Source organism: Thamnophis sirtalis, unplaced genomic scaffold, assembly GCF_051295495.1.
Source record: "Thamnophis sirtalis isolate CommonGarterSnake01/CBP01778 unplaced genomic scaffold, rThaSir2_p1.2 scaffold_5, whole genome shotgun sequence".
In the NCBI taxonomy this organism is placed as follows: Eukaryota; Metazoa; Chordata; class Lepidosauria; order Squamata; family Natricidae; genus Thamnophis; species Thamnophis sirtalis.
In genome coordinates this window covers 136,680,106-136,824,284 of record NW_028261385.1, presented here as the reverse complement: position 1 = coordinate 136,824,284, position 144,179 = coordinate 136,680,106, and positions in this window count along the sequence as shown.

Genomic DNA, 144,179 nt, shown 5'->3' with positions numbered 1-144,179 from the left:
ACCTTTGATCTGTGCCCTTCCCCACAGGGGGCCAAATGGCCAATCCTGGGAACAGAGGAAAGAGATAATGCTGATAAGGCTAGTGAGTATTGTAAAGGCAGGATGTTATTCTATGATGTCTCTAACTATAAAAAGGAGCTACACCTTCTCTGGAGGGTCGTTCTTCCCTGCATATCCTTGGAATATGTTAGGAACAACTGACCAACATGTCTTTAAGCTTTGGTCAAAGATTAAATGCTGGTTGTTATTCAAGCCTCCATTTAAATCTCATGTTTGGTTCATTGTCACTTGGATGTGTTCTCAAACTTCTGTGGGTCTCAACGTATTCTCAAACCTTACAATTTTCTAACACTGTTTTAATTGGGAGCTCCTTATCAGAAGACTAATGTTCTAGCAAATATTTCCAGCTGTTTTTAACTATAGCAGATTTATTTATTAAATTTTCTTGAAGCTCCTGCGCTTTTCCAACTGCAAAGAGAAAGTTGTGTGTTGGTGTGGATCTACAACGTCCTCTAGGGACAATAGGCTGAGTACCAAAACCAATGAGTAACAATAGCAGTAGCAATAGTTAGACTTATATACCGCTTCATAGGGCTTTCAGCCCTCTCTAAGCGGTTTACAGAGTCAGCATATTGCCCCCAACAACAATCCAGGTCCTCATTTTACCCACCTCCGAAGGATGGAAGGCTGAGTCAACCTTGAGCCTGGTGAGATTTGAACAGCCGAACTGCTGAACTGCAGTCAGCTGAAGTAGCCTGCAGTGCTGCATTTAACCACTGCGCCACCTCGGCTCTGTCAGAGAAATCCCCCCCCCCGCCCGCTACAAGGATTATGTAGTGGGTGACAAGGCAGAAGCTGCAGAAAATTCTTAGTTTGTGCATTGAGTGCCAAATAAACTATGAGTATCGGGACAAAAGTTTCGCCTCAAAATGCATTGAGTACCAAATTCGATGAGTTTAAAAGCAGTTGAGTACCAAGGTACCACTGTATAGGTATCGGACATCATCTGCTTTCACCCAACCCTATCCAATTAGAGAGGTCAGCTTCCCAAATCTTTAGTCAAATCATTGATTTTTTTTAAAAAATACTCTGACAAGGAAAAACAGCTAGGAAAGGGCAGCAGCAGGCCCACTTGGCATTAAACCAGGAAAGCAAGGGGAAATCTGTCCTACCATTTTTATTCTGCTTTATTATGTTTTTTTGGGTTGGGCTGAGAGAAATCGGTCCAAAGTCACTCAGCCGGCTTTCATGCCTCAAGTGGGATTAGAACTCATCTCCTGGTTTCAAGCTTGGTGCCAAACTTGCTTCCTTTTTTATTCCTGCAATTAATATGACTGCATTCATTCGGAAAACCAAGGATTTGTTCAAGTGGATAACATGTGTTTAATTTTGAATTATGAGTTTAATTGTTGCCTTTCTTTCCCTGTTCTTTGTTGTTTTCTTTTCCCAAAGTAATTCTATAGCATTTTTATATTGTTCCCAAAGGGAAAAAGAAGTCATTAAAATCTTGGTGTGCAAGTTTGCATGGTCGCCCATATACCCTTTATGCTCTCAAGTTTATGGTTTTGTGAAAACTTTGGAGATATATTTCAGGAAGCTATTAAATTGCTCATCTACGCACTCTGGAGAAGCACCAGGGAGCTTCATCTGCTTGAAATCTTGGTGGAACCACTTGTGGGGGCTCAGATATTGTCCCAGCAGGCATGTGCAGAAGTAGACTCCTCCGAACATTTTACCAATGAAGGAATGGAGAGAAAATAAGCACAAGATGGAACTACAAGAACTAGATCCGGGGTGTCAAACTCAAGGCCTGCGGACCAGATCCAGCCCGCATGGTGCTTAGATGTAGTCTGCGGGGCCACCCTGGAAACAGTGAAACAACCCATGGTTTTGCCAGCGAAAGCTCGGGGGGTCAGAGATGGTATTCAGCCTGTTCTGACAGGTTCTGGAAAATCGGTAGCAGAAATTTTGAGTAGTGCGGAGAACCGGCAAATAGGCTGGCCCCGCCCCTGCTGCCTCCCAGCTGATCTTCTTTTGTTGCCCTGAACAGGAGAGCAGAGCTGGAAAGCAGGTTAGTGGAGTGGGGAGGGAATGGAGATTTTGCAGTATCCTTCCCCTGCCATGCCAACAAAGCCACGCCCACAAAGCCACACCACGCCCACAAAGCCACGCCCACAGAACCAGTAGTAAAATGTTTTTAGTCCCGCCACTGCTCGGGGAGCTTCGTTTTTGCTGGCAGAGGGGTGCAGGAAGCCGTCACGGCCAAAAACAGAACCGCCGGTGATGAGCTGATCATGCCTCCCAGAACCACCACCTCCAGGTCAAATACAACCCTGATGCGGCCCTCAATGAAATCAAGTTTGACCCCCCTGAACTAGATCTTGGTTGAACCATTGACTGATCACAGTTCAGTGAGAGATACATAGCCAAAACTAAATTAATGAAAACTTGTTTCTCTGCCACCTGGAATTAAAAGGAAGGAAGAGAAAATACGATGCTTGGCTGTAAGTAAGCCAATAAAATAAGCTTTGCTGCTACATCACTCTTCTTGCTTGCAGCCAGTGAATATGAACAGCTAGTGCTAACTCTGGATTCTGTCTTCTAATTTGCAGAACTCAGATAGGTGTGTTCCCAATAATTGGTTAGTTTAGCTTTGTACGGTAACAGCAATGCCATGATTCAGGAGGCTGCTATGAAGCGTTTCCGTAGTGAATTTCATGCACAATAAAATATACGTCTTAACGTAGGGTAAGTATAACTCATGTACAATGTATTTATGGTTGAATTAAAAATCAGTTTCTGTACTCCTACTTCTTACTGTATGGTGCAGCGGCTCAGCAGTTAAGATGTAAAGTTTGAAGGCATGCAAATGCAAGTAGATAAACAGGCGTGACCCGTCAAAACCGCGCTTGACTAAAACGCGCCCGATTAAACCGTGTCGCTGACGTCATCAACAGGGCGAAAACAGCCAGCGTGGAGAAAGAAGGGCGCTTTAAATAGCGCTTTGAAAGCAAGCCGATTCAACTTAAGGTAAGGGTTAGGTTTAGGGTTAGGTTTAGGGTTAGGTTAAGGGTTAGGGTTAGGTTAAGGATTAGGATTAGGTTCAGGGTTAGGTTTAGGGTTAGGTTAAGGGTTAGGATTAGGTTTAGGGGGGTTAGGTTTAGGTTTAGGGGTTAATTTTAGGTTTAGGGTTTACAGCGTGCTTCTGTCTCTGCGCTGTTGTCACCCTGTTGATGACGACACCGACGCGGTTTAGTCGGGCGCGGTTTAGTCGAGCGCGGTTTTGTGGTGGAACCACAAACAGGTACCGCTTTGGTGGGAAAGGTTATTGCAGAAAGGTTCTATATTTTCATGCTGGCCCCATGATGATGGAAATGTCTCTCAGACAGCATCGGCTCCCTCAGCTGAAAATCAGAGATGAATACCGACACCTTGAGTTGATCGCAATTGGCTGAGGGAAACTTTAATCCTGTGTATATTTCTTACACTATTGTCTTCAAATTTATTTATAAATTGGCAATTAGGGTTATTTTCATGACATCTGGAATAGAAATCCAATGTTAATTAAACACGCACACTTGGACTGGTTTAGCTCAAAGTTTGCAGCCCTTATTTATTTGTCATTAAACTAAAGGGATTTGGGGATCAGCAATTTTTAATAAAAACAGATTGTTTTAGCATTTTCGCAAGAGTGATTCTGTTCATTTCAAAAGTTATCCCGATTTTACAAGAGATAACCCATGGGAGTTTCATAGGCAGTGTCTTGAAATTCAAGACCAGCTTTTTAAAACCTTGGCCTGAATCAGAAGTTTGGAATGCTCTGTGGAATGATACACAATTTGCAAAGTTCAGAAAACTTTCAGCCGCTGTGTTTATTACAGAAACAAGCATGCAAAAGGGGGCAGTGCATTCATTCCAACTGTACAACAACACAAATGTCATAAGATACCAGCAGCATTTGAGCACAGTTGCAGATGGCCTTAATCTTGAGTAAACTTACACTAGAGTTAACCATCTGCTTCGGCTGTCCCTCTCCTGATCAGGATGCTGCTCACCAGCCAGAAAGCTACTGTAGACCTTGTCACTCAAACTTCAGAATTTCTTTCCTCTGCTTTACTGTGCTGTTAGATGACCCTAAGAACAGCTGGTGGCTAATCCAATGGATTGTGGAAAGAGGAGTCTTTAGGCTTCCTATTCGTTTCCTCATTGGATCACTTTCAAGAACTACATTACCCACACTCCAGGGGTGGGTTTCTTGCCCCGTTCCAACCGGTTCGGTTGGAACGGGGCCGGCGGCGTCCTCGTGCACGCGCGCAGTGCACGCATGCGTACTAGCGTCTGTGCGATGCTCCAGCTGCTCCTGGAGGATCGCGCAGGCGCTGTATGCGTCCTGCGCATGCGTGGAAGCGCAGAACTCGTCAAAACCGGGTAAGAAACGCGGGCGGGCAGGTGGACCCTTCGGCGTTCCCGGAAGTTACTTACTTCCGGGTTCGCCGACCAACCGGTTCGTGGGGACCGCCGCGAACCACCTGAAACCCACCCCTGCCACACTCCCATTTTTCCTTTAAAGGGAAAGCAGCGGGACCATATGTCCAGGCAGATATTTCTCCTATGTTGGTGGAATGGATCCCATCTCCCATCAATCTCTACCTCTACTCTGACAGGTTAGAAACTGAAAATTATTTTCTTGCTCTGAATGAATATGTATTATATGTCATAGAGCAACATCTCAGTAGCACACTTTTTCCTAGTGAGGCAAAAAAACCATTGCCTTTTCTCTGGCACTAGATAGGGTTAGGTGAGTAGTAACTTCCTCTAGAAAGGTGGAGTTTATTTATTTATTTAATTTTGGTGCTGATATGGCAACTCGGGCCATCTACATCGTTGTGTGTTGATGAATCTACAAGATTTTTTGTTGTTGTTGTTGTAAATGTGTTTTTATTTTCCATTTTCATTTCGTACAGTCACATCAGGGGTGGGTTTCAACCGGTTCGCGGCGGTCCCTGCGAACCGGTTGGTCGGCGAACCCGGAAGTAAGTTACTTCCGGGAACGGCAACATGCCGACCCACCCACCCGCGCTCCTTACCCGGTTTTGACGAGTTCTGCGCTTCCACGCATGCACAGGATGCATACAGCGCCTGCGCGATCCTCTGGGAGCAGCTGGAGCATCGCACAGATGCTAGTACGCATGCATGCGCCACGCGCGTGCACAAGGACGCCGCCGGCCCCGTTCCAACCGAACCGGTTGGAACGGGGCGAGAAACCCACCCCTGAGTCACATATATACTGTGCATAACCGGGGCCATATAACATTAAACAATAAACACAGCCATTCCTCTTGTCAACAATACCCCCCAAAATAGAAACCCAATGTACCGCTTCGACCCTCCATACACCCTTTCTTTCGCCCCCCCTTCCAACTTTCCATCTTGAAACTACAAGATCAAAAACAGGCTAGTGAGAGAGAACCAGAACAGAAAAGCTTTGATTCCCCCCTCTCTCAACATTTAGGGAGCAGGCAATGACAAACCACTTCTAAAACTCTTCCCAAGAAAAATGGAGGGCCTTGTCCCAGCAGTTGCCAGGAGTCAAGACTGGCTCAAAAGTGTGTACACATCCACACACAGAAAGAAGAAAAGGAAAGAGGCAAGGGCAAGACTCCAATATTCCATCTTCAATTGTCTTGGCTGCCTCAGCCTTCCCTCTCCTTAACCAAGGCTCCTTCCCCCAATGCTCCTGAAAGCACAGTTTTTGCCTTAACAGTAGAAACAGTAGAGATAATAACAGTAGAGATAATACCAAGGGCAAGAACAAGGATCGGCCTAAGCTTCCCCAAACAAATGCCTTGGGTTTTCCACTTTATAATCTCAACAGCTACAAAAAAAAACCTTGGCTGTTGTTCAGGGTTTCTCTTTCTTGTGGACAATCAAGGATCTTACAACTGATGTGGTTCTTTCTCCTTAGTGTTGTGTTTCAAACTTTTAGATTTTCCACCACTAAAGCACCCAATAATTTTGCCATCCTAGCTAAGAATGGGAACAACTGGTTTAAAAGAAGGGACTAGTATGAATCTGCAGGTTCTCCTTCTTCTGTAACAAATACCCTATGCCTGGGATGGCGAACTTACGGCACACGTACAACAGGTGGCACGCGGAGCCATTTGTCGGGACACACTGAGTTCAGCCTTTTTAAAAGTCATCTTTCGCCCTCCCCAGGCTCCAGAGGCTTTATAGGAGCATGGGGTGGGTGAAAAGCGCCTCCTTTGCCCCCCCCCCGACCAGAGGCCCTCCAGAGGCTTCAGGAGCTTCCCTGAAGCCTTCGAAGCGCAAAAAAAACACCCCTACGGGCAAACAGGAAGCTTTGATTATTTTTGAGGACAATTGTATGGCCATTATCAGTAAAACATTACTGCAACTCAGCCTGCCTACACCACTACAAGACCGACACGATCAGGGGTGGGTTTCAGGCGGTTCGTGGCGGTCCCCGTAAACCGGTTGGTCGGCGAACCCGGAAGTAAGTAACTTCCGGGAACACCGAAGAGTCCACCCACCCGCCCGCGTTTCTTACCCGGTTTTGACGAGTTCTGCGCTTCCACGCATGCGCAGGACGCATACAGCGCCTGCGCGATCCTCCAGGAGCAGCTGGAGCATCTCACAGACGCTAGTACGCATGCATGCACTGCGCTCGTGCACAAGGACGCCGCCGGCCCCGTTCCAACTGAACCGGTTGGAACGGGGCGAGAAACCCACCCCTGGACACGATGTACTTCATAGAGATTATATACAAGAAAAGAACTACAACGTCGAACAGCTTAGTGCCTATATCACAAACAAGAAGCCACTTCTAAATCAAGATCAGAAAAAAGCATACCAAATGATCATGGATCCACTAGCAAAACAGGAAGGTGGTATCACTTGCCTTGAGGCTCCTGAGGGCATAGGGAAAACATTTGTAACTAATTTAATTGTTGCTGAAATCAGGTCTTTTCCTGTCTAATACAGGATTAGGATAAATAAATAGCCGGGCAACGCCGAGTTATCAGCTAGTAATTGATAAAAACAACAATACTTTATAAATAACAATACTTTATAAAGTTGGCTTGTTTTCACTTATTATAGTTAAAATTACTCCGCTAAACTGTTTAAAGCAGTAAAGCAGGTTGACTACAACCTGGTCCCTGGGCGTTCCAGCTTTCATGGTGGGCGGTAGGGGTTTTGTCCTATACTGAAGCGCTTTCCTTTTTTTAAAAAATTAATTGACTTTAAAAAAAAAATTCATAGCATTATTTAAAATTTTTCTTTAGGTTTTCATAAAATCACCATTACTGTGGAACTGGTGGGCGGTTAGAAAATTTTACTACTAACAGAGATACAAAAGTGGGCAGTAAGTATAAAAAGGTGAATACCCCTGGTTTAAAGAGAAAAATAGATTCCCCCCCCCCAATCTTCTCAAATCTACTCTAAGAGTCTAGGAAGATTTTTAGATCCATTCTTGTAAAATTAAGTTGCACCATAATATACATACTAAATGTAGCCACTAAGTATTATCTGATTTATTCCTTCTTTTCTCAGTTGTACCCAGTGGTGAAATTCAATTTTTTTGAATTTGGGTTCTGTGAGCATGGCTTGGTGGGCGTGGCAGGGGAAGGATACTGCAAAATCTCCATTCCCACCCTACTCTGGGGCCAGCCAGAGGTGGTATTTGCCGGTTCTCCAAACTACTCAAAATTTCCACTACTGGTTCTACCGAACTAGTCAGAATCTGCTGAATACCACTTCTAATACATACCATGCTCAATGAACATCCTGGCCTCAATGCCCAAGAGAAAAGCCAGGTTCCTCCATTTCTGGACAGTTAGCTGAATCAGGGCCATCTGAATCTTAGGGAGGAGGCTGCTCCATAAGGCAGCCACCATAACAGAGAAGGAATATCTTTTGAGATGGCACTGTTAACAGAAAGTCAACCCTGCCAGATTTCGCAGGATAGATCAAAAACAACCAGAGACAGACAAGCAGTGGTGGGTTTCAAAAATTGTTCGAACCTACTCTGTGGGTGTGGCCTCCTTTGTGGGAGTGGTTTGCCACCCATGTGACCGGATATGAAGATGCCGACGACACTTGTCAGAAACACCTTAAATTATCTCACACACAGCACTGGCATGCATAAGAATATGATGTAAACTTGTTTTTTAAAAGGCATCTTTGGTTTGCGTTAAAACAACTTCAACACACACAATGTTCTGATTGCACCACAAACGCAGTAGTCATCCTTACCTTTCACAGAGGCCCTGAGTTTTATAAATATGAGCATGATAGTGTAGGATAATCATATCCAAGGACCAGTGGTGGGTTTCAAAAAAGTTTGGAACCTCTTCTGTAGGTGTGGCCTGCTTTCCGGGTCCACTGGTGGAACCTCTTCTAACCGGTTCGGTAGATTTGACGAACCGGTTCTACCGAATAGGTGCGAACTGGTAGGAACCCACCTTTGCAGACAATTCACAAGTAATCTTGCCTAGTGACCAACAACTACCAATTGTGTTGCACATGGAAACTTATTGGAAGCCAGTGCAGCTTGAAGAGCATTGGTATTAAATGGGCCTCTGTACCCATGTACATTTTTTACCAATTACAGCCTCTAGATCAGTGTTTCTCAACCTTAGCAACTTGAAGATGTCCGGACTTCAACTCCCAGAATTCCCCAGCCAGCGAATGCTGGCTGGGGAATTCTGGGAATTGAAGTCCGGACATCTTCAAGTTGCCAATGTTGAGAAACACTGCTCTAGATCAATGTGCCCAATCTTTTTTTGGCCAGAACCTGCTGAATTTCACCCCTGGTTATATACCCCTAATTTAGCTAGCAAAGTCTAGTCTCAAAAAATTCTTCCAATTTGAAGAAGATACTTTTGGGAGATCCTTCAGTGCCACTCTGCCTAGGTAACTGTAGTAACTAGAGATTATATGAAAAGGGACCCAAAGATGGCCTTTCCGAACTAACCTTGTGCAAGTATTACCCCCCACCCCACCCCACCCTTCCCTTGTTTACAATTAAATGCTGACTCCTGGTGAATTAATAGGAGATTTACCAAGATGACATTCTCAGAGATATAAATTCTTCCACAGCCCTTGCTTTTGTTAATCAGAGCAATTAGCACCAGCTTGTCAGTGATTCATCTGCTCTTGCTAGAAACTTCTTTATCAATCAAAAAGAATCTGGAAATGAGCTTCATTGCCTTTGTATATTTTTTATATATTTCCCCCCCAAGATATAATTACCTGAAGTAATAAGACTGTTATTTTAGGGCAGAAACCTCTTAGCAGATGAGAAGGAAAATCTCTAACTTGAGTTTGCTCTTGGTTTGCCCTGATGCACTTTTCTCATCACTATCCATAATAAAATTTAATCAAAAGAAATCCAGAGAGCCTTCTTTCTCCCTTGCCGGTCTTTTGTTTTGTTTTTCTAGAAATAAATCTCTTTAAGCTCCCTAAAGTCAGACTGCCTCCTCCCCTTCCCACTGGACCCGAGCCCCACCAGGGTGATCTCATGCAGAAAACAGCCTGTCAGGGTACACCATTGAGCTGGACATGTAATATAACACCAAGTAACATATAGTCAACTGTTGTGGCCCAGCAGGAGCCGCTGGAGCTGCCACCAGACTCCGACAGCGAGGGGCCCTATGAGTCGGCTTTGGAGGATGTGGAGGACCCTGGACAGGGTTCCGACTCTGAGCAGGGCACAGAGAGGCTGGTTGGCCACCAGGAGGCACCTGAGCCTTGGACCAGTGTGGAGGAGATAAGGGAGAGTGATCTGGATGCTAGCAGTGAGTTGTTCCTGGATGCCCGGCACCGAAGAGCTAATAGGTGTCAGGAACAGTTGCACAGTTACAGGAGGTAATTGCACTCAGTTGGTGGTCATTAGGCTCCTCTCCAGACTATAAAAGGACTGCTTGTGCACACGCCCCTTTTGCAGAAGTCAATGCAGAAACTAATGTTGGAGAACATTATTGTGAACTTGGCAGGCTGGATTGCTGCCAGGGCTTATCTGTGCTGGATTGCTGCCCAAGTTTGTCTGTGCCGATTTGCTGCCAAGGATCTGTCTGTCTGTTAATTAAATGCCGTAACTTATCTTTGGCTCAGAGTGTGTTGGTGTGGGACGAGGGGGGTCAGAACAGTCAAGGGTATGGTTTTTCCAGTTGCAATGTATGGCTGTGAAAGTTGGACCATAAGAAAGGCTGAGCGTCAACGAATTGAGGCCTTTGAACTATGGTGCTGGAGAAGACTCCTGCGAGTCCCTTGGACTGCAAGGTGATCAAACCAGTCAGTTCTAGAGGAGATTAACCCTGACTGCTCTTAGAAGGCCAAATCGTGAAGATGAAACTCAAATACTTTGGCCACCTAATAAGAAGGAAGGAGTCACTGGAGAAGAGCCTAATGTTGGGAAATATTGAGGTCAAAAGAAGAAGGGGGCGACAGAGAATGAAGTGGTTATCAAGTTTCCTAACGATGCCGTAACTGATTCATAATAATCGAGCCAATGTTTTAATACAAAAACCAGTGATTTATTGATGGCTTCATTAGGGAAGATTTGTTCACACCCAAATCTTTGCTCTGTTTATCTGCTTCTGAACCTGTTCCTTTCCTCCCCTCAGTCTGTCATAAATCACGTTACCCATCCTAAACCAGGTATCGTAACTCCCACTCATTCTGTCCCCATGACAACACTGAGAGTTGACATCGGCTGGATGGAGTCACCGAAGTAGTAGGCATGAGCTTAAATAATCCAGAGGATGGTAGAGGACAGGAATTCCTGGAGGAACATTGTCCATGGGGTCACGATAGGTCGGACATGACTTCGCAACTAACAACAAAACTCAGCTTTGTGGCCTTTCCATAAATGAATTAAATCCATGAGGTGCATTGGCTTCTTGCACAGTTTTGCATAATTCTTGAAGCAGCTCTGCTGATTTGAGTTTCATAGGCTGGAAGAGCCAGCTAGCTTCACCCGAATAATTGTGTCCAGAATCAGACAAAGCAGCAGTTTCCTTAACACTCTGTGTATAGTCACTCATGCCTTCGTCCTTTCTCGCCTGGACTACTGTAACGCTCTCTTCATGGGGCTTCCCTTGAAGAGCACCCGGAGGCTTCGACTGGTCCAGAATGGGGCTGCGCGGGTTATCATGGGGGCATCTAGGTGCTCCCATGTTGCACCCCTTTTAGGCGGCCTGCACTGGTTGCCAGTTGTCTTCCGGGTGCGATTCAAGGTACTAATTATGACCTTTAAAGCGCTCCATGGCTTAGGCCAAGGATACCTGCGAGACCACCTACTGCCACCGGTAGCCTCCCACCGTCCAGTGCAATCCCACAGAGTTGGCCTCCTCAGGGTGCCGTCGGCCAGACAGTGTCGGCTAGCGACCCCCAGGGGGAGAGCCTTCTCTGTGGGAGCGCCTTCCCTCTAGAATGAGCTGCCCTCGGGGTTCCGTATAATCCCTGACCTCCGGTCCTTCCGACGCACCCTAAAAAGTTGGTTTTTCCAGCAAGCCAGCCTGGCCTGAACAAAACAAAACAAATTATTGATTATTGTTAATTTTAATCAAATTCTTTTTAAAAATGTTATTGTTAATCTTAATTGGGTTTGTTTTTTTGGATATTCTATTTTTTTTTAACTTTTGTAATATGTGTTTTTTTAATGTTGTACGCCGCCCTGAGTCCTTGGGAGAAGGGTGGCATATAAATCCAATAAACCAAACCAAACCAAACCAACACTCACCCACTTGAGAGACCGCCTCCTGCCGATTACCTCCCTTCGACCGATTAGATCGCACAGATTAGGCCTCCTCCGAGTTCCATCCGCCAGTCAGTGCCGACTGGCGACTACGCGGAGGAGAGCCTTCTCAGTAGCAGCTCCGACCCTTTGGAATGATCTCCCCGTGGAGATTCGAACCCTCACCACCGTCCAGACCTTCCGCACAGCCCTTAGGATCTGGCTATCCCATCAGGCCTGGGGATAGATTCTAATTTGCCCTACCCGAATGTTGAATGAAAGTTGTGTTTTATTGTTTTATTTTTATTTATGCACTGTCCTGTGTTTTTGTTTTGCACCCCCCTTCCCATGTATTGTAAGCCGCCCCGAGTCCCCTCAGGGAAAAGGCCGGCCTATAAATCATAATAAACTATCAAACTATCAAACTATTGAACTAATCTGAGACCTCAGCAACAGAAAAGCCGAGGAACTCACTGAGTAAATGCAGCTGGAAAGCACCAGTGAATCATGTGTTCCTCTGACTCTTTATCTTTCTTCCCTTCAGAGTATAGGGGGGATCCATTTAATACTGACCTTTAAGGGCTGAACATTGTCCATAAGCTGCCAAGGAAAGATGTCCCCTATCCCCATCACAATATTTCTTGTCTCCAGAAACATTCAGTTGTACTCCTATTTCCGTGTTGGTTTCGCATACCATATCTGTCAACACCAATCTTTTCAGTTACCACAATTCATTCTGCCCACCTGTGGTTCAATTCCGAGACGTACAAGCGACTCTTGCATTTTTAAAAATTGCAAAGTCATCCAAAGAAAATGTAGGCAGTTTTATGTTCCCTCTGCTTCTTTCTTTCCCTAAAAGGTCCAGATGACTTCAAATAATGCCACCTGGTGGGCATCTGAAGCCAAAATGTGCGTGGAGAAAATTTATGCTTTGTCACTGGTATCACTGCCACACAATCTCAGACATGAGTTAGATGCATCTACTCTCTTGCTCCATGTGCTCATTCAGCAGTTTCATTTCTCATCAACTTCTTAGAAAACCAAGAGGTCCCTGGGGATCTGGGCAGAGAGGAATCCCCCCACCACCACCTCAGTGGAGCAATTAAATCCAGCACATTGACCACTTCCATATTCTACAGATTAACCAGATATGAGTCCGAACTTTCCGCTAAATTGTCATCTGGATTTGTTAGGCACCAGGGGGCAATCTAATCGATCCACTGTCCTTGAGGAGGTCTAAGCTACTGAGATCCATAGCCTGATAAGGAAACAGGCTGACCATGGCGAAAAATAAAGCTTAATATCCTCTACCTTCAGATCGCATTTTGATCCACTGTAAAAATAAAAGCCAGTTCAAGTCTTTATTGGGGCTAAATTACTTACAACAAACCCATGTGTCAGTAAAGAGGTCATAAACTCCTCTACTAAGAAACTCAGTGACTAAGACACTGAGTTTGTTGATCAGAAAAGTTGGCAGTTTGGCGGTTCGAATCCCTAGCACCGCGTAAAGAAGTGAGCTCCCGTTACTTGTCCCAGCTTCTGCCAACCAAGCTGTTCGAAAGCGCGTAAAAAAAAAATGTAAGTAGAAAAATGGGAACCACCTTTGGTGGGAAGGTAACAGCATTCTGTATGGCTTCCGCATTTAGTCATGACCACAGAGATGTCTTTGAACAGCGCTGGCTCTTCAGCTTTGAAACGGAGATGAGCACTGCCCCCTAGAGTCAGGAATAACTAGCACGTATGTTCGAGGGGAACCTTTGCCTTTATATCCCTTTAAGTTGTTAAAACATCAGCCAATTTGACTTGCATATCCAACAGTTCATCTTTTCGTGTATCACCTTTTTCTATCTGCTTATTTATTTTTAAATTCACATTTAGATCAATTTCAGCTTTATTTAGTAAAATGTTGTTTCTCTTCCATAATACCATCCAGTTTAATCTATTATGGCATTTAACTTTCTAATTATATTTTGTGCCTCAAAATCATAGATAAATTTCTGTCGATCCATTTTCTTCTGGTGCCCTCTAGTGATGAACTTTCAAAGTTACTTCGTCATTTATTCAAATGTAAACATGGAAAGTATCCCATGAGAAGAATTTTTAATTAACTCCAAAGTTTTAATTCAAGTCTATCTAAACCCTTAATACATTTAAAACTTGCTAAAATTAACATTGGAACCATTTTTTGCCATATATTCCCAAAAACATCTTTAAAAACACTTAAACTTGTAATTTCTTTCTTTCTTAAAGGATTAAAAGAAAAAAAACACAACCAATGCATACAATAAAACTTGCAATACTGAAGGTTCCCAATTTCATTTAAAAAAATGAAAATGAAAGAAAAGTAAAACTCAAAGTGATTAAGAAGTGAGGTTTGCTTAAATCTTCAATCCATGAAGAATTCCCCAAAACAAATAGCTACCTAATCTCATTTACATTCATCCAGTTGCCGAATACATCAGCCCCTTTTCACCACAATCTTTTTAATAGTGCAGAAGAGGCAGAACAGATTGTATTTTACACACACACACACACACACACACACACACACACACACACCTCTCTACTCTGCTATATGTATGAAAGGGTTAAAGCTGGAATAGCCAAAAACACTATTTGGAAACGTTTATGATAATTACTCGTTGTATTATTCCAGTGGCCCAGGAAAGCTCTGTGCTCTATAGCAATCTAGCTATATAAACCATGTACATTATTGCCTATTGTTTACTGGTCCAAAGTCCTGTTGCTCAGTGGTCCAAAGTCCTCTTTTCTGATGAGAGCATCTTTTGCATCTCATTTGGAAACCATGGAGGAAGAATGGAGAGGCCAATCAAGCACAGGAATCCCTCAGTCATTGAACCAGTTTTTGGTGCTTTTGGCAAAAGTTGCTCTCATCAGAAAAGAGGACTTTGGATCACTCAGCAACAGGACTTTGGACCACTGTGCTTCATTAAGACCAGGGTCAACGCAGCCGTCTACCAGGAGATTTTGGAGCACTTCATGCTTCCTTCCGCAGATGAGCTTTATGGGGATGCAGATTTCATTTTCCAGTTGCCCACACTGCCAAAAGCACCAAAACCTGGTTCAATGACTGTGGGATTACTGTGCTTGATTGGCCAGCAAACTCGTCTGACTTGAACCCCATTGATAATCTATGGAGCATTGCCAAGAGAAAGATGAGAGACATGAGACTGAACAATGCAGAAGAGCTGAAGGCTGCTATTGAAACATTCTGGTCTTTCATAACACCTCAGCAGTGCCACAGGCTGATAGCTTCCATGCCACGCCACATTGAGGCAGTAATTGCTGCAAAAGGGGCCCAAACCAAGTACTGAGTACATATGCAAACTTATACTTTTCAGAGGTCCGATATTGTTCTACGTACAATCCTTGTTTTATTGATTGCATGTAATATTCTAATTTTCTGAGATGGTGGATTTGGGGTTTTCATGAGCTGTACTCATCACAATTACAACTCATCGCCATAATTATCACAATTATGACAAATCGCGGCTTGAATTATCTTGCTTTGCATGTAATGAGTCTTATCTCATATACTAGTTTCACCTTTTAAGTTGCATTACTGAAATAAATGAACTTTTGCACGATATTCCAAATTTTTTGAGTTTCACCTGTATTCTTTTTTCTTGCATTTTTAATTTTTCCACCTCTTCTTTTTGCACAAGTTAAATTTGTATTCGATTTTGCTGTTGTAATTAAACATTCTTAGCAAAGCATACTTAAAACAAGGATTTCACTTTTCTGTTTTCCAATTACAGTTGAAAAAAAATTAGAACTACAGTTCAGTTATAATACTTAGAGAGAAATACTGATGACCAACTGTAATTATGAAGAGAGTAAAACTGACACCAGGCAGAGCCGATATTAATACTATATTACTATTTCCTAGGGCCTGTTTAATGTCATTTTCCAGAATGCCTGGCTCTACTTAGTAATCAGATATTTATCATGAGCCTGGGAATATTTTTGTTCAGTGTTTTTCATATTCACACCGTATCTATCTTCTCTCCCCGTTAGAACTTTGCCCTCTTGGTTTTTTTAATCACGGCCATTTTTCAATCCAGAGTTCTTCAGGCATGCTATTTATCAGATCTAATCTATTAAATCTATTCTTTACCTTCACTGAATTATAAAACGAGGCCTGTTAGTCTGCTAGTTTCAATTATGTTCTCATTTGATGTTATAATTTTGCAAGAAAGAATTTGCGGACTGAGTCACCATCAGCTCCTGGCTTTTTTTGTTTTTTTTCTGATTTGACAAAAAGCTTATTCATTGTTGTCTTGCAGAGGAAATGAGGTTTGATTTCAATGTTTTCCACCTGGTGATGCTCGTCTGTAAAGTCATCTATTAGTGGTCTATTGAAGAAAGCAAATGTAATGCCTCTTTCGAGTCTAGTTCAACAGCAATAAAGCAGAAGATAAGTGTCTGTCTTATAGCCTTGGTGGCCTTTCAGCTCCGGCGGTCCTTGGAGGAAACCGATTATCTAGATCCCTTCCAGTCGGGATTTAGGCCTGGCTACAGCACGGAAACCGCTTTGGTCGCACTGACCGATGATCTCTGGAGAGCCAGGGATGGAGGTCATGCCTCCGTCCTAGTGCTCCTTGACCTCTCAGCGGCCTTCGATACCATCGACCATGGTATCCTTCTGTGACGACTGCGGGAGGTGGGAGGCACTGTCCTACGGTGGTTCTCCTCTTACCTCTCGGACAGGTCACAGTCGGTGTTGGTCGGAAGGCAGAGATCGACCCCTAGGCCCCTGAATTATGGGGTGCCGCAGGGCTCGGTCCTGTCCCCCCTCCTGTTTAATATCTACATGAAGCCACTGGGTGAGATCATTCGACGGGCGGCATATCATTCGAAAAGGGCGGCATATAAATGAAATAAATCCAATCCAAATCCAATCCCCGGTTTTCTCCCATCTAGATACTTAATGGGCCCCACCAGGTTAGGTTTCTAGGTCAAATGAAATCAGCTGTCTGCTGGCACCAAGATATTATAAATTTTACATCTCCACCCTCTGTCACATCTGTTGCTTATAAAAATGCCTTTCTAAGTCATACTGACTTGGGAGTGACTATGGTTACTTTATTGTGAAAACATTTTAACACCCTTTAAACTTTTTTTAAAAAAATCAATAGTATAACACTGGAAAAAAAAAACATGACGGTTAAGAACAATTTTAAAACATCACATTAGTCTTCCTAACGCAGATTCTAGAAGCAGAAAGTTCTAACTCTAAAGGAATTCTGTATCCTCTTTGGGGACACAGGAGGAAGCCTTTTTCCTCATTTACATTATAATTTTTTTTTAATTATGCCACATCATCCTCTTACCTCTTCTAAACCAATTCTTGATTATGCTACATATTCCCATTGTGCTTTGTAGAATCCCTATAATATAAATTTGGCACAAAATCTGGGTAAAAGCACCAACTAAGCAACAAATTTATATAGTATATTTTAGAAGGATATCCTCAGCCAGGATTCCCGGCTGGGGGTATCTAAAAATCTGCAATTTTTAACAGCATTTATGTCTTCACTGGGTTCCACTACATCAGCGGTCCCCATCTTTTCTGGCTTTGTGGACCGTTGGGAGGGGAGGGGAGGGATGGTTCCATGCAGGGGTGGGTTGCTCCTGTCATTACTGCCGGTTCGGTGTGTGCACACCAGATGCACACTCCACACGCATGCACATTTGCACAAAAATAGGTCTGTGCATGCGCAAAGCATTAAAAAAAATAAAAAAAAGGAAATCTGTGCAATTACAATTCTTCTGCACTTGCACAGAACCGGAAATCAAGATGATGGAACCAGTCCAAACCGGTAGGAACCTGCCTCTGGTTCCGTGTGAATGGTGGGTGAGTGTGCACACGCAGCTCCGTTTGCGTCAGGAGTGGATAACCACTGCTTCCGTGGCCTAGTTACGAATGGGCCATGGCCCAGAGTGTGGGAATGCCAGCATTATATGTCAGGCACTGGCACAACTGAAATTCCTGCTTCCCCACAGTATGACAGTCTAGCTCTCTCTCTTCCTCCTCCCCTCTCTCTGACAAGCATGTGCATGCAAACTGCTCTGACCCCCCTCGTTCCACACCAAAGCACTCCAAGCCAAAGATACTTTACGGAATTGATTATTAGAAAGAAAGGTCCTTGGCAGCAAACCGGCACCGACAAACTTTGGCAGCAATCCAGCACAGATAAGCCTTGGCAGAAATCCAGCCTGCCAAGCTCACAATACTGTTCTCCAACATTAGTTAATGCGTTGACTTCTGCAAAAGGGGTGTGTGCACAAGTATTCCTTTTATAGTCTGGAGAGGAGCCTAATGACCACCAGCTGAGTGCAATTATCTCCTGTAATTCCGTAATTGTTCCTTACGCCTATTAGCTCTCCGGTGCCAGGCACTTAGGAACAACTCCCTTGGCTCCTCTCCACTGCTGATGTCCGGATCACACTCCCTTGGCTCCTCCCCACTGGTCCAAGGCTCAGGCGCCTCCTAGTTGCCAACCAGCCTCTCTGCGCCCTGTTCAGAGTCGGAACCCTGTCCAGGGTCCTCCACATCCTCCAAAGCCGACTCATAGGGCCCCTCGCTGTTGGAGTCTGGTGGCAGCTCCAACGGCTCCTGCTGGGCCACAACACAAACCTACTTTAGAGTTTTGATTCACAGCCTTTTGTTCCTGCTTTTCTGAATCAACAGATATTTGGCTGGTATTCCCCCCACCCCCCGGTTTTGAGAGGCACACCGTCTGTGGTGACCTAATATTGATAGCCTCCAAACTACAGGTTCTTGCCTCACCCAATTCATTCCTTACACTTTAATAGCTTCGATGCAGTATCTCCAAACCCACAAGACATTTGAAATCTGACCCTTTTTAGAAAAAAGGGATGCACATCTCTGGTATCAATAAAATATATTTCTCCGGTTTTATGCCGTCATGGAATCCAGAAAGGGATCACCTACAGCTAATGAGGGACAGTTTGTTGTTGTCTAATTCTATTCTGAAGAGAGGTCCTTTCACCTTTCATGCAATATTTGGAGTATTAGTTGACAATGAAGCAGGAATAAAATCAGGGGTGGTATTCACTTACTTTCCCTCACTTCACTCAAATGTGTCCCATTGACGCATGTACATGCCGTCCATGCATGTGCTTTGCTCATGCACACAGCTTGCATGCATGCACACGGCTTGAAAACGTGCCTAGAGGCATGGCATAGAGCTGGGACGGGGGCGGGCCCACCCGCAATTCCCACTACCGGTTCGGGTGAACTGATCCAAACCATCTTGAACACCACATCTGAATAAAATTAACCAAAGAAATACCATCACTGGTTATACCACCTATAAAAGCCAAGGGCTCTTTTTATTATACAAGGATTGATTTTTGTGTGTGTTTGGAAGTGATACTGTAAGATATATTATGTTCGCCAAGCATCAGAACTTCAGAAACCAACATCTCTATAAAATTAAAGCAGAACCTTGCCTCTGCAAACAGATTTAAAAAAGAGAGATGGAAGAAAGGGTGAACAATGGAACAATAACATGGAGACAAAAGAAATACATAGGGGGATGATTCCAGGAAGGCATACCTGACTGCAGTTTAGGATTATATTGTGTTAAAAGTGTACTTGGAGAATAACAAGAGTCAATGTTACAGGAAGGGCTACTAAAACAAAAACCAGATGTAATTACTTTGTGCACATGAAAATAAATTGATCTGCAGTGCTAGCAGAATGAACAGTATTATTACCATCTTCCACTTTCTTCAATTTATATTCCTCCCTCTGCAGCTATAAAGTCTTTGAACTTCCACTGTTAAACATATGATCTTCTAAAAAAAAAAATCTGTTTCCAGAGGCCTAGAAAGACCGAGTAAGGGAAAGCTTTCCTAAATTAATAAGCATAAATTTTCCTTTTGTGAACAATGCATTCCAGAGTGCTAGGCATTATATCTTTTGAACTTTAAAATAATTCCCAAGTCAGATTTATTCTAAGGATTATATCCTGTCTTCCAATTCTTACACTTGTTGTCTACATCTTTCAGTGTCAGATTATCTTCAAAGTGTTTTATAAGCAAACCTGCACCACCAAATGTTAATAGGCACAATTTATTTTTCTGTTCCTGAGATGTTGATAAGGGCAATGGAAAACATTTTAAACATACGTATGCATGCAATATAAAGCTAATTTTGCTAGTGTTTTGCAGATGTTTGAATGCAGGCCTAAGCCACAGCTATGGTGGGGTACTTCTTAGTCGTGGCACGACAAAACCGCGCTCGACTAAAGCGCGCCCGATTAAACCGTGTCGCTGATGTCATCAACAGGGCGACAACAGCGAGCGCGGAGAAAGAAGAGCGCTTTAAATAGCGCTTTGAAAGCAAGCTGATTCAAGTTAAGGTAAGGGTTAGGGTTAGGGTTAGGGTTAGGGTTAGGGTTAGGTTTAGGGTTAGGTTAAGGGTTAGGGTTAGGGTTAGGTTAAGGGTTAGGGTTAGGGTTAGGTTAAGGGTTAGGGTTAGGGTTAGGGTTAGGTTAAGGGTTAGGATTAGGTTTAGCGTTAGGTTAAGGGTTACGTTTAGGGTTAGGTTTAGGGTTAGGTTTAGGATTAGGTTTAGGGGGGTTAGGTTTAGGTTTAGGGGTTAATTTTAGGTTTAGCGTTTACAGCGTGCTTTTTTCTCCGCGCTGTTGTCGCACTGTGATGACGTCAGCTACGCGGTTTCGTCGAGTGCCCTTTAGTCGAACGCGGTTTTGTGGTGGAACCCTTCTTAGTCTGCCACTGACTGCAACTGCACCCAGCTTGGGGCATTATATTTACATGCAAGTTCTTCTTCAACTTAGAGCAGAGGTGAAAAATATCCACCCTTTTTCAAAAGTAGAATATTTGTCAGTGCTTAGAACAGCTTTGCAATACCCTCTTGTGACTCTGATTTATTAGATCCTTTCATTGTGAGGTAAAGATAGCAGAATAGCTGCCAATAAAATAAAAGAAGTAATGCATAATATGTGGCAAAAGGAATGAGTGGGATAGGTACACATTCTCCTAATTGCTCCAGCATGCTGAGAATACATTGAAGTGCAGCGAACAACAACCAGAATGTGCCATGTTAGGCCAGCATTCTTGTTCTAACCATAGAACCATATCCATCCATTCCCACAAGCATTTAAAAAATATATATTTCCAAGATCATTTGTCATCTGTAAAAAAAAATCATGCCCAAAGATGCTATAGTGCTTTCCAATGTTTATTTTTCTGTAATGTTTATTGCTTTTTTTTAGATGTTTAGATGTTCAATCTTTCCTTCAGGAGCAACATTTATTCACTTTATTAAACATTTCCTTACAGTAATAACTGCGCGCAGTAAATTGGGCTGAGGGATGATGACTGGGGGAAAATTAATCCGGGGAGCTTCCTTGGCTGAGGTGGATTTAAAGAAAGGGGAATCTGGCAGTGCAAAAATTTAATAAATTATAATCTTCCTAGTCCACGAAACCTGCGTTCATCTTTCCTTGATTCATAGCGTGGATGTGTCTACAGAAGTTGCTAAACTACAATGCCATACACTCTTCACCATTGGTCATGGTATTGGGAGTTGCATTTCACCATTGGGTCAAAGTAAGCTGCCCTAATATTATCTTTCTCTCATGGGCATCTGGTTTTTTTATGTCTATGCATTGAGAGTGGAGAGAATCAGAATTACAGGAGTTACACTAGAAATATGCAGTTGGGTTGTTCAAAACCATCAGTAACTATCAGAGGGTTCCACCACAAAACCGCGTTCGACTAAAGGGCGCTCGACGAAACCGCGTAGCTGACGTCATCACAGCGCGACAACAGCGCGGAGAAAAAAGCCTGCTGTAAACACTAAAGCTAAAATTAACCCCTAAACCTAAACCCAACCCCCCTAAACTTAATCCTAACCCTAACCCTTAACCTAACCCTAAACCTAACCCTAACCCTAACCCTAAACCTAACCCTTAACCTAACGCTAAACCTAATCCTAACCCTTAACCTAACCCTAACCCTAACCCTTAACCTAACCCTAAACCTAACCCTAAACCTAACCGTTAACCTAACCCTAAACCTAACCCTTAACCTAACGCTAAACCTAATCCTAACCCTTAACCTAACCCTAACCCTAACCCTTAACCTAACCCTAAACCTAACCCGAACCCTTAACCTAACCCTAAACCTAACCCTTACCTTAACTTGAATCGGATTGCTTTCAAAGCGCTATTTAAAGTGCCCTTCTTTCTCCGCGCTCGCTGTTGTCGCCCTGCTGATGACGTCAGCGACGCGGTTTAATCGGGCATGCTTTAGTCGTGCCACGCTATCAGAGGGCCTTCTCTTAAACCTAAACATCTGTGTGCTTGCAATTTACAGATAGTGTCAATGCAAGGTAAACCTGCCAAGGTTACAACAAGCCCAGCATGAGACTGTCTGGAGCCCTCTCTGCTTTAGGGTAACCCTAAAGACTAAGGTTGAAAACTCAAGAAAGGAAAAGAAGAACCTTTGACGGAATTATTTCATTTGGAGCAACATCAAAACAAAGGGCTTATTTCCCCCCTCCACCTAAGCATCAGCTTAGAGTTGGTTTATCACCTCTTATCTTTAATGTCTTTTCATCAGGACAGGTTGAGCCCGGAGTCGTGGAGTTTTCTTTTAATGTCCTGCCAATCAGTCTGAAGCAGATCTTATCAGATGAACGTGGAATTTTGAACACAGATGATATTTCATCTCCTGGGCGATGATGATACGCAAACTTTTTTTTTTTTTTTTTTTTAGTCTTTGCAATGTTATTTGACAAGTGAAATGCATCTCTTTGGTAACAAGGGCTCTGAAAAGAGTGACTGATGGCTAAGATGGATTTCGTGAAGCTCCCATAGCTATTACACTTTTAAACTTGCTTCCCAGTCATTATTAGCGGCTAGATATTTAGTATGAACTTCACAACAGACACCTCGTAAAGTCTGTCAACTCTGATTTCAGCTTGCTCAGCTTGTCTTCTTTCTGATGCTTCTTCCCTTTATCAGAGCAATAAAGAAACTGGCATTGTCCAATGAAGGGCTGGCCATCTCCCCCCCCCACCCCAAATAAAAGCAGCTAAATATTTGATGGAGAACTCAATCATTTGCCTCTTAGACTTTTTCTGGACTTCAATTTCTTATGAAAGAACTTTGTTTCCCTTCATGAGTTGACAATGCAGCCTGGCTATTATTGGGGGGGGGGGAATAAACTGTGTATTCCGGGGAACATCTCTGCTGCATTTCACAACTTTCTGTAGAAAGCCATACTCTTTGTGGCATTTTACCTTGATTGTGACATAAGGGTTTAAGCAGGTTAGGACTAAAAAGTTGGGTCAGGTCAAAACAGTTAAATTAATACAGGAGAACCTCTGGTCACAAGCATAATTCAGTCCATAACTTTGGTCGCAACCCGATTTGGTTGTGACCCAAACCTAACCAAAATTAATGCAGCGGCCACACATGGGTCACTATTGTTTGTAAACAAACGACAGGAAACATGGTGCTTACCGTATTCTTCAGACTATAAGACACACCGGTGTATAAGAGGTACCAAGATTTCAAAGAGGTAAGTAAGAAAAAAAAGTTTTTGCCTTCCCCCAGCCCCCAGGAGCACTCTGCAGGCTTCAGCAGGGCTGGGAGAAGGCAAAAATGCCCCAATTTTTGCAAAAAATGGTCCATTTTTTAAAAAATGGGGTGTTTTTGCCTTCCCCCAGCCTTGCTGAAGCCTGCAGAGTGGTCCTGGGGGCTGGGGGAAGGCAAAAATGCCTCCCTTTTTGCAAAAAATGGCCTGTTTTTCACAAAAATAGTATGTGGGGGTAGGGCTTCAGGAGGCCAAAAATGGCTGTATTTGGTGTATAAGACGCACCAACATTTCTAGGGAGGAAAGGTGTGTCTTATACTACAAATAATACGGTACATAAAACCCCGATTTGGTCATGATTGGAAGCATTCGTGACCAGAGGTTCTACTGTATACCTAATGCAGTGGTGGGATTCAAATAATTTAACAACCGGTTCTCTGCCCTAATGACCAGCTGGATAGGCGTGGCTCGGTGATCATGTGACCGTGTGGGCATAGTCAATTCAATGTCACTCACGCTGATGGGCGCTTCATCTTAGCTGTTACAATATAGTAAGGGTTAACCGGAGAGGCAGTTTCTGTAAGCAGGGCAATAAAGATTAGGCTAGAAACAACACCAGAATGTTTCCTGCCTTCCTTACAGGATTAGTCCTGGAAAGTAGAAAAAACAAAATAAGATTTCTTCCAACAACCGGTTCTCCGAACTGCTTAGAAAGTTAACAACCGGTTCTCCCGAATAGGTGCGAACCGGCTGAATCCCACCACTGACCTAATGATTTCCCCTTAGGTATTCAATTATTTTTACCTTCTGTCATTCTTTTTTTTAAATCAGCAATAACTTTTGGATAGGCTTCCAGGCTTTGGGAAGGATCATGAGGACTTGGACCTTCACATTGGTCATTTCTTTTCTGCAGGATAGTTCTTTGCCTCTATAGTATGTGTCTCCTTAACCTGCAGGCTAAACATATCCAGCTTGTAAAAGCGTTCCTCTGAGGGTTTGGTTTGAACAAACGTTGATCAATAATGCAGGGGGTCATTCGTTCCTGCACCTAATAACTCATAAGTGGGAACATAATAGCAATTCCCACAGAAAAAAAAGAAGCAAAAAACCGAGGGCCCTACTGTGTTAATTAGTAAAGTGACTCCTAGTCTAACACAAGATTGCTGACATGGCCCGAAGGGATAATTACCGGCAAAGACAATTTATTATAAAATTATAAAACAGGTCTTCTCCCTCTAACTGGAGAAGAAAATGTGTAAGGAACAAGCTATTCAGAAAATCTTAATAGCATGATACACTATATAAGAGGAGTATATAGAATTGTGTAGTGAATGGAGAAAGGAAGTGACAATATGCATCCACAGATTTGCAACAGAGATTTATCTATGCAATAACAACTTATTACCTGTGTTAGGTTTTAACTGACTAAGTTGAAATGAGATAATAGACCCCAGGGCATGCAAGTGTATCTCAATATTTTTTTTTAACCCAAAAGCTGCCTTGAAAGCCCATGAGTTTAAGCGCAGAACAAGTGGTTATGTAATAACTTCCCCACTAGGAAAAAAAATCTACTTAAAATATTTTTTTTCATTCTAATTTTATCTAGTATACTAAACTGCTATATTCTAAAGTAGTACAGAAGGACTTGTTTTCCGAATGTGAAGCTTAGCAATTAATTATAACCAGAATCAACAACATAGTTTCTGGATATATACCAGAGGTGGGTTCCTATCAGTTCGCACCTATTCGGTAGAACCGGTTCGTCAAATCTACCGAACCGGTTAGAAGAGGTTCCACCAGTGGACCCGGAAAGCAGGCCACACCTACAGAAGAGGTTCCAAACTTTTTTGAAACCCACCACTGGTCCTTGGATATGATTATTCTACACTATCAAGCTCATATTTATAAAACTCAGTGCCTCTGTGAAAGGTAAGGATGACTCCTGCGTTTGTGGTGCAATCAAAACATTGCGTGTGTTGAAGTTGTTTTAACACAAATCAAAGATGCCTTTTAAAAAACAACTTTACATCATATTCTTATGCATGCCAGTGCTGTGTGTGAGGTAATTTAAGGTGGTTCTGACAAGTGTCGGCGGCATCTTCATATCCGGTCACATGGGCGGCAAGCCACTCCCATCCAGTCACATGGGTAGCAAGCCACTCCCACAAAGGAGGCCACACCCACAGAGTAGGTTCAAACAATTTTTGAAACCCACCACTGATATATACGTAGTATATCACAGAAGTGATGTACTATAATCACAGAAGACCCCCTTCATATTTTGTAAATATTTAAGTATTTCTTTTCTTGTGTCAACACTGAAGAAATGACACTTGGCTACAATGTAAAGTAGTGAGTATACAGCTTGTATAACTGTAAATGTGCTGTCAACTCAAAATAACACAACACACAGTCATTAATGTCTAAACTGTAGACATGTCTAGTGCATTAGAAAAAAAATGACAATTCATGCACATCTCCCTAAATTGGGAAATTTTTTTCCCAAAATCAGATATATGAACTTTATTTGCATTTACCCTCCTGATGGGTGGATTTTTTTATCCTTTGATTTGCTAACACACCTGAATGCTAGAGGCAGTAAATCTCTGGTCTTTCTTTGTTAACCTGAGATGGCTGATTTCATTTAATTTCTGCTGAAACCAGATTTATGACTTTTTCTAGACCAGGGATGGGAAAACTGTGGCCCTCTAGATGTTGTTGAGATACAACCCCCATTATCCCTTATTAGTTACTTATTAGTTAGCCACACTAACTGGAAGTATTAAAGGATTAGAGTTCCCCACCCCTGAGATAACTATATGGTCTAGTCTTAAGGAAAACTATGGTACTGGCAAATTGTAATAACTGTGGACTAGCTGCAAATATGTTTTTTTTTTTAAATAAAGTCTTTAAAAAATAGTGATAGGTCAGGTTTAGGCATTATGGGATGAAACAGATTATCTGGAACTCTTTCATCCCAGGATTCGATTTGAGATTTGATTGAAAAACTTTGCTCTGATGGAGGAAAAAACAGGAAAATGTAACACTGTGAATGGAGCATGGCAAAGTAAGTTAAAGCAAAACACCCATTAAATAGTTTTCCTACTATATGATGGCTGTCGAGGTTTTGGAGATGATGCAGGAGGTTCCATAAAATAAGTTGTGAACTACTTTTTATAACCATTCATCATCCTTCCCTTCTTTAATTAATTCTATTGAAGAATATTATTTTATTTATTTATTTTATTATCAAAATTTATATGCCGCCCAATCCCGAAGGACTCCGGGCGGCTTACAAAAAAAGAGAGAGAAAAAGAGAAAAAAAGACAGTTTAAAATCACAACACCACATACATTTATTCTAATCGGGGCTGGACCTCAACAATGAGGTCAACAGCCCCAGGCCTGCCGGAACAGCCAGGTTTTTACCGCTTTCCTGAAGGCCATGAGAGTGGGCAAGGTCCGGATCTCTGGGGGTAGCTGATTCCAAAGAGTCGGAGCAGCCACAGAGAAGGCTCTCCTCCGGGGGCCCGCCAGCCGACACTGTCTGGCTGACGGCATCTGAAGGAGGCCCAATCTGTGGGATCTTACTGGCCTCTGGGAGGTATGTGGCAATAGGCGGTCACGAAGGTACAGTAGGACCAGGAGTGAAATCCTCCCGGTTTGGCCCGGTTCAGCTGTCATTTTTTCTGCGAACCGGTAGTAAAAAAAAGTTTCCAAGGTCACACGGCTCAGCTGTGAGCCGCACGATTGTTGGAAGCTTTCCCCCCACTTTTTAAAGCATTTTTTTTCCTGCCTATTCTCCCGAACCGACAGGAAGAAAATGCTTTAAAAAGTGGAAAAAAGTTGGCCATACCTACCCACTCACATGACACCCCCCACCAAGCCACGCCCAGAGAACCAGTGGCAAACCAATTTAGTTTTTACCATTGAGTAGGACTGTAGTATCTTGTTATATTTTAATAGGACGATTCTGACATGGAATGTGCTCAGGCTGAGAATGAAATTCTGACTATAGCATAATTATCCTATGGTGTTTTCATCCCCATGAAAACAGTGATGCTATTTTTGATTGCAAATGCATCGTAGCAATAAAACGTTTGATTCAGATTTCCCAAATCTGGTCCTGCTAAAATATTTTTAGACACTGTAAAAGTCTCAAATCTTCTTGAATAGCACAACACCGAGCCATGCTTGCTGAAGATAGTATTATGTATTCATCTTTGGCATTGGCAGAATTTTATTAGATATTCTAGATATTCTTCCCTTTATGTCAGGGGTCTTCAACCTTGGCAACTTTAAGCCTGAAGGATTTCAATTCCCAGAATTCCCCAGCCAGTTGGTTCTTCAGACTTAAATTTGCCAAGCTTGGAGACTCCTGTTTTATGTGACTGATCCTCATGATGGAGGGATTCCCCCTATTTCTTACTCTTTTCCTACTGCACATAAAAGAAAGTGGGGGAAGGAAGAACCCTAATTGGAAGATATTTTTTTACTTGACTTTATAATAAATTTATTTACACCAAAAGGGGCCCAAATATAATCTAAACTTTGGCATTAGAGCAGTCTAACCAGTAACATAATTGATAACTATTACACAAAATGTTTTTTTTTTTTAAAATGCTATGGATTGTGTAACCAAAGACTTTGTCTTTATACCCACTGATAAAAATCTGATTGTTGCCCCTATAATTTTAGAATTTTCATCTTTGAGCAAAATCTTAACATACTGAAAAACATATCTTCTCTTTCACCAGATAATAGTAAGACCACCTGGTTAAGAAGAACCCTATATTGAGGAAGGCTGGTTTAATTTGTTGGTGAGATATTCCCTGGGTTTTCCCCAATTCAACAGCAGATGGCAGAATTTGAAAACAAAGAAATGAATGTTTCGGGACTGATTTTAGGTATATAAAAAGGATGTCTAGAAATCTTTCTGAAATACTATATGGCAAGAAATCTTAAGGGTGCTTGCTAACAGGTCAAGTTTGAGAGGGAAGGCATATCGTAGACAAACAAGAATTCTGGCATTGACAAAGAAATATATTTAGAGGAGGCTGATAGAGGAATTTAGAGTGTTATATCAGGTGATGTAACAGGTGATGTTACAGGTAAAGGTTCGCTCAAGTCAAGCCTGACCCCTGCTGACAACATAGATACAATGCTGACATTTTCACGGTGGCAATGCAAACATAAATTGCCATTGTCTTCTTCCAGAAGGTTATTTGTTCTCCCAATCTAGGGAGAATAAATACCCAAGGTTTGACACAGGGTTGACCAAAAGAACTGGCTAACTACCACCATGCCCGTTGTCAAATGTCCAAATCAGTGGTGGGATTCAGCCGGTTCGCACCAGTTCAGGCGAACCGGTTGTTAGATTACACACACACACACACACACACACACACACACACACACACACACACACACACCACTATAAAGTGGATCCTGGGTGCTGCACTGCGCTGCAATGGAGAAATGGGCAACGGAGTGGCCGGTGCAAGGGAAGGAGAATCCGCTTTCCTCCTTCCCTCGTGCCGGCCAGTCCGTTTCCTGTTTCTCCATTGCGGTGCAGTGCAGTGCCCAGGATCCACTTTAATAAGCGGGGGGGGGGGGGATTTAACAACCTGTTCACCCAGGGTCAGGTTGGCCATCGTGGGAGGATTGTCCCACATGTGCCATGGAGCTGGAGGACGGGGATGGGCCACGCCTCTCACGACAACAGCCAACCTGACTCTTGGCGAACTGCTTGTTGAATTATTTGAATCCCACCACTGGTCCAAATGACTGCGGGGATGCTGCAACAATGATGTTGTTGTAGTTGTGCTCTACATGGGGCATCCCTTGAAGAGCATTCGGCGACTTCAACTTGTCCAGAATGCAGCCGCGTGAGCGATCGTGGGTGCACCTCGGTTCACCCACGTAACACCTATCCTCCGCGAGCTGCACTGGCTGCCTATTGGTCTCCGGATACGCTTCAAGGCGCTAGTCGTCACTTATAAAGCCCTTCATGGTATTGGACCTGGGTACTTGAGAGACCGCCTGATGCCAATTACCTCCACTAGACCGATTAGATCCCACAGACTAGGCCTCCTCCGAATTCCATCTGCTGGCCAGTGTCGACTGGCGACTACCCGGAGGAGAGCCTTCTCTGTGGCTGCTCCGACCCTCTGGAACGAACTCCCCGTGGAGATTCGCACCCTCACCACCCTCCAGGCCTTCCGCATAGCCCTTAAAACCTGGCTGTTCCGACAGGCCTGGGGCTAAAGAGCTGTTGCCCCCGTCTCGAATGGTATGACTGCTGTGTGTTTTAAATTATGTATTGTTTTGTGTTGTTTGTCAAATTGTTTGTATCCCCCCTTCCCTTGTTTTGAGTTGTGAGCCGCCCTGAGTCCCCCTCGGGGGAAAAGGGCGGCATACAAATGAAATAAACAGTAAACAGTAACAGTAAACAGTTGTAATTTTGAAAACCGGTCCTATGTCACTGCTGGTTTTTAACTTTGAATGGTCCCTAAATGAATGGGTGTAAGGCGAAGGACTGCCTGTATTTTGATTGGAACAACTATAGGAAAAGAATCCTTCGAATCTGAGTGTGTTCCTCTTTCGTCAATTATGTTTGTGTGAATTTTGGAGGGGCTTCTCTGAGATGTTATTCAAATTGTTACTCGGAAGGGACACAAGCTCCATAAATTACAAAAAAAAAAAAAATGAATAATACAGCTAGGTTGATAGATACCATAGATATAAAGCTGGAATCATGATCCGATGAAGAATTGTTTTAGCATTTCTTTCAAAGTACAGATTTCCTGGTAGTGTACATGTGCTTGGAAGAGCACCCAGAGGCTTCAGCTGGTCCAGAATGCGGCTGTGCGGGTTATCATGGGGACACCTAGGTGCTCCCATGTTACACCCCTTTTAGGCAGCCTGCACTGGTTGCTGGTTGTCTTCCGGGTGCAATTCAAGGTACTAATTATGACCTTTAAAGCGCTCCATGGCTTAGGCCCAGGGTACCTGCGAGACCACCTCCTGCCACCGGTAGCCTCCCACCATCCAGTACGATCCCACAGAGTTGGCCTCCTCAGGGTGCCGTCGGCCAGACAGTGTCGGCTAGTGACCCCCAGGGGGAGAGCCTTCTCTGTGGGAGCCCCTTCCCTCTGGAATGAGCTGCCCCTGGAGGTTCGCATAATCCCCGACCTCTGGTCCTTCCGTCACACCCTAAAAAGTTGGCTTTTCCAGCAAGCCAGCCTGGCCTGAACAAAACAAAATAAATTATTGATCATTGTTAATTTTAATTCGATTTTTTTTTAAAAAATGTTATTGTTAATTCTAATTGGGTTTGTTTGGGATATTCTATTTAATTTTTTTTTAAGTTTTGTATTATGTGCTTCTTTTAATGTTGTACGCCGCCCTGAGTCCTTGGGAGAAGGGCACCATATAAATCTAATAAACCAACCAACCCGCCAACTATCCTTAGGCTACTTTATTTTTGTTTTTTTCAACTATTTAAAATACAGCAACTACCTCTGCACTCAGTAGAAAACCACAGTGCTGTTTTCATTAAATAAGCCCCACGTAGATCCATTGTGAATGTTGAATGTTGATTTTATTTATATGCCGCCCTTTTCCCCCGAAGGGGACTCAGGGCGGCTCACAACTCAGAACCAGGGAAAGGGGGGTTACAGACAAAGTTAAAAACACGACACAAAACAATACATGGTTTAAAACACACAGCAGTCATACCATTTGAGACGGGGGCGACGGTTCTTTAGCCCCAGGCCTGTCGGAACAGCCAGGTTTTAAGGGCTTTGCGGAAGGCCTGGAGGGTGGTGAGGGTTCGAATCTCCACGGGGAGTTCGTTCCAGAGGGTCGGAGCAGCCACAGAGAAGGCCCTCCTCTGGGTAGTCGCCAGTCGACACTGGCTGGTGGATGGAATTCGGAGGAGGCCTAATCTGTGGGATCTAATCGGTCTAGTGGAGGTAATTGGCAGCAGGCGGTCTCTCAAGTACCCAGGTCCAATACCATGAAGGGCCATGACTCTAGAGATAATGCTTTACTTTTTAAACAGATTAGAAAAACAAGAAAACCCTTCTTAGTCCAGGTAAGGGGTCACCTGAACAGGGTTCCTGGATGTCAGATTAACTGTTGCATATGTTGAAATATCCCGAGACTTTGGTGTTCTTGCTCGAGCTCTCCTGATGAATTCTAGGAGTGAGTAACAAAGTATCAGGAGTCTGAGCTGCCTTGCAAAATTTCCGGCTTCTTCTATTTCTTCTGTGTGCTTAGGTCATCACAGACAATTTTGTGATGGTTTTAGGGCCTGAAAGATTTTCCAGTTCTTGGTTCAGATTCTCAGAAAATGCACTCAGCAAGGACAGGGGTGGGTTTCAACCGGTTCCCGGTGGTGCCTGCTAACCGGTTGGTCGGCAAACCCGGAAGTAAGTAACTTCCGGGAACAGCAAAGGGACCACCCGCCCGCCCGCTGTCCTTACCCGGTTATGACGAGTTCTGTGCTTCCACGCATGTGCAGGACGCATACAGCGCCTGCGTGATCCTCCAGGAGCAGCTGGAGCATCGCACAGATGCTAGTACGCATGCATGCAGTGTGCGCGTGCACGAGGACGCCGCCGGCCCCGTTCCAACCGAACCGGTTGGAACGGGGCGAGAAACCCACCCCTGACATAGACTATACCATGGGTGGGTTCCTGCCAGTTCTAACCTCTTCTATAGAAGAGGTTCCACAAATCTACAGTGCTGTTTAGAACCGGTTCCAGCTCCCTCCCCCTACCCGTCCGCACATCATCAAGATGAAGAGCGAGAGGAGGAATTCTGGGAGTTGAAGTCCACAAGTCTTAAAGCTGTCAAGTTTGAACACCCCTGGCGGGGGGGGGGGCTTCTAAAGGGTTAGGGATGCAAAGGTCTTGTAACTTGACAGCTTTAAGACTTGCGTGCTTCAAATGCCAGAGTTTCTGAGTTAACCTTTTGGTTGCTAAGCAAGAGCGTTATTAAGTGAGTTTCACCACATTTTACAAGTTGGCCATGCCCACCCAGTCACATGGCCAGTAAGCCACTCCCACCCAGTCACATGGCTAGCAAGCCACTCCCACAAAGCAGGCCACACCTACAGAAGAGGTTCTAAAAATTTTTGAAACCCACCACTGGACTATACCCTCTTCTTCTCAGAGAGTTCAGGGCAGCTTATATTGGATTTTTCTATTCCCAGGCAGCAATCCGAGAGCGGACCCATGCTAGCTTAATTTTGATGAGGGACTAGCCATCAGAGGTTTCTGTTCCCAGATATCTCTTCACCTCCTGGGCAAGTCAAAGGCAAGCCTCCTCTCCAAATGTTTTGTCTAGACATTACAGTCTAGAAGATTTCAAAATCCTTTTCAAGTGAGCAAGGATGACTTATTGAGACCAAATTAGTAATAGTATGTCTAGAAAGTTCTTGCAAAATTCGGAATCTTCCAGGATCAGAATTTAAAATGGAATAAACTCTTTCTTTACTCTTTAAGCTACAATCCTGGACTATTTCAAGAGTCAGTCTTAATAAAGTCAATCCCAAACATCCAAGGCCTAGCTGTGAGACCTTGACAAAATTACCTTTCTCCAGCTTTGACTCAATCCGAGTCAAACACTGCACTGGAGATAGAGGACACTTTGAAGGCACATTTTAAAACCATTCATTAACTTCTCTTCCTCTTAATTCCCAGAAAAGTTTCCCTTGCTTTAGTGATATCACTAAATCACATACCTGCAGCCCAGTGGTGGGATTCAGGCAGTTTGCACCTATTCGGGAGAACTGATTGTTAACTTTCTAAGTAGTTCAGAGAACCAGTTGTTGGAAGAAATCTTCTGTTTTTTTCCACTTTGCAGGGCTAATCCTGTAAGGAAGGCAGGAAGGAAACATTCTGGTGTTGTTTCTAGCCTCATCTTTATTGCCCTGCTTATAGAAACTGCCTCTCTGGTTAACCCTTATTACATTGTAACAGCTAAGGCGAAGCGCCCATCAACATGAGTGATGTTGAGTTGGCCATGCCCACCCAGTCACATGACCACCAAGCCCCACCTACCCTGCTGGTCATTAGGGCAGAGAACCGGTTGTTAAATTATTTGAATCCCACCACTGCTGCAGCCATTGAATGGAGGAAGGGAGAGAGGGAGAGGAAGAGGGAGAAGGGGAGAGAAAGAGACAGACAGACAGACAGAGAGAAAGACAGAGAGAACTGGTAGTCCTTGATTTAGAATCACAACTGACCCCTACATTTCTTGCCACAGTTATTAAATGAATCACTGCAGTTTTACACAGTTGTTAAATGAATCTAGCTTCCCTACTGACTTTACTTGTCCAAAAAAAGATGTCCAAAGTGCCAAGTGTCCAAATTTTGTTCTTGTAAGCATGTGATCATGTAACTATAGGATGCTGAAGCATGTGACAACGTTGCAACAGTCGTAACTGTGGGAAATGGCTGTCCCTTTTTTTCCAGTGCTGTTGTAACTTCAAACAGTCATTAAATGAACGGTTGTAAACTGAGGACTATCTGTAGTCTGTTAAAAATGTTCACTTTGTTTAACATTTAGCATTTCGATTTATATCCTGCTTCACAGTGCTTTTACAGCTCTCTCTAAGCGGTTTACAGAGTCAGCCTATTGCCCCCAAGAATCTGAGTCCCCGTTTTACTGGCCTCAGAAAGATGAGAGGCTGAGTCCACCTTGAGCCCGGTGACATTCAAACTGCCAAATTGCAGGCAGCCGGCAGTCAGCAGAAGTAGCCTGCAGTACTGCACTCTAACCACTGCGCCAGCACGGCTTTTCTATGGTACACAGGTTACTGCAAAATCCCCATTCCCTCCCAATCAGCTGGGACTCGGGAGGCAGAGAATAGATGGGGGTGGGGCCAGTCAGAGGTGGCATTTACCAGTTCTCCGAACTACTCAAAATGTCCGCTACAGGTCCTCCAGAACTGGCCAGAACCTGCTGAATACCACCTCTGAATCCACCCCATTGTAATAAAGGAAGACTTGGAAACTCCACCACCAGAGGCTGGATTTAACCGTCATGCAAAGACAATTTAGGAAGCAGATGTTCAAGGTTAATGTAAAGGAAGTGAAAGGAAGATTAGAGATATTAAACTTGGCAGAGTAGGAGAGAGATATGCCCTGAATCCATCATGGGAGATAGCATGTAGTAGCAGGCTCTTGCAGGTAAACCCAAATGTACATTTATATCAATCACAGTTCTTAATCAGCCAACATTGGACTGCCTGGATGTGACCTCTGGAGCAAATCAGGTCTTCCTTAGTATAGAGTAAGGTCAGCCAGAGTATAAAGTGGAAGACTGAAGTCAGGACGAGATCTGATGAATCAGTGATGAGCCATGCAAAATCTGGTGGTTTCTTGTTTGGAGAAGTATTGTAGGATCTGTTCTGCATCTTTTTTTCATCTCCATTTTTTAGCCAAGGGAGCCAACATTCTCTGAAGACAATTCTGTGATCATGTGGCCAGCATAACTATGCACAAAGGTGCATGGAGTGCTGTTACCTTTCCCACCCATGTGGTACCTGTTTATCTACTTGCACTTGGATGCTTTTGAACTGCTAGGTGGGCAGGAACTGAGGCAAGTAACAGGAGCTCACCGCATTGCACAAAGCTGGGGTATCAAACCCAGACTATCAGCTTTCCAGCTGACAAGCTCTTTAACCACTGAGCCATTGTGCCCCCTCAGATGGGAGTTAGTATGTATGTATGTATGTATGTATGTATGTATGTATGTATGTATGTATTTTTCAGGAAAATTTATATGATCTCCCAACTCATTCCCAGTGTCTCCAGGCAGCTTACAAAGATAAAGCCCTAATACAGAAATCAATAACTCCCCACTCTCTTTATGACATCAAGCCCGACCCCACTCCCAGGGATATCAGATTGAAGTCTTTCAGAACTACAGTATAAGTTTGGGGAACTCCACTGCCAGTGGTGGTGTGGTGAGGTCCAGGAGCCTGGTTATGGAAACTGCTGCACAGCAGGGAGATTGTTATTCAGCAGCAGCAATCCACCTGATCCTTCGAGCCCCACCTAAGGAAAAGATCTCACACCTGGGGACTTCTGGAATGGTGGTGGGTTTCAAAAAATTTTGGAACCTCTTCTGTAGGTGTGGCCTGCTTTCCGGGTCCACTGGTGGAACCTCTTCTAACCGGTTTGGAAGATTTGATGAACCGGTTCTACCGAATAGGTGCGAACTGGTAGGAACCCACCTCTGTTCTGGAGATATGCTGCTGGAGGTTGCCAGAAATTCTCTGCCCACAAAAGTCTCCCTCATATTGTAGTCTGTGGGCTACAGAGGTGGGTTCCTACCAGTTCGCACCTATTCGGTAGAAGCGGTTCGTCAAATCTACCGAACCGGTTAGAAGAAGTTCCACCAGTGGACCCGGAAAGCAGGCCACACCTACAGAAGAGGTTCCAAAATGTTTTGAAACCCACCACCGGTGGGCTAGTGCCATGCTAAAGTGAAACTAACCGTTAGATGACCCTAACTGTTAACTTCAAATGTTTTTGGGGAAAACTTAGAACATTCATATTTGGGTGGGCTCTTTCAAGTATTATGATTGGCTAAGACCCAAGGGGGCCCAAAGCATAAATTACAGGGATTTGCCTGCTGTTCCGCAGTTCCAGTTTGAGTCAATAAATGCTGTTGTAGCTCTGCTGGTCTGGCTCTTGCCTACTGAAGCCCACTACACAATACTGACGATAATCTGATCACATCTATTGTAAAGAGAATATATCTTATATTTAAAGAGATATTCCATTTCAAACATCCTATCCTGATATTCTTCAGATCTTTTGATGTGCTATGGTTGGGAAGGATCAGTGCTTTCTAGTGATACCTCTGGTCTAAAGTAAGGCGCATTGTTGATGTTACCTAGTTTGTTTGTTTTTTGTAATGAAACATTTGCAAGAAAACCACCAGGCTGAGAGAGCACCAAGGATCCTCTTTGATTTAAAGATTTATAAACAGAGACATTTGAAAGCATTTCAGTTGCTCATTGATAATCAGAGAAAGGCAGATTTCAAATGAATGTTAGAAGAAGAAAAAAACTTTAATAGTGGAAGGCTATACTTTGCATTCTTATAAGAGCATGGGTTGCAATTGATGGCCAAATAGGTGACCAGATGTCCTGCTTTTGGCGAGACAGTCATGATTTTTCAAAATTTGTCCCGTGTCCTGCGGCGTGTTCAAAAAGTCCCAATTTTCCAAAAGAAAGAAAGGACGCCGAATCATCAATTTTGAAAAGGATGCCGTTTAAAAAAGTTTGTATTTCTCTGAAGTGTCATTCCCGATGTGGCCTTTAGAGGGCAGTGGTTTCCCTCCCTCCACTCGGCTCGCTCGCAGCGCCCGACGAGGGGCGAGGCTCCCTCCCCTCCTGCGCGTGTGTGCGCCAACGCGTGATGTTTTTGCGACAGCCGTCCGGCTACCTCGGGCAGGGGGAGGGTTTCCGTCGGCGGCAGCGTGGCGAGGAGGAGGCTCGGTCCCGGGCCAAGCGGTTCAGGCATCGGAAGCTCCTCAAAAGCATGGCAGAGGAGACGGTGGCAGGGGTAATGCTTCATGGTTTTTACAGCCCTCTTTTTTTTTTTTTTTTACAGCTCAGGTGCTCTGAGCCCCCCCCCCTCCGGGTCAATGGTGTCCCGCTTTACCCATCTTAAAATCTGGTCACTTTAAAATAACTCTTCCCAATTCTATAACTGTAGTCCATCCTTCTGTTTTCCCCATCTCATTCTGTTGTATTTGTAGACTAGACTGGAATGATAAAACAGCAAGTCATAATGCATTATCAAGAGATACATACATGTTTGTGAATCAGCCCTTGGGATGATGTTGCTTAAGATATCTACAATCTAGATAATATTTATAGTTGGTTTTTTTTTGAAAACAGCATTTGGGAACCAAAGCATCTTACAACTGTAAGCACACAAGATGACTGAAGCTACTGTTTTGAATGACAATTTGTTTCCATGCTTAACTTGGAGCTAAAATTCTGAGTTTGCAATGGACAACTTTCCCTTGCTTTTCTGTCACACAGATGCAATAGCATTTCTTCTCTCCTGATTCCTGCTGCATTCAACAAATATAGTTTGAAAATCTTGCCTCATTAGAATCATTTTGCAATTCGCCAAGATCCATTATGCTCTCTTATGCCAATCCCTTCTGAGTCAGAAACCTCAAATCTATTAAACCCTGTCTTATTTGTATTGAGGCAACTATGAGCTTTCCCTGACTGTAACCATAAGATGACAAAGTTTATCCAGTTGTTCTAATTACCTCTTGATTCTCACACTTCTGATGATGCATTAATTTATATCTCTCTTAATTCCGCCCCATCCCCCCAAAAAATATGGAATTATCCGGTCCTGTCCACTGATAAGCCTACGTATGTTACCACCAATACATATACAGGCAGTCCTCAACTTACAACTTACAATGGTTTAGTGACCGTTCAAAGGTGCAAAAAAATTAAAAAAATGACTTAGGACTGTTTTTCACACTTACGACCTGTGCAGCATTCTCATAGTCATGTGATTAAAATTTGGTTGCTACATACCTGGTACATATTAGCAATAGCAATAGCAGTTAGCAATAGCAATAGCAGTTAGACTTATATACCGCTTCATAGGGCTTTCAGCCCTCTCTAAGCGGTTTACAGAGTCAGCATATTGCCCCCAACAACAATCCGAGTCCTCATTTTACCCACCTCGGAAGGATGGAAAGCTGAGTCAACCCTGAGCCGGTGAGATTTGAACAGCCGAACTGCAGAACTGCAGTCAGCTGAAGTAGCCTGCAGTGCTGCATTTAACCACTGCGCCACCTCAGCTCTTATTTATGATGGCTGCAGTTTCCTGGGGTTATGCGATCACCTTTTGCAACCTGGTGACAAAGAAACTCCACGGGGAAGCCAAATTCACTTTACAACTCTGTTACTAACTTAACAACTGCAGTGATTCACTTAACAACTGTGGCAAGAAATAGAGACGGCTGTACGTACCTGAAAGTCTCCCCCACCACCACCCCAATCATTTCCCCACAGAAATCCTAGATACATTCTTAGAAAATGAAAATATTCCACGGCTGCAGCTTAGTAAAAGTATTTTCTGGCCAAGAAAGAAGATAAAGTTAAGTTGGAATGGTAAGCATCTTGGAAAGCTAGTGACCTATCTTGTTAGTGAGATGGGCACCGTATAAATTTAATAAAAATGTGTATTCTTGGCACCTTTCCTGGTAATAATGTGCTTTTATGACCATACCCCACATTTGCCTTTGAGCAGCCATTTTGATAGGATCTCAAAATTCCAGATGTTCTCATCAGTCCAAGAAGTTTGCTGATATAAAAACTGATATAAAATGATAGCAGGAGTGCCGATGTCGCCCTGTCTTATATTTAGTTCAGGGTATGATTATTAATCAGTGACTGTTTAAAAACCTAAATGGGGATTGATTTTCATCTTCAGTCAGAAGAGACAAAACAAAATATGCATTTCCATAACTTGTATAATTTATAACAATTACCAAGTCTTAGCCTGAAGAGATAAGAATTTAGGCCTAAATATTTCACATCCAGAGAAAGATAGGTTTTTTATTCATGGGTTTGCTTTTCTCTCTTTAAGAATCACGAAAATATGCCCACTCAGTCTTCTAGATATAACCAAGATTAAAACAAAAAATAAACCCCAATTCACAATCCACTACATTTATTTATTTAATAATATACCACCTGACTCTAAGCAACTCTGGGAGACTCACAAGTATTTGGCAGAGAGAAATTACAAATAGTCAATTACAAATAGTCAATTACAAATAGTCAATTTCTAACAGGAGTTCTTCATTTAATAACCACTAATTTAGTGACTGTTCAAACAAACTTACATACTGTGCTGAATGAGTGGCAATTCTAATTGCTTTTCATACTTACAGCGGTCACAGCATCCCCTGGTCACATGATTGTGATCTGCCAATTTTCAGAAATGAAATCAATGGGGAAACAAGCAGGCTATCACAAGTCACAAACACATGAGGTCCTCACTTAACAACCTGTGTGGCCCTCACTTAATGACAGCAACTGACGCTGCTAGAGTTGCCATCACTAAGCAGCATGATCATGTGGCTTTTTGATTTACAACTTAACTTGTCACTTAAGAGAATTTTAGGTCCAAGATATTGTTGTTAAGCAAAGACTACCTATAGTTTATTAACTAAAAATTATTGCACTTGCTTAGATCCCTGTTGTGGCCCAGCAGGAGCCGTTGGAGCTGTCACTAGACTCCAACAGCGAGGGGCCCTATGAGTCAGCTCTGGAGGATGTGGAGGACCCTGGACAGGGTTCCGACTCTGAGCAGGGCGCAGAGAGGCTGGTTGGCCACCAGGAGGCACCTGAGCCTTGGACCAGTGGGGAGAAGACAAGGGAGTGTGATCCAGACGCCAGCAGTGAGTTGTTCCTGGATGCCCGGCATCGAAGAGCTAATAGGCGTCAGGAACAGTTGCGCAGTTACAGGAGGTAATTGCACTCAGCTGGTGGTCATTAGGTTCCTCTCCAGACTATAAAAGGACTGCTTGTGCACATGCCCCTCTTGCAGAAGTCAACGCAGGAACGAATGTTGGAGAACATTATTGTGAGCTTGGCAGGCTGGATTGCTGCCACGGCTTATCTATGCTGGATTGCTGCCCAAGCTTGTCTGTGCCGGTTTGCTGCCAAGGACCTGTCTGTCTGTTAATTAAATGCTGTAACTTATATTTGGCTCGGAGTGTGTTGGTGTGGGATGAGGGGAGTCAGAACACCTAACATAACAAGGAACCTTCATCTTGGATTACTATTTATGGGCTGATTCTCTGGGATTCACTAGTACTGTATGATCTCTACTCTTCGCCAGCTTCTTGAAGATTAACTAGGCTGGTGGTTTTCTAAGAGTGTGGGGCGAGGGGGGAATAGCATCCAAGGAGAAAAAAAAAGTTAAACGGACTAATTGGTGTTTTAGATTGCCTCATCAGGTATCTTCCAGTATAAGAGCATAAAGCAGAGTCATAGGAAAATCAAGCAGGGAAGTGAATTTGGTGAGATTTGGATCAGAGCATGCTTGGACATGTCCGGGTGTGTCCTTTGTGCTCGGAAATGGCCTTGCAAAAGCAGAGGAGAGTTTGGATTCATCACAGCTTGTCTCTCTAAACATTACACTAAACATTACTTCATTGTGGGAGTTATTCATTGCACAGAACATGCATCCTGATTTATTGCTGTGAGGTCTGGTCCTCCTAAAGAGAAAGACCTAAATTTGAGCTGGAAGAGGCAGTTTGGTGTAGTGGTTAAAGGTACCAGGCTAGTAACCAGGAAGCCAGGAGTTCTAGTTCTAGTCGTGCCTTAGGCCAGGTGGGTGACTTCAGGCAAATCACCCTGTGTCTCTCTCTGAGAAGAAGACAATGGTAAACTACTTCCTGGTTGCCTGCTTAACAAGAAAGAGGAACCCTGAAAAATGGAACAGCAAATATGTTGAAGGCAGGAAATCCTAGGGATCTGATGCGTTGAGTTTGATTTTGTGAAATATTTAGTTTTCCCCTCGACTGACATAGGAGTGGCTTTTCAATTTGCCCATTCTGGGTGGCAGGTAAAAGGGAAGTTTGCAGGAGTTCATGAAAAGAAAGCTCCTTGCGAACTGACGTGTTTGCAAAACACTAAGCTGAGAAAATGATTTCTTTGGAGCCTGAGTGATTTGGATCCTCTGTGAACTGAGGAGAAGCAGAGAGTGCTAAACAGGAGGCTTGGGTGGTTATAAATAGAAGAGATAAAGCAGAGGAATGAAGTGTGATATTATTTGGGAATTTAACCATGTGTTTGATGAGATTTCTGAATATTGTTCTGGCTTGGGCTGGATCCGTTCCCAATGTAAATTTAAATCAGCAGTGTGCCGCCACTGCGGGAAAAAGGGACACTTAGCCTCCGTATGCAGGGCGCCACTACCATGTCCCAACCCCTTTGCGGACGAGGCAGGGGGTCGCTGCTGTGAAAGAGTCTACTCGGCCCGCGATGACTGTTTCACTGTCTCTGACAGGGAAAGTATTTTTGACGAGTGGTCTGTCAGTTCAGCCACAATCAATCACCTGAGCTGGGTGAAAATTCACCTCACTATTGCAAGACTGTAAGATGGAGTTGGACACAGGGTCCGCTAAGTCCATCATCTCCTGGGACACACTCCAGAGGATCATGCCTTCCGTCAAATGAGACCAGCTCGTGGCTTGCCCTTGCCGCCTGAAAGATGATCAGGGCACCCCTATTCCAACTATTGGCTATGGGCACTTTGCTGTCCAGTACGGCCAATTCAAGGGCCATCTTCCTTTAATAATAGTGGTGGCTAAGCCTTTAGCTTCTCTTTTGGGGCTTGATTGGTTCCAGGCTTTAGGGTGTCTATCAAAGGAATCCACTCTGTTAACCCAGGGGATGAGTTTGCTGGCTTAATGCAAGAGTTTGCCAATGTATTCAACAGTTCTTTAGGTGAATATAAGGGCACCCCTATTTCCCTGAATCTAGATCCCCAGGTGGCACCAATCCGCCTCAAGTCGCGGCACTGATCCGTCTGAAGTCGCAGCAGGTTCCTTTGGCCCTGAGGGGATGGGTGGATGCAGAGCTGGACAGGTTGTTCGCTCAGGGAGAATTGGAGTCTGTGGACCATGCCCCCTGGGAGACCCCTATTGTTATTCCATTAAAGGCTAACGGCTCAATCAGAATCTGTGGGGATTTCAAGTCAACGCTAAACAAAGCCTTGCAAGCCCAACCCTATCCCGTCCCAGTGGTGCAGCATGTCTTGCACTCTTTGGGACAGGGAAGGATCTTCACTAAACTCGACTTGGCCTACCAGCAACTGCTGGTGGATGAGGCAACAGCAGCTGCGCAAATAATAGTCACTCACCGTGACACATTTAAATGCCACCGACTCCAATTTGGGGTCAATGTCCCTTCTGGCCTTTTCCAGGGTCTCCAGGGATTCTGGGCGTGATTCCCTATTTTGGCGATGTTCTGGTCGCTGATCAGCTGATCAGAACTTGTTGGAAAGATCCAGGATGTGTTCCGCCATTTCACACAGTCTGGTCTCAAGCTGAAATGGTCCAAATGTTGGTTGAGGGTTCCCTCAGTTGAATTCCTTGGTTACCTGCTTGAAATCCACCCCACACCCACTAAGGTTGATGCTATTTTGGCCACCCCAATTCCTAAATCAAAGGCTGACCTGCAAGCCTTCCTAGGACTTTTACTCCATTTTTCTTCCTCAAAAAGCAACGATCACTTACTGGACAGCACAGCTCCATGGATTTGGACCAGTGCATGTGCTTCATGGCTGTCAAACAGTTACTGACATAATCGGCTGTGCTGGTCCAGTACAGTGAATGCCTCCCATTGGTACTGGCATGTGATGCCTCCCCCTTTGGCGTTGGGGCTGTTTTAAGCCATGTCCTGCCTAGTGGCCTGGAGGCTCCTATCACATATTACTCCTGCACTTTATTGAAGGCTGAACGCAATTACAGCCAACTTGATAAAGAGGCTTTGGCAACTGTTGCGTGAGTAAAGCGTTTCCACCATTACCTTTATGGCCAGTCGTTCCGTTTAGTGACCGACCATAAACCATTGCTAGGGATAGTAGCAGGGGATCGACCTACACTGCAAATTCTGTCCCCGTGCATGTCACGCTGGACATAATTTCTGGCCTCCTACACCTATTCACTAATTTACCCGCTGGGAAAGGAGATTGGGCACGCGGATGCTCTAAGCTGCTGCCTTCTGCCCACATTGGTCACTGACCCAGCTCCAGTGTCTCAGGTTCTCCTCATGGATGACTTAGAGCTACCTCTGTCAGCCACAGAAATTGACAATGGCTATAAGAAGGATGCCGTCCTGTCACGGGTTTTGGACTAGCCCAGGAATTCCTTCCTTATCTCAGATGCCGATCAGAGCTTCAGGGTTGCCTGCTAGAGTCATAGTTCCATCAGAACTATGCCAGGCTGTCCTTGTCTGCCTCCACGAGGGCCACCCAGGTATAGTCTGAATGAAGGCGTTAGGACGTGGTTATGCCTGGGGGCCTAACATGGACGGTGACATTGCTAAGTGGGTGCAACAATGCCATTCTTGTCAGCAGTCCTGGCTCGCCCCTCCAGCAGTCCTGGTACGAGATTGGGACATTCCCAGGAGTCCATGGTCGCAAATCCATTTGGATTTCGCTAGACCAATAGACGGACACACTTATTTAGTAGTAGTGGATGCGTTATCCAAATGGATTGAAATTTTTCCTATGTCATCCACCACTGCTGAAGCCACTGTGCGGGTACTGACAAAGTTGTTTGCCACACACGGCTTACCAGATATGGTGGCACCCAATATTGGGCCTCAATTTGCCTCCGCCACCTTCCAAACCTACCTTGCTTCCCTGGGCATCAGGCAGGTTTTTGTGGCACCTTACCACCCTGCGGGGAATGGCTTAGTGGAATGGGCCATTTGCTCAGTAAAGGAGGCATTAAGTCGGCTGGACCATGGTACTTGGCCTGCAAGGATTGCTACTTTCCTTCTGGCTCAACACACTATCCTGTGCCAAGCCATGGGCAAAAGTCTGGCTGAGATTCTAATGGGCTGCTAGCTTTGCACTACCCTAGATAGGTTACATCCTCATTAGGCAGCCAACAACCCCCATGGGGGTTCCTAGGTACCCAGATCCTTCCATGTTGGGGACCGGGTTTTTCACAGAGTTTTATGGGTGATCCTAGGTGGCTACCGGGTTGGATAACTCAAGTAACCAGACCCTGTTCCTATAGGGTCCAACTCAAAGACGGACGACAATGACGGTGGCATGTAAATCATTTACACCACCACGCTCCCGAGGACAATCACTGTTTCCCAGGCCGAGATGACGCCGAGCCACTACCTGACGCCACCTGCCAGCAAAACTTATCTCCACAGACAACTACACCTCCACCTATGTACGATGCAATCTCGATGGCACACTTACCTGTGGGTGGAAGCCAGGCCTCGAGGGCGGAGTCTCCAGTTGATGTTCTTCCTAACCAGTTCATTCAGCTGCCAGCGAGCATCAACACTCCTCCTCCTCCAACGACCACTCATCGCCCCGCCTATCTATCAGACTACCCATGTGCAGTCGGGGGGGGGGGGGAAGGAGTGTCAAGTCCTCGGAGTTATGACCGGTGCCAGGCAGAAAGGTCCAGGTCTGTTCTGATTGGCTGCGATGCGCCTGCTTGCAGGCGTGGGAATTGCAGCCCCCGGATTGGCTGCCAGCTTGACATCAGTCATATAAATAGCTGTCAGGCGTTCCCTGTCATTTGTTGTTGTTACATGTGTTTAGCGAGTTAATAAAGCATTCTACTGAAGCGGCAGCGTCTGTCTTATCTTATCTTAACCAGAATAAAGCACTCATCTTCCTGTTTCCTAGCAACCATTGGGTAAAGTCACAGGCCCTTGAGAGGAAGAAGGCACTAACATTCAAACTTAACATTGCAGACCATGTGCTTAATAGCATGCAAAATGGAGGAGGAATAGAATTGTTCTCCAAAACATACTTCAACAATCAAGGTAAACTTACATTAAATTTAAATACATAACTAATAGAATATTTGTAGCTCAGGGTTGAACTGTGGAGTAAGATATTTCATCACTCAACTAGGCAGCATCATCAGTACTAGAAGGGAATGGGGTTTATTCCCTACCTATACACAGTAGCTTGCAGAGAACCGGTTGTTAAATTATTTGAATCCCACCATTGGGTGGATGGGGTCCTTAAGGACTTAATAGCAGAGTCCCACTCACAACTTATGGCTATTACAGAAATTGATGTCCCAAGGAAGGAGTATATCATGTCAATCTTATAGAGTAGATCCATTCTTTAGAGCAGTGTTTCTCAACCTTGGCCACTTGAAGATGTCTGGACTTCAACTCCCAGAATTCCCCAGCCAGCATTCGCTGGCTGGGGAATTCTGGGAGTTGAAGTCCAGACATCTTCAAGTAGCCAAGGTTGAGAAACACTGCTTTAGAGGTCAAAAAGGTTTGTTTTCTCACTGAGGTTTCTCCTCCTACCCTGTTTCCCTGAAAATAAGACCTCCTCGAAAATATTGCAACACAGCTGCAGCCATGAGGTGACTAAGCTCGCCACCTCCTGCACCTCAAAAATAATAAGACCTCCCTGAAAATAAGGCCGAGCGCTTATTTCGGGGATCAGAAGAAAATAAGACAGGGTTTCCTCGAAACACTGTAGAGGTATAAGGCTTCTAGAGGTAGGTGATTTGATCATTAGGAATTTAGATAGTCTGGTGGACATACACATTGCATGGTGACTTGCCTGCCTGTGTAAGGCTTGTGGATGTCACATGCCACCTGGTTAAGAGCCATTTTAGTCTAATGCCATGATGGCGAACCTATGGCACGTGTGCCACAGGTGGCACACGGAGCCATTTCTGAGGGTACGCGAGGCATTGCCCTGTCAGCTCCAGCGCGCATTTTCGGCCTTGATTTTCAGCCTTTTTTCACCCTCAGGAGGCTTTAGGGAAGCCTCCTGAAGCCTGGGGAGGGCAAAAAAAAATGACCCAACGGTTTGCATGTTGGGCCATTTTTCGCCTTCCCCAGGTTCCTAGAAAGCCTCTGGAGCCTGGGAACAGTGACAAAATGGACTCATCGGGCCCACCGGAAGTTGGAAAACAGTCTGTTTCCGGCCTCCAGAGGGCCTCTGGGGAGTGGGGGAGGCTGTTTTCGCCCTCTGCAGGCTCCAAGAAAGGCGTATGTACATGCGTGGGGAAGCGGTGGGGGGATCAGGTGCACATGCACAGGGGGCATGGCACGGGGGAACATTAAATTATGGGGTGGGTGCATGAGCATGGACTTGTGTGCTTTTGGCACCTGAGGTGAAAAAGGTTTGCCATCACTGGTCTAATGGTTAAGGCACTAGGCTAGAAAGCAGGAGACCATTGAGTTGCCTTGGGACAGTCACTATTTCTCAGTCCAACTCACCTCACAGGATTGTGGTTGTTGGGGGAATAGGATACATACCTACATTCATATAAACATACATACATACCTAGGCTGTTAAAGATGTTGGGGAACAAAACAGCTGTTGTGGTGCATGTGGGCACCAATGTGATCCCTTTATCCAGTCCAGAGGTCCTAGAAGTGATATTCAGGTTGCTAGTTAGGAATATGTAAGTTGATACTTCCAGGGTATTTCCCACCCCTCCCCCTGAATTTCTATTTTTTATATGAGCAGGACCAGGTAAATAGGCAGTTGAAATGTTTGAAGGGGTGAATGAGACATTGATGCTGAGAGGGGGGCTTCCTATTTATTGGGCATGGGAGAATGTTTTAGTTTAGTTTAGTTTAGTTTAGTTTAGTTTAGTTTAGTTTAGTTTAGTTTAGTTTAGTTTAGTTTAGTTTAGTTTAGTTTAGTTTAGTTTAGTTTAGTTTAGTTTAGTTTAGTTTAGTTTAGTTTAGTTTAGTATTAGATTTATATGCCGCCCTTCTCCCAAGGACTCAAGGCGGGAAAAGCTAAATCTGTTACGGAGGAGTGAGCTCTACCTGAATCAAAGTGGAGCTAAACTTCTAGCACTTAAACTTAAAAACATGGCAGAGCGGCTGTTAAATTGAGGGTGAAGAGAAAGCTGGCAGGAGCTGAGGAGCAATTCAGAAGCCATAATTACTTAGGGAAGGACTAGGAAAGAGACAATGTAATCAGACCTGATGACTGTTCAACAAGACTGAATGAAATAAGTGACGCAGTGGAAGCAGAAGAATATAATGAAAGATGCTATATGTCTGTCTTTGTATATAAGCGCTAAGAGCCAACAGGCCAAAATAGATGATGAAATAGATGAACTGGAATGCCTGGTCATAGAAGATTGTGTAGATAGAGTGGGTGGAACTGAAACCTGGTGGACTAAGAAGAACCAGCAAGCCATCATTATTCCCAGTTACAAATTCTGTAGGAAACTCAGGGAAGGGCATAGTGTAGAGCAGGGCTGTCAAACTGACAGCCCGCAAGCCAGATGCATCATGCGCAGGCCATGCCCACCCAAGCTTCTTGAAAATATCATGAAGCGTCACATTCATTCATTCGTTTCATTTCATTCATTTTATTGAGTTTGTATGCCGCCCTATTCCAGAGAGACTCAGGGCGGCTAACAATAAAAAAGGGAGGGGATACAAAAAAATAAAATAAAAACAACAATTTAAAATTCTACAACAGCCGTAACCTCGAATGGGGCTGGATAGTTCAACAGCCCCAGGCCTGCCGGAACAGCCAGGTCTTAACTGCTTTGCGGAAGGCCGGAAGGGTAGTAAGGGTCCGGATCTCCATGGGGAGATCGTTCCAGAGGGCCGGAGCAGCCACAGAGAAGGCCCTCCCCCGAGGAGTCACCAGCCGACATTGGCTGGCAGATGGAATTTGGAGGAGGCCTAGTCTGTGGGATCGAATAGGTCTTTGGGAAGTGACTGGCAGGAGGCGCTCTCTCAAGTACCCAGGTCCGATACTATGTAGGGCTTTAAAAGTAACGACTAGCACCTTGAAGTGTGTCCAGAGACCAATGGGCAGCCAGTGCAGCTCGCGGAGGATAGGTGTAACGTGGGTGCACCCACAATCACTCATGATGGCAACGTGACCGGCCTGTTTGACACCTGTAGTGTCACTTGACATAATTACTCTGGGTAGAAATATCAAGTCATAATGGCAGGTTAATATTATCATTCTCTTAACCAAGATGCTCAAAGAGATCTGGAAATGGAGAGATAATTAGAGTGGCACCCAAAAAAAGGAAGTATTGTATTTTGGGAGATGTTATTACCTATAAATTGACCGAGGGCATTCAAACTATGATAGAGATGTGTTCTGACCCCCCACCTTGTTCGTTCAGAAACGACAGGCACACACAGCTTGCAAAGGAATGTTTTTATCAGTCCCAGCTTTTGCTGGCCCAAAATAAACATAGATAAATTCTCTGGCAAAAAGTTAAACAGCAAATGCAAAAACAAACTCTTACAGCAAACCTCTTCTCCAAGTTGGTTTCTTTGAATCATAAACATGAACAGGGAACCTTGACTAGAAGAGGAATGGAACAGAATAGAACGGAACGAACGAACGAACGAACGAATGTTGACTTCTGCAACTAGGGCATGGCATCATCAGTCTTTTATCCTTAATGAGCCACAGCTGCTTGTTATCCTGCATCCCGAAACAACTCACAGGAGGTTTCTGCTGAGTCACAACAGAGATGTAAAATGCATAGGTATTATAAATGACTCTGTATTGGAAGGGGCACTACTATAGTCAGGGTGAGCTGCCAGGGGTTTGCAGAGGTTCGGGAGTGTGAGGGTTGGAAATCCAGCCCTGTGTTTGATGAGGGGGTTGAATCGCCATTAAGAGCAATAAACCCGAGGTATATTCTAAAAAACATATTTTTATTGTAAAATGAATAACAAACAAACTTACTGGCTAATAACTACATTCTGGTAAAGTTCCTAGCCTACCTCCTCGTGGCAGGCAAAACAGAAAGAGAAAAAAGAAAGGAAAAAGAGACATGCTTAGTAGGCTTACAGAGAAGATTCAGCCTACCGTATGTCTTAGAATATAAGCACAGCTGGCAAAACAAAAAAACATCGTGACAGGGAGAACCTCTAGCTAAGATTCTCTGTAGTTTGGGGGGTTCACTGACAAATGCGCGCATGACAAAAGTGCACCAACAAAACCGTGGCAAGAAAACCACGAGGTCGAAATCGCGCCCACAACAGCGGGCCCACAACAGCGCACCGACAAAAGCGCACCATCAGCAAACAACGCAAAAACAAGGTAATAACCCTAACCCTAACCCTAACCCTAACCCTAACCCTAACCCTAACCCTAAACCTAACCCTGAACCTAACCCAACCCTAACCCTAACCCTAACCCTAACCCTTATCTTAACCTAATCGCGCTTTTGTCGGTGCGCTGTTGTTGGCGCGTTGTTGTCGGCGCGATTTCAACCTCACGGTTTTCTCACCGTGGTTTTGTCGGCGCGCTTTTGTCATGCGCTCATTTGTCGGGTCACGGTTTGGGGAACCCTCAAATCCCACTCCTGGCTGGCCCCACCCACCCCATTCCTCCAGGAGTTCCCACACGGCCCGTTTTGGATGCAGGTAAGTACAGGGTGTGTGTGAAGGCTCAGGGAGGGTGAAAAATGGGCCTACCAGAAGTTTGGGAAGGCAGGAAATGGGCCTGTTTCTGGCCTCCAGAGGGCCTCCGGAGCCTGGGGAGGCAGTTTTCGCCTTCCCAGAGTCTCGAGGAAAGCCTCCGATGCCTGCGGAGGAGAAAAATACCCCCCCTGTGGTGCAGGAGGCTGACTACGCCATGCCCACCATGCCCATGCCCACCCAGCAACCGGGCCGAGAACACCTTGCTAAAAATTTTGAAGCCCACCCCTGACACTACCCTGTAAGTAGTGGTCGGAACTTAGTTAGACAAATATGTGTAGTCGTATTGATTACGAATAGTGATCATAATGCCAAAAAATAATAACCCAACATTCAAAGAAACAATAACCTGCTCAGCAAGTCTCACGTAATCATATCTGCCTTCTAAAAAGGGGATTTCTCAAAAGCCTGATGAAAAGGAGACTCAAAGGGAAGGTTAAAAGGGCAAGCTTGACCCAGAAAGTTTGGCTGATATTTTAAAACCACAATAATAGACCCTCTTACACAATGTATTCCTAAAATAAGGGAAATGGCCCCAAAATCCAAGAAAAGGTTTCCTTTGTGATTAGCTTTGTAAAGAAGTTATTAGAGCCAATAAAATATTTAGATAGCGGAAAAGCTAATCAAGAAGAAAAAAAAAGAGAGCATAAACTCTAGCGAAAGAAGGGCAAAGAATCAGTAAAGGAGGCAAAAAGAAAACTTGAGAGGCATAAAACTTGCTAAAATTGAAGACAGATGAGAAAAGATTTGATTTTATTTTTTTTCAAAATGCATCAGAAGCAGAAAGCCAGCCAGGGAGATTCTTGGTCCTGTGCAGTGGTGGGTTTCAAAAAAATTTCGAACCTACTCTGTGGGTGTGGCCTCCTTTGTGGGAGTGGCTTGCCGGCCATGTGACCTGGTGGGAGTGGCTTGCCGGCCATGTGTTCTGTCTCTCTCTCTCTCTCTCTCTCTCTCTCTTTCTCTCTCCCTCTCTCCCTCCCTCCCTCCCTCCCTCCTTCCTTCCTTTTGTCTCTCTGTCCCTTTTTCCTTTTTTTCTTTCATCGCTCTCTCACTTTTTCTTTCTTTTTTCTTTTTTCTTTTTCTTTCTTTCTTTCTTTCTTTCTTCCTTTCTCTCTCTCTCTCTCTCTCTCTCTCTCTCTCCCTCCCTCCCTCCCTCTCCCTCCCTCCCTCCCTCCCTCCCTCCCTCCCTCCCTCCCTCCCCCTCTCTCTCTCTCTCTCTCTCTCTCTCTCTCTCTCTCTCAGTGGTTGGTTTCAACAATTTTTGGAACCTCTTCTGGAGGTGTGGCCTGCTTTCTGGTGGAATCTCTTCCAATCGGTTCGGTAGATTTGACGAACCGGTTCTACCGAACTGGTGCGAACTGGTAGGAACCCACCTCTGGTCCTGTGAATGAAGAAGGAGTCATAGTTGTGCTGAGAGGAGAAAAGGAAATTGCAGAGAAGCTAATAGATTCCTTGCTTTCATCTTCACAGGAGGAAAAAAAAATAAGGCAGAGCTGTTGTTCTCAGGAAGGGAATCAGGTGAACTGAGCCATATAGTGCTGACAAAAGAAGAAATGCTAGGCCTTACTGAAAAATTGCACATCGATAAATCACCAGGCTCCAGTGGCATCCACCAAGAGTTATTGTGGAAATTAAGGCTGAGGTTGTGGACCTTCAAATATGCAACATGTGTCTACTCTGCTTCTGTAGATGAGGAGTGGAAGGTGGTTCATATAATACTAACTTTTAAGAAGGAGAGAGAGAGAGAGAGAGAGAGAGAGAGAGAGAGAGGGAGAGGGAGGGAGAGAGAGGGAGAGAGAGGGAGAGAGAGGGAGAGAGGGAGAAAGGAAGGGAAAGAGAGAGAGGGAGGGAGGGAGGGAGAGCATAATGCACCTGTGAATGAGCAATCTTGGGCCCCCTGGGGCCCACTTGGAACTCCCTCAAAATATAATGCCGAGGCTATGCAAGCACTTGAAATGATAGGCTGGTCAGTGATCTGCTTCCAGGAAGAAAGTAGAAACTTCTATTACAGATGAAATTATGGAACATTTGACAACAAAGACCTTACTCAAGGATATCCAATGTAGCTTTACTAAGAAGAATACTCTCTAACTAATCTTTTAGATGTTTTAGGGTCTTAATAAACATGTGGCGTGGTGGCTCAGTGACTAAGATGCTGAGCTTGTCGATCAGAAAGATTGGCAGTTTGGTGGTTTGAATCCCTAGCACCACGTAAAGGACTGAGCTCCCGTTACTTGTCCCAGCTTCTGCCAACCTAGTAGTTCGAAAGCATGTAAAAATGCAAGTAGAAAATTAGGAACCACCTTTGGTGGGAAGGTAACAGCGTTCTGTTGCCTTCGGCATTTAGTCATGCTGGCCACATGACCACGGAGACGTCTTCGGACAGCGCTGGCTGTTCGCCTTTGAAACAGAGATGAACACCACCCTCTAGAGCTGGGAATGACTAGCACATATGTGTGAGGGGAACCTTTACCTTTACATGGCAATGAAGGGATTCAGACAACTACATTTCAGCGCAGAGCAAAATATGTATGCAGGGATATCAAGGAAGACCACTTAACGTATTGTAATAGAAGTGTTTGATGTTTTGTGGCCCTATATTAGAAGCACAGTAGTTAACTGCATATCAGTGAGCTGGATTTGATTTCTGACGACTGTGTGGGCAAATATTATCATCTTGATCTTCTTTAATATTAACTTACAGCTCTTGCAAACATTCCACACGTCACTTTAATCCTATCTACCTACTTTATCTATATCTTCCCTTCTTTTATTTGCCATTTTGCCAAGTATAATTATGTTTTCTTATCCAAACAACAATTCAAAAATTCTATTATATGGTTTGCAAAGTTCCATCCTATATTGGTAAACTGGCATGCTATTGGGGTTTGTATGGACTGTTTTAATTACTTTTATTTCAAAACAATAGTCTTTGCTACAGTATTGCAAGGAACTGACAATATAAATTCTGTTTCTATTTAAACATCTAAAACACTATTTTTTTCTCCTTATTGCTATCTACCAATTTACACTGTACAGAATTATCTGTATGTGGCCATTATTATTCCTGCCAGTGTTACAACTGCCAGTGTTACAAACATAGTATATGGCTACTAGCAAGTAGAAATATATATGGTGTTAGCTTTCATTGCATATTGGATTTTTATTGAAAAGTTCTTGGAATAGAATTACAGGTCGTGATATTCATAGATAAACTCTTCTAAAAACCAGAGATCAAACATTATAGTTTGGGTACATATGGTCTGAAAATTGTTCTACCCAGCCTGATGCCTTCTAAATGTTTTGAAACCAGAATTCCTACCCAGGATGAAAAAAGTGGGAGTTGTGATTGCAAGGCTTCTGGTGGGAACACAGGTTACAGTAGATCATCAGAGGCCATCTCTTTCAAAGATTGAAACTGGGAAGACTGTACCTTCCCCAGAGGATGTTATATTCCAGCTGGCTTTCAATGTGTGAAACAGCACCAGACAACCAATAAATCAATAAATCATCTGCTAAAGACCATACCTAGCACCATGTATCATATCCTATGCTATCTTTTTTCTAATACAAATAACCACTGCATTCCCCAGAAGAGCTTTTGTCCAGAGGTGTTATTCAGCCGGTTCAGACCGGTTCTGGCGAACCTGTAGCAGAAATTTTGAGTAGTTCAGAGGAATGGCAAATTATCACCTCTGGCTGGCCCTTCCCCCAATTTATTCGCTGCCTCCCGAGTCCCTGCTGATTGGCTGAGTCTTCTTTTGTTGCCCTGCACAGGAGAACAGAGCTGGAAAGCAGGTTAATGGGTGGGGAGGGAATGGGTGTTTTGCAGTATCCTTCTCCTGCCCCACCCAGCAAGCCACACCCACCAAGCCACTGCCACAGAACCAGTAGTAAAAATTGTTGAATCCCACCACTTATTTTTGTCTCATATACACAATACTTCCCACTAACATTCCCTGCAGATTCACATTACACAGCATAAGATTCAATTCCTCTATTACTAATTATTTCGGTTCCATCACAAATCCGCGAAGCCCTTATCCGCGGAGACATAAGCGCGAAGACTAATTCGCGCCGTTCGAAGCGCTAAGGAAAAACGCGACCCTACCGCGATGACATAATCGCGGAGGGCAAATCCACGCATTCCCAAGCACTCAGTACCCTAACCCTAACCCTAACCCTAACCCTAACCCTAACCCTAACCCTAAACCTAACCCTAACCCTAAACCTAACCCTAACCCTAAACCTAACCCTAACCCTAACCCTAACCCTAACCCTAACCCTAAACCTAATCCTAATCCTAAACCTAACCCTAACCCTAACCCTAACCCTAACCCTAGCCCTAAACCTAACCCTAACCCTAAACCTAACCCTAAACCTAACCCTAAACCTAACCCTAACCCTAACCCTAAACCTAACCCTAAACCTAACCCTAAAACAAACCCCTAAACCTAATCCTAACCCTTACCTTAATTTAAATTGGCTTTCTGATGCGGCGCCGTTTTAAAGCGCCCTTCTGTTGCCGCGCTGTTGTCGCGGCGGTGATGATGCGTGGTGATGACGTCGCGACTTTAGCGACGCGATTTTATCACCGCTATTTTGACGAGCGCGGTTTTGTCGTGCCACGATTATTTCAATTACCACGTTGCACAGATTTTATTCAAGCAGAAGTTATTTTCTGGTGGATCTATCTACCATACGGAATGCGGTTTTCACACAGGAACTACTACTGCCTTCTGCCAGGAAAGAATATAGCCTTGACTCTCCCAGAGCTTTTGGATTCAGTAAGTTGTATTTTGGCCAGAGAAGCCACTCCCAATTTAGACTGTAAGACTTGTGCTCTTTCCTTCTTTTCCTTCTTCCTCTTTGCTGTTAGGTCCCCATGCTCAGCATTGTTGATATACATGCATAGCTAGAGATAAAACTCAACAAGGCAACTGTTGGTTTCTTTTTTTGCTTTATCAGCTTGGGTTAAATCCAATCAGGTAACTTCAAGCAGCTGCATGTTCCAATTTAAAGAGGAAGGAAGGACAAAAGAAAGGGCACCCACCCACCCCATTTCCCATTATTCTCTCTAGTGATCAAAAGAGGAGCATTGGAGCCAATGATTAGGTTGTCCCTCTGATAGAAAGAAACAAAAATCTATGAAAGCAGTTGTGTCTTTCTTTGAAGGGCAAGAAATAGCTCCATGTTCATTTCCCCTCTGAAAACATGGTTTTACTAATTCTTTCTGGCTGTTTCCCCAAGGCAGTGCTGATGTAATTGTCTTGAGGCCTGGCCTAATGACTTGACTAAAGCCATATCAGCTGCAGTTTGACATTTCAACCCCAGCAACTACCATCCAAATGGCTGTGCTCCATTTGCACGGATGCAGACTAAGGAAAGAGGCAACTGTCAACTTGTTCAATTCTATTTTGATTTTTCTGTGGTCTGAAATATGACTGGATAGCATCACTTATTTTTTTTCTGATTGCTTTGAGTTTGCAGAAACCATGGCCTGTTTTAGGTGTGAAGTAGGCAGTGGTAGGATTCATTTTTTTTACTACTGGTCCTGTGGGCGTGGCTTGGTGGGTGTGGCATGACTTGGTGGGTGGGGCTTGGTAGGCGTGGCAGAGGAAGGATACTGTAAAATCTCCATTCCTTCACCACTCCAAGGGAAAGTTACTGCAAAATCCTCATTTCCTCCCCATTAGTTGGGACTTGGGAGACAGAGGATAGATGGGGGCAGGGCCAGTCAGAAGTGATATTTACTGGTTCTCCGAACTACTCAAAATTTCCACTATCGGTTCTTCAGAACTGGTCAGAACCTGCTGAATACCACCTCTGGAAGTTGGGGAGAAAATGGTTGACAAATACGTTGCTACACCTGTTTTCTGACCCAACCCTAAAATCATTCAAGAGGAAATGATAGAAGAGCCACGGTGGTGCAGTGGTTAGAGTGCAATATTGTACTTCTGCTGATCACCAGCTGCCAACAATTTGGCAGATCAAATCTCACCAGGCTCAAGGTTGACTCAGCCTTCCATCCTTCCGAGGTGGGTAACATGAGGACCCAGATTGTTGGGGAAAATATGATGACTCTGTAAACTGCTTAGAGAGGGCTGTGAAAGCACTATGAAGTAGTATATAAGTCTAAATGCTATTGCTATTTTGTTGGGGAAGGGGTCTCTCAAGCACACAGCAGGAAAGAGAACAGTTTTAGGGTTCTCTGCTTTTAATCATATGCATGTGGGGAAAACTTGAGGAAATCTGAAGGCAGATTTGAGTCAGTTACTTGTCCAAGCACAACACAGATTCTTGCCCTGATCTAAAACTCAGGCAAGCAGAGATCTTTTGTTTCAAAGAGATTTATTAATTGATATTGCAGTAGTAATCAACCATGCATCAACTTCCTCTCTCAAAAGTTGTTGGAGTAGCTCTGTGGGAGAAAATTAACCATTATCATAGGTATCAGCAAGGAGGACTCTGCTGTATTGAAATTATCATTGACAGTGAACAGTACTCAGAACTTTTATTGTTTCACCTTCCTTTTTAAAGAAAGGATCGTCCTACAGAAACATTGGTACTGGGACTCCCAGAATTTTAATCCAGCATGCTCGCATTGACTTGCTTTAGATTACACAGAACACATTGAAATCAGAGGTGGGTTGCTCCCGGATCGACCCAGATCGGCCCGGATTGGGCGAACTGGTAGTGGCGGTGACGGGAAGCTCTGCCCGTGGCATGACAAAACCGCGCTCGACTAAAGCGCGCCCGATTAAACCGCGTTGCTGACGTCATCAACAGGGCGACAACAACGAGCGCGGAGAAAGAAGGGCGCTTTAAATAGCGCTTTGAAAGCAAGCCGATTCAACTTAAGGTAAGGGTTAGCTTTAGGGTTAGCTTTAGGGTTAGCTTTAGGGTTAGGTTAAGGGTTAGGATTAGGTTTAGCGTTAGGTTAAGGGTTAGGTTTAGGGTTAGGTTTAGGGTTAGGTTAAGGGTTAGGTTTAGGGTTAGGTTTAGGATTAGGTTTAGGGGGGTTATGTTTAGGTTTAGGGGTTAATTTTAGGTTTAGCGTTTACAGCGTGCATTTTCTCCGCGCTGTTGTCACGCTGTGATGACGTCAGCTACGCGGTTTCGTCGAGCGCCCTTTAGTCGAACGCGGTTTTGTGGTGGAACCGCTCTGCCCACCTGCCCAGACGCTTCTGTGCATGCGCAGAAGCATTGCATGCGTGCGCAAGCGAACTGGTAGTAAAAAAAAATGGAAACCCACCACTGATTGAAATGTATTCTTCCCTAGCACTGAACAGTACTGTATGAGCTTGATTGTTCATATAGGAAGGCATTTGAGAGGAGTCAAGGAAATAGAAGTGTAAAGGTGTTTGGATGGGTGGACATAGAAAAATATAGATGTGACACCTGGTGACATCACCTAACTGACTTTGGCAAAGCTCAAAGCTGGCTCTGGCCTGGTTAATACTTAGAAAGATAATTACCAGATAATTTGAGGTTGTAAATTAGAATGAGAAATGGAAAAGCAGCCTGGAAGAAGACAGTGGCAAACTAAATCTATTATAATTATCAAGAAAATTACTTGAACATAGTCCCATAGTCATCAGGAATCAGGCTCATCATCATATATCTTCAATTATTTTGGGAGTTCCACAACCCATTGTTGTGTGCAGCTGATAGAAACACAAGAGTTTATTTACATTTATTTATATTTCATATTTATTAACCACCGATCGCCTTTGGAAAGTCACCTCCCTCTGTTGAATTACCTACAGTGCAGTGGTGGGTTCCTATCAGTTCGCACCTATTCGGTAGAACGGGTTCATCAAATCTACCGATCCGGTTAGAAGAGGTTCCACCAGTGGACCCAGAAAGCAGGCCACACCTACAGAAGAGGTTCCAACATTTTTTTGAAACCTACCACTGGTCCTTGGATATGATTATTCCACACTATCATGCTCCTATTTATAAAACTCAGTGCCTCTGTGAAAGGTAAGGATGACTACTGCGTTTGTGGTGCAATCAGAACATTGCGTGTGTTGAAGTTGTTTTAATGCAAACCAAAGATGCCTTTTAAAAAACAAGTTTACATCATATTCTTATGCATGCCAGTGCTGTGTGTGAGGTAATTTAAGGTGGTTCTGACAAGTGTCGTCAGCATCTTCATATCCGGTCACATGGGCGGCAAGCCACTCCCATCCGGTCACATGGATGGCAAGCCACTCCCACAAAGGAGGCCACACCCACAGAGTAGGTTCAAACAATTTTTGAAACCCACCACTGCTACAGTGAGAATTGCACTTGAATAAATCTTGCCTGATATGTAAGCTACTCTACTCTTTCCAATAGCAATAAGAGTCATTGTCTTTAGTGGCACTTATTCCTTGGTAAAAATTAATGGGGTTATACAGGTCTGGGCTTGCTCCCAGAGTAGTCGTGAAAGGCAGAAAAGGAATCAGGAACCGATATGTAAATTTGGAAACGTAATTCTTTTCCACCAGGAACCATAAATGGACATCCTTCCACCATGCGCATCAAAAGTATATCTCATTTACGATTTAAAATTTGATTAGAAAAGATAACAAATTCCTGAAGCTAAAAAGAAAGTAATGTACAATATTGACTGCCACTTCAGAAAACATTATTTCATGGATTTCAGTAAGGAACATTATCCTCTGATTAACCACATAGAAACAAAGGAAAGCTTAGAAAATGCATTCACTTCTCTGGTATTTCAAATGAACTGTATCTGACATAGCAAATAAAAGCAATTTTTTTTTACACAATTGGGTTTGTATCACATAACATCACAGCCAACTGCTTTTCTTAAAGTCAAGCCACATTATTTGTTAGATTATAAGTTTTCTTTGGCAAATTATAGTTGTATTCGCTGAGAAATCCACAGCTACTTTATATTTCCAAATGCAAGAAGCAGATTTTTTCCCCCCTACAGTTGAAGTTGACCAACCTGTACCAATATTTCCAAATGTTGCCATTTAGAGAACCATGTCCTACTACATTATAATGATTCTGGCCCTTTCATAGGGAAATATTAAATTCTGTGACTTAAAAGTCCATGATATGCTTTTTAAATGCAACTTTTTTTATGTGTAATGCCAAGTATCCTGAGAGGCAGATTTTCAGCTCAGGTTCCTGGTGCAAAGGTAATGCAACCAGCCATCAGGGGCAAAGGGGAAGGTGTGTGTACAATTCACGGGGGAAAAGTGTATATGGGCTGTTACTTTTCATTTCTTTATCTTTTAGATAGCTACATTAGACGTGTCAGGAACTGCATATGTAGAGCAAAGAATGGAATACAATAGAATATTCTTTATTGGCCAAATGTGATTGGATATACAAGGAATTTGTTTCCAGTGCATATGTTTAAAGTGTACATATAAACAGCAAAATGATAAATCATAAGAAAAACCATAAATCATAAGATACAAACAACAAACTGATAGATCATAAGATACCAATAGGAGAAAGTAATAGGAAATATGAGAAGGATAATGGTAATATTACTATTACCCTACTACGTGGGTAAATATCCGTAGGCATAAGAAAGTGCTGTGGGAATTAGGTGTTTAGCAGAGTGATGGCAGGGGGGAGAGGTTAGGGTTAGGGTCTTTGTGTCTAGTTGTTTTGGCATGCAATGTCCTATAGCGGTATCCTGAGGGGAGAAGTTGAAATAGTTTTATGTCCAGGATGTGAAGGGTCTGTAGATATTTTCTCAGCCTTCTTTCTGGACTGTGCAGTATATAGATCCTCAATGGAAGGCTGGCTGGTTGCAACTGTTTTTTCTGCAGTCTTAACTATCTGTTAAAGTCTGTGCCTGTCCTGTGCCAAACCAGACAGCTATAGAAGTACAAAAGGTAGACTCACTAATTCTTCTGTAGGACTGTATCAGCAGCTCCTTGGGCATTCTGAGTCATAAAACCCATAAAATTAGGGTGATCAGTTGACTTTATATGCACACAAATGTCAACTGTGTCTTATAATCATCATCTGAACCAGCTGTCAGTTGTGCTGGCTAGGAATTATGGCTCTTGAAATACCAAATCATTAGGGGAATGCTGTATAAGAATATAAATACTTCTCCAGATTGCTATATGCTATATTATTTCAGTTTATGTCCTACTTTTCTATTCATCAGATACTTAAGGCAGATTATATATATATATATATATATATATATATATATATATATATATATATATATATATATATATATATATATATATATATATATATATATATATATATATATATATATATATATATATATATATATATATATACTTAAAGTCACAACTCCTGGTATGCCCAAGTATGGGAGGAAGGTCACACTTCCACTCTCTGTCATTAGGCTCGTCACGAGAGACCATCCAGACAGAAACCCAATATTTTATATATATATATATATATATATATATATATATATATATATATATATATATATATATATATATATATATATATATATATATATATATATATATTATATATATATATATTATGTGTGTGTGTGTGTGTGTGTGTGTGTGTGTGTGTGTGTGTGGTTTTTTTAATTAAGGCAACAGTAAAAATATTGGGTTTCTGTCGTGATGGACTCTTGTGACGAGCCGATTGACAGATGATGGAAGCAGTTAGCTTCCTCCCATAATTGGGGCTTACCAGGGGTTGTGACACTAAATATATTGTTTGTTTTCTGAGGTTTTCGCGGGTGTTAGTATGTAGGTCTTTAGTTATTCGGGTTTTCTCCCACGTAAAATTGGAAGTGTCTTGGCGACGTTTCGACGAAGTCTCATTCGTCATCCGAGCAAACATTTACTTACTGAACTACAGTTGAAGCTTAATGTTTTAGCAATGTCTCCATTTGTGTGCCCTTTCCACTTTTTGAATTGGATACCCCAACTCTTGGTTCTATTAATACGAACTTTCCTACCTCTAAGGGACATTGTAAACAATGAAATCCATGATTGCTATGATGATGGGACAATAGTACGCCCCATACTATTTTTCCCACTGTTTCCCACTGAAGTAGATGGCCAAGCTTCCAAAATATGGATAAATATAAATTTGGGCCTTTTAATTTGTTCATTAAAAATAATAATCCTATGGCTAAATTTTCAAGCTGCAGAGATGCTGAAATGCAATCTGAATGCATAAATAGCTCAACAAAAAAAGAGAGAGAACCTGTTGGAACAAGTAAATACATGCTGATATATCTTTCTAAGGTACCAGCAATGTTTTCCTACCATGAGAGCAAAAAGTAAACAAAATCACAGCAAGTCTAACCTGTCTTTTCAAACAAAATCCTTTTGTCTCTAAAATCTTGCTGCTGCTGAATATTCAGGCATGAGAGACAAGACAGGACCTTATTCATTATAGGAACAAATCCTATGTGATTATGAGGCTTGGACTTATGATTTGAATCAAAGATGGATTAATAATTGTAGAATGTCATTTTCTACCAAGTGTACTCCAGTTGAATATAATCAAAAAATACATGAAGAGTGGACTTGAAATAAAATCTTTCTAAAAATCAAAAGCTGGTGCATTGCTTTTGCAATTTAGATATTGAAATTTTCAGTTACTTTTTACGCTTACGAATTAAACAAATGATTGACTATACAGCAACTATTGCAGGTCAGTAAATTTGAATAATATCTGTAGAATATCTGTAACTATTTGAATAATATCCATATTCTTCAATGAGACTACACCAAGTGGTATTCTGTACATTATACCTGGGACGTGATAAAGAAAATAAAGGGAAGAAATAGAGAGATGGGTAGCAGCATGAAAATTACGTGTTTGTACTAGAGAACTCCTGAAAAATAACTTGCTGTTTCTGAACAATTTAGACCAGAGTTCATTGCTCATCAGTCTTCTTAGGAATGTTTCTAAAAGTTTAAGTTAAAAAATGATAAATGGGAACTCAGCCCACTTGATCAAAGAAGTCATAAGATATTCACCAGGATTAACTGCCAGCTAAATCTAAAGAGGATTATTCCAGGTTCTTAATTATTAGTGTTAAGCACCTCAAATAATAACTTTTATGTTTGATATTCCAGGAACCTGTATGGTGGCTCAATACATCTTAATCCAGTTCATTTTAAGATATGAGTTCTACTAGTTGTATACAGAATTAGCACACCAGAAATGGACATTCAGCGTCATGGTAGGCATTTATTCTTGCTTCATCCCACCATTCCATTACAGCTGGTTTAACAACCATCACAGTCACAATAGCCTTCGAATGAGTCCTTTATGGCTATAAAGCACTTACGGTCATCATAAAACAATGCAGCCATGCCCGCATCACATGACTGTATTTCAGGCCCATGGCAACATTTATGATTATTTGGAAAGTACTCTGTGATCATGTGGTCACCACTTGCAATCTTCTCTGCTGACTTCTCCAGAAAGACAATAGGGAAGCTAGCAGGGAAAGTTGCAAGCAGAGGGAAATTTTGAGGTCCATTCCCCAGCATGACATGTGATTTTTTCCTTCTCCCTCCATGCAGGGAAGGGAAATCCTTCTGCATTCTGGAAGAATGGATCTCAAATATGGTAAGAATGTTAGTGAACACCAGCTTTCTAAGCCTTTTAGAAGATTGTTGTTTGTTAATGCTGTCACCTCCAGAGGAAATCCCAGAGAGCTAGGATTGCGGTCGTTGAATGAAGTAGTCACGTGGCATTTGGCTAAATGAGTACTTCATTCAAGGACCAAAATTCTGGGCCCAATTGTGGTAGTAAGTAGAGGACTTCCTGTAATTAAATACTCAATCTTGCAACTGGGCATTGCTAAGTTTAGCATAGCAAACGACAACTTGTTTTCTTACAATGCCTGTGTCCTGTATAGAGGAAACTATTAAAGACAAGGGGGACGTGGTGGCTCAGGGGCTAAGACGCTGAGCTTGTCAGTCAGAAAGATGGGCAGTTTGGCAGTTCGAATCCCTAGCGCCGTGTAACGGAGTGAGCTCCCGTTACTTGTCCCAGCTTCTGCCAACCTAGCAGTTCGAAAGCATGTAAAATGCAAGTAGAAATCAAGTCCCTTCCTTTGGTGGAAAGATAACAGCATTTTGTATGTGTTTAGTCATGCCACATGACCATGGAGACGTCTTCGGATAGTGCTGGCTCTTCGGCTTTGAAACAGAGATGAGCACCGTCCCCTAGAGTCGGAAACGAATAGCACATATGTGCGAGGGGAACCTTTACCTTTATCCTTATTAAAGACAAAACATTAAAGAGAAGTCAGGTAGAAAACAAAATGTTCAGTTCTGTTCAGTGTAATTCTGCCATTTAAGCCTAGGAAGCCAGACATGCATGTAGCTGGTTTTTTTCCCTCTGTGTTTGTTTTTAATATTTTTACGACTCATCATGACTATATAAGGTGCAACTCTACTTCTTCTCTGCCCCATTATTTTTTTAACTCAGCCATCTACCAATATGTATCACTATAAAAAAAAGCCAGATTTCATTACCCCAAAAACTAAGGATAATGTGAGTTGTTGAGTCAAACTCCCTTTACCTAGTTTTGCTAGATAAAGTTCAGTGCTGGAGACAGTGACTTGCTGCACTAGCAAAACTTTTGGTCAATGGGGGCTTTAGTGTAGTGATACTGTAGTTAATTGAGGATGGTTTTACATTTTGATCTGTTTTCCTTATCTAAAACACCTACTTTACATGCCTTTAGGTAATATGACTCCTGCTGGTTAGGCTGAGATTCTCAGGGCTTTTCCTTCCTTCCTTCCTTCCTCTCTCTGTCTTTTCTAACTCTGACCTTACTAATTCATGCAATGCAGTGGTGGGTTTCAAAAATTGTTCGAACCTACTCTGTGGGTGTGGCCTCCTTTGTGGGAGTGGCTTGCCACCCATGTGACCGGATGGGAGTGGCTTGCAGCCCATGTGACCGGATATGACGATGCCGACGACACTTGTCAGAACCCCCTTAAATTACCTCACACACAGCACTGGCATGCATAAGAATATGATGTAAACTTGTTTTTTAGAAAGGCATCTTTGGTTTGCGTTAAAACCACTTCAACACACGCAATGTTCTGATTGCACCACAAACGCAGTAGTCATCCTTACCTTTCACAGAGGCACTGAGTTTTATAAATATGAGCATGATAGTGTAGAATAATCATATCCAAGGACCAGTGGTGGGTTTCAAAAATTTTTGGAACCTCTTCTGTAGGTGTGGCCTGCTTTCCGGGTCCACTGGTGGAACCTCTTCTAACTGGTTTGGTAGATTTGACGAACTGGTTCTACCGAATAGGTGCGAACTGGTAGGAACCCACCTCTGATGCAATGGAGGAGAGTACATTACAACGTCTTAGTTATGGAGACTTATGTAAATTGACCTTTCCTATTATTATTTTTTATATATTATTTTTTTCCTAAATAAAGCTTATCTTTATGGTCCTTCATGCCGCATGAGCCTTATCAACATTATTCTATTAATTTTAGATTGTTATTTTTTCTCATTCCTTTTTTGCTGCATGAAAATGATAAGTAGGTGGCATCCATTGTCCTCATCATCTAGGGCTGTTGGCTATTCCACACTAATCGGGGGGGGGGAATCTTTACTGTATGAATATGACATCTGGGAGGAGGGAGCTGGAAAAAGTCTGATTTGTGGAAAACGTATCCACGCTTCTCAGAACTTCAAAGGAACAGGATGATTGATGAAGGTCTTAGCAAGGCATGCTGCAAACACTCATTTGTTCAGTAAGACTTTGCCTTTAACAGGCACCTGTGAGTTTTCCATCCTCATACCACCAATATAAAAAGAGTAAAAGCATGCCTTGTACATTTGCCAACAGATTTTCCACGTTTCTTGGAAGAGAAGAGTATCGTAAATTAGATTTCATTGTTAGCCAAGTGGGTTGGAGCTACTTGTACTTCAGTAACATCTGGAAGGCCACACATAGCTTGCTCTTCTTGAGTTATTCCAAGGGAAACTCACAGAAACTTATTTCCCAGCTATCAGGGTTAGCTAAGAAGGGCCTTGAAGATAATTTAATATGCATGTCTGTCAGCCTCTGCTTTGCTGCTGCTTCGGCTGCCATGAAACGGGGAGGGAGGGCATGGTATTTGGGAGGGGTTTACTAATTGTGCTGGAGGAAGATTCTGGAGTTCTGCTGCCTGTCGGACTACGCATGTGGAGGAGGTTCCCGCCAAGGCCAACGGCACCGACATTCCATCTTGGTGATGCCTTTTGAAGTTATCTCACACCTGACACTTAGGAGAATTATGATTGGACTGTAACTGGGATGCCAAGGGGTGGGGAATGGGTTATTCTATATATCAATCACTTTCAGTCTTCGCTTCGCTACGCCTTTAATCATTTATAATTAGTAAAAGTACACTTGATTTCTACCTATGGAGTTTCGTGGTCTTCTTTCCTAATTACCCAATGAAGAGGTGCTGACAATGTCAATCCCGAGCTCTTTTATCGGCTGCAGAAGACTTTCCTGAAAGCCTCGGACAGCGAAACAGAGGCCAGGGGTCGTCACATGCATCAATCCAGAGCTTGTTTCTCGGATGCAAACGTCTTTCCTGAAGGCCTCTGATGGTGAAACGGAGGCCGGGGGGCACAGTGCGTGAGCAGCAGCAAGCGGCTGCAGAAGAAGTGGGCTGGCAGCAGGCTCCTGCTGGGTGGGGCTGTTCGTGCCACCGCTGCGAGGTGAGTCAGTGGAAGACTTCCCCTGAAAATAAGACCTGGTGCTTTTTTTGATGGAAAAAAAGAATAAGACCAGGTCTTACCGTATTTTGGGGAAAACATAGTAGTTGCCACAGATGCCCCTGGCTTGAAGATGCTACCCTGGTCCAAACATCCTTTGATTTGATCTGCAATTCCACTAATATTTTCATTCCATTTCCATCCAACTTGTGTTTCTCTCATTCATTAAGCCAAGTGATCCAAAATGAGTCATACTTCATCAACCAACATGCTCAAAGTAATCATCAGGTCTGGGCAGGACTAACATTTGGGAGCTGCCTCTTCCTCTTGATGACAACCTGCAACTCCGTAGAAGTGGCTTGACCTGTAGTTCTCGAGCATAGCATTCTGCAGGAGGCGGATCTAGTTAAGTTCCAGAAAATAAATGGATGGTAAACTCACTTTAGCAGGTAGAAAAAAAATGGTGTTGGCGGTTGTTGCTTCAGTCATATCTTGACACTGGCTAATGTACTTTTGATCGTTTCCTTTTTTTGTGCCTGGCCTGTGACCATGTCTCCTTATAGAGCCGAGGTGGCGCAGTGGGTAGAGTGCAGTACTGCAGGCCACTTCAGCTGACTGCTATCTGCAGTTCAGCGGTTCAAATCTCACCAGCTCAGGGTTAATGCACTCGCATACGAATTCTGCTCGTTTTGATATCAGGTAATTCAATCTTTGAACTGAGTGGGAGGGAAGCTTACTTGGGGCTGCAAGGCAGCCGGAGATTTCCAGCGCGGAGCAGTTCTGCCTTCAGCTGCCCCCCCCTTCTCTTCACAGACACAGAAGCTGCAAAGATCAGAAAGGCATTTGCTTGACAAAACTTCTCTCCTTTCCCTTCTTTTCCCGAAGAGGAAGGTGTCTGTCAGATGTCTGATAGATGATCATCTTAACAGATAACGCCACTGGTAATACGGGAGCAGCTGTGTTTAGCTGCTACCATCAGTAAGTCCCGCCCAGGAAGCCCGCCAGCTCAGGGTTGACTCAGCCTTCCATCCTTCCGAGGTGGGTAAAATGAGGACCCAGATTGTGGGGGCGATATGCTGACTCTGTAAACCGCTTAGAGAGAGCTGAAAGCCCTATGAAGCGGTATATAAGTCTAACTGCTATTGCTATTGCTATTATGGTTGGTTTATTACTCAAGAGTGGAAAAGAAAATGACAAATCTTTTCTTTATATCTGGGGAGTCTCTTGAACTTTCCATCAGCTCTGTGTCCCTCAGACTGAATCCTCTTATGACAGAGAGTGGCTCCAGAGAGTGACAATGTAGTATATATTCCAGGAGCCTCAAGATTTTCAGGACATTTACAATGACCTCATTTCTTCATTGCCCACAATATTCTGATAGATCACCTACAATGACAATTTTCTCAGATGTCCACTGCACACCTTCTATATTAGTTCCTTCAATGATGTAATCAAGGCTCTTCAAAAACTGAGGTCTCTAATTCTACCCGGTCTCTTTCGCACCTATCCTTCACTGGCTATCCACTAATTATTGTAAAAGTAAGTTATAGCTCACTTTTGTTTCACTATTATTTCTTGTGAGCTTTTTTCAGCAAACTGCTCTTTTGTGTGTGTGTGTGTTAAATGTGTTTTTATTTTTTTCCATTTTCATTTTGTACAGTCACATATATACTGTGTATAACTGGGGCCATATAACATTGAACAATCAACACAGCCATTCCTCTTGTCAACAATACCCCCCAAAATAGAAACCCAATGTACCTCTTCAACCCTCCATACATCCTTTCTTTCGCCCCCCTCCAACTTTCCATCTTCCCTCCAACATTCCCCTCTACCCTACTTCCCATCCCCCTCTACCACTCCTCTCTCCCAGTCCACTCCCTCCCTTCCTTCTCACCCTCCCTCCCGTCATCTCTCCCACCCTCTCTACCCCTCTTTCTTCTAGCCCTCTACTCCTCCCTTTGGTGTATTTCTACTATCTGTTAATATATTTAGCTTGTCCTATTTTTACAGTGAAATTAAAGAGCAACAATATACAAGTGCAGTCGTGTTACCTTAAAATCTAACACATACTATATATCCCCCCTCCCCTCCCCCTAACACCCCCTCCCTCCCCCCCCGACTTCCCAGAGCCCGTACACGGTATAGGTTTTTAACCAATACAGTCTAAAATATATTAAGACAAAGGAAATAAAAAAAAGAAGTTAATAACATCTTTGCATTAAACTCAGCTTCTTCCCGTTGCACTAACTTTAAGCAGTTTAGATTATTCCTAATCTTAAGCATAGGCTATCTGTAATTTCTTAGTCCTGCTCTTGTGTTATCATGCAGTATAAACCAGGAGTACATTGTTAAGCCTTTAAAATGTTTACCAGGGAAAAATAACCCCTGTACTTTTCAAATAGAAAAGGGCCAGCAGCATAATAGTTGTTATTATAAGACTTCAATGCACTACAAAGCCAGTGTTTATGTTCGCTGAGTTCTTGAAAACACTTTCCAGTTTCCTTTAGTTAATTGTCCTCTTAAAAGGAAGCTGAATTTCCTCTCGCTTAAACAGATGGTGCTAGGTAAAGGAATGTGATCATCTGTGAGTTGGATGCGAATGTCCTCGCAGAAATATACTTGCCATTACATATACTTCGGTGCACAGATAAAATGTTTTGTGCATGAAGCATATGTAACTATTCTGGTTACAGGGTGGACATAAGGACAGATGATAATGTGGGAAGTTATCATCCAGCCCTCTCCCAGAAAAATGAAATATCCTAGGAAATATTGAAAAGGCAGAATGTTTCTCTGGATGTGAAAAGAAAGAAACATGTTTAAAAGACAGAGTAGTTGCCTGTAGCTTCCTGCCCATCCCCACTGTTAATGGACCATTAAGACGGCCTAGCTAGTCCACTTTACATAATAAAGACTTCAGCAGCAGCTACAGGAAAGCATGATAATATTGGTCCTTTACTCAACTGACCACATGGCATCTGAGAACTCATCCATACCTGGATTCAAAATGCATCCTAGAGAGTTGCCCCTGCATGGGCCCATGGGAGTCTGACAACCAATCAGAATACAAGATCAAGATCAAAGGCCAGAGAGGCCATAAAACCAAGGACTCAGCTTCTCTTCCTTGCTTGCTTCCCCTTCTTCCCCTTCTCTTCTTCTCCACCAACATTGAGTTGAGTTGAGTTTATTGGTCTTGTATGCCGCCCACTCCCGAAGGACTCCGGGCGGCTTACAGTAAACAAGGGAAGGGGATAAATACACAAAACAACACTTTAAAATACACAACAGTCACAGTTTCTGTGGGGCTGGATATTTCGAGAGCCCCCCGGCCTGCTGGAGCAGCCAGGACTTAACGGCTTTGCGGAAGGCCGGGAGGGTAGTAAGGGTCTGGATTTACACAGGGAGGTCGTTCCAAAGGGCTGGAGCTGCGACAGAGAAGGCTCTCCCCTGGGGAGTCGCCAGCTGACATTGGCTGGCAGATGGAATCCGGAGGAGACCTAACCTGTGAGATCTAATCGGTCTATGGGAGGTGATCAGCAGGAGGCGGTCTCTCAGGTACCCAGGTCCGATGCCATGTAGGGCTTTATAGGTAACGACCAGCACCTTGAAGCGGGTCTGGAGCCTAATGGGTAGTCAGTGCAGCTCGCGGAGGATAGGTGTGACGTGGGTGTATCTGGGTGCACCCACAATCGCTCGCGTGGCTGCGTTCTGGACCAGCTGAAGTCTTCGAACACTCTTCAAGGGCAGCCCCATGTAGAGCATCTGATTCCCCTTTTCTGTTCAGGGCCCAAGCCATGTGGTCCTGTCCACCAATAAACCATCTTTCCAAGCAGCCTCCATGTCTCCAGTGTCTTTTTCCCCACTTGGAGCCGAACCCAGAAGGACATTTCTTTCATCAATAATATTATTAATCTGTGGAAAAAGTGGATGTGGTTTGTTCCCAGACATAATAGGTGTTTGTTCTCTCTGTCTCTCTTTTCTGTGAAAAACAACACAACCAAAAGTTGTTCAGAGTTATCTAATTTGGCAAGCTAACGCCATTCTAACCTTTGTGACCCAATATGTATTCCTTCCTGTAGGGAAAAAATGTCTTGCTGTTTGTTCACCACTTTATAAGTATCACTGCCAGAGCATAAAGACAGGTACAATTTAAAAAAAAAATTAAAAATGAGAGAGAGGGAGGGGAGGGAGGGAATATTTGCAGATTCAGCTTTCTCCCAGTTGTAGGGTTTGAAAGAACAGTTTAATATACCTGCAAATTGTAGTTTTGGTTCAGCTGTACAACTTAACATTACAGGTCAGGCCAGCTGCCTGCCTTTAAACAATTAATTAAACAAAAGACGTGTAGGGGTGTGTGTTTGTGTGTCTTTCTGTGGGTGTGAGCGTTTGTGTAGGGGTGAGTTTTACCAATCACAAACAGAAATTTCCTTTTTTTCCCCACTGCAAAACTGCTATGGGCATTGAAAGTGGTGGTGTTCTAGACAGCAGCCACAAGTGGCTTGCACTTCAACCTTGAAAAGCCAGCTCTGCCTGAATTAGAAAAGAGAAATATTTTCTGTGTGCTGAGCACAGTGAGATTCTCTGTTTCAGATGACACCTATATTGCCTGTCGTTTAGGTGACAGGTAGAATTCATTATTGATTGCTATGACAGGCGTTTGTTTGTAAATAACAAAAGTTAGTGTAGCAAAGCCATCAGAAAAAGTATACGTCTATGTTCTGTCTCCGCATTTCTCAACTTGACAGCTTTAAGAAGTGTGGAATTCAATTCTCAGAATTCCCCAGCCGATAGGCAGAAGACATCCACACATCTTTAAAATTGGGTTGGGAAACAGCATTCTAAATATTTGAAGCAAATTTATCAATTTAGTAAGTCAAACTGATAGCAATAGCAGTTAGACTTATATACTGCTTCATAGGGCTTTCAGCCCTCTCTAAGCAGTTTACAGAGTCAGCATATTGCCCCCAACAATCTGGGTCCTCATTTTACCCACCTCAGAAGGATGGAAGGCTGAGTCAACCTTGAGCCAGTGAGATTTCAACAGCCAAACTGCAGAACTGCAGTCAGCTGAAGTAGCCTGCAGTGCTGCACTCTAACCACTGCGCCACCTCTGCTCTTAATTAATACCAATAGCAATAGCACTTAGAGCAGGCCTGTCAAACTGGAAGCCTGAAGGCCAAATGCGTCACGTATCCCAGTGCTGCAAAGGCCAAAAAAAATATGTTGTGATATGTCACTATACATCATTTGACGTGATCGAGTTTGACACATGTGACTTAGACCTACATACAGGGCTGGGATTCTACCAGTTCGGACCAACAATCAGCTGGGAGTGAATTGGGTTCGCTCCAACGATCAGCTGGGCCCGTTTACACAGCCCTCCTCTATCCTGTCCTTTATTTCCTGCTTTCTAGCTAATCTCAATCACGCATCATAGCTGATTCCCCCCCCCCCGTCACCAGCTGTTCTACTTAACGTTGCTGACTTGGAAGGTAAGCAGCTGAGCTTCTAAACACTCCATTTTCAGCACTGCATGCACGTGCAAAACACACATACAGTACGTGTATGCAAAGCACACGTTCACCAAACTGGTTGTTAAACTGGGAGCATCCCACCACTGCTTACATACCACCCCATGACACCTTACTCCACTCTCTAAGCAGTTTACAACATTATCATATTGCCCTTCAACAATCTGGGTCCTCCTTTTACCAACCTCAGAAGGATGAAAGGCACAGTCAAGTGTGAGTCAGTCAGGATCGAACTCCTGACTGTGGGCAGAGTTAGCCTGCAATACTGCATTCTAACTACTTTGCCACCAGGGCTTTTAAACAGATTAAACAATTAGTCCAGCTCCAAGTAAAAGTCTTTACATTACACTGGTCTTCAGGTATTGGTAAGATCTCTATCTGTTTTTGTTTACAGTAATAATAGAACAAAATCTCAAGAATTTAATACAGGCGGTTCTTGTTTAGTAAGTGCCTCATTTAGGAGCTATTCGCACTTATAATTATGATAAAAAAGTTGCAACCAGTCCTTGAATTTATGAGCTCGGCCAGGTCTGCAAAGAAAATGAAAGCTGAATGAAAGTAAGATCAGAAACACATTCACAATTTCATTTAACAACCACTTTGCTTAATGACCTAATTGAGGGTCCAATTGTGGTAGTTGAATGAGGACTATCTGTACAATAAATAGCCCTAGCATTAGCAGAAATATACATACGCACAATAAAAAAATAACAACTGGAAACATTCCTTTCTGAAGCGTATATAACCAAAACAGAGATGGGAAACATGTACATTTAACAAAATTTAATTACTTGGATATATTTTATCAGGTTTCACTTTATTTTGTCAGAACTTTTATTATCTAATAGGAGGAATATAACAAAATTACAATGGCAAATTTTGACGGAGATCAGAGGAGGAAAAAAAAATCAAGGAATTATAAATGACATCAAGGATAATTCAACCACATTATGCTTATGATAGCAGACCACCAACTGATGCTTTAGATGAATATTTTAGTTCGTAGGTTGTTCTTTAGCATGATTTTCTATTTTATTGCTCTTTCATCAATCACAACATGGTCTTTGCTTCTTTTATTTCTGATCTAGGAGATGAAAATCAACTTACGGGGCAGATAGCTAGGAGCTGTTTGTATGTTCCCTTAGCAAAATATTTGAAACCCATGTTAGATTGGTTGATTGATTGATTTTGTCAAACAGGTATGAGATAACAGATATAAGTATAAACATGGACATGAACACAGGAAATGGATACGAATAAATGGGGAGAGTAGCTCAGGGACGGTAGGCACACTGGTGTGCTTATGCTTACAGACCTCTTTGGAATGGGGTGAGGTCCCCGGTAGACAGGGGTTAAAGTTATGTAGGTCTGAGGATGCAACAACGGAGTCAGGTAGAACATTCCATGCGTTGACCACTCTGTTGCTGAAGTCATATTTTCTGCAATTGCGTTTGGAGCGGTTTACCTTGAGTTGATATCTATTGTTTGAGTATTATTGAGGTTGAAGTAGTAATTTACAGGGAGGATGTTGTAGCAGATAATTTTGTGTACTGCACTTAGGTCACATCGTAGGCAGCGGAGTTCCAGGTTGTCCAAGCCAGAGGTGGGTTCCTACCAGTTCGCACCTATTCGGTAGAACCGGTTCGTCAAATCTACCGAACCGGTTAGAAGAGGTTCCACCAGTGGACCCGGAACGCAGGCCACACCTACAGAAGAGCTTCCAAACTTTTTTGAAACCCACCACTGGTCCTTGGATATGATTATTCTACACTATCATGCTCATATTTATAAAACTCAGAGCCTCTGTGAAAGGTAAGGATGGCTACTGCGTTTGTGGTGCAATCAGAACATTGTGTGTGTTGAAGTTGTTTTAACGCAAACCAAAGATGCCTTTTAAAAAACAAGTTTACATCATATTCTTATGCATGCCAGTGCTGTGTGTGAGGTAATTTAAGGTGGTTCTGACAAGTGTCGTCGGCATCTTCATATCCGGTCACATGGGCGGCAAGCCACTCCCATCCGGTCACATGGGTGGCAAGCCACTCCCACAAAGGAGGCCACACCTACAGAGTAGGTTCGAACAATTTTTGAAACCCACTACTGGTCCAAGCCCAAGATTTCAAGCCTGGTGGCATGAGGTGTCCTATTGTGAGCAGAGGAGTGGAGGACTCTTCTTGTGAAATACCTGTGGACTTGCTCAATTGTATTAATGTCCAATATACAGTGTGGATTCCAGGCAGGCAAGCTGTTCCTATCATTCAGAAGAATGATTTTTCCAAGTTGTTCAGAGCCAGGGAGATTTTACCACTGCTCTCTGATAGCTTGGCAGGGTGACAAAAAGCCTTGTGGTTTTTCTGACTGACTTGACTGTCAGTGCAGCCTCTTTTACAAGGATCCAAAGGAGCAGAAGTGGAGAGACTAGGCGAACAGGATGCGAGCAGTGGTTTTGTTCTGCCCAAGTCAGGACTCACAGGTTTAGTAAGTCTCCTGGCTTGTTCTTACACCACATTTGAATAGTTCCCCTCTTGGGAAACACCAGCATTTAATTGGCATAACAGCTGTTGACACGTCTTCCTCCGGGAAATCCATTCCAAGGCAGGCAAGATTGTCGCATGGAGGGCATTAGCTTGCCACAATTTCTGTGTCACGGGAAGAAGCTCCTGCTGCATTCGGAAACTCCTGTGTGCTGTAAAACTCTTCCCCTCCCAGATTCCTCCACTTTGGTTTTCAAGGGATCCCCTTTTTTCCTTCCCTCTCCCAATACAGGTAGTCCTCGGACTTATGACCACAACCGAGCCCAAAATTCCCATTGCTAAGTGAAAGACTTGTTCAATGAGTTTTGCCCGATTTGACGTCCTTTCTTGCCACAGCTGTTAAGTGAATCACTCCACTTGTTAGCTTAGTAACATGGTTGTTAAGTGAAACTGCTTCCCCATTGGTTTTGTTTGTCAGAAGGTGCAAATGGGGATCACGTCTATCTCACACACACACACACACACACACACACACACACACACACACACACACACACACACACCCCGGGACGCTGTCATAAATATGAGTCAGTTGCAAGCGCTTGAAGGCGGATCACTTCCCTGCGAGGATGCCGCAATGGTCATAAGTGTGGAAAAACGGTCATGAGTCACCTTTTTCAGTGTAACCCCCAACAGTCACTAAATGCTGTAAGTCAAGGACTACCTGTATAAATGAAGATACAGTATATAAGATCTCCCTGACACGTTTCGATCCCAGGCATTTTTCTTTTGCATCCAATTACATCTTAGCATTGCTCAGCATGAGCCACAGTGGTGCAGTGGTTAGAATGCAATGCTGCAGGCTACTTCTGCTGACCGCCAGCTGTCAGCAGTTTGGCAGTTCGATCTTAAGAGGGCTCAAGGTTGACTCAGCCTTCCATAATTCTGAGGCTAGTAAAATGAAGACTCAGATTGTTGGGGGCAATATGCTGACTCTGTAAAACCGCTTAGAGAGGGCTTTAAAACACTATGAAGCAGTATAGAAGACTTCAGCTAGTCCAGAATGCAGCCGCGTGAGCGATTGTGGGTGCACCTAGGTACACCCACGTTACACCTATCCTCCGCAAGCTGCACTGGCTGCCCATTGGTCTCCGGACATGCTTCAAAGTTCTACTCGTTACTTATAAAGCCCTGCATGGCATCGGACCTGGGTACCTGAGAGACCGCATCCTGCCAATTACCTCCCAAAGACCGATTCGATTGCACAGGCTTGGCCTTCTCCGGGTTCCATCTGCCAGTCAATGTCAGCTGGCGATCCCCTGGGGGAGAGCCTTCTCTGTTGCTGGTCCAGCCCTCTGGAATGAGCTTCCCATGGAGATCCGGACCCTTACTACCCTCCCGGCCTTCCATAAAGCTACTAAGTCCTGGCTGTTCCGACAGGCTGGGGGTTGTTGAAGTATCCAGCCCCGCTTCAATTGTGAATGTTGTGTATTTTTAAATTTTTGTATCGTCTTATTTATTCCCCTTTCCCTGTTTTATTGTGAGCCACCCGGAGTCCTTCGGGAGTGGGCGGCATACAAAACTAATAAAACAAACAAACAAACGAACAATATATAAGTCTAAGTGCTATTGCTATTGCTTAGGATCAGAGCAAGATTATGATGGAGCCAAGTCGGCAGGAAGCAGTATAGGATTTTTTCTCATTATTGCATTTAATACTAAACTTAAAAGCAGAAAAAGGGCACTTCATCTGTTCAACCCCAGAAGAATTAAAAAAAAGAAACATGCTGAGTTGGGATGCCCTTTGTACCCCTTGTTTATTAATTTATATTTATTATATTTATATTATTACTCCCTTTCTTCTTAGCTCAAGGCAGCATACGGCTGTAACCTTGGGCAAACTCCCTTTGTGTTCCGCACTGTTGTAATTTTGTATGGTTGCTGAATGAATGGTTGTAAGTTGAGGACTACCAGTAGGTACGTGTATATATGCCATATTGCAAAAGTACATTGTAATATACTGATGAAAGAAATGTCCTTCTGGGTTCGGCTCCAAGTGGGGAAAAAGACACTGGAGACATGGAGGCTGCTTGGAAAGATGGTTTATTGGTGGGCAGGACCACATGGCTTGAGTCCTGAGCAGAAAAGGTGATCGATCACATGCTTCAATGTTGGTGGAGAAGAAGAGAAGGGCTGAGGGAGGGGCTTGCTAGGCTTTTTATAACCTGTTCTGTCCCACCTCTCTCTTTCCTGTTCCTGTGTAAGAAATGTATTCTGATTGGTTGTCAGACTCCCATGGGGCCATGCAGGGGCAACTCTCTGGGCTGTGTTTTGAATCCAGGTATGGATGGGTTCTCAGATGTCATGTGGTCAGTTGGGTAAAGGGTCAATATTATCATGCTTTCTTGTAGCTGCTGGTGAGGTCTTTATTATGTAAAGTGGACTAGCTTGGCCGTCTTAATGGCCCATTAACAGTGGGGATGGGCAAGAAGCTACAGGCAACTATTCTGTCTTTTAAAACATGTTTCTTTTCACATCCAGAGAAATATTCTGCCTTTTCAATATTTCCTAGGATATTTCATTTTTCTGGGAGAGGGCTGGATGATAACTTCCCACAATACATATACACTTTCTCCCACACATATATTGCACATCACTCAATCCTTCTTTGCATAGGATCAGGTTTAAAGAAATCTTAATCCATTTGTCATGGATGACACTTGACAACAAACAAACAAAGCCCAGTTGATTATTGCAAAATCTAAATCTTCACAATCAGAATAAAGTGAAAGCTGCATTCCTTCTGCTGGGTATATTGCTGAAGTATCTAGAAACCTCACTGAACAATCTACTATATCAATGATAAACCAAGGAATAATTCTTAAATGCTGGTATTTCCCAAGGAATGTGGGGTAAGAACAAGTCAGGAGACGCACTAAACCTGTGAGTTCTGACCAGTGGTGGGATTCAGCCAGTTCGCACCTATTCGGGAGAACCGGTTGGTAACTTTCTAAGCAGTTGGGAGAACCGATTGTTGGAAAAAATCTCCTTTTGTTTTTTTCCACTTTACAGGGCTAATCCTGTAAGGAAGACAGGAAGGAAACATTCTGGTGTTGTTTCTAGCCTAATCTTTACTGTCCTGCTTACAGAAACTGCCTCTCTGGTTCATCCTTATTCCATTATAACAGCTAAGGCAAAACGCCCATCAACGTGAGTGACGTTGAGTTGGCCACACCCACCCAGTGACAAGACCACCAAGCCACGCCTACACAGCTGGTCATTAGGGCAGAGGACCAGTTGTTAAATTATTTGAATCCCACCACTGGTCCTGATCTAGGCAAAAAGAAAATCATTAATAATTCTTAATTTGGAAAAAAAAAACCTCTTGTGTGATAGGATCCCAGAAATCAATTAAGGAAGAAAATTTAAAAAAAGATTGCTTCATTATATATATGTTAACTTTTATTCCGTGCTTACAGCCTAGGAAATCTCTCTCCTCCCTCTCCCAAATATGGGTTTTGTTCTATCCTTGATAGGAATGCATCAGAACAAAATACGGATTTCCAGTGCCTACTCATGTCTGGATCCTCATCATACTGTAAACATTTGAAGAAGTAACTCAAAGATCAACTGAACTGCAATAGCTGGAAAATCCCTATAGGATCCATGTCGGACTGCAACGATTCATGGAGTTTATTTCAGCAGCCAAGAAATATGTGTTTATGCATCAACTGAAGACAAGAGAGAGAGAAAAAAATCTGTTTTGGCCTACAGCCTACAAACTATATTCTCTTCTCACACGCCCTCTTGTCATTTGGCATTCAGTTAGGACACAAATGCACCATGACATGTAAAATACAGGAGTAATTCTGCATTAACTCAGAATGACACTTAGATCCGCCAACAGCTTTAGTGTGGAGAGTTGCCAAAGATGTTACAAGCACATGCACATCAGATAAGGTGCTGTAGTGCAGGGTTATTTCAACCTTGGCACCAGTGGTGGGATTCAAATAATTTAACAACCGGTTCTCTGCCCTAATGATCATCTGGGTAGATGGGGCTCAGTGGTCATGTGACTGGGTGGGCATGTCCAACTCAATGTCACTCACGTCGATGAGTGCTTCGTCTTAGCTGTTACAATGTAATAAGGGTTAACCGGAGAGGCAGTTTCTGTAAGCAGGGCAATAAAGATTAGGCTAGAAACAACTCCAGAATGTTTCTTCCCTGCCTTCCTTACAGGATTAGCCCTGTAAAGTGGAAAAAGAACAAAAGGAGATTTCTTCCAACAATCGGTTCTCCGAACTGCTTAGAAAGTTAAGAACCAGTTCTCCCGAATAGGTGCGAACCGGCTGAATCCCACCACTGCTTGGCACCTTTGAGATGCATGGACTTCAACTCCCAGAATTCTCCTTCCAACATGGCTGGCTGGGGAATTCTGGGAATTGAAATTCACACATTTTAAAGGTGCCAAGATTGGGGGGAAAAACCCTGCCGTAATGGACTACCGCTCCAACCCAAAGTTGTTTTAAAAACATCTTTAAACTGAATAAGAAATTAATTGCAATATGAACAGGACTGCTTGAGAATGGGACTTCCTTCAGGCTTCTTTAGATTCAATTCAGGTTCTCTTTGAATGCTGATGTAAACTTAACATGTAAATCGAGGCACCATAGCTATCGATGTGCAAATCTGCCCACAGTTTCACTTCGCAGCAACAGTTGTAAAAGAGATTTATCAGCAGAGCTTGGGGAATAATTGGGTATTTATTCAGTTACTTCTTTTAGCAAGGTAAATTGCAACCGATCACAAGATAAAGAAGGAATTTGCCTTTTTTTTAAAGAAACGCAAAGAATTCTCAGAGCAGACCAAATAGAAGCAAGCAATGGGGAAAAAAACCCTTCCTAGTTATGGTGAGGAGGTAGTGTGTACTAATCCCAGGTCAAGGAAGAAACACACCTAACACACCCACATTCTCCCCTCCCCCTCCCTGTCCCATTCCCCCTCCCAGGAACCACATTCTCATTTGGAGAGTAATATCAAGTTTCATGAGCCATGGTTTCCTCAGAGAAGGTTTACCAAATATTTGCTTTGCTTTGTTACACTTTAAAAAAAAAACAACCCTAAATGTAACAGGCTTTTTCTGGAAGCTTAAACTAACTTTTGCATGGCAAGAGACCAGCAAATTAAATCTTACCGATGAAGATTTCAGTGTCAAAGTTGGGACTGCCAGATCTGAAGGTGCAAACATCTGGATGACCCCTGGATGGCAGCAATTGGACATGGAAAAGAAAGCTGGATCTTTGCTGATTTTGATCTAGTACTGTAGCTCTAGTTAATGTCCCGTTGTCACAAATCATTCTGTGTTCCAAGTTCAAGGCTGTAATTGTGCAACGGTTGTGTGTGTGTGTGTGTGTGTGTGTGTGTGTACACAATGGGATGATCTCCTATCTCCCATTGATCTAGTCAGAGGGCAAGTTGTCACATGGCTTCAGGTAAACAGCCTAATAGAAGATCAATCTGATACTAAAACAAGAGGAGAGAATACTGTATATACTCAAGTATAAGCCTAGTTTTTCAGCCCACTTTTTGGGCTGAAAAAAGCCGCCTCGGCTTATACTCGAGTCAGTGAAAAATTTGCCCGAAATGGAGGAGAAAAAGGGGCGGGGCCATGCCTCTGGGTGACACTCGTGAATGGCCCAGTGCCCCTGTGAGTTTCCCCTCCCTCTGTGTCAGTTTGCCACGCAGCGCGCACCGCACCATCCCCCCTCCTCACGTTCTAATCTAATGCAGGGCTGTCTTACGATTCCCCTTCCTCCCCCTCCTGCCGCTCTGCAACGATGTCCCACCTCCTCCTTGTTATGGCAAGCAGCCACATAGCGATGTCCCACCTCCTCTGGTACAGTGATCCAATGATAGGAATCACTGTGCCGTGACACATAGGAGGCGGGACATCGCTCCCGCGGCTGCACGGGACATCATCATCACAGCGGGACATCAGCATCATGAGGTGAGTGAAGTATTTCATTGAATACTAGTTTACTGTTTTTCTTTGAAATAAATATTCAAAAACATTATTGGTATCTATTTTTATTTTTGAAATTTACCGGTAGCTGCTGCATTTCCCACCCTAGGCTTATACTCGAGTCAATAACTTTTCCAGTTTTTTGTGGTAAAATTAGGTGCCTTGGCTTATATTCGGGTCGGCCTATACTCGAGTATATACGGTAGCTTTTAGCCCTTTACAATGCACACACAGGTGGGAGAAAATAATCTGATTTCCAGTGATCTTGAACAAAACAAATCTTCATCATTGTTTGATTGTGACTATACAAAGGGAGGTGTGTCCATTGAAGGCACTGCCAGCTTGGCTCCTGAATGTACTGCCAGCATGCCTGTTTCTTGCCCCAAAAGTGAACTCTGGACTCTTGCAGTGTAAATACAGTATAACTACAAAAACTTTGCAGGTGTTCAATGTATGTTGGAAGAAGATCAGAACAAACCCACACTCACATCTCCAATAATGCACAAAATTTCTATAGTGGACTTTTCCAAGCCATTTCCAGGCAGGCCAATCAACTTTGCTCTATTGTTGTGAGGTGGGCTGGGGAACCAAAAGTGGGAAAGAAACATTTCTTCCTCAAGGGAACAGTAGAATAAGCAATGCAATAGATACAAGAAAGTAATCGTGAAATCCTGCAGCTATGAAGACCAGCTTAATTTTCAGAAACGGTGGAGCAAGAGTGGGAACTCTTTAGCTAGGTTTCAATGAGGTCCACCTGTACGATCATCTGATGTGTCCACTCCTCTTCTTTCTCAAAGAGTGGAGGAAATCAGAAATATTTAGCTCTGGAGCCAGTGTCCTTATGGACTGTTCTCCTTTAGCTGGCTATATATCTTTACTTGAGAGTAAAACTCATTCTATTGCACAAAAATAACATAGTTTTGAAATATGAATAATAAAATGGTTTTATCTGGCAACTCCCTGACTATAAAATGAAAAGATTTTATGGCTCACACCATCTGCCCCAGATGGCTTCAAGATGCCCATATCAGCTCTTTGATTGGCATCAAATTTCTTTGCCACTGGCACTCTAAACCAAGCCTGTCAAACTAGTGTCCTGTGGGTGTATACATCACATGCAGGCCACACCCACCCAGGCTTTGCACAGGCAGAAAAGTCACGATGCATCACAATCTGGTGCACGATGTGATCAAGTTTGACACCCATGGTCTATACCAGAGGTGTGTTCCTACCAGTTCGCACCAGTTCGGTAGAACCGGTTCGTCAAATCTACCGAACTGGTTAGAAGAGGTTCCACCAGTGGACCCGGAAAGCAGGCCACACCTACAGAAGAGGTTCCAAAAATTTTTGAAACCCACCTCTGGTCTATACCAATCATTCTTTGAGATCCATTGGAGACAAACTGTCAGCCTCTGTTTTGCTGCTTGCTTTCGGCTGCCATTGAAACGGGGAGGGGGGGATTGGTATTTGGATGGGGAAGTATTCAGTGCAGGAGTGACTGTTAAAAGGGAGTTGTTCTCACCATCTACTGCACATGCTGCAGATAGAGGATTTGCTGCCAAGGCCAACTGTCCGGCATACCAACCTGATGATGCTTTTTGAAGATGTCTCCCACATGACACCTGTGGGATGTGTGGATTGGACTATGGGATGGGGTCACCAGGGGGAGAGGGTTTGGTCACATATTGATTTCTATGATTATGCCAGTGGTGGGTTTCAAAAATTGTTCGAACCTACTCTGTGGGTGTGGCCTCCTTTGTGGGAGTGGCTTGCTGCCCATGTGACCGGATGGGAGTGGCTTGCCGCCCATGTGACCAGATACGAAGATGCCGATGACACTTGTCAGAACCACCTTAAATTACCTCACACACAGCACTGGCATGCATAAGAATATGATGTAAACTTTTAAAAGGCATATTTGATTTGCGTTAAAACAACTTCAACACACGCAATGTTCTGATTGCACCACAAATGCAGGAGTCATCCTTACCTTTCACAGAGGCACTGAGTTTTATAAATAGGAGCATGATAGTGTGGAATAATCATATCCAAGGACCAGTGGTGGGTTTCAAAAAAATTTGGAACCTTTTCTGTAGGTGTGGCCTGCTTTCCGCTGGGTCCACTGGTGGAACCTCTTCTAACCGGTTCGGTAGATTTGATGAACCGGTTCTACCGAATAGGTGCGAACTGGTAGGAACCCACCTCTGGATTATGCGCACTTTTGCCTCAGATCTTGCTTTGCTTAGCTGCTATTTATTCATGACCAGTAAAAGTACTCTTAATTCTGCAAAATGGAGTTGAGTGGTTTCTTTCTTGGTTACTGAGGGAGGCCGCCTTGACACAAACCTACCAAATATCTTCATTGTGTTGCATTAAAACTATAAGGGCAAGACCAATCACCAGGCTCAATACTGAGACCAGATAGGGCTCTGGCACTGTAGGAAGAGAATGCTGTATGTTTTGGTAACCCTGCTGTGGGGAAGAGCCCTTTGACAGAGGTGAAGGTTTTTTCTAAGGTTCTACTAGATGCTGCAATTCTCACCATTTTTATGATAAAATAAAAATGTGTAATTTCTTTCTGGGCCACGGATCATGTGTGAACCCTGAGTTAGAGAGCAGTGTTAAATAAAGGGAGTATACTAAGGCCAAAATCTAAAAAGGGACTTCATTGCATATCTAAATGAGAGCCAGATGAAGTGCACCTAATAGACACAGGATGGCAAACCTATGGCACATGTGCCACAGATGGCCCACAGAGCCCTCTCTGCGGGCATGCAGAACTTCAACGTGCATGCACGTGCGCCTCCCACCAGCCAGCTGATTTTCGTGTTTCTACCACACATGCACAGGGGCGGGGCACATATGGGAGATGTGTGTACTTGTGCGGGGGCAGGGAGCCATGCACGCAGGGGGAGCGCAGGGGTGCAGCGCCCCCTCCATGGCCCATTTGTGCTCCCAGTAGGCTGCAGGGAAGCCTACTAGACCCAAAATGGGGCGTAGAGGGTGGTGTGTTCATGTACCCAGGATGGGGACAACACGGGGGTTGCGCACGCATGCACAGGTGGGTGGGACATGCGTGGGGACGGTTGCGCACGCAGTGCATTATGGGTGCGGGTGCACGCACACAGGCACTTTCAGCACACAACAAAAAGGTTAGCCATCATTGTAATAGATGGACTAGATGATCTACAAGGTTCCTCCCAACTCTGTGAATCTAATCTATCTAATATCATCCCCAATTATGTATTTAATACTTTCCTTCTTCTGACTGGTGATCACTTTTAGAAGTTTCTGAGGACTTCGGGAAAGCCATATGTGGCCTTGGAGATACAATCTGTGCAGAGAGATAGAAATAGGGAGGGAGAGGGATGATAATAAATTCAACCTTCTTCTATGGAGTTAGACTATCATAAGTTAATTCATGTTTTCCAACTCTTATTTGAGAAAGTCATTGATTTCTAAACCTGCTAGGATTCAAGGATTGTGACTTTACAAGGTTTGCAACTATTAATATTAATATTACATATTATTACAAGGTTATAAATAAATAACCTTGTATAAATATTAGTATTAAATATTATTTAGGGATATTAAGGGCCCTTCTTGAATGGCTGAATATTCAGAGTACAGAGGTAGTATATTTTCTTTAAGTGAAGAAAGACTTTGACCACCATGACATAATCTGTGAAATAAGGGGTTTTTTTTCCTTGCACAAATTAAATCATTAGTGTAAAGTAAGGGATAGTTCACAAATATCCAATCCAGCATAATGGAAATATTGGATTTCTGCTCTAAGAACAGATAAATAAAATCTGCCTTTGATCTCCTATGTTCTCCTTCCCAGGACCTCTTGTAAACTAATTTAAAGCACGTGAAATATTAATGGAAAATTGACAAAACAGTCACAGCATTAAGTCAACACCTTTATGGTTTTCTTTATTTGAATACGTTGCATTAAATGAGTATATATGTTGTTTTTTAAAATGTCCATAATATGTTGGAAATATTTTAAGAAACACCCAAGCTTTGTTGCTGATTGGAGTATAAACCTGACAGATTATTTGGTGGAGCGGTGGGGATGGAAACAGGGCAAAAGTAAGCATTACAGCTAACCTATGACCACAATTAAGGCCAAAATGTTTGTTGTTAAGTGAGATGTTAAGTGAGTTTTGCTCCATTTTACGACCTTTTTGCCTCAGTTGTTAAGCGAATCCCTGTAGTTGATAATTTAGTAATGTGAATGTGGTTCCCCATTGACTTTGATGGTCAGAAGGTCATAAAAGGGGATCACGTGATCCCAGGACACAACAATTGTCATAAATATGAAACAGTTAGCCAAGTGCCTAAATTTTGACCAGGTGAGCACAGGGAGGCTGCAAAGGTCGTAACCGTGAAAAATGGTCATGTCACTTTCTTCAGGTCCGTTGTATCTTTTAAAAAAAATAAATTTATTTTATTTTATTTTTAAACAAACAAACATAAACAAACATAAAAACCATCCTCCAGTTACATACAGTCGATTGGTTACAAAACTTCTATGCCTTCTCACCACAGTCCTCACAATTTATATAAAATCTCATATTATCAATCCAGTGTATATGCATACAATTATTATCATTATTAAACATTTATTTGACTGCAACCACCATTATTACTTCCTTTTATATGAAATATTCTAAGTTTAAAATAAATTTACATTATGGCATTTCATCACATCATCCCCAAACCATCCAGTCTTTAAATTGTATTCTGCATAAAATTGTTTATCTTTGGTTACAGAACTTTTGTGCATAGTCCTCCATAGTCCTCACTTATAATTTATATAAAATTCCATGTTGTCAATCGTGTGTGTGTGTGTGTGTGTGTATGTATGTGTGTGTGTGTGTTTGTGTACACACAAACATTCTTTAGTTACAAAAGCGAGGGGAGGTTTCTCATTTCTACAGTCGCTTTTCACAGGGATGTGATGAGAATTAACCGAAAGATAACAACACCAGCAATCATGGCTTTACCTTAAATTAATCACTTGAGACAGTGTTCTATAAGTTTAATTTTCTTCTGCTGTGGTACCCGCAGGGAATCGAAATATAATATTTATTGCTTAATTCAGACATTGGGGTAACGCAGAGTTATTTATTTAGGCAGGGAGGAGAGTTTCTGCAATCCTTTATCATCGCATGAAATTAGAAAGATGATAGATGATGGATGGATGGATTGGAAGAAAAACGTAGGGTAGCTATTGACCAATAACCAAACTTCTTGGCAGTTCTCAGTCTGAAAAGAATCTATAAAATATATCATTTGCTGTTATGATATACTCTGTGTGAATCCCAATGAGAATTTGCTGCAGTGTGTTGACAATAATAAAACATGAAGGATTAACACCAGGTTCCACCCAGATATCATAACAGTCCTGAAAATATATATATATATATTTAAAAAAGAAATAAATGATTTTATGCCTTGGATTCAGAAAGAGAATTTTTCCTTCATAATTCTGGATGAGCTTATAAATGAGCACAATTGAAATATTTATGAAATAAAACGTTACCCAAAAATTATTCCTGTCCCTTTGGTGCTGAAATATTGTGGAAGCTCTTAAAAGGCATTTCCTGAACAACGGAAGGGTGAATTTATGGGCAAAGGTGCTGAAAAGGGGATGTGGAGAGAGAAAGAAGCCACTAATAGAGCACAGGTAGTCCTCAACTTACAGCCATAATTGAGCCCAAAATTTATGTTGCTAAGCGAAATGCTTGTTAAGTGAATTTTGCTCCATTTTAAAACATTTTTTGCCACAGTCATTAAATTAGTAGTACGGTTGTTAAATGAATCTGGTTTTCCCATTGCCATTGGTTGCCAGATGATTGCAAAATATAATTACATGACGCCAGGACACTCCGAGCGTCATAAATATGAGTCAGTTGCCAAGTGGCTGAATTTTGATCACATGACCATGGGGATGCTGCAATGGTCATAAGTGCAAAAAACAGAAATGCCACTTTTTTTCAGTGTTGTTACTTTGAATGTTCACTAAATGAACTGCTGTAAATTGGGAATTACCTGTACTATGTAAAAAAAGATGAAGTTGAGAATAAGTTGATAAATTGTTGCTATGCATTTTAGACTGTACTTCTTTATTATTATTATTATTGCAACAACAGAATTGTATCACAGCGGCCAGTTGTTTTGCTGGATTTGGCATTGATTACTAGTCGGGCCCCACCCAGGGGCCTAGAATGTCATAACGTATTTTCGTAATATGCGTGCAGATCCAAGCAGTGCGGCTTTTTGCATTTTGATGGTGATTTTGTCAATTTTTAACTGTTTTAAATGTAATTCCAGTGCTTTTGGAATAGCACCCAGTGTGCCGATTACCACTGGAATTACCACTGCTGGTTTGTGCCATAGTCGTTGAATTTCTATTTTTAAGTCCTGGTATCTTGCGATTTTTTCATGTTCCTTCTCGGCGACCCTGCTATCACCTGGTATTGCGATGTCTATGATTGTGACCTTATTTTTCTCAACCAGTGTGATGTCTGGTGTATTATGTGCCAGTATTTTGTCAGTTTGTATACGGAAATCCCACAAGATCTTGACCACCTGATTTTCGGTGACTTTTTCAGGCTGATGTTCCCACCAGTTTGTTGCTGTTTTAATATTATAATTTTTGCCCAAATTCCAATGGATCATTTGTGCTACTGAATTGTGCCGCAATTTATAATCAGTCTGCGCGATTTTTTTACAGCAGCTGAGTATGTGATCAACAGTTTCATCAACTTCTTTGCAAAGTCTGCATTTGGCATCATCAGAGGATTTTTCGATTTTGGCCTTAATGGCATTTGTGCGGATAGCTTGTTCTTGTGCAGCCAGGATTAGTGACTCTGTTTCTTTTTTTAACGTACCTGCTGTTAACCATAACCAAGTTTTTTCACTGTCCACTTTATCTTTTATTTTTTCCAGAAATTGGCCATGCAATGCTTTGTTCTGCCAACTCTCCATTCTTGATTTTATCACATCTTTTCTGTATTCTTGTTTCATCTGTTGTTGTTGTTGTTGTTGTTGTTGTTAGTAGTAGTAGTAGTAGTAGTAGTAGTAGTAGTAGTAGTAGTAGTAGTAGTAGTAGTAACAAAAAAGCGGGAGATAACACTTCTTTGAAATGAAAAAGAGACAATGTAGAGGCATCCTTAGTTGTGGTAACATGTTGCTTTGAGAAAATAAATATATATCAGTTTGAAATAACTATTCCCAAGTATTCTTAAGAAGCACTTTGTATAAAGGCCTTTAAGGAAGAACAAGATGGGTGTTGAATATATTAACGCTGGTTGGCAAATACATTCTCCACTGTTCGAATATGATTCTTTTTTTTACCCTCTTTATTTATTTAGTTAAATGATAGATATGGATTTTGTGGGTTTATTTTTTCATTCCTGTCTTGGTTTTTTGTCACCCTGGCTATCTTTTATTTCTCATTTTTGTGTATTATTGTCTTTGTTTTTTGTCTTTAATGTTTTTATTTGTGAACTGCTCAGAGGGACCTGCATATACGTTTAAATAAATGTATAGGGCTACTCTTCTCATTTTAATGACACTGAGTAGCTAAATAAAACCCAGAGCAAGAGCAACTCAAACTAGTTACTGCAATGGTCTCCCATATTAACCTTTTTAGGTACTTGTTTTTTTAAAATAATTTTTTATTTTAAACACATAAACACCTCAACAAAAACAAACACATGACTTAAGACAACATAGGAACAAGAAGTTCCATCATATATCATACAGCAGTTCCGTATCGGTTTCTTTGCAGTTAGTGTTTTCCCTTCTATACATATCTATCTTGCATTCATGGTCTCCTTATTCGTTATCCATTTTTATGTACAATTCTATATTTATTTATACTTAGCTATTTATAACCAAATATTGTTTACCTATATATTCTTACTGTCACTTATTCTCCTACATACAATTATAGATATACATTCACATAGTTATTCTTTTTCTTTGCCTTCTTATACTTTTGTTATTCCATTCAAAAGGTTATAAGGTACAGTTTGGATTGCTTTGTTTACCATCCAAAGCGTCTGTTATAACACCACCTTATTTTCTTTTTCTTTTCTTTTCTCTCTCCCTTCCTTTCTACTTCCTTCCTTCCTCCTCTCCTTCCCCTTCTTTCTTCCCTTACCTCTCCCCCACTCTTACCCTCTCTCTTCCCCTTCCTACCCTCTCTCCTTCTCTTTCTCTCCCTTCCTACCCTCTTTCCTTCTCTTTCTCTCCCTTCCTCCCTCCTCTCCTTCTCTTTCTCTCCCTTCCACCCACCTCTCCTTACCTCTTTCTTCTTCTCTTACCTCTCCTCCACTCTTCCTCTTCCTTTCCTGCTATCTCTCCTTCTCTTTCTTTCCCTTCCACCCTCCTCTCCTTTCCCTTCCTTCATCCCTCCCTTCTCTACTTCCTTCCTCCTCTCCTTCCTTCTTCCCTCCCTTTCTTTTTCTATTGTTATAGGAGTCTCTTTCAAATCTCAATTTATGTTTTCTTGGGGATGGTATTTCCACAAACCCATATAGTTTCATATCATTTCCTTTTTTCTCTTTCGTTCTACAGTCTCGTGACCCGTCAAAACCGTGCTCAACTAAGCCGCGCCCGATTAAACCGCATCGCTGATGTCATCAACAGGGCGACAACAGCCAGCGCGGAGAAAGAAGGGCGCTTTAAATAGTGCTTTGAAAGCAAGCCGATTCAACTTAAGGTAAGGGTTAGGTTTAGGATTAGGATTAGGGTTAGGTTTAGGGTTAGGGTTAGGGTTAGGGTTAGGGTTAGGGTTAGGTTTACGGTTAGGTTAAGGTTTAGGGTTAGGTTTAGGGTTAGGTTTAGGGTTAGGTTTAGGGTTAGGTTAAGTGTTAGGTTTAGGGTTAGGTTTAGGGTTAGGTTTAGGGGGGTTAGGTTTAGGTTTAGGGGTTAATTTTAGGTTTAGCGTTTACAGCGTGCTTCTGTCTCCACGCTGTTGTCGCCCTGTTGATGACGTCAGCTACGCGGGTTTCATCGAGCACGGTTTAGTCGAACGCGGTTTTGTGGTGGAACCCTACAGTCTATATGCCAGCTATCGTCCTGAATTGATTTAGGTACTTGTTTGTTATTAACACATTCTTTGTATATCTGAACAAATGGAGAACAATTAAGATGTATGAAACACTCTCGGTTTTTAGTAGGTTTTCCTGGTTTCAAGCTGGAAACAAATCTAAATTGAGACAAATAAGATACTTTTGACCTCTTTATCAATTGCATTGTGCTTAGGTGGAAAGCACAAAATGATACTTTCATTACAGAGAGGGTCTTCTTCCTTTTTTATTTAAAAATGCAGGTCGACGTTTCAGTTTCATTTGGCCCAATCTTAATTTTCTTCGGCTGAGAGTATTGAGTTAGGAATAAATTATTAGCAAGAGATAGGTGGAGCTAAATTACTCATTCCGAACATGGCATTTCAATGATCACTGTATGTTTTCCCCTGAATTGGAAAAAGCTTCACAGTGCACAAAAAGAATTATGTTCTGGGGGGGGGGGAGAAAAAGGGGGATAAAATACATAAGACTTATATTTGAGCTAATCGTGTATTACAGGAGGTAGCTTCTATCTCTTCTTTCACTCCCTGAATTAGCAAACAGGATGAATTATATTAGAGAGAGCTCAACCTTTTTCAGTTCTTAGTGAGTCTGAAGCATCGAAAGCTTTGCTCTGCTTAATATGTTGAGGCAAGCCCGTGTTCTTTAAACAATTTGTTGCATTGCCTGTTAAGCAACGCAGTCATATTTTAATCCATGCCAATGGAAGACCTGATCCATGAGATTAAACCACTGTTTCAATTAGAAAGGTTGGAAGATAATTCTGCGGCAGGAGCCAGTTGGAAGACATATATGAGCTAAGAAAGATGTGCCTATACACGCCTGGATGGTTGAAATTAGCTTCCTGATAGACTGCCTCAATACACGCGCACATTTTAGTAATGAAGGATAGAGGAATAAAGTATGTGGGTTCCTTTTTTATTTGCATATTCCCATCAATGGCTAAGTATAATTCCTTATCAGGAGCAATGCAATGCCCTTTAAATAAGATCTTTGGAGAAGATCTTTCCCATACATATAGGGGCGGGCTTCAAAAATTTTACCAAGGGGTTCTCTGCCCCATTACTGGGTGGGCATGGCCATGGTGGCCATGCCCCTTTCTGCACCATGGCGGGGGCATGTTTGTCCTCCCTGGGCTCCAGAGGCTTTCCTCAAGCCTCCGGGAAGGCAAAAATGGCCTCCCCAGGCTCAGAAGGTCCTCTGAGGCAGAAACGGCCCATTTCCAGGCTTCCTGAACTTCCAGTTGGCTCATTTTTCGCCTTCCCTGAGCCTCCGTGTGTGCATTGCACTTACCTGCATCAAAAATGGGCCGTGTGGGCAGGGCGGGGCCAGCCAGTAATGGGATTTGAGGATTGTCTGAACTGCACAGAATCTTAGCTAGAAGTTCTCCCGAACCCCTCTGAACCCCCAGCGGCCCACCCCTGCATACATACAGCAGGCAGGGGAGAAAAAGCATATAATGAAAAAGGTTCTTACGTAGATCTGGAAAACCAGTTAAAAGGAAAGAGTGATAACAGAACATTGAGTAGCTACTATAAGAGAATGCCCTATGCATAACTGGATTTTAAAAAGGACACATAATTTCAGAATGCCTGGTTTTTCCCCCAATGCTTGTAGGTCTTGCATGTCGATTAGCCAGATGTTATAAGCACCATTTACAAGACTTAGCTATGAAGATGACTCTGTGGAACCAAACACACACATTGATAAAGATTTGCTGCATTGTTGCTTCTGGAATTATTTCGCAGCTCTCCTGCCCTTTAGGGAGATTTTGATTCTGTGGAATGAAAGAGATTTGTGTCTCAAAAGGAATGTCTTTCTTTCTTTTTTTTACATAAAACTTGGAAACATTTGAAGACTGGTATGTTTGATTTCCTCTGTGGAATCACTCAAGTGCAATTTTGTCTGCTACCCTATGATTTTACAAGCAACAGTCTGGATGTGACTGCAAATAATTAAATCAACGTATAGCGGTATTTGCCCACAGTCATGTTGAGCATTGTGAGAACCGAGGAAAGGATCATTTTTTGCTTTCCCTAGAGATCCATAAACTTTGAATAGATGTTATTTTTAATAGCCAGCTAGTTCTGGCTTCCTAAATCTTGTTCCAGAGAAACTATGTCTAGTTCTTTTATGCCATTTTGAGAAAAGTAATATTACATTGTTTAACGTGCAAGTAAGATTCTGGATATACAGTACATGCTGAAATGTAGTCGAAAGGGCAGAAACAGCATTAAAATTAAATGTTAATTGTGCGTACATGCTGGCATTCAATTTAGTGTGCGCTTGTGTATGTGGGTTAGCAATGAACTTTTTCATTAATTCCCCTCCTTTCACCCCACTGTGACAAAATATTATAATAACTATTGAGCTGTTGGAAGAAATATCCTTCTGGGTTTACTTCCAAGTGGGGAGAAAGACACTGGAAATATGGTGGCTGTTTGGAAAGATGGTTTTAATGGTAGGACTACATGCCTCAAGATCTTGGCGAAGAAAAAAAGAGGGCAGAGATGCTGAGAGTACGTGGGTTTTATACCCTCTATGGGTTTTTGAATTTGAGCTTGTATTCTGATTGGTTGTCAGACTCCCATGGGGCCACGCAGGGGTAACTTTGTAGGTTGCGTTTTTGAGTCCCAAGTTTGGTTGAGCCTTGCTGGGTGATGATGTAATGAAATGGCTTTGGGCAATTCCTGCGATGGTTCTGCCTGAAAGAGGCAGATCTTTGTTATGTAGAATAGACTAGCCCAGGCCTTAATGGCCCATTGACAAAGGTGAGGGGTTGAGTTTCTGCCTCCCTTTTAGGGAAAATATTCTGTCCTTTTAATATGTCCTAAAATATTTCATTTTTCTAGGAGAAGGGTGGATGCTAACTTCCCACAAAGCGAAAGATGCAGAGGTGGGTTCCCACTGGCTCGGCCCGGTTCGGCCGAGTAGGAAGTAACCAGGCCGGCCATACCCCTGAACCGGTTCTATCGGCAGCACCATAGGCGCCAGCATCTTGTTTTTTGCTTCTGTGCATATGGAGATGCAATTTTTTTACTACTGCGCATGCGTACATATAGCGTGTATCAAGCGTGCACGTGAAGCGGATCCCTGAGCAAACCAATAGTAACAGAAGCCAGAAGCCACCCCTGGATAGGGGGCAGCTCAATATTTAGAACTCTGTCCCTCCTGCCTTCTATTCAGTTAGTGGCCGTCGCTCCATGTCTTAGGCCCAGGATACCTGCGAGACCACCTACTGCCACTGGTAGCCTCCCACCGTCCAGTGCGATCCCACAGAGTTGGCCTCCTCAGGGTGCCGTCGGCCAGACAGTGTCGGCTAGCGACCCCCGCAGGAGACCCTTCTCTGTGGGAGCGCCTTCCCTCTGGAATGAGCTGCCCCCGGAGGTTCGCATAATCCCCGACCTCCGGTCCTTCCGACGCACCCTAAAAAGTTGGCTTTTCCAGCAAGCCAGCCTGGCTTGAACAAAACAAAATAAATTATTGATCATTGTTAATTTTAATCGATTTGTCTTTAAAAAAATGTTATTGTTAATTTTAATTGGGTGTGTTTTGGATATTCTATTTAATTTTTTTTTAACTTTTGTAATATGTGTTTTTTTAATGTTGAACGCCACCCTGAGTCCTTGGGAGAAGGGCGGCATATAAATCCAATACACCAAACCAAACTTAATCCCATGCTTCCCTTGAACTGCGCCTTTATTTTTCAACAATAACTAGACAAGTGCTGATGGCTCATTATGAATCAAGTAAGAGACTTTATCCCAAGCTCTGATATCTTCTGGCCTATCGCACTTGAATGCGGACATTTCTTTTTGCTTCCCAAATCAACCAGAGGATCTCCTATGATCCATGGTGAGCTGTAAGAGGTCGGGAGAAATTTTGCTGTGGGCAGAGCTGGAAGGAAGATGACTTCATAGGATGAGGAAGGGTTTTGCAACGTGACTGTGTTGGAGGCGCAAGCTACCATAACTAATCCCCCAATGCTTAACCCCCACAGAACATTTTATTGATGACATCTGGCTGTACTTCCTGCCACTCCTTGAGCCTACATACTTTGGAATGTCCCTCGTCTCAGAATTCATGGCCTCAGGACCTGTGCAGTCACTGGGCAAAAGTAAGTATAATTGACATGATAATTATGCCAATATTTTCCTTCTCCTGAATCACAGGCCTCTTACTTTATGAGCGGCCCTTTAGAAAGTTGAACTTTAAACAGAGATGGGCCACTTCTCCCCTCCCCTTGATTTTTATGAGTGAGATCAAAAGTCCTGCAATGTCTATTAAAGCATGGTTTTTCACCGATGTATTCATTAAGCCATAAATAAATCTATGCGGGACATAATCGGGTCTCATAAGAGCAGCAAGACAAGCAGCTTGTACTTGTAAGCTTACATAATATAAAGCTTATATTATAACTCTTCCTGGAACAGTGTTTCTCAACCTTGGCAACTTGAAGATGTCCGGACTTCAACTCCCAGAATTCCCCAGCCAGCATTTGCTGGCTGGGGAATTCTGGGAGTTGAAGTCCGGACATCTTCAAGTTGCCAAGGTTGAGAAACACTGTCCTGGAACAAATGTTCAGCAAAGGAAAATGTTGCTCCAGCCACCATCACAATTATGTGGTGCCCGTTAATGAGAGGCAATAGAGAAACGGCCTTATTGGCACAAGGTTGTTTATGATGACAGGCTGGGGTTGCAAAGCCAAGTCTTTCATGGATTTATCTGGAGAACTAGGTTAGGGACATAACTGGAGGTCTTATCAAGGTTGACTCAGTCTTCCATCCTTCTGAGGTGGGTAAAATGAGGAGCCCGATTGTTGGGGGCAATAAGCTGACTCTGTAAACTGCTTAGAGAGGGTTGTAAACAGTGGTGGGTTTCAAAAATTGTTCGAACCTACTCTGTGGGTGTGGCCTCCTTTGTGGGAGTGGCTTGCTGCCCATGTGACCAGATGGGAGTGGCTTGCCGCCCATGTGACCGGATATGAAGATGCCGATGACACTTGTCAGAACCACCTTAAATTACCTCACACACAGCACTGGCATGCATAAGAATATGATGTAAACTTGTTTTTTTAAAAGGCCTCTTTGGTTTGCGTTAAAACAACTTCAACACACGCAATGTTCTGATTGCACCACAAACGCAGTAGTCATCCTTACCTTTCACAGAGGCACTGAGTTTTATAAATATGAGCATGATAGTGTAGAATAATCATATCCAAGGACCAGTGGTGGGTTTCAAAAAACTTTGGAACTTCTTCTGTAGGTGTGGCCTGCTTTTCGGGTCCACTGGTGGAACCTCTTCTAACCAGTTCAGTAGATTTGATGAACCGGTTCTACCGAATAGGTGCGAACTGGTAGGAACCCACCTCTGGTTGTAAAACATTGTGAAGTGGTATATAAGTCTAAGTGCTATTGCTTTCTAGGGAAACAAATGCCATCCCTTAACTAAGGTAGACGTTTAATCCAGCTCCTTTTTCTGGGGACGTAGCATGTCAGCACATTTACATAAGAACAAGTATTCCTCATAGATGAATAACCGAACAAGTAACTGTCATAGATGAATAAGACTATGAAACGCCTCCTTTTTAGCCATTAACTTATAAGGAGGCAAATTTCACAATTCTTCCCATCCCACAGAAGATCACGTCACCTCCTACAAGTTCAGGCAGATCATTAAGCCCTTCCTTTCTGGAGGACTGCCAAAGTAGAGGGGAAGAATGACTCTAGCTGCACATAACTGTATGGACTTTGCTCCTGGCCGAGAGGTAATCCTGAAATGAGTTTGGTTGGGTACACCCCTCTTCAAATACAAGCATCTCGTATTCATAGATGATAGGAACCAGTACCCTCAGTGGTGGGATTCAGCCAGTTCGCACCTATTTGGGAGAACCAATTCTTAACTTTCTAAGAGGTTCAGAGAACCGGTTGTTGGAAGAAATCTCCTTTTGTTTTTTCCCACTTTACAGGACTAATCCTGTAAGGAAGGCAGGGAGGAAACATTCTGGTGTTGTTTTCTAGCTTAATCTTCATTGCCCTGCTTACAGAAACTGCCTCTTCGGTTAACCCTTATTACATTGTAACAGCTAAGGCGAAGTGCCCATCGACCTGAGTAATGTTGAGTTGGCCACGCCCACAAGGTCACATGACCACTAAGCCCCGCCTACCCACCTGGTCATTAGGACAGAGAACCGGTTGTTAAATTATTTGAATCCCACCACTGAGTACCCTGGTATTGTTAAATTGCTTTGGAAATGATTTCTTGAGAAAGTATTGCAGTAGTTAAGTATTATGATTAGTTTTTAACATCTGGTCTTCAAAAGGATCCCTTGATGCTCTCTGAGCTTGGTTGCTTTCTTGCAAAAATAAAAAAAAATCAAGCTCAGAGAGCACCAAGGACCCCTTATTTCAACCCTGGGTTACAAACAGTCTCCTTTTGAAAAGCTTACAGCAGCAGCAGGTGAGTGCGTCATTACTAAAGCTAGAGAAAATTTTCTAAAGGGGAGTTTCACAAAATGCGAATGAACACCACCACTACCCCCAAACATTAAAGTAGCCGTGTCATTCATCAGGTTCCAGAAGACTACTTCAGAGACTTCCTTGGTTATTCCCACAAACCTGTGCACCAAGCCTTCTGAAACACACATGGGCTTTAATATTTCAGGGAAAGTTACCCTGCTTGCATGCCACACACTATGCAAAGAGGCCCTTTCAAATGTTTTTGCATTCCTTAATTTTTTGGCAGTAGCTACAATAAGGTAGGGAAATGTCTTATTATCAGTGACAAAGCCAATACTTTCCTGATTACATATTCAATATGCCATCAGTTTTGTAGCTCCTTTACAGTTCCTGCCACCAAAGCCAACGAGAAAGCTTTTTGGAAAGTATAGCTCATTTAAAGGAACATCTCGTAATCAAGCACCTATTTTTAGCCAGTGAAAAATCCATAATATTCCAGGAGTACAAATTGGGAGGAGGTAGATGAAAGCGAGACAAGGACCTCCCCATGATGTCAACGACCAATGACAAGTTATGGAAGATGCTGCTGCTAAGCAACCACGAAGAGAAGCGGCAGCCACATTTCTTAGCCACAGGATGACTTTTGCTAGCTATTGATCAGGCTAGACAGCTTGATTCCCAATGACAGCACTGCGACTGCAAAGTCTTCCTTTGGTGCTTGCTGGGTTCCCAGATCCAGGTTTTGAGACTCACACGTTTTACTAAAAAGCATTCACAAGATGTTGGTAACTTCATGATAGAATTACGAGGACATAAAGAGGATCTTTTTCCTGTCACAGATTTTTTTTTTTTTATAAACACTAACCGATAGCTCGTCGTTGCCCGGGTATTTATTTATAAGGGGGAAATGTCTGGACCAAGCCTAATATTTAATGTTGGATTTTCCTCCTTACCAGAGGGAGCCTGCTTGTGGAGTCCTGTGAAGCCGTTACCATGGCAACTCCACTGTGCTGTACAGTAGAAGTCATTTTATAGCAGTACAGTAGAAGCCATTTGAAGGCACAACAGGATGCATCTTAACAGAACACATATCCCAAGGGGTGTTAGGGGTGCCTTATCCCCACAGTATTTTTCTCTAGAGAGTAAATCATCTGTGTACCAGGTTTGGTTGAAATTGCTCGAGGCGCTCCAGAGTTATGCTGGAACATACATACATGCATGCATACAGGCTTTTTATAGATAGATGATAGTAGGTAGGTAGGTAGGTAGGTAGGTAGGTAGGTAGATGATAGATAGATAGATAGATAGATAGATAGATAGATAGATAGATAGATAGATAGATAGATAGATAGATAGATAGATAGATACTGTATTTTTTGGAGTATAAGACGCACCTTTTTTCCTCAAAAAAGTGGCTGAAAATCTGGATGCGTCTTATACATCAAATAAAGCATTTTTTACCTCCCGAAGCCTCACCCCTTCACAAAAATGACCATGCGTACTCTTATGGAGCCTTTCAGAGAGCTCCTGGGGGTTGGGGAGGGCAGAAGTGAACAACAAATGGGCCAGTTTTGCCCCCCCAGCCCTCAGCAGCACTCTATAAGCCTCCATAAGGCTATGCATGCAATTTTTGTGACAAAAAATGGGCCAGTTTTCGGAAGAAAATGGCCTTTTTTGCTCATTTCCCCTCCACCCCCACTCCCCCAGGAGCACTCTGCAGCCCCCCCCTCCAGGCTATTTGTGCCTTTTATTTTAAAAAAGGGGGGGCTTTGGGGGAGGTTTGCAGAGTGCAAAAACTCCCCCCCTTTCAGAAAGCTCTTTAGTTAGAGTGATTGATGAGAATTACATTGATCAACTGCTGTGCCAGCAGAAACAAAGTCTTAGGTGCTGCAGGTTGTCAGGGATTTTCTTCTCCAGCACATGGATAAATACACCTGGAAACATCTACCTACCTACCTACCTACCTACTTATTTATTTATTTATTTATTTATTTGGAGTTTTTTATATGCCGCCCAATCCCAAAGGACTCCGGGCGGCTTACAAGAAATATAAAAATCACATAACGACAAAACAATTTAAAACAACAGACACCCCTCATACATTCATTCTAGTCAGGGCCGGACCTCAACAGTGAGGTCAACAGCCCCAGGCCTGCCGGAACAGCCAAGTTTTTACGGCTTTCCTGAAGGCCATCAGAGTGGGAATGGTCAGGGTATGGTATCTACCCTCTCTCTCTCCCTACCTACCTACTGTATTTCTGTCTTTCTCTTTCTCTCTCTCTCTCTCTCTCTCTCTCTCTCTCTCTCTCTCTCTCCTCTCCCTCTCCCTCTCCCTCTCCCTCTCCTCTATCTACTTATTTACTCTCTTTCTCCCTATCTACCTACTGTACTTTTCTCTCACCCTCTCTCTCCCTCTATCTACCTACTTTTTTTAATCTTCAAAACCTTGATGCGTCTTATACTCCGAAAAATATGGTAGATAGATAGATAGATAGATCAGGGGTGGGTTTCAGGCGGTTCGCGGCGGTCCCCGCGAACCGGTTGGTCAGCGAACCCGGAAGTAAGTAACTTCCGGGAACGCCGAAGGATCCACCCGCCCGCGTTTCTTACCCGGTTTTGATGAGTTCTGCGCTTCCACGCATGCGCAGAATGCATACAGTGCCTGCGCGATCCTCCAGGAGCAGCTGGAGCATTGCACAGGCGCTAGTACGCATGCGTGCACTGCACGTGTGCACGAGGACGCCGCCGGCCCCGTTCCAACCAAACCGGTTGGAACAGAGCGAGAAACCCACCCTTGAGATAGATAGATGATAGATAGATAGATAGATAGATAGATAGATAGATAGATAGATAGATAGATAGATAGATAGATGAATAGAATAGAATAGAATAGAATAGAATAGAATAGAATAGAATAGAATAGAATAGAATAGAATAGAATAGAATAGAATAGAATAGAATAGAATAGAATAGAATAGAATGAATCAAAATTTGTCGGAAATGTTTTGCCTCCATTTAATTCCTCCCCTCTATTCCTCCAGCTGTATAATTTGTAGCTATTAATGAACTGAATTCACCGGGCACAGCCAGACGGTTGTGTTAAAGTGCTATTCCACTGGTTTTTATTCTGCTGTGTTAACAAGACCAGGATGTGGTGCTATCCATATTAGGTGTTTTTTTTGTTTGCTTGCTTGTTTTGGCATTTCTGTGTTTTGTTTGTCTCACAAAAGATTTTCTGGCTTTTTTGTAGGCAGGGAGCTCATATCCTAAAGGAGGTGGGGGTGGGGAGGTTGAAGGCAGGAAATGAATGGTAGTGTAAACAAAAATATGCTCACCAACTCAAGTGGAAGCAGCAAAAAAAAATTACAGTATGGCAAGTAATTATCGAGACTTCCCTCTTGGCTCCCACGATGAGAAAATGAGTGGAGGATCCTGACCTTATCCCACAAAGCACCTCCATATTTCTTGAAAACAAGAAGTGGAGAGAAGGAAAGCCTGTGGAGAAGATTATAGGATTGAGGACTTCAACTGGTTCCATCAGCTGCTCTTCTCTGTTACCACACAGGTACTATGGGGAGAGGGGACTAAATGCATTTCCTTTAATTGGCTTTGTCTGAGTACATCATTTTTAGTAGATCCCAGCTGGCAAAATGGGCATTGCTTCCCAGTTCTTCTTTAGTTTTTAGAATTTGGTTTATGTTTAGCTAGAACTTTTATTTTGATGCAGGACAAATTTAAAAAGTGATTGGGGAAATCCCCTGAATTCATTTCCATTCCCTTTGAGTGTCACTTGCCAAAGGAGGAAACAATCACTAACCATTCTCCTTAATATCTAACAGGATTGGATTTGGTCCAGGGCAGATACGTACTTAGAAGCTTTGGTTTAACCCTCTATCAAATTGCATAAGTAATGGCTAAGCAACCCTCTATACCTGTAATCCATCACTTGGGCTATTTCAGGATATTCATCTAGTCCTCTTCTTAAAGGTCACTAAAGTTGTGTCCAGAAAAGCCCAACTGAAAGGTTCTTGGCATGAAAAACGGGATGCAGAAGGAGCAATTGATAACAAGTAAGCTCGGCTAGTGCTACAAGGCGGTGGCAGTGCTGGTAATAAGGCCTTCTGGCCAGCATCTCCTGAAAAATAACATGTGAGTAGGCCAAATGTTTTCCCTCCAAAAATAATAAAAACAGTAAAATGTCCACCGATGCAATATCCTTTCTCAAAGAAGCAGCAGGAAACCTGTACTAAAATGATTGACAACCGACTCAGCAGTGATCATTAGCAGAAACTAGTTCTAGGAGAGAAGGAGAGAAGGAAGGAGGGAAGGAAGGAGGGAATGTAGGAGAGAAGGAAGAGGGGAAGGAAGGAGGAAAGGAAGGGGGAAAGGAAGGAGAGAAGAAAGGAGGGAAGGAAGGAAGGAAGGAAGGAGGGAAGGAAGGAGGGAAGGAGAGAAGGAGGGAAGGGGGAAGGAGGGAGGGAAGGAGGGAAGGAGAGTAGGAGAGAAGAAACGAGGGAAGGAAAGAGGGAGGGAGGGAGGGAAGAAGAAGTAGGACCGTTGTAAGATAAGATGGATCTATGGGATGGTAAGAAAGCAATCTTCAACTATATTGTCAACTGTAGGGAAAAAATTGTTATAAATACATATTATTAATAACAGTTATGAGATCATATAATTGTGAATGTATATATGAAATTGATAAAATAAAAAAAAAGAAACTAGTTCTAAGATTTGACTTTAACTAACCTTCGGTGGAGCACTCTCTCTCATAAGAAGACTGGTCCTGTTTTTCTTTTAAAGATAGAACTAGTAAAAAGGAAGGTTGCTGGCGTTTAAAAAAAAAAAAGAATGCTAAACTTGTGCATACAAGGATCCCACCTCAGACTTGACAAGAAAACACTAATGATATATGAAGATACCCCTTCAGAACTAAGGTGGTGAGGAGAAGGTATGTATCTGCAGCACTCTAAACCAGTCTATAAGAGCTAGGCAGATTCCAGAGTCCAGACCGTGTCATCAATCATGTCATCCATGATAGGTCCAAGATTGTGTCCTCAACAGAACTTGTGTCAGGAGAAGAGGAAAAACATTACTTGTAAACTGGAACAGCAGTTGTTGTCTTTACACAGCTATGGGACTAAGCTAAGGAAACATCACGAAGGCATGGCAAATAAAACTGGTTACTAATCATGTTCATGTTATTATTAAGGGAATTCACAGAAAATTACACTGGCATGACATTCCTCTTTCCATTGTCCATCATTATCATGCCATTATTGCCAGTTAATGGATGATAACACCTGTCATATTTTGTGGATCTTGAAGTGCCTTTTAAAAATGTTGGAGTAAGGGGAAAACTCTATATTAGCTCTGGTGCAGCTGAGAGTGACTTAAGATTGCCATTTATGAGCTGGGGCCAAGACAAACATGAAACAGAGAAGAGATATTGCTAGAACATGTTTGTTCCATGGTTAGGTGCAAACGAGGACATAGCCTTGAGGAATCTATCTTTTCTTTAAATGTTGTCATTACTAAGCATACAAAGGGATCAAATATGAAATTGGACTCACTGCGCAAGTTTATATGCATGTAACTTTTGGCTAGAGTTGAATTCTAACAGGATGAATATGCTATGAAACTGTAACTCGCTTGGTGCCAAAGCAGTTTACACTGAAATGTGTTAATACAGACTTCCATATTTTTGCCATTCCACCTTTAAACTAAAAGAGAAGTTTGCTAGAAGAGATGGATGTTGCTGATGATGTAATTTCTGGTAAAAGGGTTAGCGTTGGGTGGGAAAAAGTTTCCAATGCACAGATCAAATGTTGCCATTTGAAGAGAGTTGGGAAATCTCTGGATTTTTCATTTGTACATATTCCCAGGACGTTTGGCTGCTGGGAGTTTTATTTCAGAAGCTTTATTTGACGTGAAAGAGGCCCCTGGTACTTAAGAAAGATGCCAGCCTAAGCTCTGTAGCCAAAGCTAAAATATAAATGAAAGGGCAGAGAGAAAAAGAAATATTGTTCTGGTGCCTTTCCTCCCTACAGATGGTAGCAGTTAAGATTCGTGCAGGAATTGCAAACTTGACACTTCAGGATGTTTCTGGCTTGCTTCAGATCAAGCTCACCAGGGTTGGGAGCAGAGGTGGGTTGCTACCGGTTCAGGTGAACCAGTAGTGGAAATTGCGACTGGGTCACTGAACCGGTAGGGAAGGCAGGCTGGCCATGCCCCCGAACCGGTTCCCATGCCGGCATGGTTTTTAGTCCTTTTTTAATGTCCTGTGCATGCGCAGAACAATTTATAGGCAACTGCGCACGTGTGCGCAGCAACTGCACAACTGCACAACAAAGTGCACGCACAGCAAACCGACAGTAACGTTGGCAACAACCCAACCTTGGTTGAGAGCAGTTCTTTTTATTTGATTTGGACAATTCAGCCTCTGCATTTAACTGCAAACACACAAAGTTTAAATGTTGTCAGGGAAGCTGTGTGTGTAAAAGAAAATTTTCATTGCACATCATAGCTTTATCTGAAAAAATACAAGGTCTCCTAGTCCAGCAGAGGTTTGGACTAGAAGACCTCCAGGGTTTCTTCCAAGTCTGTTATTCTGCTTTTGTTAACCAAGAAACACTCTTTACACTAACTGGCACTGTAGAGAAAACACATCATTTGTATCCCTCTCTGGTTCTTCCTTTTCTTGTACACACACACCAGAGGTGGGTTCCTACCAGTTCGCACCTATTCGGTAGAACCTATTCGTCAAATCTACCGAACCGGTTAGAAGAGGATCCACCAGTGGACCCGGAAAGCAGGCCACACCTACAGAAGAGGTCCCAAAAAATTTTGAAACCCACCACTGACACACATACACACACACACAAAGACAGACAGACTGACACAGAGAGAGAGAGAAAGAGAAAGGAAGGAAGGAAGGAAGGAAGGAAGGAAGAAAGAAAGAAAGAAAGAAAGAAAGAAAGAAAGAAAGAAAGAAAGAAAGAAAGAAAAAGAGAGAGATGAAAGAAAAAAAGAAAAAAGGGACAGAGAGACAAAAGGAAGGAAGGAAAGAGAGAGAGAGAAAGAGAAAGAAAACACATGGGCGGCAAGCCACCCCCACAAAGGAGGCCACACCCACAGAGTAGGTTCCAAAAATATTTGAAACCCACCATTGACGCACACAGTTTAGAACCAAAAAATCAGCTGGAAAGTCTGAAAGTATTTTTTTTTTAATTTCAGGTCATTTTATTGCCCCCTAGTTTTACATTTAATGGATAATGTAGCCATATTGTGTATTATCACTGTGTGTAGGAATGAACTGGAACTGACATTGCTGGAGCATCATTTACAAATTTTTTACAGTTGGTCATGCTCTACAGCAGTGGTGGGTTGCAGGTGGTACGCCCTGGTACGGGCATACCGGTGCCTGCTGGGAGCACCGGATACCGTTCCGGTACAGTGCTCTGGAGGCCCCACCCACTTGCCAAAGCTCCTTAACTGCATTTGAGCTCTTCGGCGCTTCCACACATGCGTACAGAACATACGGCTCCTGCGTGATGCTCCGCCAAGCAGCTGGAGCGTCACGGAGATAAGGATGCATGCACGCCCAGGTCCTTGCTTCTCCCAAGCATTTCTTTGCCTACCTGATTTCCAGCTCCATCGCCTTTCTTGCCATCGTGTGCACCGTTTTGGACAGGAAAACAAAGTTTGTGGGACTAAAAAAAAACCTTCAATCAATCAATTACAACTGTGGCGGGGGGGAGAGAGATCTCACAAAGTTGGAATTGATTGATTGAAGGGGGGGTTTTTTTAGTCCCACAAACTTTGTTTTCCTGTCCAAAACGGCAAGAAACACGATGGAAAAATGCTACGGAGGGGAAATTAAATAGGCAAAGAAATGCTTGGGGGAAGCGAGGACCTGGGCAATGGTGGGTGGGGCAGGCTCCATGGAGTGGTGCTGAAATGGAGAAAAGGGTAACAGAGCAGCCACCTTGAGGGGGGAAAAAAGCTGCTTTTTCTTCTTTCCTTGCCGCTTGTCTTTCCCCTGTGCCAGCAGCTCCCTTCCTCATTTGTCTATTGTCTGCAGTGCTCAGGATCCTCTTTAATAGAAGGGGGGGAATTTAGCAACTGGACTCACACCTGCCATAGTAAAAAGGGCCCAATCTTTACACAGGAGAATGATAAGGGAAGGTTTTTTGATACAGGAGCACACTTGAGCATCCCCCACACTCCCACCCATTTGTGGCAGAGCAATTTCTCCCCACACTGGGGAGGAAAAGGTTCACCATCACTGACATATCCTCCGACGTTACCTTAACAGTTCCTAGGTCCTTGGTTAGGACTCGAGCTGTTGAGCTACCAACCAGCCCCAAAGGCTGTGAATCTCACCAAAGATTAACATAACAACAACAACAACAACAACGCATGTGCGGAGATTCGGAATGGCGGCCAGGGCTTTTCCGCGTTAGACGATCTGGCGAAAAAGCGCTGGGAGCTCTTGGGACCGACTTCTTACTGCTTCTGAGAAGGTCCCCCAGGATGATGGAGATTCGGGGGACGTGTGCGAGCCAAAAGCTGAGGGGAGCCGATGCCTTTCGTCGATCTGGGGCCTCGGATTCTCCGGCGCGGCTTGGCGGCCTCGGCAGCGGGAGCGGCGACGGGAGCGGCGGCCCTATAGTGGGGGCGGAAGCGATTGAAAACGTTTTGCGGCGACTCCAGCAGCTGTGGGGTTTTTCAACCCTTTTCTTAAAATCTTTTCAACGTGGTGAGCTTACAGCGACTGTATTAATTGTACTGACTAGTGACTGCCATCATTTAGAACTGGGGGATTCAAACAGGGCTCCTTTTCGGATTAGGCGAATCGGGCGGCTGGCTGTGTGCGCCGTGGCCGGAGCCTTTTCCGGATGCCCCCCCCCCCTTATATTTGGCTTGGCTCTCCCATCGATGCCATTTTCTTTAACAGAGCTGTCTCTCTCACCAACGCTGTTCTTTTTACCAACGCTGCCTTTGTGATCATCGCTGCTTTTTGTCAGCAATATAGCCCCCCCCACCAGCACTGCTTCTTTTACCGATACTGCCCTCTTCTCCAACGCTGCCTTTTTTATTATCATTGGTTTCAACGCTATCTTTTTAACCGACGTTGGTTGCCTGCCACTCTGGGCTTTGACTGTTTGACCTCCCCCGCCCATATATTTAGAGCTTGTGATCCTGTTTTTTTTGGCCCAGACTGTTACCATCACCACTATATTGGTCTTACCCCCAGAAAGAAATTTTGGACCTGGGTTGCGGGTGGACAGACGACGACAGTACTGTGTGATCATACCGAACCCCCGCAGGACCTTTTGATCAGCAAATTTACAAAAGAAGAGAGGGGTAACAAGACACTCCCCCGTATATTTTATTTGAACTATAACTGGTCCCTAGCCACCTCAATTTTGAACATTAACAGCCAATTTTGCCATCTGAACCCGCACCTGAAATTTTAATCAACTGCGCAACCATTGTAATTTCTTTCTTTTCTCTCATCTTTTTCTTCTTTCTTTGTATGGGATATGCGTGAGATTTGTATGAGATGAATGAATGTCCCACTTTTATAACCATATTGTTGTAAATTTTTGTGTTTTAATCCTTACGTGGGGACTGCTTGGGGGAGTGTATGAGTATGTGTGATTCGGAGGACCTGCCGGGAGTTGCGGGGGCCACGGGGGTGGTTGAGGGGACCAGAGACACGGGAGAGGGTCGGGGTATTGCGGTCGTAACAGGGAGGGGCAGATACGGCGGGGACTTTAGGGCAGGCCATTACCGGGGAAGGAGGGTTCGCTATATTACAGAGATCCCTCCTTCCGGCCCTAGGAGTCCCACTCCAAGACCAGATGGCGCAAGTAGTCAGGACCCTGGTCTCAGGCTGTTGTCGCTAAATGCCAGGTCTGTTGTTAATAAAGCTCCTCTCGTCCAGGACTTAATTTTAGACGAGAGGGCAGACCTGGCATGTATTACTGAAACCTGGCTGGGCCCAGAGGGAGGAGTCCCCCTTGTAGAGCTGTGCCCAGAAGGATTTCAGGTGTTGCATCAGCCGAGAGCCCAGGGAAGGGGTGGGGGTGTGGCCGCTGTTATCCGGGAGTCGTTAGTTCCTCGTAGGGTCCCTGCTCCGGAGATTGTCGGGTGTGAGTCCTTGCTGTTAAAGTTGGACCTCAAGGGTCAAGTGGGTTTGCTGCTAACGTACCTGCCTCCCAACAGCGTTGCAGCGGCCCTCCCCTCGCTCCTCGAGTCAGTAGCCGAGCTGGCAATTGAGTTCCCTAGGTTGATGGTCCTGGGGGACTTTAATTTGCCGTCGCTCGGTGAAAACTCTGATGGGGCGCAGGAGTTCATGGCTTCCATGACAGCCATGGGCTTGACCCAAGTAATTCGAGGCCCAACCCATTCAGCGGGACACATGCTTGACCTCGTATTTCTCTCGGAGCAGTGGATTTGTGATCTTGGTCTGAGGGGGAGCGACACCATACCCCTGTCGTGGTCAGACCACTGCCTACTGAGGCTCGACTTCCGGAGGCCAAACCCCCACTGTAGGGAGGAGGAACCGACCAGGTGGTTCCGCCCCAGGCGTCTTATGGAACCGTCAAGGTTCCAAACAGAGCTTGGGGTCATTCCTGACACTTTCACCCACAGTCCGGTGGAGACTCTGGCTGCTGCGTGGCACTCAGCAGCGTCGGAGGCCCTCGACCGGATTGCGCCACTGCGGCTCCTCCGAGGCGGCGGATCCCGGAGACCCCCTTGGTTCACCGAGGAGCTCCGGGAGATGAAGCGCCGGAGGAGATGCCTAGAGCACCGCTGGAGGTCCGATAAGTCCGAATCGAACCGAGCAATGGTAACCACCTGCACCAGGGAATACACCACCCTGGTTGCATCCGCTGAGTCCCGTCCAGCCGCCCTGTTTAGGATAACCCGCTCCCTATTGAACAAAAGGGAGGCGGGGGAACCCTTGCAGGGCAGAGCTGAAGAATATGCCCAATTCTTAGCGGACAAAATTGCTCGGTTTCGGTCGGACTTGGACTCCACACCCGCAGTTCCAGCCGAGGCACAGGGGGACCAAGTAGAACAGCTCTGGGTTGAGTTTCAGGATGTTACCCCCGGGGATGTGGACAAGGCCATGAGAGCTGTAAGTACCTCCACCTGTGTTCTGGATCCGTGTCCCTCATGGCTGGTTACTAACTGCAGTGAGGTGACACGAGGCTGGATCCAGGCGGTAGTAACCGCCTCCCTTCGGGAGGGGAACTTCCCCGCCGCACTGAAAGCGGCGGTGGTGAGACCCCTCCTGAAGAAACCATCCTTGGATCCAGCTGTTCTTAATAGCTATCGTCCAGTCTCCAACCTTCCATTTCTGGGGAAGGTTGTTGAGAAGGTGGTGGCCTTCCAGCTCCAACGGTCCTTGGAGGAAGCAAACTACCTAGACCCCTTCCAGTCAGGCTTCAGACCCGGTTACAGCACAGAAACCGCTTTGGTCGCATTGATTGATGATCTCTGGAGAGCCAGGGATGAAGGACATTCCTCCATCCTGGTCCTCCTTGACCTCTCAGCGGCTTTCGATACCATCGACCATGGTATCCTTCTGCGACGACTGCGGGAGGTGGGAGTGGGAGGCACCGTGCTACGGTGGTTCTCCTCCTACCTCTCGGACAGGTCGCAGTCGGTGTTAGTGGGGGGGCAGAGGTCGTCCCCTAGGCCCCTAAATTTTGGGGTGCCTCAGGGCTCGGTCTTATCCCCCCTACTATTCAACATCTACATGAAACCGCTGGGAGAGATCATCCGCAGGCACGGGATTAGATACCATCAATATGCGGACGATACTCAATTGTATCTGTCCGCCCCGTGCCAACTCAATGAAGCGGTAGACGTGATGAGCCGGGGCCTTGAGGCCGTTATGGACTGGATGAGGGTTAACAAGCTTGTGCTCAACCCGAAAAAGACCGAGTGGCTGTTGTGTTTCCCTCCCAAAGATTTGACTAATATTCCACCACTCAGGCTGGGGGGTCAAATTTTATACCCCTCAGAGAGGGTTCGCAACTTGGGAGTCCTCCTGGATCCACAGCTGACATTCGACCACCACTTAACAGCTGTGACCAGGGGGGCATTCGCCCAGGTTCGCCTGGTGCGCCAGTTGCGACCCTACCTGAATCGGGAGGCTCTCACAACAGTCACTCGGGCCCTTGTGACCTCTAGGCTGGAATACTGCAATGTGCTCTACATGGGGCTGCCCTTGAAGAGCATCCGGCGACTTCAGCTAGTGCAGAACGCAGCCGCGCGAGTGATTGCGGGTGCACCTCGATTCACCCGCATAACACCTATCCTCCGCGAGCTGCGCTGGCTACCTGTCAATCTCCGGATGCGCTTCAAGGTGCTATTAGTCACCCATAAAGCCCTACATGGCAGTGGATCTGGATACCTGAGAGACCGCCTTCTGCCAATTACATCCCTGCGACCAATAAGATCCCATAGATTAGGCCTCCTCCGCATCCCATCAGCCAGCCAATGTCGGCTGGCAACTACAAGGAGGAGGGCCTTCTCAGCAGTAGCCCCGACCCTTTGGAACGAGCTCCCCGTGGAGATTCGTACCCTCTCCACCGTCCAAGCCTTCCGCATAGCCTTGAAGAACTGGCTCGCCCGTCAGGCCTGGGGATAAGGATGCCTACCCCTCCCGAATGATGAATGTATGTTGCCTACTATTTTATTATATGTTGTATCTTAATGTCTGTATTCCCCCCTCCCGGTTTTCTGTGAGCCGCCCTGAGTCCCCTCAGGGAAAAGGGCGGCCTACAAATTCTAATAAAACCTAAAACCTAAACCTAAACAACAACAACAACAACAACAACAACAACAATAATACCTAAAGGGCTACCTCACTATTTGGAAAATTTAAATTTATCAGACTTGAACATTCTGATTCTATAAAAAACCACCCTACTTGCAACAGCTTACATCCTCCGACGTTACCTTAACAGTTCCTAGGTCCTTGGTTAGGACTCGAGCTGTTGAGCTACCAACCAGCCCCAAAGGCTGTGAATCTCATCAAAGATTAACCACGTAACAACAGAAGAAGAAGAAGAAGAAGAAGAAGAAGAAGAAGAAGAAGAAGAAGAAGAAGAAGAAGCAGAAGAAGAAGAAGAGGAGGAGGAGGGGGAGGAGGAGGAGGAGGAGGAGGAGGAGGAGGAGGAGGAGGAGGAGGAGGAGGAGAAGAGGAAGAGGAAGAGGAAGAGGAAGAGGAAGAGGAAGAAGAAGAAGAAGAAGAAGAAGAAGAAGAAGAAGAAGAAGAAGAAGAAGAAGAAGAAGAAGAAGAAGGTGGTACTTAGGATGCTGGCAGCAACCCGTATCAACCATTAGCACCAATCAATGGTGTTTGTGATGCATTTTTGAATGTTCAGTTGGCTGAGTTTCATATTTAATGAATAAAGTATATAACAATAGCTCGTCCATTTTAACAAACCTCCCTTACATCATTAGTCCTTTTCTTATTTCTCGCTTCTATTTTTATTAGCTAATCATTGAGAAAGTTCCATGTCAAAAAGTATTCAGTTCCTTTCTTTTCCTTAATTGTGTTAGTCTATCCATTTGTGCACATTGTAGTATTTTTTTAAATCACATTTTCATCTGTAGGGATCTCTTCACTTTTCCATTGTTATGCAAATACAATTCTAGCTGCAGTTAATACATATGAAATCAAATATGTGTTCCCCTTATTATACTTATCTGACAAAATGGCAACAGAACTATTTCTGGTTTTAAATCTGTATGTTGCTTTATCATTTTTTCTGACCATCATTTGGTAGACAATTTGATGGGTTCTTAGGAGTTTAACTGGTGGGGAATGAATGCTATGTTAGTTTGATCTAAGAGAGAAATTTCCTTGGGTGTGCTGAAATAATGATATCTCTTTAATCTCCTCAGCAAACAAGATAGCATTTGTTCCTAGGATTCTACTGTTTCAAAGAGTCACACAGCCTACAAGCTTTGGTGTCTGTGCATCCTTTGGGATTCTGCTGGTTTTGTGTACAAGGGCTTAGTCTAAACCCTGCACTGCAACAATGGGATATGTTGCAAGAGAAAGTGATAGCAGTTCTGCCAACCAGGGGAAGGAGTGAGCATTGTCTTTCTCAACATCTGGGCAACATCGAAATTCTAGTTTTTCTGTCCTCATTTTTGAGGGTTTCTGTCACACAATTACCTCAGTCAGAGAAGTTGATTCTCCAGCAGAGCAGGGATAGTTTATGTTAAACGGCCTTTGTTCTCACACTTTCTTTTGTGCCTTATTCCACACGCTAGACAACTTGCTTAGCTGTAGGCTTCATTTGTGCAAGCATTTCAGTCTCACAAAGTTGCTTCTTTTAATTTTTACATACAGTAGACGCACCTCACATGGGAAAGCCTGCAGTCCAGTGGTGGGCTCCGGATCCCATTCCAAACGGTACGGTTGAAACGGGCCCGGTGTCGTCCACATGGACGCATGCAGCACGCACACGCACACACGCCGTGTGGGCATGCATCATACCTGCCAGTGATGCCTTCACAAGCCTCCACGACGCTCCAGCTGCTCAGCGGAGCATCGTATAGGCGCTGTATGCGCCATGCACGTGCGCGGAAGCGCCGAAGGCTTTAAAGGACAGGTAAGGAGCTTGGGCGGGCAGGTGGGCTCTCCAGAACACCATACCGGAACAGTACCCAGTGCTCCGGGCAGGCTCCGATACGCCCATACCAGGACGTACTGCCTGCAACCCACCACTGCTGCAGTCCTAAGCCCATTTCCTCAGAATAGTGCACAGAAGGAAATTTATTTCCAAATATGTTATGTTATGTTATGTTATGTTATGTTATGTTATGTTATGTTATGTTATGTTATGTTATGTTATGTTATGTTATGTTATGTTATGTTATGTTATTTTATTTTATGTTATATTGTTATGTTATGTTGTTGTTACGTTATGTTGTTATGTTATGTTGTTATGTTATGTTATGTTATGTTATGTTATGTTATGTTATGTTATGTTGTTATGTTATGTTATGTGTCAGCAATGGCAAATCTTTTCGGCACCGAGTGCCCAAGCAGAACGTACATGCATGCGTGTACACCAGAGCATTGTAAACCCGAAGACCAGCTGCCTGGCACGCGCATGCCTGTTTTGGGGGGCATTTTTGGCTGTTTTTCAGGCCATTTTTCAGGTAGTTTTTCCAGGCCATTTCCAGGCCAAAAATAGCCCCCAAAACAGCCTGGAAAATGGCCTGAAAACGCCCACAAAAAACAACCTTAAAATGGCCCCAAAAATACCCATGAAGACCAGCTAGCTGGCGCTCATGTGCACACTGAAAACCAGAAGAGCAGCTGGCGTTGGCATGCGTCCCCACAGAGAGGGCTCTGCATGCCATAGATTGTTGTAATATAGTTCCTTGTGTAGGTGTGTGTCCTCCATGGCCTAGTTCATACTAGGGCCTGCAGAGCCACGCTGAATCACACAGGAGAAAACAAACTCCTAGAACTCCATAACATCCTGATATCCTGATAGTGCAGAACATAACATCCTGATAGTCCATAACAAAACATCCTGACCAGGATCCTGACCAGGATATGACCATATATAGACAGAACTTCCCTGAGCAGTAGATTAGAAATTGTACTTTTACAGGCTGTTTTTAATCACATGCTATTGCTCCTCCTGCCTTTGTTCTATCCCAATAAAAGGGGCTCTCAGGTTCTCATCTGGGTCGCTCCATCTCGAGAAAGTTCGTGTCCTGTTTTTTCTCAACATTGGCCTCATGGTCGACCCACGGGAACTTCACATTTGGTAGCAGAGGATGGTTACTTCACAATAGATAGCATGATAGCCATAGATTCATCATCATGGTTATATGTTATTCAGATACAATTATCTTATTTCAAGGATTTTGTCCTTCCAATTTTTTTTAGATTCCCTCCCCCCCCCCCGCCTTTATTATTTTATATAAATAACTCAAAGGAGCAGGCGTATCTAATTCCGCTTCCTTTTCTTATTTTCCCCACAACAACCACTGCCCTACAAAGTGGTTGGGTTGAGACAGAGGTGGGTTTCTCACCCCGTTCCAACCGGTTCGGTTGGAATGGGGCTGGCGGCGTCCTCGTGCACTAGCATCTGTGTGACGCTCCAGCTGCTCCTGGATGATCGCACAGGCGCTGTATGCGTCCTGCGCATGCGTGGAAGCGCAGAACTCGTCAAAACCGGATAAGGACCGCGGGCGGGCGCGCCCTTTGCCGTTCCCGGAAGTTACTTACTTCCGGGTTCGGCGACCAACCGGTTTGCAGGGACTGCCGCGAACCAGTTGAAACCCACCCCTGGGTTGAGAGAACATGAGTGGCCCAGGATCGCCAACTTTCATGCCTAAGGCAGGCCCAGAACTCACAGTCTCCTGGTTTCTTCCTTGATGCTTTTACCTCTTTTTAGCCCAATTCTTTCTGCTAATCTTTGACCATAAAAAATGTTTGGTTTGATTTATAATATGAAATAAAGCAGGGGTCTCCAACCTTGTCAACGTTAAGCCTGGCGGACTTCAACTCCCAGAATTCCCCAGCTGGGGAATTCTGGGAGTTGAAGTCCACCAGGCTTAAAAGTTGACAAGGTTGGAGACCCCTGAAATTAAGTATTTAGAGAGGTAGAACTGGAAGAATTGCCAAGGTCTAATTACGGCAAAGAAATCAAATTCTTGAAATGAATTCTCACACCACCTCCAACCCAGAGAGGGGACATTAAAATTACCCAGCACTAATAACCTAGCTGAATCCATACTAATCCCTGCAATAAGATTAAGTAGGTTATGAAGGGATGTTGCTATCCAGATGGGGATATATTTCAATAATAATGATGATACTATACAATACAATAATAATGATGATGATAGCTTATTCATTCAACTCAGCCTGTGGAACAGTGATCCTTGCAATTACTATGGCCCTTTGCTTCACATTTATCACTGCCACTTCCCTTGCCTTGAAACCTGGCAAAATGTGACTCTTTGAAATAGTAACCTTCCAAAAAGTAGCATCTGTAAGAATTGTCAGTGTGTTCACTTTCTGAATATTTTTCCAAATGGGCCTAGGCCAAGGATACCCAGCCTTTCTTCTGTGCCAAAACGAAAAGCACATCTAGACCTGCATCATAAAAGATGACATTTCACTGTAATTATGGCTCTTTGTGCATCTTGAGTTGTTACTCTGAAGGGACTCTTTAGGAAGCACTCTTGGCAAAGTGCACCAAGTAGTAGTTGCTGAAAAGAGAATGAACCGTATCGACATGTAAATGCTCAGCTCTTTGCTCATGCCTAATGTTTCCTCTATAGCAGAATGTTCTATGAGGTTACTAGTCTTAATTTTATTGCAGCCATATAGATATGTCATATCTATATGCGTGTTATGTATGTCTACACTTTTGAGAGCAGGCAACAGAATTTCATTTTTAATGTGTGCCAGTGTGCCCACCGAAAAAATTGACAATAAAGGTTATCTACTCTTTTCCCCAAAAATGACCTGCAGAGGACAGAACAGGGATGTCTATGAATATTAATATATAGATAAATGTATATGTATATGTATATATGTGTATGTGTGTGTATATATATAGATATGTACGCACGCACAGACACACACACACACACACACATATATATATATACATATACACATATACATACATATATACAGACACACATATATATACATACATACATACATACATAAATACATACATACATACATATATATGTTGCATTTGTGCTGATAAATAAATAAATAAAGGGAGACTAGTATAGATCTATTTCAAGCTATTTAGCTCTCATCAGCTAGCCATACCCTTACTGGGATTTGAACCTGTGCTGTATTACATATTAAGCAGTTGTGTTAACCACTAAGCCACAAGGTTCTCCTTCTTTATCAGCTGAGCCAGGGAAGTAGGTATGTATTTAGTGTCACAACCCCTGGTATGCCCAAATATGGGAGGAAGCAGACTGCTTCCTTTCTCTGTCTATCGGCTCATCACAAGACACACACACACACACACACACACACACACACACACACACATATATATATATATATATATATATATATATATATATATAACACATAACATACCTAAAAATAGGAGTTATTTCCACTCACAGTACAGATAGTCCCCAACTTACGAACATAATTGGGCCCAAAATTTATGTTGCTAAGTGAAACATTTGTTGAGTTTGGCCCCATTTTATGACCCTTCGTGCCACAGTTGTTAAGTGAATAATTGCAAATGTTAAGTTAGTAATGTTAAGTGAATCTGGCTTCCCCATTGACTTTGCTTGTCAGAAGGTCGCAAAAGGGGATCATGTGACTCCAGGACACTGCAACGGTCATAAATATGAACCATTTACTAAGCTTCCGAATTTTCATCATGCGACCCGGGGATGCTGCAATGGTTGTTAGTGTGAAAAATGGTCATAAGTCACCTTTTTTGGTGCTGTTGAAACTCTGAACAGTCACAAAATGAACTGGTGTAAGTCGAGGATTACCTGTAAATTATAAACAGTTAAAAATATTGTTTTTCTTTGCATGATTTCTGAAGTGATACGTGCTTTATATAAAACATACGTTGATTTTTGCCTCACTTCACCTGAGAGACATGCATCCAAATGATTAAAGTGATTATCCCTCCTTATAAAGAGCGTAATGATTCTTAGTTCTTGGCAATCTACAGATGTTTGTTACAAAAACCTCCAGCTGGAGAACCACGTATGTGAAACCCTGATGGGAAGTGGCAATTAAATTCTTTGGGGAAAAGGAAAGGACTGGCTTCTTTTTGAAGGGGAAGAAAAATATACACCAGCAACATTTATGAGATTCTAATTCCGTTTATATTGGCAGATTTCATATTATGTGAGACTTTGAGCAGGAAACAGTTTAACATTCTGGCATTTTAAAAAAAAGCCTCCTTCTCTGGCACTGAAGCATAACATATTATCCTCCATTCATGACCCAATTCCTTGCCATAATCCCAATAAACATGAAAGAGCAGAAGTTCATGTAATGGCTTGTAAAGGAAGCAAGCTTGCTCAGAGCCTTCTCACCCCCACGCATGAGTCATTCTCAGAGATGGCTGGTTGCCCACCGGCTCATTAGGCCATCCACACGGAGTTTAGTCACATCCATACTGCTGATTCATTCTCTATCCAAAAGAGCAGCAACATGGATCAATTTAGGTGGCTGTCCACATTCTTCCCAGCACAGTAATGATCAAGAACAGGCAAAGATCTTTAAGAGGGAGGGATTAAAAAAAAGGGATGGGAAAAGAATGGCACAAATCCTCCACAATTTTGCGACGAGCCATTAGCTAACCAGCCAAGATTCCTGCAATCCTCTTAGATGCCACATACCTGACCAATAGGTGGTTTTGACAAGTTCCTCAGAACTTACCTAAATATTATTATGGTGGGACACAATGCGGAAGAGTCATTTCTAAAGCTGTTGGGCGTATGCTCCTAGTGTGGGGTAGGCAATATATATACAACAACAAATGGTCGTTGTTGCTTTAAATGAGTGGATGTACTTAACAGTTGTAATTAACTTTTCTATAAGAAGGAATCAAGAGAGCTCTCTCTCTCTCTTTCTCTCTCTGCTTGTCCTATGCTTGATGACTTGATGACTGGAATGCGGACTGCGACTGTAAGCTATTGTTTGTTCTTTGAATTGTGTTTGGACTAATATCTAATATCTACTGTTGTGACTCAGCAGAAGTTTGCTGTGAGTTGAGTTGGGATGCAGGAATAACAATGCAGCTGGGGCTCGTTAGTGTGGTCTTCTGGAGATAAAAGGACTGATGGTGCCACGCCCTGGTTGCAGAAGTCAACGTTCATTCATTCGTTCATGGTTCGTCGTTCATCGGTCGTGGTTTGTTTGTGAGAGGCACTTGGATAAGTGACTTGCTTTCTGTAACCTTGATTCTAAGAGACACTTGGAGAAGTGATTTGCTTTCTTTCGGTAAAACCTTTTTGTCAGAGACTTTATTTATGTTTATTTTTGGGCTTGCAGCTAGCGTGAGCCGAGACTGATAAAGTTCTTTCCTTTTAAGTCTGTCTGACTGTCGTCTGTTAACGAGCGAAGAAGGGGGGGGGTCAGAACAATCTACTATGACTGCTTGTGAAGCAATTATCAGTAGTAAAGCTACTTGTTTTTACTAGCAGTGTCTGAAACTCTATTCATGTGTTTCTACTAGCAACATTCTTTCTCTCTAGCTGCACTACTTTCTGTCTCCCAACGGAGATACCCCTAACAAAAGCAATCTATGAATCACATCTATGAAGCTATTATGGGTGCATTAAATGCAAAAATGAATTGAATTTCAGTTATGAAAACTAACTAAACAATTTGCATGTAATTCCATATGTTCTGAAACCTTAGTAGACCCCCCCCCCCCGGTCAATGGTGTCCCTCTTTACCAATCTAAAAATCTGGTTACCTTATCAAAAATAGCCAAAAGCAGCCCAAAACCAGGCTGTTTTCAGGCTGTTTTGGGGCTGTTTTGGGGGCTGCTTTTTGGGCCATTTTCAGGCTGTTTTTCATTTTTCCAGCCCAAAAAACAGCCTGAAAACAACTCAAAAAACAACTTGAAAAAGGCCAAAACCAGCCAAAAAACAGACATGCGTGTGCTGGTTTAGGAAGTTATCACCCAGCTCTTTCCCAGAAAAATGAAATATCCTAGGAAATATTGAAAAGGCAGAATATTTCTCTGGATGTGAAAGGAAAGAAACATGTTTTAAAAGATAGAATAGCTTCCTGTAGCTTCCTGCCCATCCCCACTTTGTCAATGGGCCATTAAGAAGGCCAAGCTAATCCACTTTAATAATAAAGGTTTCTCCACTTCAGCTCCAGGGGATGGGATTAAAGCATGATAATATTGGCCCCAACTGACCACAAGGCATCTGAGAACTCAACTAAACCTGGATTCAAAACGCAGTTTAGAGAGTTGCCCCTGCATGGGCCCATGGGAGTCTGACAATCAATCAGAATGCATTTCTTACACAGGAGCAGGAAACAGAGAGGTGAGACTGAACAGGTTATAAAAAGCCTAGCAAGCCCCTCCCTCAGCCCTTCTCTTCTTCGCCACCAACATTGAAGCATGTGATCATCTTTTCTGTTCAGGACTCAAGCCATATGGCCCTATCCACCAATAAACCATCTTTCCAAGCAGCCTCCATGTCTCCAGTGTCTTTTTCCACACTTGGTGCGGAACCCAGAAGGACATTTATTTCATCACAGGCCAGCTGGCTTTTGGGTTTACGGTGCTCTGGCTTGTGCATGCATGCACATTCTGGTTTGGGCACTTTGGTGCCGAAAAGGTTTGCACTCAACCAAATTGGCTGTCATTTATTGCCCTTTGTCATTATAAGGAAAGAAATTCTTTTCTGCTGATTCCTTGTAGAGGGAACAAGAAATATTTGCCTTCTTTCTTCGCTATGCCCTTAGTTACTTCAAGTGTTCTCTCCTCAAGTGCGAGCAAGAAGTGTTGACCTTTGTACACGAGCTTCAAATTTGGTACAGGTCCACAAGGTAAGGTTGGGCAAGAGTCTTGTTTTGCAAAAGATACTGTACTTTGAACCAGCTATAATTTCCAAATACTTCGGAGGTGACCCCTAACAGATTTGAAAGGAGAGATCGTCAAGAACAACTTTCTTCACCTCATAACGTAAGTGCATCTGAGGTACCGAAACTAAATAGCAGGAGTCCTGTCTGCTCTGACCATCTGATTTTTCAGAAGCAGTGTTAGATCCAAGACCACTTAATTATCATCATTGGTGTTTCAAAATGATGGTACCCTGTTCTGACCCCCACCTCATTCCACACCAAAGCACACTCCAAGCCAGAGATAAATTATGGCATTTAATTAACAGACAAACAGGTCCTTGGCAGCAACCCAGCACAGACAAGCTTGGGCAGCAATAAACACAGATAAGGCTTGGCAGCAATCCAGCCTGCCAAGCTCATACAAAGTTCTCCGACATTCGATCCTGTGTTGACTTCTGCAAAGAGGGGCGTGTGCACAAGGAGTCTTTTTACAGTCTGGAGAGGAGCCTAATGACCACCAGCTGAGTGCAATTACCTCCTGTAACTGCACAACTGTTCCTGACGCCTATTAGCTCTTCGATGGCGTGGATCCAGGAACAACTCACTACTGGCTTCCGGCTCCCTCTCCCTTGTCTCCTCCCCACTGGTCCAAGGCTCAGGTGCCTCCTGGTGGCCAACCAGCCTCTCTGCACCCCACTCGGAGTCGGAACCCTGTCCAGGGTCCTCCACATCCTCCAGAGCTGACTCATAGGGCCCCTCACTGTCAGAGTCTGGTGGCCGCTCCAACAGCTCCTGCTGGGCCACAACAGTACCCTCACCAGAACACCAACTTCTTTGGATTGTACTTCTAACTGCGAATTCAGTCAATGGTTTTAAGACGAATATAGTCTCTTAATCTAGAGTAGTGGTTTCCAACGTGTGACCCAGGCACCACAGGGGGGCAATTTGATTTTTAATAGGGGCAATTTGAACCTTGTTTAAACCAGGTTAATGGCCTTTTAGGCTCCCTCCTCATGAGTAGAGTTCACTTTTTGAGTAAAATAAAAATTATATGTCACAGGGGGAGCATCGGGATTTTAGAGATCCTTTGGTGGAGCGTGCCCAAGAAAAACTTGGGAACCACTGCTCTAGAGGATTCTAGATTTTAGAATCTAGAGGACAAAATGGACCCTTGAAGAATCTACTCTTCTAGTGGGGTTTCATGTTTACTTGCTCTGGCAAAGAGATATTCGACATGATAAAGCAGCTTTCATGCATGAACCAAATTTCCAAGTAGGATATCATAGTTAAGCTTACCAAATTCTTTTCAATAATCCACTAGAACCAACAGAGATATACATTTACCAATTCTGTTATTCAACTAGAAGTGATATGAGACTGGCTAGCAGTTGTTTAAGTTGCTAGACATAATGTCAAAGGAGGAAGGAGGAAGGAAACAGGAGGAGGAGGAGGAAGAGGAGGAGGAGGAGGAGGAGGAGGAGGAGGAAGAAGAAGAAGAAGAAGAAGAAGAAGAAAAAGAAAAAGAGGAAGAGGAGGAGGAGGAGGAAGAAGAAGAGGAAGAAGAAGAAGAAGAGGAAGAGGAAGAAGAAGAGTTTCAAAAGCTGTTCATGAAAATGTATATAACTTTTTTCTATTTACGGCTTTAAAAAAAGCCACTGCGATGAATTTCTAAAAGCAGAGGAATAAAAAAAAATCATTGGTGTACACTAGGCCATTAGAGAAAAAAATGTTGTTTGGCTTCTCTTTGGTACCTCCAGGAGGAAACAGCTTTTGATGTGTAGGAAGTTAGCACCCACCCTTCTCCTAGAAAAATGAAATATACTGCAAAATAGTGAAAAGGCAGAATATTATATTTCCTTGGATAAGAAATGGAGAACCATGTTTTTAGGCAGAAAACAGACTCTCTCTTAATAGCCCCCCACCTTTGCCAATGGGCCATTAAAAGGCCTGAGCCAATCTATTCTACATAACAAAGATCTCCCCCTTCATGGGATTAAGGCATGATAGTATTAGCTCTTTTACCCATCTCACCACAGGGCACCTGGGAAGAAGCAATGCTCAACCAAACCTGGACTCAAAGCACAGCCTGCAGAGTTGCCCTTGCATGGCCCCATGGCAGTCTGACAACCAATCAGAATACAAACTCAAGTTCAAAGGCATAAAATCAGGGACTTTCAGAATCTCTTCCTCTTTTTCTTCTTCACCCAACATCTGGAAGCATGTGATCCCCTTTTCTGTTCAGGAACTCAAGCCATGTGATCCTCTCCACCATTAAACTATCTTTCTAAGCAGCCTCCATATTTCCAGTGTCTTTTCCCCCACTTGGAACTGAACCCAGAAAGCCATTTCTTCCAACAGATGAAAGGAGGTTCTGGGAAAAAAGGAACTGAATAGCCAAGTACAGCTTCAGATTTTGGGAAGGCATTAAGTAGGCTGATCATAAATATTCTCAACAGTACTTCTTCACTCTCAGTGCCATCTACCAGTTGGGCATTTCAGCAGCAATTTTCCTTCACCCTCAGGTTGATCATCAATCTCCAAGAGAAGCAGAGGGAGCACATACCCGCAGAAGCAGTACTTGAAGGGCCTGGGAGCAGAGAATATGATCAATGCAATTGCAGAGATGCCACTAGAAGCCCAAGTAGCATCAGACTCTGTGAGAGAGAGAGAGAGAGAAAAAGAAAGCTTTCTTTCCTGATAGACTTTGGCAAGTTACATGGGCAAATGCCTCTGGTGGCAGGAGGCTGATATTATGCAATTAGTTTGGAAATGGTTTCTCCTGGTCTTCTTCCCAGGGCTGAGAGAAAGGAGCTGCCCAAGATGAAGAGGTTGGATTGTATTTGCTTTAACTGCTTCACCACAAACCCAAGTTGCCTGGATCCTGAAAATGTACATCCCTGGCTTGGTTAAATGAGCTTCACTTGACTTACCCCATATTGCACAATGCTCAAACATAATGTTTTTGTAAACAAATTTCAGATGCAAAGTTCAGAACAGTCATTTTATGCAGCTTAAATATCAATAGATAGATGATCATCTGTCTGTTTGGGTTTATGCAACATACTGAATCCTAAACTCCAGTATATTAAATACTAGCTGATAACCCTTGTTCGATGACTTATTTATAGGGGGAAAATGCCGAGACCAAATGTAATTTTTAATGCTGGGTTTTCCCCCCTGACCAGAGGGAGCCCCCTTGTGGAGTACTGTGAAGCTGTTACCATGGTAACTCCACTGCACTGTAGTGTAGAAGCCATTTTACAGCAGTACAGTAGAAGCCATTAGAAGGCACAACAGGCTGTATCATAACAGAACACACACCCCGAGGGGTGTTAGAGGTGCCTTACTCCCACAGTGTTTGTTTCCAGAGAGTAAGTCATCTGTGTACCAAGTTTGGTTGAAATTGCTCGAGGCATTCCAGAGTTATGCTGGAACACACACACACACACACACACACACACACACACACACAGCCATTTATATACATAAATAGATAATAATAATGGCTATGATCACATATCATGCTATTCCAAAACCATAGAATGACTTATTACGCTGGTCCGATTCACACAACCTGCTAAAACAATGGCACAATTCCAACAAGATGCAGAACCATACTCTCCCAAAGGACGCTCCAGTTTCCCCAGTGCAGAGTATTTTATGTTTAAATACACTCAAGGATAAACCCAAGGGGTAGCAAAGATAATAGGTTTATCCTCTGAAGGAATTCCCATTATCTGATTTGTTTTCCCAGCTTTTCGAAACAGTATCTGTACTTGAGAGCATATTGCTATATACTTTGTAGCTCTAATTATGGTTTTGGCTAATCCTAAACTTCACCAAATCAATTTGTTTGCAATTGCCTGAAATCAGATACCTAACAGAACTTTGGAAAGAAATGCCGGGTAGGGGAAGGTGTTGCAAGAAACTGATGGAGTTAAAAGAGTGATCAGCCTAGAATCTGTATGTAGCCACAAGTAAACTAAGTCTAACCTCTCTTGAAATCCATTGAACTTTATCTAACTCCTAGTTGGTGTTAACCAAGGGTGAAATGCTACCGGTTCGGGCCAGTTCGCTTGAACCGATAGTAAAAATAATACTGGTTCGCAGAACCGGTAATAAAAAATATTTAAAAAAAGTTTTTTAAAAAGTTCTGACGATCGCACGTCACACAGCTGATTTTAAGAAGTTTTTTTTTACTTAAAAATGCTTTAAGCTTTTTTTTATTACAGGTTCTCCAGAAACGCAGGGGTTGGGGTCCATTTTTGCTCCCAACAGACTTCCCTGAAGCCTGCTAAGCCAAAAACAGGGCGTGGGGAGGGGTGCTGAGAAAGAAAGAAAGAAAGAAAGAAAGAAAGAAAGAAAGAAAGAAAGAAAGAGAGAGAGAGAGAGGGGGGGGGGAAGGAGAGGAAGGAAGGACTACAAACCTGGCACTAGATGCAGTTTCAGAGGATAATCCAGGGCTGGAAGGGATCTGGAGATCATCCAGTCCAACCCTGCTCCAGCAGGATATTGTTAAAGTGAATTTCTGTCTTTTGATCCTCCCGTTACATGACTACATAGCCATGCCCACACAGTCACATGACTCCACCAAGCCACACCCACAAAACCGGTAGTAAAAAAAATTAGGTTTCACCACTGGTGTTAACCATTAGTTGAGAATATTCCTGTGCAGAGACTTGAGTAACAATAAATCAGTTTAATTGGACCTTCACTTGTGGACCTGATCTTTCACACCTGACATCCCCCCTCTACATGTATTGGATATGAGAGATCCAACTCTATGCATCCAAATCTTATTATAACCGAGATCTGCATTACTACATATTATCACACTCTAGAAAACGCGTGTTTTTCCTCTGCTTTCCTATGTTTAGATTCTTAATGTCTTGAAAACTAATTGGCCTATAGCCGGATACTCAACCAAGTAGACTCTCAGCATAGGAGAGGACTGAACTCTAAAAGTAGCAATGTGTGTGGCTGTATATATTTTAGTTTATATTGATATTTTTTCCAGACCCGCAGTAAAGCATTTCTTAAGATATGACTTTTAAAATTCTTATCCAATTTTTTGTTGAATAACAAGTAAGCATGCCAACCATATACCAGATCGTGTCCCTCGATATTCAGTATTCTATCGTTGGTTAAATGGGTCCAATCACTAATTGCGGATAGTGCCACTGCATCATAATATAATTTTAGGTTAGGTAATTTCAAGCCTCCTCTCTCACGTACATCTTGCATTATTTTCATCTTTACCCTCGGCTTCTTTCCGGCCCATACAAATTTGTTGATACCCTTCTGCCATTCTAAAAGATTCGCATCTTTTTTAAGTATAGGTAATATATTATAGGTATATATTTTGAAGCTGTCCAGCTTTGGGTGACATACAATTAAAATAAAAAAACCAACACATATCAGAAGACAACACAACCAACCAGAAGCTAACTCAGTATCAAACAAACCAAGATCATAAGGACTCCACAAACTCCTTTTTTTCCAAGGTCTGAGAGATCAGCCAAGGTGCCAATTGGGTCTAGAGATTATGATTTGTGTTCACTGAAATGAACAGAAGCTTTTTCTTGTCTCTGACAGTGTTGTAAAATACCAGGAACACATCCTGAGCTTAGAGAAACAGAATCACATTTGTATTAGATGCTGGCCTTCTGCAACAGTCCCCAGATTTGACCCTCTGAGTTCCAAGAGAAAGAAGACAGAAAGGAGAACTTTATTGTCATACATTCCAATAATGAAACCGAGGCAGTATTGCCATCCCGCAGTCACGGCTTGCTGCTGACCAAATGAAACTTGCTCATTAAAATGACAAATTCAGCCGCAAGACTAGACAGCTGCCCTCAACAAAAACAAACAAAAGAGATCAAAACCAGCTTGACCAATATTTTTCCCCTTCCCCTTTGCAATTGCCACAGTTCTTTGCCTATCTGGACGTTTCCCAAGACCCATTATTTTTCTCTGTGTAGAAATGCTGCCTTTTGGGATATCTAGGCAATTAGCTGCACAAGGGAAGAAAGAACAGAGAAACTGGCATGAATAAAAATATTTCATGGAATTAAAACATGCAAAGGAAGGTTGCAATCTGAGCCTGATAAATCTGAATTAAGAGGCACATCGTGTTTCTCAGAGATGGTCATATGTAGCTTTCTTCCCTGCCCGCCTTCCTTCATTCTTGGAAGTATGGTATAAACTTAAACATGAAATTGGGCCTCTGACAGTGAAGCCCAAAGTGAGCATCAATTTTTAAAATCTCAGTGTCCATCCCAAGTACATCATTAAAAAGGAGAAGGAGAAACCTTTGATCCCACAGAGAAAAATGTCACTTTTCTGCTACCTCTGCACATACACACACTCGGCCCTCCCGAGCTCCATTTTTGCAGACAGAGGCACTGCAGGCTGGTCCTTTGCTGTTTCCAGGGAAGCCCATGAACCAGATCTAAGCACCCCGCGGGTCAGATCCGGCCCCCGGGTCTTGAGTTTGACACCACTGCCTTAGAACAATAATCCCTTACACTCATTATCGAGACTCTGTTGCTTGCCTTGTTGTGCTGTAATTCTTAACAGCTCAACAGTTTGTAACTATCAATTGTAAGGGGCAATGATGTTGTACTTGGGTATTATCTAAAGGGCTACCCCAACTTTACAAAAACTGGTAAACATATTTTTGCTCAGAGTAGCATTTTTCTCCAAATTTCTTATACGGTTGTTGAATGGGTGTGGCTTCCCCATTGACATGGTTGTTAGAAGATCGCAAAAGGGGATCACATGGCCCTGGAACATTTCAACCGTCATAAATATGAGTCAGTTGCCAAGCACATGAATTTTGATCACGTGACCATGGGGATGCTGTAAAGGTTGTAAGTGTTAAAAAGAGTCATAAGTCACTTTTTTCACTGCCATTGTAACTTTAAATGGTCACTAAACTGTTGTAGGATGAAGATTACCTGTTGTTCTGACCTAGGCTTCCCAAGAGCATGAAGCAAACTCATGGTCCCGACAAAAACCCCTTTTATTAATTTACTGTGAATTCTGCTCATTCACCCCCCTCAGCAAAGTCTTTCAAGGGAGGATTTACAGTCACAGACCTTATCTGGCTTGGAGAGCTGACAGGTCAACATCTGCAAAACTTGGGAGTCTGGGAGAGTCACGAACCAATTAAGCGAACTAATTGTCTCCTGCAAACTCCACTCTCCTGTCACTCCTCTTTTATTTCCTCTGGGAGGGGCCATTCATCATCCACCTGTAGCCTTACTCCCAAGTCGACCCCTGTTCTTTAGCTGTTCCATTCGTCTGGCCACTCTGTGCATGCGCACACTGGGAACAGGCTTCATCTGTCCGGCTGCCACACTGATGTCTGACTCTGAAGGCAACTGATACACACAACACCTATATTCAGATGAGCCTCCCTGATCAATAGCAGTAGCAATAGCAGTTAGACTTATATACCGCTTCATAGGGCTTTCAGCCCTCTCTAAGCGGTTTACAGAGTCAGGATATTGCCCCCAACAACAATCTGGGTCCTCATTTTACCCACCTCAGAAGGATGGAAGGCTGAGTCAACCTTGAGCCGGTGAGATTTGAACAGCCGAACTGCAGAACTGCAGTCAGCTGAAGTAGCCTGCAGTGCTGCATTTAAACACTGCGCTACCTCGGCTCTATGATCAGCCAATAGCTTCTATGGAACCAAGTTTTGATCCTTTCCTTGCCGGTGATTTAAAGCAACTTTGAGAGTTGCCCAACTGCAGTTGTGCCCAAATAACAGGAATTAGAAGTTTTCCATCTTTTCAGTGATGTCTGGGTGATGCTGTGTTCTAAAGACCTGGGTGGGGACTGGGCTTAGTTTTGCTATGGAGATCAAGTTGCGTGGGCTTTGGTTCATTCTGCCCTGCTGCCCAGAAGGTGAGTAGATCTACCTTCCAAAAGAAATAAAATGGATGGGAAACAAGATGATGAGAGCCAGTTTGGTCCAGGGGTTAAGGCTAGAAAGTGGGAGACCATGGATTATAGACTTCCCTTAGCCATGAAAGCCAGCTGAGTATGTTTGAGCCACTCATACTCTCTCAGCCCAATTCACCTTGTTGTGAAGAAAATAGGAGGAAGGTGGGTATGTTTGCCACTTTGACTTATTGGTGAAAATGATAAAGGCAGAAAATAAATAAATACATACAGCTTCCTTTGTTTATAGTGGTAGAATGCAAAGCTTGCATGTAAACAATTAATTTTTTTACAATGGCAAAGAGCTGGGTTTTTGGAAATGACTGCTGTCAGTTTCCAGCCATCATTGCCCAGGTTGCTTGCCAAAGGGAGTTCAAATTAGCAGTCAATGAAATGTCATTTCTTCTTCAGAAGCATTGCTGCTACACAACAGTGGCAGCAGCAACAGAAACCCAAAGGAAGCCTAATTTCCTAGAGCCTCAGTCTGCCTTCGGGTAATAATGGCTTCAAAGGTAACTTTACACAGCCTGCTTCACAAGGTCAGATGAGAACCTGGTAGATTTGTATGTGCAATATGTCTTACTTAGTTGGTATTAAACTTAGTTACACTGCCAACACCCTGCCAACAAAAGTGTGTATAGTCAAAGCGATGGTTTTCACAACTGCAATGTATGGTTGTGAAACTTGGACCATAAGGAAGGCTGAACGCCAAAGAATTGAGGCCTTTGAACTGTGGTGCTGGAGAAGACTCCTGCAAGTCCCTTGGACTGTAAGGCGATCAAACTGGTCAGACCTAGAGGAGATCAACCCCGACGTTTGCCTAAGATGCAATACAGCACAGGTTCGAATCCCAGCAAGGGTATGGCTAGCTGATGAGAGCTAAATAGCTTGAAATAGATCTATACTAGTCTCCCTTTATTTATTTATCAGCACAAATAAAAGCACAAATATAACAAAGGCAACAGTAAAAATATTGGGTTTCTGTCGTGATGGACTCTTGTGACGAGCCGATTGACAGATGATGGAAGCAGTTAGCTTCCTCCCATAATTGGGGCTTACCAGGGGTTGTGACACTATATATATATATATATATATATATATATATATATATATATATATATATATATATATATATATATATATATATATATATATATATATATATATATATATATATATATACACACACTTAAAGTTATCAGCACAAATAAAAACACACATATATATATATATATATATATATATATATATATATATATATATATATATATATACACACACATACATACACATACATACATATATATATATACATACACATACATACACATACATACACATACATACACATACATATACATATACATATACATATACATATACATATACATATACATATACATATACATATACATATGTTTTTATTTGTGCTGATAAATAAATAAAGGAAGACTAGTATAGATCTATTTCAAGCTATTTAGCTCTCATCAGCTAGCCATATCCTTACTGGGATTCGAACCTGTGCTCTATTGCCTCCCAGGCAAGGAGTTAACCATTTGAGCTACAGAGAACGACTCCTTTTATCAGCCAGCCAGGGTGGGAGGTATATACTTAAAGTCACAACCCCTGGTATGCCCAAGTGTGGGAGGAAGGTCACACTTCCACTCTCTGTCATTAGGCTCGTCACAAGAGTCATTGATGATTTAATGATTTAAATATACATATTTAAATATACATATATATATATTAAATCAAATATATATATTTGATTTAAAAATATGTGATTTGATATGTATTGCAAGTGATGACTATGGACGGGATGCACAGAAATTTTGTAACCAACTGACACACTTTCTATAATTTGTAATGGAAGATGCTTTTATGTTTTTTGTTTTTGTTTTGTCCGTTTGTGTTTGTTCCAAAAAAAAATGTTAAAAAAAAACATCCTATAAAAATTATTTATTATTCAAAGCATTGTACAAATCAAGAAAATGGGTTAATATAGTCATCAGGCTGAAGCATACTGGACCAATCTAGTCAGTATGATTTGGAAGAATCAGCTCATATTCCCTCATATAAGAATTTTCTAGGCAATCATGGAGAAGGTTACCAGGGCGACCACTTGTTTTAAATTAGCAAAGCCATGTTTTGCCCCTTAAGAACAAATAAAGCGGCAGAAGTGTACCTTATGAAATATAGCAGGAAATAATCCATCAATAAATGCTTAGGTAAAAGGCCAGGGCTTAACCTGACACCACCAATGAAAACAGAAACAGATTTTGACAGAGAAAAAATATCCTGAGGAGATTCTTGAGGAGGGTAGAAGAGAAAGGGGATAAAAAAGAAGAAGAAGAATGAATGGAAAGGAGAAACTCGTAAAGAATTCTACAGCTTGGACTGGAAAAAGGGATGAAAGATGACAAAGAGAAGACCCAAACAACATCCTGAGTTTATCTTATTATTGTAGAGGTCGTTAATCGTCTTGAGTGTTAGAAATTGTGCAAGAATTGTTTGTTTGAGGACATTTCTCACTTTGGACATTGTATACCAAATTCAGAAACAGGACACTGGGAAGAAACAATATGGAGATTCCTTTCTAGCTAGGAGTAGATGACAATGAATGTTTGTCAATGCCAAAAGTTTTCAGAACAGCATTCTTCTTAAACAAGACAACTATAGTTCAGAAGTAAAGCAGTGTGTTTGCAGAGAGAAAAAATCTCATAAGAGAACATAATGGCTCCTTCTAGACCAGGGGTCTCCAACCTTGGCAACTTTAAGCCTGGCTAACTTCAACTCCCAGAATTCCCCAGCCAGCTGAGGTTAGGGTTATCTGGGGAATTCTGGGAATTGAAGTCCTCCAGGCATAAAGTTGGCAAGGTTGCAGACTCCTGTTCTAGACAAAGTTTGCTATGTTTACTCCTAAGTAAGGCCCATTCAATTCATGGGAATGTCTCCTAAAATGATTTTAGGATTGCATTATGAAAGCAATATCGATATTAGAACAGAAACAAAGAAAATACAAAAGAATAGCGAATAAGAAACAACATAGAAAAAGAAAAAAAGAAAAAATTATAAAGAAGCAGGTTCCAATCTTTTTGAGGGCAAATATAAATGCATTTATATATCTACCTTTTCTCTTTAAAGTTACATCATAATTGCATCATCAATCTCTAAAGGTCTTCCATAATCTACAATTTTTTAAATCATCAAACCCATAAATTATAAATTCATTTTTTCCCAGCAAAAAAGTCTTTAAGGCGTTTCCAACCACTAATAAATATAATAGTTGTTCTACTCTAAACAAATAAGTTAATTTTGCCATCTCTGTTAGTTCCATCATCTTAACCAATCATTCTTCAATTCCATAAATGGATTTTATCTTTCTTTTTTTATTGCTGCCTTCAGGTCAGTATAGACCCTTGGTGAGTGCTCGACAAAGTCCCTGAAGTTTTCTTGTCAAGTTTTTTCTTTTTCTTTTTATTTAAAATTTTAAAAAAGCTTTTACAAATATTTACTTCCCCTCCCCCACCCTCCCCGCCCAAACCCACCCCCACCCCCCGGCTTCCCAGAGCAAATACAGGGTATAAAACTTTAACAAGCATATTCTACGATAAACTAAAATAAAGTTAGTATCATCTTTCATTTGTGCTTTAACTCCTCTTTTGTTAGGCTAACTCTAAACACATTATCTCATTCCTCGCTTTTTTAGTCATAAACTATCTGGAATTTCTTAGTCCTGTATTTATTTTGAAGATAGTCAATCCATCTTCTCCAGTCCATTTTATATTTCTCATCTGAGTGATCCTTAAGATATGCTGATATTTTAGCCATCTCTGCTAAGTTTGTTACTTTTAATATCCATTCTTGAATAGAGGCAAATCTTCCTTCTTCCAGTATTGCGCCACCAACAGTCTTGCTGCCGTTATTAAGTACAAAATCAAGTTAGTCTCTATAACAGTACAATCAGTAGTTATACCTAACAAGAATAACTGAGGAGTAAACTTTATCCTCTTTTAAAAAATATTTTGCATAATCCACCGTATTATCCACCGCCCGGAGTCTTCCGAGAGTGGGCGGCATACAAAACCACTCAGGCTGGGGGGTCAAATTCTACACCCCTCAGAGAGGGTTCGCAACTTGGGAGTCCTCCTGGATCCACAGCTGTCATTCGACCATCATATAGCAGCTGTGACCAGGGGGGCATTCGCCCAGGTACGCCTGGTGCGCCAGTTGCGACCCTACCTGAACCGGGAGGCTCTCACAACAGTCACTCGGGCCCTCGTGATCTCTAGGCTGGAATACTGCAATGTGCTCTACATGGGGCTGCCCTTGAGGAACATCCGGCGACTTCAGCTAGTACAGAACGCAGCCGCGCGAGTGATCGCGGGTGCACCCCGATTCACCCGCATTACACCTATCCTCCGCGAGCTGCGCTGGCTACCTGTCGATCTCCGGATGCGCTTCAAGGTGCTATTGACCACCCATAAAGCCCTACATGGCAGTGGATCTGGATACTTGAGAGACCGCCTTCTGCCAATTACCTCCCTACGGCCTATAAGATCTCATAGGTTGGGCCTCCTCCGCATCCCATCGGCCAGCCAATGTCGGCTGGCAACCACAAGGAGGAGGGCCTTCTCAGTAGCGGCCCCGACCCTTTGGAACGAACTCCCCGTAGAGATCCGTACCCTCACCACCGTCCAGGCCTTCCGCACAGCCTTGAAGAACTGGCTCGCCCGTCAGGCCTGGGGATAAGGACCATTACCCCGCCCGAATGTTGTATGCATGTTGCGTATTATTTTATTATGTGTTGTCGTCTTAGTACTGTATTGTATTGTATTCCCCTCTCCCTGGTTTCTGTGAGCCGCCCTGAGTCCCCTCAGGGAAAAGGGCGGCCTACAAATAAAATCAATTCCAATTCCAATTCCAATAAATAATAGTATTTTTATTCAGAATGCTTTAACCTTTTTACAAGTCCACCATATATGGTACTTGTCAACTTTTTTCAAAGTGGTTTGCCATTACTCTTTTCTTAGAGCTGAGAGAGTGTGACTGGCCCAAGGTCACCCAGCTGGTTTTATGCCTAAGGCATAGCAAGAATTCACAATCTCCTGGTTTCTAGCCTGGTGCCCTTACTACTATACCAGAATGGTTCACTGAATGATTAGGAAAACTTTATAAAGGTCATAAAATGTGGCGAAATTGACTTAGCAACTGTCTCACTTAGCAACTGAAATTTTGGGGTCAGTTGTGGTCATAGGTCGAGGACCTCATGTCATGTATACACAAATGGTTTTGCCACCTACTTTTTCATTTAATTTTACATTTTATTATTTCACCACGTCTTCTAAACCCATGTTTTAAAGATTAAAATGTGGCACATTAAACATGTGAAAACAAAATAGCAGTAGTAAAAAAAAAATTGTATGGGAAAAATAAAAGCAAAACATAGACAAATGCATTTAAAAGCTTCTATACAGAATATACTTTTTAAACCAAGGAGGAGAAAGAGGAAGAGGAAGAAGAGAAAAGAAAAAGGAAGGAAAGAAGGAAGGAAGGAAGGAAGGAAGGAAAAGAGAGCGAGAGAAAGGAAGGAAGGCAGGAAGGAAGGAAGGAAGGATGGAATAAATAAATAAATAAATAAATAAATAAATAAATAAATAAATCGATTGGTGCCCTAGCCAGATGTGTTTCACCAGAGAGGCCTTCCGAGATCAGGGGTCATCAATGAAAAGACTTCCTCCTGGGCAGTTCCTCACCATACCTCAGCATGGAAAACTGTTGTGGTCCAGCAGGAGCCGTTGGAGCTGCCACCAGACTCCGACAGCGAGGGGCCCTATGAGTCAGCTCTGAGGATGTGGAGAACCCTGGACAGGGTTCCGACTCTGAGCAGGGCGCAGAAAGGCTGGTTGGTCACCAGGAGGCACCTGAGCCTTGGACCAGTGGGGAGAAGACAAGGGAGAGTGATCCGGATGCCAGCAGTGAGTTGTTCCTGGATGCCCAGCACCGAAGAACTAATAGGTGTCAGGAACAGTTGCACAGTTACAGGAGGTAATTGCACTCAGCTGGTGGTCATTAGGCTCCTCTCCAGACTATAAAAGGACTGCTTGTGTACCCCCCCTTTTGCAGAAGTCAACGCAGGAACTAATATTGGAGAACATTATCGTGAGCTTGGCAGGCTGGATTGCTGCCACGGCTTATCTGTGCTGCATTGCTGCCCAAGCTTGTCTGTGCCAGTTTGCTGCCAAGGACCTGTCTGTCTGTCAATTAAATGCCGTAACTTATCTTTGGCTCAGAGTGTGTTGGTGTGGGCCGAGGGGGGTCAGAACAGAAAACAGAGCAAATTACCTAAGGATATATTTAAAATAAGGGTAGTCCTTCTGGGAAGAAGTATCCCTTCTGTCTTTTTCACATCATCATAGTAGTCTACAAGATTAGTGAGTGGTGAGCAGTGGCCCTCTAGAACTTTTGTTCTACACCTTTCATAATCCCTTGTCCCTAATCCCTAGTGGCTTGGGTATATAGGAGCTAACGTCCAACATACTTGAAGGATATCAGCCTTCTGCGTTTGTCTCCGCATACAATATACTGTTGTTGTCCTGTACTTGTTCTATACTATTTCATAGTAATTTAAAAAGCGATTAACTGTAAGAAACATCAAGGCAGCATAGGGAGCCTGAGTGATTCGGTTCTCTGATCTCATTCCATTACACAATTGTTTTAACAGCTCTAAGACTGCAGCTTCAAACAGAAATAAGCTTCAAGGAACTTAAAGGCTATTAAAAACCACATGGATCGTTCTATTTTAAGAAGAGGGGGGAGCTAGGACTGATCCTCTTTCTGAGGTCTTTTTGAGGTAAAACAAAGGGTGATGCCCATTCAGTCACTGATGTGATGGTCACTATTGGTAATCCTCATTTAGTAACTGCCTCATTTAGTGACTAAAGTTATGATGGTGATGAAAATGTAACTTCATGACTGATCTTCACATTGATGACCTTTGGGGGTCTGTAAGGCAAAACTAAGACCATAAGTACTGTTGTTGTTTCACTTACAACTGTCTTAGGAACAAACAAGTTGCTAGTCCACATTGTGTTCACTGAATAAGAATTACCTATAATTTTAATATTGATAGAATCCATCTCTTTGTGAAGAAGAAAGTAAAACATTCTGGATTAAATCCCTCAATAGACAAATACAGGTTGTCCTCAACCACAATTCAACCCAAAACTTCTGTTGCTAAATGAGACAGCTGTTAAGTGAATTTTGCCCCATTTTGCAACTTTTCTTGCCACATTTGTTAAGTGAATCACTGTTGTTGTTACGTCAGTAAGACAGTTGTTCAGTGAATGTGGCTTCTCCATTGACTTTGCTTGCCAGAAGGTAATCACATAACTCCGGGACACTGCAGCCGTCATAAATATGAGACAATTTTGATCACATCACCATGGGATGCTGCAATAGTTGTAAGTGTGAAAAACAGTCATAAGTCACTTTTTTCAGTGTCCTTGTAATTTTGAGCAGTCAGTAAATGAACTGTTGTAAGTTGAGGACTGCCTGTAGTAACAACTGCAAAATTGATGGCATTTTCTGTTTTTTTTTTGGTTCACCCACAAATGCGCGAACGACAAAAGCGTGCCTAACTAAACTGTGGTGACAAAACCGCGAGTTCTAAAGCGGGCCGACGAATGAGCGCTGAAGCGTGCCGACAACAGCGCGCCGACAGAAGCGCGCTGTAACCCTAACCCTAACCCTAACCCTAACCCTAACCCTAACCCTAACCCTAAACCTAAACCTAAACCTAAACCTAAACCTAACCCTTACCTTAACTTAAATCGCGCTTCTGTCGGCGCGCTGTTGTCGGCACGCTGTTGTCGGCGCATTGATGACATCGCAGTTTTAGCGCCGCGGTTTTGTCGGCGCGCATTTGTTGGGTCACGGTTTTTTTTAACTCACCAAATCCAACTTGCCTGAGTTGAATCTCCGGGCAGATTTGGTTTTCTGTAACAGACTAATTATGCATCCACATAAATTTCCTATATGTATTGGTAGATGATTTATAAATTTGTTAGAACTAACAGTAATTTTAAAATGAAAATAGAAGCCTTTTTTTCTGGAAACTAAAATGTATTGCAGAGCATTTCTCTTTTTAAAAAAAAAAAAAACCCAGGGTGGAAGCAAGGGCAATGTTTTCCTTTTCAGCAGGCCAGATTTCCAGCTAATATTTAAAATTAAAAACAATGTCTTTGAAAATGTCAGGAGCAGGAAGGGAGATGTTTGTGGCATAGGCAAGAAACAAGGATGTCCAATGGACAATGTGTATATTGTAACATCATTGCACAAAAGATGTGTTTATATCTCTGTAGGTCAGGCCTACCCCAGCTCCGCAAATGCAAAAATACCCCATCATGATATGTCAAAACATGTCACATGATCAGGTTTGAGACCCATTCTGTGGATAGGCTGCATCGTTTGCCTGATGTCATCACAAGGCACGTGTCTTGCATAAAGTGACCAGATTTTAAAAATGGTAAAGCGGGACACCATTGGTGGGCAGGGCGGGGGGGGGGTGTTCTTGATTAAAATTTTTGCTGCCAGGCGCTGAGGTGAAGCTGCCAAAGCTCCTGCCCATGGCAGCAACGGTGCTTCCTCCCCCTCTGCTCGGAGCACCTGAGCTGGGCACCGCGTTACCCCTGCCCTGCCCCCTCCTCCTCCGCCGTGCTTTTGAGGAGCCATTGGGCCTTTTTTCCTGCTCCCGCCCCTCCGCCGCCTTCCTACTGGCTCCTGTGGCCTCAAGGCTCCTCAAAAGCACGGTGGGAGCTTTAGCGGCTTCACCTCAGCAAATCCGGCGGTGCTGTTAGAGGAGGAGGAGGAAGCAGCAGTTAGCCGGTGGTGGCGGGGGCTTACCGTCAGTCCAGTCACCCTGTGCTCATCACAACAAATCACTGCGGCTGCGCGGGAGTTAAAAAGCCCAGGTTCGAATCCCAGTAAGGGTATGGCTAGCTGATGAGAGCTAAATAGCTTGAAATAGATCTATACTAGTCTCCCTTTATTTATTTATCAGCACAAATATAACACAAATGTAACCAAGGCAACAGTAAAAATATTGGGTTTCTGTCTGGATGGTCTCTTGTGACGAGCCGATGGACAGAGAATGGAAGCAGTGAACTTCCTCCCATATTTGGGCATACCAGGGGTTGTGACTTTAAATATATATATATTTTGCAGGCAGATACTGTTCCGGTACCACCTGCCCACCCGAGCTCCTTATTGGTCTTTTAACTCTTTGGCACTTCTGCGCATGTGCATGGCGCATACAGCACATGCGTGACACTCTGCTGAGCAGCTGGAATGTTGCAGAGGCTCGCGGAAGTGGTAAGACACATGCGTACACTGTGAGCCTCCATGGTCACGCCGCCAGGCCCATTCCAACCAGTATGGTTGGAACGATAGATAGATAGATAGATAGATAGATAGATAGATAGATAGATAGATAGATAGATAGATAGATAGATAGATAGATAGATAGATAGATAGATAGATAGATAGATAGATAGATAGATAGATAGATACCATATTTTTCGGAGTATAAGACGCACCTTTTTTCCTCAAAAAAGTGGCTGAAAATCTGGGTGCATCTTATACATCGAATAAAGCATTTTTTACCTCCCGAAGCCCCAACCCTTCACAAAAATGGCCATGCATACTCTTATGGAGCCTTTCAGAGAGCTCCTGGGGACTGGGGAGGGCAGAAGTGAACAACAAATGGGCTGTTCCCCCCCCCAAAAAATATGATAGATAGATAGATAGATAGATAGATAGATAGATAGATAGATAGATAGATAGATAGATAGATAGATAGATGATAGATAGATAGATAGATAGATAGATAGATAGATAGATAGATAGATAGATAGACACAGACAGACAGACAGACAGACAGACAGACAGACAGACAGACAGACAGAAAGACACAAACACACACACACACATATACATATATATATATATATATCTCAGTGGTGGATTTCAAAATTTTTTAGAACCTGTTCTGTAGGTGTGGCCTGCTTTGTGGGAGTGGCTTGCTGGCCATGTGACTGGGTGGGAGTGGCTTGCCAGCCATGTGACTGGGTGGGCGTGACCAACTTGTAAAATGTGGTGAAATTCACTTAACAATGTTCTTGCTTAGCAACCAAAATGTTGGCTCAGAAACTCTGGCATTTGAAGCACGTACATCTTAAAGCTGTCATGTTACAAGACCCTTGCGCCCCCTAACCCTTTAGAAAAAAAACCCAGGGGTGTTCAAACTTGACAGCTTTAAGACTTGTGGACTTCAACTCCCAGAATTCCTCCTCTCACTCTTCATCTTGATGATGTGTGGATCGGCGGGGAGAGGGAGCTGGAACCGGTTCTAAATGGCACTGTAGATTTGTGGAACTTCTTCTGTAGAAGAGCTTAGAACTGGCAGGAACCCACCCCTGGCCATGTCTGGCCTTGTACCACACCCTAGCATGGAGGTAGCCAGATTGCTAACTGTTTTATCTACAGGTAGTCATCAACATACAACCACAATTGAGTCCCAAATTTCTGTTGCTGTGAGACAGTCGTTGAGTGAGTTGAGCCTCGTTTTACAATCTCTTTTGCCGCAGTTGTTAAGCAAATCATTGCATTTGTTAAGTGAATCATATGGCCATTGCCTGTCAGACTTTGCTTGTCAGAAGTTGGCTGGGAAGGTTACAAATGCTGCTCACACGACCCCAGTCCAGTGGAACCGCCATAAATACATGCCAGATGTGAAGCCCCCGGATTTTGATCATGGGATGCTGTCATAAGTCACTGTTTCAGTTGTAACGTCAAATGGCTGCACGTAAAGGACCACCTGTACTTACACAGCCACTCTTCAGATTCAGGATTCACCCAGAGTATTTTGTAAGTCAGACAGAGCGACTTGAACAAGCCTAATAAAGAAATAGAAATAAATAAAAAGGAAAGACAAGAACATCATGAATTGCGGAGAGCCTCGAAAAGAGGCTTGAGAATTTTAAAGAGCAAAAAAGCAAAATAGGAAGCAGTGGTGGAGGCGAGGAACATCTTCAGAGATGGAAGGTGCGGAGAAGTTTAGCTTTAAACTTGTTTTACTTATCTTTTTCTTATCTCATGCCTTAATTTCTTTGGTTTACTATTTTTCCCACATTTTTTCTCTGTGGGGTGGGTAGAGCTGGGAGAGAGGGTTTGACTGGCCCAAAGTTTCCCACCCAGCTTTCAAGGCTAAGGTGGAACTAGAACTCACTGCTCCTGGTTTCTAGACTGATGACTTACCCACTAGACCAGGGCTGTCAAACTCCCAGCCCGTGGGCCAGCTGCGTCACACTCTGGCCACACCCGGTTTAATGAAAGGGAAAAAAGTCCTGATACGCCATGACAACGTGAGTTTGACACTCCTGCGCTAGACCAAAGTGGATCTCTGGATTACTAGATTACCTTAATTACTGTGATGAAAGAAATGTCCTTCTGGATTCAGCTCCAAGTGGGGAAAAAGACACTGGAGACATGGAGGCTGCTTGGAAAGATGGTTTATTGTTGGACAGGGCCACATGGCTTGAGCCCTGAACAGAAAAGGTGATCACATGCTCCAATGTTGGTGGAGAAGAAGAGAAGGGCTGAGGGAGGGGCTTGCTAGGCTTTTTATACCCTGTTCAGTCCCACCTCTCTGTTTCCTGTTCCTGTGTAAGAAATGTATTCTGATTGGTTGTCAGACTCCCATGGGGCCATGCAGGGGCTACTCTCTAGCCTGTGTTTTGAATCCAGGTATGGATGAGTTCTCAGATGTCACGTGGTCAGTTGAGTAAAGTTCCAATATTATCGTGCCTTTCTGTAGCTGCTGGTGAAGTCTTTATTATGTAAAGTGGACTAGCCTGGCCGTCTTAATGGCCCATTAACAGTGGCGATGGGCAGGAAGCTACAGGCAACTATTCTGTCTTTTAAAACATGTTTCTCTCTTTACACAGCCAGAGAAATATTCTGCCTTTTCAATATTTCCTAGGATATTTCATTTTTCTGGGAGGGGGGCTGGATGATAACTTCCCACAACTGGAAACTGGATTACCTTGTGGTCTCCCTGTCCGTCTACTAACTAGGTTCAATTCCTGTCAACTTTTATAAATATCAGCCACGATTACCTTGTCCCGTAACACTGGGAGAGCCTTGGGTCCACTATCCCAGGTATTCCACTCTGAAATGCTTGGTGCCTATCCAAACTTTCCTCTGCAGTTTGAGCAATAATTAGGAAAGACTTGTTGTCAAACTTTCTTTTGAAATGTTTGGCAGATTATAACGAATCTGACAAATACTTCCACAAAGGGTCATTAAATGTGATTCAAAACATCATATGATTTCCCCCCTCCCCCCATCCTCGCGCACACACAATGTATTTAGCCGAATTCCTATGGCCAGGAAGGCCACGGTTAACATGTTGCAATCTTTCCACACAGCCTCATTCGGGAAACTTCCTTTGTGGATTGATGATGAGTCTGCTGTGGTTATCTCAGAGCCTTTTCAACTCAGGGTTTAACAATCCTGATTGCACAAACAACTCTTTATTCAGAAATGCGAGGTTTTTCCCGACTCCAGACATTGCTACATTTCTTCCTTGTGGAATCTCCCCATCCTGATATCCCACAGACAAAGCATACACATGCAAGATACTGGTCAGCACTACTCAAGCTTCCACTACAGAAGTACTCCGTTTGTTTTGAGAACTGATGTAATTCTTCCTTGCTTATTTCTCAGCAGCCAGTGTTCAGGAACGCTTGTAAGAGGTGCGCAAACTTTATTGGTCTTTTTCTAACCCTGCCCCATGTTAGATTTAGATTTAGATTTAGATTTAGAAGGTTTATTTATATGCCGCCCTTTTCCCTGGGGGGACTCAGGGCGGCTCACAATCCAAAAGGAAAGGGGGGAAAACAGACTTTTTACATATAAGACAATACATAATTAAAACACAACATTCATACCATTCGGGCGGGTTACAATCTTAGCCCCAGGCCTGACGGGATAGCCAGATTCTGAGGGCTGTGCGGAAGGTCTGGAGGGTGGTGAGGGTACGAATCTCCACGGAGAAGTTACCTTTGGTTTCTACCTTTATTAAGGTAATGGTAAAAGTTCCCTTCAAACATATGTGCCAGTCGTTCCCGACTCTAGGGGGCGGTGCTCATCTCCGTTTCAAAGCCGAAGATCCAGTGCTGTTCCAAAGACCTCTCCGTGGTCATGTGGCCGGCTTGACTAATTGCCAAAGGCGCATGGAACGCTGTTGCCTTCCCACTAAAGGTGGTTCCTATTTTTCTACTTGCATTTTTCATTTGCTTTCGAACTGCTACGTTGGCAGAAGCTGCGACAAGTAACAGGAGCTCACTCCGTTACGTGGCGCTAGGGATTCGAACCGCTGAACTGTCAACCTTTCTGATCGACAAGATCAGGGTCTTAGCCACTGAGCCACCACGTCCCTACCTTTATTATGAATGTCTTAAAAATGTCTTAAAAGTAATTGATTTCCGGTTACTCTCATACATTTTCTGGAGACGCCAAGAGAGTTGTAAAATTATTAAATGCCACAATATTTAACAAAGTGAGATAAAGACCTGAAAAATCATTTTAAGCCGTTGTTACAACAATAAGTCCTTGCCACTAACCTAATATCCTTCAACGGCATCAAAATTAAGAGGAAAAATGGGCACGTTGTGCAGAGATACTATAAAGCTCAAACCCACTCACAAAATCAATGATAAGAGCACATCATGAAATGAATGGGGATCACTATTGTATCCCATTTCTATTTATTAACATGCCACCATGGCCCCAATTGACCTTGATGAATTTCCTTTCAGTTCAACATCAACTGTTGCCGTTACTGTTGACAGTAATCCCAAAGTTGGATTTCAAGCTTGGGGAATTTCATCCTCTTATGATTGCAACAGAGTGCTATTATTGGCATCTAAATCATTTCCCCCATGGGATTAACCATTTTCATGCATTTTTATAGTCACCTGCCTTTGAAATTGGAAATTACAAGAGAGCTTTAATCCATCTGCAGTTTTTTTTTCCTGGGAGTTAGACCACACTGTATTAAATCTCTCCTTAAAAATACCTACATTGCTATAGTTACCAGGTTGGAGCTAATTCAAAGTACTTGTTCAGACTTTGCAGCGTTACTCTCACTTCGCACTCAGCCAGATAAATTTGGTGAAATTGATAGACTTGAGAGTTTTGGTTAAGTCTACTCGGTTTTAACATAAAGGCTTAGTAAAACAAGGATGATCAAAACGGTTGCAACTATCTCCACCGAGATGAAATCAAGTTACCTTCGCTGCTGGTTCGCAAATGTGAGCCTGCTTCGCGCATGCGCATAGCATCAAAAACAGGACGTGATGATGTCCGTGGGGGCGGAGCCTCCCACCCCCACCACTACCGGTTCACACGAACTGGATAGAACTGGCTGAATAGCACCACTGCTCTCCACCATGTTCATGTGATTATTAAAGTGGTAAATTTCATCCCACCTCTTCTCTGGTACAAAATGTATGGCCTCTATTTTTTTACTGATAACCCGTTACTGCTCCTTTTCATGCAAACCTTCATCCAAGATATTATTTTTCTTCCATCTGCCTATGGATGACCTGATAGGCCACCAAAACATTCTGCTACCAGAGCAGGAAGTGGTGTCTCTGATTCGCAATGGAAAGAACCTGTCTCTCTAGAAATAAGCCACTATAAATCAGTCTAAATGAGACTCCTGGGATTGAATTTATTGGGGCAACTGAGACAGATAGATCATAGGTAAGACAGCAAAGCCCACTTGATGTAGTTTGGTTCCCATCCTCCTCCTTAGCACATACTCTAGCACGAATTCATTAAATTTTAAAAGACTTTCTTTCCTTGGATCTACAGCTCTTTTTATTATCCTACTTTATTCTATGATACAATTCTTAGCAGCTAGAAATAATCAAGAAGATACGATCCCTCACTTCGCATCAGTTTTTATTTGTTATGGACTGTTTTTATATTCTTCCATTTAAGAAGTCAAAAAGTAGCGTCCACAGTTTTAAAAAATATACCTAAAACAATCCTGGGTTAGCTGTTAATATTGTTTTCTAGTATAATAGAAGACCGAAGAGGCCAGCACAGAAAATTTTATAATAAGCCGAGGAAAAATACGACAACACTGTGTGTTTTTTGATCTCAAAAACAGCTTTATCAGACTGGTAGGAAGCAAAAAACAACAATAGGGCATATATTTTTTTTTTAAAAAAGGGAAGAAATACAATGCTGTATAGATTTTCATGGTTTATAGGTGACTTCATTAGATGCATGAACTATTATCACAAGGTAGATGCATGAACACATATGGGAATAAGGAGGATAGGGAATGGTAAAAGTAAATGCCTGGGTATTGGACCTGGGTACTTGACAGACCGCCTGCTGCCAATTACCTACAATAGACCGATTAGATCCCACAGATTAGGCCTCCTCCGAATTCCATCCGCTGGCCAATGCCGGCTGGCGACTACCCGGAGGAGAGCCTTATCTGTGGCTGCTCCGACCCTCTGGAACGAGCTCCCCGTGGAGATTCGAACCCTCACCACCCTCCAAGCCTTCCGCAAAGCCCTTAAAACCTGGCTGTTCCGACAGGCCTGGGGCTAAAGAGCTTTTGCCCCCCCCTCGAATGGTATGATTGTTGTGTCCTTTTAAATTGTGTATTGTTTTGTTTGTCTTTTTATCCCTTATCTGTATCCCCTTCCCTGACTTGGATTGTGAGCCGCCCTGAGTCCCCTCCGGGGAAAAGGGCGGCATATAAGTGCAATAAATTCCAATTCCAATTCCAAATGCAAGAAAGTGATAGTTACATATAGCTAGCAGTCACTGACAAAAGAATGGTTTAGTGTGACCCAAATGTTTTTGCACTGATGTAATGGAGATAAAAGAAGGCAAGCGAGCAATGACCCTAGGTGGGAACACAAAGGTGTTATCGCAAGGTCTTTCCGTCTTGCTGGTCTCATTAAGTTGCGCAGTCTGCAAAAGCAATCAGCCTATCTTGACTGCATTTTTATAACACATGCTTTGAACATGGCAAGCTAAAGTTCAATGAACTGGAGAACCCAAGCATATTTTACCTGCCCAACCAGAGATGGTATTCTGCCGGTTTGCCACGTTTCAGGCAAGCCGGTAGTGGTGGCGGTGGGAGGCTCCATCCACCCACCCAGACATCGTCACGGATGCTCTGCGCATGTGCAGAAGGTTCTGCGCATGCACAGAAGTGCCCCCCCTCCCGAGCCTGCTCCCAGTTCTGAACTGGTAGCAAAGGTAAGAGGAAACCATTACTGTGCCCAATCCATAGTATCCATGTTTGGCGATGTGCTGAACCAGCATTTCTGACACCTAGAGGGGTGATGGTAGGGAAGTGGTTACTGTCAACCAGATCAAGATAAGCACATTGTTTGACTTGCAAACTGTTGCTCCCCTAATTAGCCAAGCCTCTACAACTAGCTAGTTGTACATTTGTATTGCTGTATGCAACAACGAAGGCTCATAACAAGCAAACTTATCCATGCTGGAGGATCAGGCTGTAGCATAATGAGGCCTGCTTGCAATCAAGCTAAAAGATCCAAGGTCATCAAACTCTCTGATCCACCAGGATATGCCTTAATGGGAAGCAGGAAATTCCTGAGAGTAATCATTCAGGCCGTTTCTGACTGAAGACACCGAAATAGTCAGCCGGGTACACCGAGATATGATTAAGAGCAGACGTCTAGAAAGATCAGTCGCTGAAAAACAAACCTTTGTGTTTGCAGGGTCATCGGATTTGACGGCATCCATCTGCGCCGCCATCTGCTCGGACTAGAGCCGACGTTTTTGGTCACAACCATGTGACCATAAAATCTTCAGATGTGTAGTGTGTGCACCTTGCACTGCCTGGTCAGTCAGGAAGTTCTTAATCACTCTCTTGTTTTCTCCCAGGGTCAGCTTGGCTATTGACTTAAGTAATACCATCCTTCGCTTCCGTCCAGTTGGAGAGCCACAGTTAATGTCTACCACTTGAGACTCTTGATAGGCTGTAGGATTCTAGTATTTGATGATGGTGCATTTTCTCCTTCAGAAAACTCAACGTAATCTTCATCCTGATCACTTGGGTTCATTGGCCAAACCGAAAGGAATGGTGTCTAGAGTCGCAGAACATTTTAAAGGAATATAGGTAGTCCTTGATATGTATATAAGGCAAATTGTTCTCCTCCAACAATTTCAGGGTAACATATAATCTTAAAATGGAAAAAGAACGATTGTACCCCAAAATACAAAAAAACCAATACGCAACACAAAGGCACTGTTGCAGAAAATGACAGGCTTTAGACTTCTCAGGATACAGGAAAAGTTTATTTGGCAGCCAGGTTCAGAAAGCTAGCCCATGGCTTAGCATTGCAAGTTCTGAACAACCTTCATTATTGAAGCACGCGTCCTTATTCTCAAAGGCAGCGTAACACGGAAACACTTAACTCATTTCTTAGTGGTTACCTTGAGGAGAAAGCCTTATAAGGAGATGGGGTCTTACTTCTCCTTTTGTTATGGAGTATGTGTCATTAACGAACTTTAATTGAACCTTGTGGTTTGGACTTTTGACATAGGTTTTGACCTAGGGACGTTGGCTAGAACATCTTGTGGTTAGGCACTTGCTTCCTGTTCTTTTGCAAGCTCCCAACTCTGTCTATGTGGCTTTTCATATAGAAGTAAAGGGGCCCTGAGAGGCTGTCCAGCCTGACCCAGTAGGTTTCACACTTAATGTCCAAATCTCTTTACGTCCTACTTTAGCACAGTATATTGATGTGCTTACTAGTAGTATCTGCTGAAGCAGGGTAGAAACTGCAGTGAAATGAATGTGTCGCTATCACCATATAAATGTTGCAGCATACATGCATATGTCAGATGTCAGGATGTATTGGCATTTGTGCCACGACATCAATGCGCGTGTCATCATTTTGGCATCATTGTGGTTCACTAAAGATGCTCCTGTTCAGAACTAAAACCATTTGGGAGTTCTCAGCAAACCTCATGGATAAGACTGAGATGGAAACATTTGTTCCTGAGCCTTTGCATCATTGTTGCCACTTCCCCAGGGGTGGGTTTCAACCAGTTTGCAACGGTCCCTGCGAACCGGTTTGTCGGCGAACCCGGAAGTAAGTAACTTCCGGGAACGGCGAAGGGCCCACCCTCCCGCCCGCGCTCCTTACCTGGTTTTGACGAGTCTGCGCTTCCACGCATGCACAGGACGCATACAGCGCCTGCGCGATCCTCCAGGAACAGCTGGAGCATCGCACAGATGCTAGTACCCATGCGTGCACCGCGCGCGTGCACGAGGACGCCGCCGGCCCCGTTCCAACCGAACCGGTTGGAACGGGGCGAGAAACCCACCCCTGCACTTCCCCCTTAAAGCCAAAACACAGATAGTCCTTGACCTATGACTACAATTGAGCCCCAAATTTCTGTTGCTAAGCGAAACAGTTGTTAAATGAATTTTGCCCCATTTTATAACCTTTCTTGCTATAGTTGTTAAGTGAATCACTGCAGTTGTTAAGTTAGTAGCACAGTTCTTAAGTGGCTACCCTCTTTGACTTTGAAGGGCGCAAAATGGGATCACATGATCCTGGGACACTGCAACCGTCATAACCATGAGCCAAGCATCTGAATTTTGATCATGTGACCACGGAAATACTGCAATGGTCGTAAGTGTGACAAACAGTCATAAGTCACTTTTTCCAATGACATTATGACTTTGAATGGTCTACCTTGTGTTAGTAACCTGATGCTTAAGAACAATAAATTTATCCAAAACTAAAAACGGGAAAGAGGAACGTGTCATTTAGTTTAATAGAAAAATAATGGTTTTACATTGCAGTACAGCATTGCTTTGGTAGCATTTATGCTTGATTCACATTACGACTTTTTGAAGTAAGTACTGTAGGCGAATTTCATGTCTGCTACTGAATGACATTAAAGTCAATTGTTTCTCTGGGTACTCAAAGCCTTGTTCAGGCATTACGTCACAAAATGCAGACAGTACACCTAAATACGATGGAGGCAGGGGTAGGCTGCTACAGGTTCACCCGGGTTCGGGAGAACCTGTAGCTAATGTTATGGTCGGTTGAGAGAACCTCCAAATCCCACCCCTAGCTGGCCGCTCCCACCCCTCCCCATCCAGGCGCCTCTGTGCAGCCCATTTTGGATGTGAGCTAAACGCAGGGCCCGTGCGGAGGCTCTGGGAGATAAAATAATTGGCCTCCTGTGAGTTCCAGAAGGCTGGAAATGGGTCTCCAGCGCTCAGTGGAAGCAGTTTTCACCCTCCCAGAGGTTCAAGGAAAGCCTCCGGAGCATAGAGAAGCCTATCCCTGGCTGAAGGGCCATATCACAAGCTCTGCTCCAAACATCTCACATGGACCAGCTCCACCCAACCCATTCTGGGTTGCCACACCCCCAGCACAACATTCCAAAGAGGGACTGTTAGATGAATTTGTTCACTCTGCTGCAAAACAAGACCAGAATCAATAAATAGCAATAGCAATAGCAGTTAGACTTATATGCCGCTTCATAGGGCTTTCAGCCCTCTCTAAGCGGTTTACAGAGTCAGCATATTGCCCCCAACAACAATCCGGGTCCTCATTTTACCCACCTCGGAAGGATGGAAGGCTGAGTCA